At 43.3% G+C, this 115,854-nt stretch overlaps 11 protein-coding genes and 1 long non-coding RNA gene across 16 annotated transcripts in view; 6 read left to right on the forward strand and 6 right to left on the reverse strand.

Moving 5' to 3' along the window:
* The window catches only part of LOC130201020 (insulinoma-associated protein 2), a gene marked incomplete at its 5' end in the record, with an annotated part of 3,438 nt that extends 2,721 nt beyond the window's left edge, over positions 1 to 717 (reverse strand). The window contains 2 exon segments of the mRNA XM_056425640.1: positions 1 to 634; positions 637 to 717. The exon segment at positions 1 to 634 is cut by the window's left edge and continues 2,721 nt beyond it. Coding sequence (XP_056281615.1) covers positions 1 to 634; positions 637 to 717 — 715 coding nt within the window.
* A 10,263-nt stretch (positions 718 to 10,980) lies between these two features.
* Positions 10,981 to 14,469, forward strand: nfkbiab (nuclear factor of kappa light polypeptide gene enhancer in B-cells inhibitor, alpha b). The gene is made up of 6 exons (XM_056427155.1): positions 10,981 to 11,315; positions 12,408 to 12,513; positions 12,619 to 12,829; positions 13,401 to 13,489; positions 13,608 to 13,865; positions 13,979 to 14,469. Exons 1-6 carry the CDS (start codon positions 11,059 to 11,061, stop codon positions 14,012 to 14,014), a joined length of 957 nt encoding a protein of 318 aa, XP_056283130.1. The 5' UTR covers positions 10,981 to 11,058; the 3' UTR covers positions 14,015 to 14,469.
* A 956-nt stretch (positions 14,470 to 15,425) lies between these two features.
* psma6a (proteasome 20S subunit alpha 6a) lies at positions 15,426 to 20,148 on the reverse strand. The gene is made up of 7 exons (XM_056426210.1): positions 19,967 to 20,148; positions 18,366 to 18,460; positions 18,186 to 18,267; positions 17,822 to 17,977; positions 17,252 to 17,430; positions 16,599 to 16,693; positions 15,426 to 16,114 (listed from the first exon to the last, which is right to left on the reverse strand). The coding sequence occupies exons 1-7, from the start codon at positions 20,040 to 20,042 to the stop codon at positions 16,057 to 16,059; spliced, it is 741 nt and encodes a 246-aa protein (XP_056282185.1). The 5' UTR covers positions 20,043 to 20,148; the 3' UTR covers positions 15,426 to 16,056.
* A 143-nt stretch (positions 20,149 to 20,291) lies between these two features.
* Positions 20,292 to 28,133, reverse strand: prorp (protein only RNase P catalytic subunit). The gene is given in 11 exon segments (XM_056427154.1): positions 20,292 to 20,487; positions 20,588 to 20,786; positions 20,943 to 21,091; positions 21,441 to 21,551; positions 24,932 to 25,064; positions 25,193 to 25,240; positions 25,663 to 25,790; positions 25,792 to 25,965; positions 26,052 to 26,286; positions 26,974 to 27,112; positions 27,331 to 28,133. Coding segments are annotated over 11 exon segments (1,884 nt in total). The 5' UTR covers positions 27,773 to 28,133; the 3' UTR covers positions 20,292 to 20,361.
* A 433-nt stretch (positions 28,134 to 28,566) lies between these two features.
* Positions 28,567 to 32,665, forward strand: ppp2r3c (protein phosphatase 2, regulatory subunit B'', gamma). The gene is made up of 13 exons (XM_056427088.1): positions 28,567 to 28,763; positions 28,863 to 28,987; positions 29,215 to 29,319; positions 29,422 to 29,534; positions 30,025 to 30,122; positions 30,348 to 30,418; positions 30,522 to 30,654; positions 30,769 to 30,824; positions 31,102 to 31,177; positions 31,269 to 31,405; positions 31,600 to 31,737; positions 31,835 to 31,894; positions 31,984 to 32,665. Exons 1-13 carry the CDS (start codon positions 28,697 to 28,699, stop codon positions 32,176 to 32,178), a joined length of 1,374 nt encoding a protein of 457 aa, XP_056283063.1. The 5' UTR covers positions 28,567 to 28,696; the 3' UTR covers positions 32,179 to 32,665.
* Positions 32,571 to 34,890, reverse strand: fam177a1 (family with sequence similarity 177 member A1). The gene is made up of 5 exons (XM_056427090.1): positions 34,790 to 34,890; positions 34,279 to 34,455; positions 34,121 to 34,187; positions 33,847 to 33,944; positions 32,571 to 33,690 (listed from the first exon to the last, which is right to left on the reverse strand). Exons 1-5 carry the CDS (start codon positions 34,856 to 34,858, stop codon positions 33,490 to 33,492), a joined length of 612 nt encoding a protein of 203 aa, XP_056283065.1. The 5' UTR covers positions 34,859 to 34,890; the 3' UTR covers positions 32,571 to 33,489.
* Positions 34,891 to 35,968: 1,078 nt separating this feature from the next.
* ttc7b (tetratricopeptide repeat domain 7B) lies at positions 35,969 to 54,754 on the forward strand. 3 transcript variants are annotated; one of them, XM_056426589.1, is made up of 22 exons: positions 35,969 to 36,125; positions 38,399 to 38,553; positions 38,788 to 38,863; positions 38,978 to 39,070; positions 39,590 to 39,753; positions 41,293 to 41,414; positions 42,061 to 42,139; positions 42,808 to 42,983; positions 43,148 to 43,211; positions 43,306 to 43,443; positions 43,667 to 43,855; positions 44,053 to 44,170; positions 44,276 to 44,333; positions 44,970 to 45,042; positions 45,253 to 45,413; positions 45,531 to 45,647; positions 47,227 to 47,324; positions 47,716 to 47,952; positions 49,852 to 49,992; positions 51,447 to 51,649; positions 52,249 to 52,322; positions 52,933 to 54,754. In XM_056426589.1, the coding sequence occupies exons 1-22, from the start codon at positions 36,005 to 36,007 to the stop codon at positions 53,078 to 53,080; spliced, it is 2,805 nt and encodes a 934-aa protein (XP_056282564.1). In that variant the 5' UTR covers positions 35,969 to 36,004; the 3' UTR covers positions 53,081 to 54,754. The 3 variants fall into 3 exon arrangements, with proteins under 3 accessions (XP_056282564.1, XP_056282566.1, XP_056282567.1); XM_056426591.1 differs by lacking the exon at positions 47,716 to 47,952; XM_056426592.1 differs by lacking the exons at positions 35,969 to 36,125; positions 38,399 to 38,553 and having other exon boundaries at positions 38,799 to 38,883.
* A 2,445-nt stretch (positions 54,755 to 57,199) lies between these two features.
* On the reverse strand, positions 57,200 to 66,772 carry calm1a (calmodulin 1a). Its single transcript, XM_056426143.1, has 6 exons — positions 66,678 to 66,772; positions 59,845 to 59,875; positions 59,565 to 59,708; positions 59,262 to 59,368; positions 58,765 to 58,900; positions 57,200 to 58,306 (listed from the first exon to the last, which is right to left on the reverse strand). The coding sequence occupies exons 1-6, from the start codon at positions 66,678 to 66,680 to the stop codon at positions 58,278 to 58,280; spliced, it is 450 nt and encodes a 149-aa protein (XP_056282118.1). The 5' UTR covers positions 66,681 to 66,772; the 3' UTR covers positions 57,200 to 58,277.
* Positions 66,773 to 68,554: 1,782 nt separating this feature from the next.
* On the reverse strand, positions 68,555 to 79,252 carry nrde2 (NRDE-2, necessary for RNA interference, domain containing). Of its 2 annotated transcripts, none has more exons than XM_056427009.1 (19): positions 79,184 to 79,252; positions 78,383 to 78,488; positions 77,810 to 77,998; positions 77,566 to 77,706; positions 77,118 to 77,371; positions 76,783 to 77,018; positions 76,042 to 76,266; positions 75,663 to 75,852; positions 74,612 to 74,745; positions 73,661 to 73,781; positions 73,376 to 73,548; positions 73,083 to 73,254; positions 72,750 to 72,970; positions 72,162 to 72,645; positions 71,066 to 71,463; positions 70,623 to 70,762; positions 69,722 to 69,863; positions 69,068 to 69,139; positions 68,555 to 68,898 (listed from the first exon to the last, which is right to left on the reverse strand). In XM_056427009.1, exons 1-19 carry the CDS (start codon positions 79,242 to 79,244, stop codon positions 68,773 to 68,775), a joined length of 3,585 nt encoding a protein of 1,194 aa, XP_056282984.1. In that variant the 5' UTR covers positions 79,245 to 79,252; the 3' UTR covers positions 68,555 to 68,772. The 2 variants fall into 2 exon arrangements, with proteins under 2 accessions (XP_056282984.1, XP_056282983.1); XM_056427008.1 differs by having other exon boundaries at positions 77,106 to 77,371.
* A 14,246-nt stretch (positions 79,253 to 93,498) lies between these two features.
* LOC130201395 (tubulin beta-4B chain) lies at positions 93,499 to 96,588 on the forward strand. Its single transcript, XM_056426391.1, has 7 exons — positions 93,499 to 93,640; positions 93,840 to 93,948; positions 94,516 to 94,626; positions 94,804 to 95,048; positions 95,161 to 95,483; positions 95,574 to 95,918; positions 96,026 to 96,588. The coding sequence occupies exons 1-7, from the start codon at positions 93,584 to 93,586 to the stop codon at positions 96,171 to 96,173; spliced, it is 1,338 nt and encodes a 445-aa protein (XP_056282366.1). The 5' UTR covers positions 93,499 to 93,583; the 3' UTR covers positions 96,174 to 96,588.
* Positions 96,589 to 101,385: 4,797 nt separating this feature from the next.
* On the forward strand, positions 101,386 to 102,248 carry LOC130201810 (uncharacterized). Its single transcript, XR_008833257.1, has 2 exons — positions 101,386 to 101,624; positions 101,786 to 102,248. It is a non-coding gene; the product is annotated as an uncharacterized LOC130201810 (long non-coding RNA).
* Positions 102,249 to 105,551: 3,303 nt separating this feature from the next.
* Positions 105,552 to 109,508, forward strand: LOC130201018 (uncharacterized). Of its 2 annotated transcripts, none has more exons than XM_056425633.1 (5): positions 105,552 to 105,821; positions 107,147 to 107,263; positions 107,354 to 107,547; positions 108,420 to 108,567; positions 108,760 to 109,508. In XM_056425633.1, the coding sequence occupies exons 1-5, from the start codon at positions 105,603 to 105,605 to the stop codon at positions 109,003 to 109,005; spliced, it is 924 nt and encodes a 307-aa protein (XP_056281608.1). In that variant the 5' UTR covers positions 105,552 to 105,602; the 3' UTR covers positions 109,006 to 109,508. The 2 variants fall into 2 exon arrangements, with proteins under 2 accessions (XP_056281608.1, XP_056281607.1); XM_056425632.1 differs by having other exon boundaries at positions 105,555 to 105,821; positions 107,147 to 107,275.
* The last annotated feature ends 6,346 nt before the right edge of the window (positions 109,509 to 115,854 follow it).

Consider the following 115,854-nt stretch of genomic DNA (forward strand, 5'->3'; position numbering starts at 1 on the left):
CCGCGCTCGGGTCGTACTTGTCTCCATGACCGCTGCGGCCGCCGCTCGCGAGGAGCCTCTCGATGGAAGTCGGCGGGGAGCTCACGAGGAACGGCAGCTCCGGTAAGCCCGTCAGGGGGGACGAGGTCAGGCACTTCGAGGGGAACAGCGGCTCCGTGTCTCCCTCGTGGGGATGGTAGTGGTGGAGGTGGGGGTGGAGGTGGAGGTGGTGGTCAAGCAGTCTCGTGCCGATCGGTTTAACGGGGCTGCGGGACTCCGCTGACGTCAAGTCGCGTGGGGGCAGAGGAGGAAGAGGCGGGAAGAAGCAGGAGAAGCCACTAACGGGAGTCAGCGCGTCCACCTCGCTCACCTGCTCCTCGGTCTCCGGTAATTGCGCACGCTGATCCGCCTCTGCCTCCAGCGCGGACTCCACGTGCGCGCTCCACGCCTCTCTCGCGGCTACGGAGTCTTCGCGGGACACCGGGAGCAGTCGGTCCGGCTGTCCAAAGGGGAGCGCGCTCAACACGTCGGTCCCCTGCACGGCCGCGTCTGGGTGATCCCCGTGATGCGCGTCGGGGCCGGTAATGCCGCTGCACCGCGACCGGTACGACGCCGCGCACCGCCGGTTTCTCTTCACTAGGAATCCTCGAGGCATCGTGGCGCGGTGAGGAGGACCGGGAGGCTCGGCACCACCAGGCGGAAAGAAAACACAACTCTGGTCTCCAGCCCACTTTCTAGAGTAGAGCTTTGAAGTGTGTGTGTGTGTGTGGGGGGGGGGGGGGGGGGGGGGGGGTTAGAGAGAGAGAGAGATGCGCGTGTTCATCTTTGTTTGTCCAGCACTGCCCCTTTTGTCAGCTTTAGTTGACTTATCAGTGTTTTAGCATTTTGTTAATAAAGTATATTTAAATACTTAAATACCTTAAAATATAGATGCAGGCTCCATATGAACAATTGGTTATAAATTATATTAAATATTCAACGTTTTCTTTTTTGAGGGGACCAACATTATTTTGACTGTATACAAATGATTCTCATCATGTGGCCCGTAACATATTGATTTAACTTTATTTATATTTAGTTTTACTTTCTTTTTCTTTCTCTTATTAATACCCAAAAAAAGTCAAACATTTTGGAGAACCTAGGTTTGTACTCTTGTTTTCACGAGTAAATACGTGTTTGAATATTATTATTATCATTGTTCGCAATGATTATATCAATGGAAATTTGAGGTTTGCGTGCGTGTGTTCGTGCGTGTGCGCGCGCGTGTGTGTCACACCCGTCTAGAAGCTGCACTAGCCGATAAGGGATCGGAGTGATATTCATCTCGCCATCCGCGCCCCCCTGCGGGCTTGGCCGGCCCGCTCGGCCGGACCATGCGGTCCTCAGCTCGGCCAGTGGGCACGGGCAGCCGGCGACGCTCCCTGGAAGTCAATCAAGGCGGATGAGCGTGAGAAGGAGCTCCTGGGTCCGGCGCTGGCTCCACGAGGCCCGCCTGGGGAGCAGAGAGAGGGGGGGGGGGGGTCTACCGAGCTACCGCCACCTTCGAGTTGGGGTGCTTCTTCAATGTAATTGTTAGAGGCTAATGTCTCCCGCAGAGCGCGTGACCCAGGTTCAAAGTTATCGATCCGACTCATGGACGGATTAAGAAACCACTGGCCCCATGACCTGGACGTGTCAAGCCCCCCCCCCCCCCCCCCCCGCAAAAAAAACATCGCTAACAAAACAGTCCGTATGGAACAACGATACCGGAGCTGAGCAGACAACATAACGCGAATTATATGACCATGACATGAATGACTTAGGCCTAGCATATACCGGCTATGGTGCATCGTGTCATATCATCATATCAATACAAAGTTAACTAGAACGGGCACTCGGTAGAGTGCATACCTTCGCATATCACAAGATTGGGCATTGAATTATGAACATTTTGGCATTAGTTGCATGCCAATTGGACAAAAATGTATCGTGCTATGGTAAAACAAAGATTTGGACCTTTCCATGACCTTGACCTTGACCTTTGACCCGATTGATCCCAAAATCTAATCAACTAGTCCCCGGATAATAAACAATCATCTCACCAAATTTCATGCGATTCGGTTCAATACTTTTTGAGTTCTGCAAAAGATTTTGACCTGTTCATGACCTTTGACCTTGACCTTTGACCCGATCGATCCCAAAATCTAATCAACTGGTCCCCGGATAATAAACAATCATCCCACCAAATTTCATGCGATTCGGTTCAATACTTTTTGAGTCCTGCGAAAGATTTTTACCTGTTCATGACCTTTGACCTTGACCTTTGACCCGATCGATCCCAAAATCTTATCAACTGGTCCCCGGATAATAAACAATCATCCCACCAAATTGCATGCGATTCGGTACAATACTTTTTGAGTTTTGTGAATAACACGCATACAAATAAATAAATAAATAAATACACGGCGATCAAAACATAACCTTCCGGCATTTTCAATGCGAAGGTAATAATAGCGACTTCACGCAGAGGCTCTGGCTTAGGGGCCCCCTGAGCTCATGGGGCCCCTGAGCTCATGGGCCCCTGGTGCCGGTAGGCTCGTTCGGTAATCCATCCCTGAGTAGGACTATTGGGGCCCTGTTACTGACATGAATGACTTAAGCCTAGCATATACCGGCTACGGCGCATCGTGTCATATCAATACAAAGTTAACTAGAACGGGTACTCGGTAGAGCGCATACCTTCGCATATCACAAGATTGGGCATTAAATTATGAACATTTTGGCATTAGTTGCATGCCAATTGGACAAAAATGTATCGTGCTAAGGTAAAAAAAAGATTGTGACCTTTCCATGACCTTGACCTTGACCTTTGACCCGATTGATCCCAAAATCTAATCAAATGGTCCCCGGATAATAACCAATCATCCCACCAAATTCCATGTGATTCAAGAAGATTTGACCTGTTCATGACCTTTGACCTTGACCTTTGACCCGATCGATCCCAAAATCTAATCATCTGGTCCCCGGATAATAAACAATCATCCCACCAAATTTCATGCGATTCGGTTCAATACTTTTTGAGTTCTGCGAATAACACGCATACAAATAAATAAATACACGGCGATCAAAACATAACCTTCCGCATTTTCAATGCGAAGGTAATAACAGAGACTTCACGCAAAGGCTCTGGTTTAGGGGCCCCCTGAGCTCATGGGCCCCTGGTGCCGGTAGGCTCGTTCGGTAATCCATCCCTGAGTAGGACTATTGGGGCCCTGTTACTGACATGAATGACTTAAACCTGGCATATACCGGCTACGGCGCATCGTGTCATATCATCATATTCATATCAATACAATGTTAATAACAGCGACGTCACGCGCGGAGGCTCTGGTTTAGGGGCCCCCTGAGCTCATGGGCCCCTGGGCCTGGGCCCAGTAGGCCCGTTCGTTAATCCATCCCTGATCCGACTCACTGGACCTGAGTGAGTGAGTCAATCATGTCACCCCACCTTTTGGAAGCCCGCTTTTATATCAGCAACACAATAGAATAGAGCAAACGTTATACATTACTTAAATTAAGACATTGTTAAATACTGACAGTAGGCTACGTTTCATTTCATTTATTTATTTATTTGTACAGGGACCGTACACATTAATCAACCCATGGGTAAATGTGTTAATGTTAGCTAAGGCTAAATTTCAGCTTTGGTCCCTGTGGCCAGATGTTACAGCCTTCACTTAAGGAGTAAGAGGTTAACACGGGAACATAATAGAAAAGCAGTAAACATACAGGTTATGATAAAAGTCAAGTTATTTTCTTCCATCTCATCATTTTCCATCGCTCTCTAACCTAAATTCCAAATGGTAATTTATTTCAAATGTTCTCCTAATTAACTGATTGTGTATTATGAGTATGACGACTGGCATCAGGGATGTTACTGGATCAATATCACTGTTATATTAATGTTACACACAAACAAGTAATAAAAAGTATTAAAGTAATAAAAAGAACAACAAAATGTCATGAAGTAATAGAAAGTAAAAAAGTTCTTAAGTAAAAAAATGTTTAAAGGTAATGAAAAATTAAAGTAATGAAAAGTAAAAAGTAATGAAAAGTACAAAAGTAATGAAAAAGTAATAAAGTAATCCAAAGTAAAAAAGTAATAAAGTAATACAAAATAGAAAAGTAATAAATATGTGAAAAAGTAATGGAAAAGTACAAGTAATGCAAAGTACAAAAGCAATAAAAAGTAATAAAGTAATATAAAGTAACAAAGTAATATAAAGTACAAAAGTAATAAATAGTACAAAAGCAATATCAAGTTATAAAGTAATGAAAAGTACAAAAGTAATGAAAAGTAAAAAGTAATAAAGTATTAAGAGTAATAAAAATAGAAAAGTCATAAAAAGTATAATGAAAAGTAAAAAAGTAATGAAAAGTACAAAAGTAATGAAAAAGTAATAAAGGTATCCAAAGTAAAAAAGTAATAAAAAATAGAAAAGTTATAAATAAGTAATGAAAAGTAATGGAAAAGTACAAAAATAATAAAAAGTACAAAATCAATAAAAAAGTAATAAAGTAATGAAAAGTACAAAAGTAATAAAGTATTAGAGTAATAAAAATAGAAAAGTCATAGTCATAAAAGTATAATGAAAAGTACAAAAGTAATAAAAAGTACAAAAGCAATAAAAAGTAATAAAGTAATAAAAAGTACAAAAGTAATAAAAAGTACCAAAGTAATAAATAGTACAAAAGCAATAACAAGTTATAAAGTAATGAAAAGCAAAAAGTAATAAAGTATTAGAGTAATAAAAATAGAAAAGTCATAGTCATAAAAGTATAATTAAAAGTAAAAAAGTAATGAAAAGTACAAGTCATGAAAAAGTAAAGTAATCCAAAGTAAAAAAGTAAAAAAGTAATAAAATGTACTAAAGCAATAAAAAAGTAATGAAAAGTACAAAAGTAATACAAAGTACAAAAGCAATAAAAAGTAATAAAGTAATATAAAGTAAAAAAAGTAATAATAAGTACAAAAGTAATAAATAGTACAAAAGCAATAAAAAGTTATAAAGTAATGAAAAGTACAAAAGTAATGAAAAGTAATAAAGTATTAGAGTAATAAAAATTGAAAAGTCATAAAGTCATAAAAAGTATTAGTCATAAAAAGTAAGAAAGTAATAAAAAGTCATAAATTCATAAATAGAAGGGGGGGAAAGTAATAAAGTTGCGAGGTTCATTCTGAACTATACTATGAAAAACAAATACAGTTACTTGCCAAGTAATTTAGTTGGTATGAGTCGTTAATCTTGCTGCATCTGGTAAGGTCAGTCAGGAGAAAAGACAGAAAGAGACAGAGAGCGCGAGATCTGGCACATGCGCAAAGGGTAGTCCCCAATTAAACACATTCATTTTGCGTTGATATGCACACCATCTAACCTAAATACATCTTTAACTGCCATAAATATTATTTATGTCATTGGTAATAAGTTTGGTTGTATATTATTATTTGTACAACTCGTTTGTTGAATATTGGTTTGTTTTTATTTTGCATTTAATAGGAACTTTTTGTTGCGCTGGGACGCATTTGGTTGCAACCATCTGAAAGAGACATGTGGTTGTAGCTAGTTTCTAAGAAGTGCAAGTTAGCGAAAGATACGTAGTTCAAAGTGGACCCATTCCCTCGTGGATGTGTGCAGCCAGTGAGGTACGTTATTCATGTTTTATGTAAATGTTTTCGTCGCGCATATTTCTGTCAACTGTTTTTACGTAATGTCAACGCCAACCTTTTGTTAAATGTATTTGTACAGTTCGACGGTGGATTGTGAAGGTGGATGGTGACGGAGTTTGAGTGAAGTGCGCCCGCATCCTATAACATCAGTAACACAAGAACGACGGCGGCGTGTAATTCCTGGAGGGAGTGATAACATCTAATAAATGAAAGTATTCCTTAATTTTGTGTTACACCCATTAAATATAAATATCTTCATTTGTGTAATTTACTATTGCTTTCACGATGAAATACGTGTTTTATTATTATTATTATTATCATTATTCGCAATGATTATATTATATTAAATGTATCCCATATTTAAATGTGTCTCCTCTAGGGCTTCAATCGTTTTGTTTAATGTGTCTCTACTCTATGTCCCCTGTGGAGTTGATGCACAACATGTCAAATCCAATGTGTTGATCACGAAGACAAAGGGAGAGGATCGGGACGCAAAAAACATATTCTAGTGGGGAGAGAAAGGAGCAGCAGTCTAAAACAGGAACAAGGCTCTTTAGTCGATGTCCTGTAAGAAGTATGGATCCACAGACATGTGTGTGGGGGGGGGGGGGGGGGGTGTTGGCTGGAGGACTGTGTGTGTGTGTGTGTGTGTGTGTGTGTGTGTGTGTGTGTGTGTGTGTGTGTGTGTGTGTGTGCGCGCGTGTGTGTCTATAGCTTGCATCGCATCAGTATAGGCAGTGAAGTGGATAATCCTCCAGACTGCTGAAAATGACTGTATTGATCTGAGCTCCTCAGTCTCAAGCCTTTAAGTACTGCAGCATTATACAGCTGAGCTGTCTGTCTGGGAACCGTGTTTGTACATCGCGTCTGTGTGTGTGTGTGCGCGCGCGAGTGTGTGTGTGCGCGCGCGTGTGTGTGTGTGTGTGTGTGTGTGTGTGTGTGTGTGTGTGTGTGTGTGTGTGTGTGTGTGTGTGTGCGCGCGAGTCTGACACAAAATAAGAAACCAGTTGGGACATTTCACTGGTTCTAGTCTAATTAGTTTAGTTCTAGGACTTGAGTTAACGGCTTGTAGGTTTCATTTAGTGCCATCAGAGCTCTTAGCTGGTCAGCTCTTATGTGAGGGGGGGGGCACAGTGGTCCTCCGTGGACACCCATCAATTCATCGGTCCTGTGCTCAGACTTCATCTCCACGTCGAGAGTCAGAAGACAAATAATGTGTGACAGCAGAGACCTGAACCCTCTCATTTAAGTGGTCAGATGGCGTCATCTAGTGGTGCACATTCACACGCACCCACGATGATGGTAGCTTGTGGGTGTTTTGTTGGCTTGTGGTGGATAATATATAACAATAATACTATTTCTTATTATTATAAAATGTAAACTATTGACTTGTTAATTGTCATTGACTCACAGCAGCCTGCTGACAGAGACCTGCAGAGGAAACCAGCTGCTCTTCATCGATCTGCGACGTCATTCCACGCAGACGGCCGGGTTCGGTGTCTTTGCACCCGGTGGGAAGCGATGGCGCTCTCCAGGGGAAATACCTGTTGTGACATATCTGTGCAGATTGAGCAACTGTTTTCATCAAAGTGCCGTCAGGTAGAAGGGAATAAAACCCAGCGGCCCTGAAGGGAAGTCTGAATAAACCGAGACAGACTTAAAGCGAACCAACACACGTGATCAGCTCTTTTGAATCGTCTCTGCTTGGAGCTGCACTGGGTGCAGTGGAACATAACATGTTATTATTAATATAAATATGATACCAATATTTATTGATATAATCTTTAATAAATGATCAGTTGAATGCAGATGAAATATTACTACAACTTAGAAAAAGAAAAGTAGATTCGTAGAATGACTTCCGGTATGAATATTCCTGCAACGTTTGGAACATTTTAAGCCTCTCTGACTCAGCCTTCATCCCAGGAGGCCAATCTTTTTCTTTTTGAATTATTCAATGTTGTAACGCCCTATAAAATACTACAATGCGATACTACACGCAATCTAAAATGTAAAAACGCTCTTTTAAAGGTATGAAGTCTGCATTATATTTGATCTTTAGGTAGGAGAACACAAGCTTAAACCACAACATTAACTTAGTATCAAGAGTGAATTTACTCATGTATTTTTCATTGTTATATTATTATTATTATACATTATAATATTGAGTCTTAACATTATCAGCTAGTGTGAGCTTTTTATGGTTTATGTGTTTAATCTGATTTGATCATGTCAAACTTTAAATATATCACATCTCTGAAAAAAAGTAAAAATAGCACAGGACCACAGCTGTGCTCATGTGAATCAGAATATCACCATAATTATGTTCACTCCTTGAATAATGGTGCTAATTGAAGAGTGTCTGTTTGGAAGAGACAGCAAACATTCATATGACCGTAAATACAAGCGGGACGTCTGCCAGACAAGAAGAAGTCTGTCTGCCTTCCGGTTCAGGAAGTTTTCTGTTCAGGAAGTTTTCTGTGTCATATTTCGGTCTCCACAGTCACTCGTTCAGAATGCCGTGTGATGAGTCATCGTTCACTTTGACCCCTCACCAGCATCGTTTATCTGAGTGATTCATGCTGAGTCATGGTGTGTTACACATGTCAGCTCGTGTCCTGAATGCCCAGGGATTCCCACGACGCACGCACGCGCACACTCAAACATGCTCAGATATAGTGTGCATGCAGTCACACTGGATGAGCACACACTCAAATAAAATTAACTCATTGGATGAACTCAATTAAAGGTGATATTTAAATGTTTCACCTCTAAGAAGGGCGTGAATTTTTTTTGAGTGCTCTTTACTGGATCAATATCACTGTTATTGGATACATATTACTGTTATTGGATCAATATCTGAATCTGAATCAAAAACATTTATTAGCTACGTAGAACACGAAGAATTTGACGAAGAATTTGACTTCACTGTTATTTGATCAATCACAAAAAGCCTCTAATATAATAAAAAGTAATTAAGTAATTAAAAGTAAAAAAGTACTTAAAAGTAAAAAAGTAATGAAAAAGTACAAATGTAATTTAAAAAGTACAAAAGTAATGAAAAGTAATAAAGAAGTAATGTAAAGTTAAAAAGCAATAAAGTAATGAAAAGTACAAAAGTAATTAAAAATTAATACAGTAATTAAAACTAAAAAAGTAATAAAAAAGCAACCATATTTAAATGTGTCACCTCTAAGAAAGGGCTTGGATCGTTTTTTGAGTGTATAGCTCACACACACTCCCCGCTCCACACACACACGCACACACACAGTCCCACTCAGAGACGAAGACTTTCATTTTACAATGCTACTCCGACAGTTCCATCCCAAAATCATGCGACATTACACATGATTTGTCATTGGTAATGAATTCTCATTAATTCTACACGTTTTTATTACATCATTGAATCATCAGGTTTTAAACGGTACAATTCAGATCAGCATAATTAATTCTGAAATGCTTGTTTTACAGTCTGTTTTGTTTTTCTTCTTTAAGGGGGGGGGGGCACTTATTTATGTAGGGACACACACTGTAGGCAGTCCTACAGTGAAACTACATCCTCCCTTCCAAAATATCGCAACTATCATAAAGACTGCAGCTTATCTTGGTTACACAATCTCTATTTACTTTCCCAGATTTCATTTTTCCGAGTCAGAGCACACTCCAACAATAAATAGGTCATCGACAAAGTGCAAAGGACTCTCGTAAAACATTTTTTTTACACTTAAGAAATATTGATTATTAAACAGTTGTTACACAGTTGTTAAACATTTGGTTTAGTTTCCTGTTCAGTTTTAAGCCCCCCAGGCCCGCTGCGCACATTCCTCCCCTCCATCCATCTGCCTTCATCAGGGGTCAAGCAGAGGTCTTGTTTTCACTGTGAGAAGCCTCGCGCGTGCTCACGATGACCCGTGGCCCCACGTGACTCCAGTCCGTGTGTCCTCACCAGATTATTCACATTACAATCTAGATTCTAGGCGATGAAGCACAAGATATGCATTGTCATGAATGTGCTGCTCAGCCAGTCGCTATCGTGCCAGCGAAAAGAAAAGAAACATGCGCGCGCATCCCCGTCTAACTGGTCACGCAGACGGAACAATGGGAGGTAAAACAAGCCCGGAGTTTCCCTCAGGGCCTCGGGAACATCACGTTCCACTCCATGTTTACTTTTTCTTCCCCCTTTCTTTCGAAAGGGAGAGGTCACAGGCACAGCCTCATCGAGGGACTAGGAAGTCTTTCCGTGTTCCTCCGCGGAGGAGTGATCAGATACTCGGGTTTTATTAAAGGTCACTGCCGCGGAGTCAGTGGGGGTCGAATCCCCATCTCGGTGTAACAACCAGCTATGTGAAGCACGTTTAATGCTTCCGAGAAACAACTGCTGCTCCAATAATTATATGCAACTCCAACTAAAATTCAGAGCATCAGTGCCATACAATGTAATTAAGTTAGTCCAACAATTTTTTTATCGAATACAGCTATAACAAAATAACACTATTCATCAAATTATATTTATTTGCGTTTGTCCAGCTCAAAATATAAATTGGAAATGAATATGTCATTAATAAATATATCATTTTAAATGTAAGATACATGAGACAACACACAGTTGAGGTTTTCATTGCAAATACTCAAATAAGTTTAACATAGTCAAAACTGACGACCAAAATCACTTTACGACTGCATTTAAAAAAATGTATATTTAACAAATAGAAAATAATAAACGGACTGATCCGGGTGGGCTCTACTGCAGGCCTATTGGGCTGCAGAATCTCCACCTGCAGCAACATGTCCCCTTCTGTTCCAGGCGGGGGGTCGAATGCAAACGAAGGGTGCTCCCTCCCTCCCCTCCCCTCCCCCCTCACCCCAGTGCGACCGCATCCATGCACCAGAAGCCGGATGTGCTTCAAGTTATTCTGCTTTCCTGGATGGTGGAGTTAACACTGGAGTTGTTGATGCACTACTTTCTTATCCTTTAGTAGTCCATGCAGTCTGACTTGGCGGTGCATAGTATATATTACTTTAATACTATATAGTGTGAATGTTAACTGGGGATAACTTTAAAGTTACTGAGTAGATACAGTTGTTTGTATGTGGAAACACTGAAATAATGCAGAAATGTGTGTTTTGCAGCCTGCAGAAGGGACTTCGCCCTCTGTGATAAACTGAGGGTGTATTTATATGTGTCTGCATAGAAATCCCCTCCTGGTGCCAGCGCTCTGTGTGCTGTGTTATTCTGAGTGACAGTGTTCTGGAAATCCCCCACCTAGTCGTTAGCTCCGCCCCGCTGCAGCAGAGGGCATTTACAGCCTGCTTTGCACGGCTCCGCCCGCAGACAACCAAGCGCACCTTCCTCGCCAACAAACCCCGCCGCCATGGCCCTGCACAGGACCAGCATACTGAACCAAATGGATTACAGTCGGGACTCTAAAGAAGGGAAGCCGGCCCCGTCGACGGAGGAGCGGCTCGACAGCGGCCTGGACTCGCTGAAGGAGGAGGAGTACCAGGCGGTGGCGGCCGAGATCCGGCTGCTCCACTTGGAGAGCGAGCCGCCGCAGCAGCGCCGACAGCCTGCCGCCGGACCCGGGGAGCAGCACGAATGGAAGACGCAAATCACGGAGGACGGAGACACGTAAGTCGGACCTGGAGGAAACAAGTTATGTGGGGGGGGGGGATATTTAAGCACGGTGGATAATTTGCGTGTTCACGGAGTGTAACGTCGCGGCTCTGTCGCCGGAGGAGAAGGCCCTGCTGCGGGTCTCGAGGAGGTAATTTGATCCTTTTCCCTGAGCGGAATGTGTCATTTCAATGCAAAGCACGGGGGGGGGGGTAATGTGGAATTAATGCTTTACTAAACTTTCTGTTAACAATCCACGTAACGGGTTTAGTTGCGTTCAGGCACTGCGGCGGCGGACGTAAACAAAAGGCTATTATCAGGGGGGGGGGGGGGTACTAGTTCTATGGCCGCGGGTCAGACTGGGAAAGTCCCGGGCGCGCCGCCAAGGAATCCGACCGACGCGCGCTCCCGCGGTGCGAGGAGGGGAGGAAAGAAACAACAAGGGGGGGAAAGCAACAATAAAATTACATAACACGTTAAATCTGCGGAGTTTGACGTGTTTGCGGCTCATGAGACCAGGAAGAAAAACCGCGAGAGAAACTTCAAATGTGTTTATTAGTTTAAAAAATAAATAAAATAGGAACATTATTTATCTGCTGAGAAGTTCCTAGTTCATAACAGCGTTGTAACTGTCGTCACGGCGCGTGCGTTGGACAACGTGACTTTGGTAACAAGCCGTGTCACTGTGCAAGGCATAATAACGGTGGTTTCCCAACATGAGGTCTGGTGAACACTTTGAGGTGATTCAAATTATTCAAATGATGTATCCATTTATTTGTTTACGTTCATTTCCTGTCATGTCATCCGTAGGAAACTGGCTGCTATGCTGGGGAAGAAATTCAGTATCAAATAAACTGCATTAAGAATATTTTGAATGTTTGGGGGTCAGAAATGTGTAAACTGCTGTGTTGAAGAATACTTTAAAAGTTTATAGATTTTTGAGCACTAGGCAAACATTAAACAAAAAATCAGTACAATTGTAGATTAGGTTAACTTTTCATTTTTTTAAAGTACACACATGAAAGTATTTACTGTTATTCACCTGTTTACGTAATGTGAAGTGTTGTGTTGTGTGTGTATTATAACAGCGTTTCTTCGTCTCTATAGGCTGCTCCACCTGGCCATCATCCACGAGGCCAAGGAGTACATCAAGACGATGATCGACCTGTCCAAGAACACAGACTTCCTCAACACGCAAAATGACCAGCGACAGGTATTAAAGAAGCATCATCATCATCATCATCATCATCATCATCACTTTAAGAAGGAGACTGTCCTCTGACTCGGTAACTCACCCATCTCTTCCCCTTCGCCCTAGACGCCGCTCCACTTGGCGGTAATAACGAACCAGGCGGACGTGTGTCAGCGCCTGCTGGTGTCCGGTTGCGACCCCACGCTGGTGGACGACAGCGGGGACACGCCTCTTCACATTGCCTGTCGCCACGGCAACCTGCTGTGCTTCAGCGTCCTCACCCAGAACTGCCAGACGGAGCATTTACACACAGTGATGGCCGCCTGCAACTACCACGGTGAGAACTTTCGACTTTTGGGACATTTCTGGGGAACGCGTCGGACGTCGAACTTTTGACTTTACTTGTTTACTTGGAACGGAAACGTTTGGATTTAGCAGCGGTGGAGTTAACGAGTCCGTTTGGACATTATTAGAAGGTAGTTTCCTTTCCCACCCTCGGTGCATTGAAACAGGCCAGACACGGACCAGTCCGCTGCTGGTCTTTAACTATTCAAACGGAGGAATAGTGGCTCGAAAAGAGCAACTTCTGCTGCCTGTTATCAATGAATACGATGACTAGAGGGGAGGAAACGTGGCGTCGGACGCTAAGGCTTCAAATAGAATAAGACTTGTCAAATCTCACTCTGGGAAAACACATTTCTGATTATAAAATGTTACAATATCCAATGAAATGGACCCAATAAAAAGTCTGCTCTCCAGAGTAATATAATCCCAAAGTTAATACTGTCCAAACAAACTATTTAGCTCTTTTCTTAAATCCTTTTTGGAGCCTGGACTATTCCTAGACAACTGCAGCTGTGCTGATCTGGGGTCAGCTGTTAAGCTCTTCCTATGATGTCTCCCTGCAGGTCAGAACTGCCTCCACCTGGCTTCAGTTCAGGGTTTCCTGTCACTGGTGGAGAACATGGTGGATCTCGGAGCTGACATTAACTCAAAGGTACACACACCAAAGCTATATTTGAGAACACACACCTAAAGGCACTTGCGTTGTGTAGAATTACAAAGTACATATAAATATATATTATATAATCTTGTTCTCTCCTCCCATCCTATAGGAGCAGCGTAACGGTCGCAGTGCGCTGCACCTGGCCGTGGACCAGCAGAATCTGTCGCTGGTCAAACTGCTGCTGAAGAAAGGCGCCGACCCCAACCTCCTGACGTCCGGGGGCCACACCCCCTTCCACCTCACCTACGGCCGCGACGGCGACGACATCCGGAAAGAGCTGTACTCGCTTACCCACCCCGACCTGCGGGAGCTGCCCGACAGCGAGGAGGACAACAGCGAGGCGGAGGACGACGAGTCCGACGAGGAGGTGCGTGTTGAGAATGCGTAGCAGCCGCCGCCGTAACATTTAAAAACGAGCTCACTGGCCAGTGCGCGACTTTCTATTTATTACTTTTCTTTTTATCTCCGATGTGTTTGCAGGTGGGATATGACGACATACAGTGGAAAGGACATTAGCAGGAAGCGAGAGGAGGAAGTTACAGAGGCAGGCGGATGACGGTAAAGGACAAGAGAAAGGGCTCGGCTACTTTCAACGTCGCGGATTTGGCGCGTGCGCGACCGCCCAACGGAGCGGCGGCAACAACGAGTCCGGCTCCAGGACGCGGAGGGAAGAGCGAACACGCCGAGCTGTAAATACAGGACCGCCGGAGGAGTGTCGCTGTACGATGAGAGGATTGCTCGTATTCTGTGGACGCGGCAAATCATTAGTCACCAAAAAAACATCAATCCATCCGCACAGATGTACCTGCAACACCTCTGTTGTATGATATTGTAAATGCTGTGTATACAAAGATGTATTTTTTATGGAAGCTGTGAATGTGTACAGTTGAGCAGGTTGTATATGTCAGGCAGCAAACAGTCCAGCACACTCCAGTTAAATTAAAGACTCTCATATCTAACAGTAAAACAAACTTTGTGTGATCATGTTTGTGGGGATGGGCGACACGAGGGATGACATGTGACGGGAAGATTAGTTGAGAAGAAAAAGATGTCATAACCCAGCGTATAATCACCAGCGCCTGACAGATTATACAAGACATTACTCTTACCGCGTGCCTTCTGCTGCCGCCGTCAGTACGTCTGCTTCTAGAAACGCTGACGCATGACGGCTGTGTTTTATTTCTCATGTCACACAGTGAGGGGGCTAATAACTCCCTTTCCCTTGAATGAGGAACTGCTGGTGAATTGAGCCGCAACAGTTCCTCATACTTGTGTGTGCAGAAAGAGATAAGCGCAAAGGGGATGTGAACTTTTTTTTTTTTTTAGGGCGGGGCTAATGAGAAAGGGTCAGGAAATTCCCAGGAACAGAACACTCAGCTGGTTGTGACATTCCTGCTTCTCGTTCCTCCAAAGGGGATCTCCGCCGAACAACAGGATGCTTCAGTCCAGCTTAAGGGCGGAGGGGAGGAGGAAGGGAGTTTCTCTCCCGTTCCATTAAAATAAATATCCAGCATGGACCGTTAAGCTGCTAATTACACTCGTGACAGTATGATACTGGTACTGCAGATCGTGTGTTGGCTTTGCACACTAAACTTATATTTAAATCATTGAAAAACCTTCTTACAGTGGCTACATTATTGTGTAGACATCACAAATAGTGAGATTGGATAGTATATCTTAACCCCGTACAAGTGCAAAATAAAACACTGTCAATACAAATGTACTCAGAGTCCTTCAATATAAAATACATCCCAGTCAGCTATATTTTAGCAGAAATGGAGACTGTATGGAGACATAAATTGTCAACAGTGATTCTTAAAATAATGTTCCCTCCACATGCTCTCAAGTCTGAATTGCCCACTTTATATTTCCATAAAATTCCCCAACGGCAACATGCAAAGAAAGGAAAAACAGGGACACTCAAGTGTTCGGTAAAAACATTGCATTTAATAGAAGTGCAGTAATGTACATCAGTGGCAGCAGACCGGGGGGGGGGGGGTTGAGACACTGTGGAGGGGGTGATATAATCAGGGGCTTCCTGTTGACCTGAGCGAACCTAAATGAGGGTGTGACAATGACAACCGTCTGTGATAGGACAAATCCAACCCCCCCCCCCCCGCGTCAACATCTCCCTGAAACTAGAGTCGGGGGCGAGGGGAGACTTTCGAGTCGGTTATAGAAAACGGGGGGAGATGCACGTCGCGACATCCCCGAGGAGAAGAGATTGAAAGCTCTGTTGGCCGTCACTCGAGAAGCTGCTGGACAACAAAGTCCGCGACAGAGGAATGAAGAGGTCTCGTGCTGGAGAGGTACCCCAGACAGTTCTTCCGATGTGCTCAGGTCACGCTCCAAAGGGGCCCGTGGGAATGATGCTTCATATGGTGGACTGACCAGAATTTATTTTGCGTGTCTTCAACCCCACAACCCCGATACCGGCCATTCTGAACAAGATCATACCGACTCTTCATTAATCTTCCCTCTGGGACGAGAGAGACCTGGTGTGTGGAGGAGGTGGGAGGGAGGGGGGGGGATGCCGTTCCTCCTTTTCAGAGCTTTCCTCACTCTCTCTCAGACAAAGCCACCAGGTAGACATCGATTTCAGTCTCTGACAGAATCCTGGAGCACAAGCAAACAAATTAAGTCAACCTTTTTTCGTTACACCAGATTTTCTAGACACACACACACGCACGCACACACATATACGCAGGCACATTGTGAACACATTCAACCCTGCAAGCCTTTGCTTTGATCGACCCTGGTTTAAATTTTAAGGGGATTTCCATTACAACACGTATTCTGTTTTTTATCAATTATAAAAAATTGCTCCGATGTATTTTTAACAATGCCAAGACATGTTCCCCCTCCCCCCCAGTGTTAGCACAAACACAGCAATACTTTAAATGCAGGAGCCAGGGTATCTCTTCAGACTGGCATGTTTAGTTGAACATCAAATATTATTTTTCTTGTTTCAAGCTTTACTTTGATTCTGGAAAACCCATTTACAGCTGAGCAGGAGAACAAAACAACTGTTACCTGTGGATCCTATAACTTACTCGCATCTATCAATGCATTTACTCCTGTGTGTGAGGAAAAGACTCACTTGAATCGCGAATCTTTTGTGGTAATGATTCCCACCTCCAGCTCTGAGGGCTTGAAGTCGATGGACAGAACGCTTGCGAGACAAGAAATGGCCGTCTGTTTTGAGAAGGGGAGAGTTGAGGAACAGAGGAGGAAATAAAGTGAAAGGTTGCATCAGAGAAATAGACGCCTTTGGAAACGGGGGCTCATCTTCATAGAATCAAGAAAAAAAGGGACTTCACCTATAAATGTGCGTTTTAAAAATATGTTATTTTAAAGATGTGAAAAACATATAAAGCCACAGCACTTGCTATTGCAAAACGTAGAAGATTAGATGTATATCTGTGACATATTCCAGTTGTTTGCTTTGACTTCTTCCAAGGGAGGACATTAACATCTGGGAAATATTAACAGAATATGTAAGATATAACAAATTAGTTTTTATTAAACTATGATCAGGATTCCTGCAGTGACTCATTTTGTGTAATCAACGGCTGCCAGTGATTGGTTTACACTTCAGCAGTAACTCAGAAGTGGGGTAACATTCCAGCATGGCGACACAAATTCTGTGACATTTTCTGAAACACAAACGCACTCCTCGACTTCATCAGCCCACAAAATTCCCCCAAAGTTTGCGTGTTGTTCAGATCAGTCCGGCTGCGTGTGCGTCCGTACCTCCATGGTCTGCTGGTAGGTCCAATCCAGTTTCTTCTTGACTTTCTTCTCCAGGTAGCTGGTGGCCTCCGTCTGCTTGACTCCAGCTGCCGTGGCCTTAAAGCCACAGTAGTAGCCGGCCGGGTCGCACTTATACAGCTGCGGACCCAACTCTTCATCCAGCCCGACCACCATCATACCTTGGATGCAAGGCAGAGGGGGAATGAAGACAGGACAGCGGAAACGTAGAGAAACAGGCCGTGTTGTCCGTTATCCCATCTGGTCAACGCTATAACCAGCACTTTGACAAATACATTTGACTCAAAAAATGTTTTCTAACAACCTTGTGGAAGGGCTAAATCAACATCAGGTTTTAAAGATATATGTAAATTGGAGCTGCAAATATTTTGTCCCAATACCCAAAATATCATCACATAAGCATTGCCCAACTCTGGACATGAAGGAACATGTATCATTTTGGAAATAGATGACAAGTGGTTTTAATCAATTCCAACAGGTCAGTTTTGGTTAAAAAGAGAAACAACTATACAACACGAACAATCCTAAAGGACACACATGCACACGACTCACAGCAGCCTAGAGGCCTCATCTCAGCGTTCTGTGTGTAGACCTGCGAGATGTCTGCCATGCGTTTGCACAACATGTCCACGGGGATCTCATAGCCGTATTTATACATCCAGTTGGCCGCTTCATACCGCGCCCTCTGCACCTGAGACCTGCTGTCAGCTGGAGGGAGGAGGCGGTGGAAACATTTAGGACTGGACAAATACATGAGTGAACGTGAACAAGGAAAGAATATGATAAACGTATTTGTACAAATGCATCGTATAGATGGATGATTCATTCCACCAATTATATAATAAAAAATTACGACAACAAAAAAAGAAACGAGCTGACTGAGTCTTCCCCATCGGCTGGAGGAGACATTATGTACCTGTCATTCCAGTCATAACGCAGCCAATCTTCTCTGTAATTTTGAACAGGTGTGTGACTGTCATGGAGTCCAGCAGCTTGTCCTGAGAAAAACACAAGACAAAGACAGAGAGATATGAACATCACACAAGCAATGAACGTGTGTGTGTGTGTGTAAACTAATGTGTCCGTGTATACTGACTGGAACTTTCTTTTGTGTGACCACCACCACACAGTCCTTCCCTCTGATGGCGACGGACGTCAGTCCTCCCTGGTTGATGGCTTTGAAGGCATACTCTGGAGACAGGAGGAAGAAGTGACACAATTCAAATTTATGACAAACGAAAATGTGTGCAAACTAGGGATGCACCGATCTGATCGGCCGATATTCCCATTATCGGTTTTTCGTCAAACGGCAAATCAGAGATGATCAGCGTACTCATCTCTGAGTTAAGGCGTCTCAACCACCGCCGCAACGGCGACGATGCGCCGGCGCGAGGCCGCAGAGTGAGAGGTCCAGAGGATCCTCCCACCCACGGCGCCCCGTCCCCCGTCCCCGTTCCCGGTCAACTCACAGTCACTCTCACCGACTAGAGACTGATGCTCCTAGAGACGCATGGTCATTGGATCGGAGGAGCGAGAGAGTTTTTTGGAAGTTAGTAAAGAGATTTAAAGCAAATACAAAGTTTTGCAAAGTTAAAGAAAAAAAACGTGAAACAACATCCGTCAATCAAAATAAGATGACAAATCATACACGAACATATAAAAGTAAACAATTAACTGATTTAGTATCTTTATAGATCGTTTCTGAGATTTAGCTTAAATTATGCTAACATTAAAACATTTTTACTGTACCAAGGAAGAGTTTATAAGAATAAGTCAGACTTTTGTATGTTAAGAAAAGTCCTGTAAATAGATTTCCCCAAGAGTTCCAGGAAATGAATGATGCAGATGTGTTCCATACATATCTGAAATCCCCATCACTGGCAATCAATCAATTTTAATGTATCAATTAGGACATTTTTCAAAGTAAAAGTCCTAAATGTTTAATGAAATCTGTAATTTCTTTAATGTTTGAGGTGCTTTATATATGAATTTCCTCATAGTCCTAGGCAATAATGCTACACAATAAATAGAATGCTTCAATCGACACCGTGATCGCTGATCAGTATTTTCGGATCGGCAGATACTGAGTTCAGTGATCGGCACCAACAAACCTGAGCGGTGCATCTCTAGTGCAAACAGTTTTTTAATTTACTAAAAATCAGGAATCTGTGTAGGTGGTTTTACATGTAACTTTATTTTACATACGCACAACTGTTTAAGTATATATTTGTAAGTATTATACAAATATACCGTTGTAACGAGTAGTGTTTGTTAAACATATTTTCTTTTGACACGGTTTTAACATTTCATGCAGCTCAGTTATAATTTATTTAGGAGAATGGTCATTATACAAATGACAAAGAATAGCATTGTTAGCTAGGGCTAAGCAGCATGTTAAGGTTGCTTCATACAAAATTCACTTAACATGATTTGGATGCTAGCACTGCACATAGCACAGCTAGCTAAATGGAGCTATCTAAAAAAAGCTAGCAAAACTGCAACAACTACTGCTTAATTAAGGTGAGCATTACTTGGTAGTTAATCGCACACGAGTCGCCCTTGTGTTAACTCCATCTCGACGTTGAGACTCTTTTTTCTACAGAACACCGCGTTATGAATGGGCTAGCTAGCTCCTGCTAGCCTGTTAGCAGCTAGCTAGTGATGACAGAGCAGGTTGCGCTCACGAGCGTCACTCACCGACTTGGTACAGTCTTCCCTCCGGGGAGAAGATGGTGATGTGGCGGTCAAACCCTGCAGTCGAGCCGCGAGACATGGCGGCTGGAAATAACTTTCAACGGGTCGAGACTGAAGTTAAAGCTAAACTGAGAGGCTACAGATGCCAAAACAAGGCAAAGTATATACACCGGAAGTGACCCGTCCCGACTGAAACCTTCTACATCCGGGTCACCGTCGCAGCTTTTCAGTTCACAGACGTCACCAGCTGACTTCCAAGAAGTGCACATCCAATCACATGTACGTTTCCCCTCGTGTCTCAACAGTTAGATTCAAGAGTTCCACTTAGTTCTTTGTTGTACAAATATTTTATTTATTTACAAGAACACAGTTATAATCAAAACATACGAGATGCGTTTTCAGTGCTTTGTGAGGCAGAGCCAGCGTTGAGGTACTTCATAGGTGCACCTGTCCTCTGTGTCGTCGTAGGGAACGTGCCACGAGTCCGCTGACGTCTGGATAATGGTGTCGTAGCTGGGAATACTCTAAACACACACACACACAGTTGATTGGAATGCTTCTTTCATTCGGTCCCAATCAAATTTCTCTCTCTTTCTTCTCTTCCTCCTCCTCCTCTTCGCTCACCTGAAATCGGACCCTCCTGCCTGCTGCGACGTATCCGGCCAGCACCAGCTGGTGGCCTCTCTGCCATTTGAAGAAAAGTCGCCGGGTGGCTCCGTCCGGCAGGCAGGCCTTGTGGTCCCTCATCAGGTCCCGGCTCACAAACCGACAGTGGTTGCCGGAATTCAACGTGGCGTACAGCAAGAAGGGATCATCCTCCGAGCTGACCGGATGCAAATAAAAAAATACATAAAAAGAGATACAGACGAATAACAATGTGCAGAGTGATAACATGTGAATGATATTAAATCAGCCTCCCACATGCTGCTCCTTAGTTTCCCATGCCATTCTTCTTTTTATTTTCTCTTCCCGCGCTCACATGTTTTCAGTGAAGAAGCAGTGAGCCTTCTGCTGGATGAGATTCATGTTGTGTTTGTCCCAGGTCCTGGAGGGCCGCAGCATGTGTCTCCTGCCCAACACCAGGACATTCAGGCCCTGAGCCTGCAGCTCCGACACCACCGCCAACAACTGAAACGCACACACCTCAACACTTTTATTGATGTCAACATAGTGTAGCAAATCCTAGAGGACGAGTACAGTCACAAGCTCGGGGACTCATGTTTGTCTGTTTGTTCTCTCGCTGTATCTTGTGGCCACAGAGCGTCTGAGAAAGATGTGACATATTTGACCTCAAAGTGAAACTGGCAGGAAACTCCCCGGGTTGGACACACACACTAAAATCTAGACTGTAAAACTGTGTGTGTGTAGACAGGATTCTGAAGAAAGCGCTGTTGGTCTGATGGACGCTGTACAATATTTCTCTCCGTCTCTCATCGTCTCGTTATTTCACATTTCGCATGCACGTGCGTTATCTCACCGTCTCTGAATGCCTGCTTTTGTCCCTGCTGATGTTCGCCACATTCAGCCCATCGACGACCACGTCGAACGCTGGCTTCCTCTCCATGAACACCTTGAACCTCTCCAACTCCTGAACAGACACACACATAGGCAGAGAGAGGGATGTGTTGAGTCACACTTTTTTTTTTTTTTTTTTAAACAGGAAAGTTACACATGAATATTGTACAAAAACATTTGATTTTACACTGCATTGCATTACTGCCTTTTCCCTTTTTCATAGAAAAGAAGAAATAAGCTATTTAACAGAAAAAAACAGGGATTGTGCACAACTTGCAATGTTCTAAAGGTTTCCACGATCCAGACTAACAACACAACAAGATCGCGACCGTGCTGGCGGCATGTTCACAGTGACAACATCATCTTCGAGGGACCAAGAATGTCTTTGTGAACTCTTGGTCCAATCCATCCATGTGGATGTGGAGATATTTTACCGATGGAGGAATTCATTCACAAAGTACAGAATAATTCTGCAGAACTCCCCTCCAGCAATCTCAGGGGCTTGTTCCTTATTGGGGACCCCACCTGTGGTGGCCTGATGGTTGGCTGGTTTGATCACAGGCCCGCCAGTAATACGTCTACCCGGCCTTTCTTCTGAGAAGGCCAGCTGGCAGCTAAACAATAAAGTACTTAGTTTTGAGTTAAAGTTTAATAGCTTATGAAACATCGACCTTCACACTGAGGAGGTTCTTTTTCCCTGTTTTTCAATTAGACTCTAATACGACGAATATGAGCACTCTCAACTGTATTACTATTATTATTGTATGTCCAATAACATACTTACTCCCTCTAAAAGGGGTGAATAGACAGTCTTTGAATATAAAAGTATCCGTTGAACATGAATACCGCAGGTTTCCTGCAGTGCGGGGAATGAGGAAGGCTTCGTCTGTGGAACATCTTTGTACCATAATAGGCCAGCAGCGCTGCATCTGAGAATAGGCCTCCAGCACGGGAACATTGTTAGTACTACTTTCACTTTTAGATAGCGGCAGTATGGAAATAGGTTTCCAGTGGATTCCCCTGGACTTGAAACTTGACTGCGTGCACGCCACCATGAACGCCACCATGAACGCCACCATGAACATGTACAAAATAATAATTAAAAGGCTGTAATATTCCTCCTTCGGACTCGAGCCCCGTCGCCGCTGCACTGTTATTGCTTTTTAATTCATTCTACAATAATGTGCAGCTTCACATTGGAGACAGTTCTTTTTTTTTGTTGAGTAGGGGGAGACGTGTGTTTTTGGGTGGGAGGCGAAATAAATGAAAGAAAAGGACAAATGAAAGTGTGGCGATGAAGAGAGGGATTGAGGGATTAGTTCTGATGGAGAAAAGGTGCAGAAATAAATGAAAACATAAACAAATCTGAAATTGGCAAAGGAAAGAAAGAAGGAAAGATTAAGAGCAGGAGTAGGAGGAAGAGAGAGAGAAAAAGAGAAAGAGAAAGAGAGAGACGGAGAGAAAGTCCAGTATAATTATCCAGGGACTTTCCAGAGCCGATATGTGAAACCAGTTCATTGTGCTGCTGCGGATGATATACTGCTTAAAACACACGCACATGCACACGCACACGCACGGACACCCACACACACACACACAAACATTCAAACACCATTTTTACAAAGAAAATGCATGCACATTAGTATTCTGTATACATACCCTGGCCTGCAGCATTATTACTGAGGTACAAAATCTGAATGCAAAAAAAGTGACTGCAAGATACCAGTGATATGTACATCTGCCGGTTTTAATAACACCGCTTTAATAGGAGCTTCTGGTTGAGTTTCTCTCGCTTCCAACACTTATCTTATCAGTTCCACCTCGGGGTACTAATACAGATGTTTGTTTTGATATCTGAGGCGTGAAACTGCTAAACACCAGAATATGATGCACATGTGATGCAATAAAAGTTGATCAAAAAATATTTTTAAAAAGATATTCTTTTGGTGAACGTGTTTGTCAGAGTTAAACTTAATAAGCGTCACGAAGGTGGTGCATAATGACTGTTATGTTAGTGAGCATTAAATCGCGCGGGGGTTTTCTCACGCTATCTGTGTGCTTAAAATGGCATCACGCTTTCCCTGCTGGCTGCGACGACTTTGTAATCATCACATGCAGACAAACACAGCTGCCCTTCTGTCCCCCCGGCTCCCGGCATCTGCTGCTTCACTGGTGGTCTGAAGCGCCCTGTTTGGCCTCTTAAAAATAAATAAAATGGGAATTCATAAAGTCGAGTTATGCGGCGTGTCTGCCTTCCTCGTGTGAGGCCGCTGTGATCCAGATTCACATGGTGCTCCAAATGCTGGAAATTCCCTAAAATGTAACTAACTGCACCAACAAACTCCGCCTGACTACCGAAGAACACAAAGGAAAACATTCAAACTGCCTCTCTGTACATAAACGAGCGATGGCATACTATTCAACTACATGTTAACTGATGTGGACAAGTTTCGTATTGGAACTATTTCAAGTACCTTGTTTGCGAGTGTATTTTTGTTAGCATTATAAAAAGAATACAGCCAGTACATTCCAATCCAATGAAAAGCGTGTGCAGTGGATTCATCTACCCCAGATACAAGCCATATCCCAATCAAATTATTATTAATTGACTATAAAGAACAGAGAACATCAGACTTTGAGGACAGCAGAGACGTGTTGGCGGTACCGTCCTCTGTGACAGGGACTAATTATTAATTATCGTGTTGTCGTAGCAGCCCAGAGGAACGAGTCTCTGGAGGACAGACGTCTTCTTTTAAAACAACGCCTCAAAAGGAGATCTGATCAGAAGCGGTTTAGATCTGTCGTCTGGATAGCGAAAGTAGCAGAGTTCACTAAGCGGTTTCAACTAAAGCCCCAAAGGCCCCAGAGGCCTGCATGTGTACCAATGACGCCATCTAGCAGAACACAGAGAGAAGGAGATCATGTGCCACGCTGTTGGCAGATACGCCTAAAAGCAGATAATTATGTCTCGGTTTAAAAACACATTTCATTTTAAAATTTAGATTATATTATATTAGATATTTCTTTATTAGTCCCACAGTGGGAACATTTCCAAGCTATTTCAAAAAGTTCACAGTGAACACAGTTTAAAAGTTTACAAACTTTTAACACCAACCACGATAATGTATCATTCATCATGGCATGTATTAACGTAAAGGTTTATATAATGGTGGATTAGATTAATGGACTAACTGCACGCTCAATTTAATTAATACAATTACAAATCGATCATGAATTATCTGTTAAAACCTAATAATTCACAACTGCATACAATTAAATAAAATAAAATATAAAACAACATCCTGTGTTTTAAAGTCAGAGTAGACATGCATTTTATCTATTTAAATGATCTTTATGACTCATATTTAAATTATTCTCTTCAGTTATTAGAAACATGGCAAAGCTTGTGTATGTGTGTCGTGTGTGTGTGTTTGTGTGCGTGTGAGTGTGTACCTGTGGTGTAGTTTTGTTAAAAACATCTCGTCCCTGAATGATGTCAGCCATCACTCTGTCTTTCAGCTGTTGGTACTCTTCAACAGTCAGCTGGATGGACTCTAACGCCGACCCACACCACTTACACACACCCCTAGAAACACACATACATGCATACACACACACACATTCATAAATGACATATACAGGACACACAATTCTGCCAATGCACAAATCTGGATGAACAGAGATTCATGTTTAGGTAGGACGTGGTGCGGTTACTTTGGGTTGGCGCTGGTCCAACTTCCTGTCCATCTCTGGCCCGTGAGACTGAAGACAGAGAGACGGAGGAAGGAGACATGAGGAGTGTTGGGTTGTTGAGGCGGATAAACATGGATGAGACCATGTTAAGTTTATACAGACAAGAGAAAAAGACTAAATGCTGGTTTTATCTTCCAATAGAAGAGAGTAAAACAGGGGGAAAACCCTCTGAAACATATTCTGAAGCCACCGATCAAAGTTCAGCAACAATGTTCACTCGAAATTAGAGTTCATTGACCAGGTTATGGTTTTAAAAGCAGCATAGGAGTGATGTAATTACATCTTGCTATCAGTCCATGCGTATTGTTTATATACTTCTAAAATGACCTCATTTTGAAAGAGTTTGCCACAGGATTTAGGTAAATCATATAAAGTGCGTAATGCCGCCGTTTCCCACCTAAACCCTCAGAGCCTCTATCGCTCTCTTGTACCTCTCAAACCAGGTCTTGATGCTGCTGGTGAGGCCGCGTTGGGGGTAGATCTGGTTGTTCCTCATGTGGAGCAGAATGCCCAGCAGCCTCTCCCGGTGCTCCGACTGAGACACAGCTCCAGCCTCCTTCCCCCTTCTCCTCAGGCTCCCTCGCTCCCTTGTACAGAGCCTCCCAGGTTTCCTGGTGCGGGATCAGGCCATTTTCAATCAACTCGTCATAGAAAGCCCAGGCCGTGGCCGTGTCGCCATTTAACATCGCAGCCGCGATGATGTCGCCGTAGTTGCGCGGCGATGGGATAAAGACCTGTAAGGACAACGGTAAAATAACAGGTGACGACTGAGAAGTCGTCCAAAATAAGAGATTTTTGTAAAAATCTAAACGCTACTAACCTTCTTCACCTCGCGCAGGATGCCGACCGCCTCCCTCCACCTCTCCGTCCGGCTGAAGGACTTGATGAAGAGGCTGGAGGCCCCCGTTTCCAGACAGGGGAAACTTCCCCGCATGATGTCATAGACATCAAACACCTCGTCGTCGTGGCCGCCGGTCACACACAAAGTCAGGTACCGCAGCAGCAGCTCGTAAGTCAGAATCCCCGTTTCCATGGCTACAAACGACAGTAGGGACCTGTAGCAGAATGGTGCATATCCCTGACATTTAAATCAGCGTCAGAAATACACGAGGGCAAAGGGAAAAACTGGCATGAAGAAATACAATTTTGCTCCCTAATATCACTAGGAGAGGGGCAAAAAATGACCCCATAATTTCCTATAATAATTATGAACTTGTCAAAAACATCGTGGCCTATATGAGCTGGTCCAGTTGGCTCGTCATGTTTTGATTGTCTCCGTGTTGTTGGAGCGCTTCTTGATCTGTGACTGCGAGTGTGAGGAGGACTTCATCAAGAAATAAGTTATAATTGTTAATATTTGTTTAAAAAATTTAAGAATAATAAATAACCACAAAGAAATAATACAATTCAATACGATTGTCTGATTTATGTTTTCTGTTTGTTAAAAAAATCTTAGAAAACACTTTGAATCTGTAGACTACTGCCTCATAGTCTTATTATTGCCATTTGATGACAATTGCTCATATACTGTAAAACTATTTAATATTGTGAACAAAGGTCAAATGGTATTTCACAAGTTTCAAAAAGTGCCCCCAATTTCTTTTTAAATGCCCTCTAAAATATGTAAATTTCCTACCCTGATTTAAATGATAGCGCTCAAATTGTAAAACCAATGATTGGACCTAAAAAACGTAGAATGTCATTCAAACTCAGACACAAAAACACACTCTTACTGCACTCACTTGGCGATATCCAGCTCTGCCCTGGAGGTGAACAGCGCACCCATCATCTGGATGTCAAAGCGATGATTATTTCCCAGAGACTCCTTCAGCGTCCTCCAGTCAGCGGCCGAGAGCGGCCGGTCGGGAGGCTGCACCTTCTCTGTGAGACATTCATTAGTAATTCAGTGAGGGTTGGATGATTCATAGATTAATTTAGACCTCAAAAGGCAGTAGAAGAAGAAAAACATATTTAAACTAAGGTTATGGTCATGTTAAAGTGTCTATTGAGCAAGTATTCAAATTGAAATAATACGGAAATAGTTGTGAACACTTATTTGAACGGACAGAGGCACACAGGGAGACACGATGGTGTCCTACCTGGTCCTCTCCTCGTCCTCATTTCAGGGTCCTCCGCATGCTCCTCCACATCCGGAGGTGCTTTCCTCTTCAGCATCTCCATTGTCCTTTTTGCCGTCCCGGCAGCAAACACAGATTTGAGGGGAGACGTCCTCTGCCAAATAGAGGAGCTCTGACCCTTTCCCTTCTCAGCACCATCCCACAATTCCTCTTCCCTGCGTCTGTTGCCGCTATTTCTGACTCCCCCCTGTCCATCAGCCTGCCCACCGTTCCCCCTGTCTGCCTGCCTGGCCCCTGGGGTTGGGTTCTTGTGTCTGGTGCACAGAAGGCGGGCCGAGAGGGGCAGCTGTGGTGACTTGCACAGAAAAGTATTTAGTGTGTAGAAAGCCGAGCTTCCCTGATAGAAGAACGGCCTGAAGGGTTTCAGGCACATTCTGACTTTTAATATCAAGGCGGGGCCCATGTTGGCCTATGGGCTGGTACTTAATCGAGATAATCTAATACTACACTTTACTTCAGCTATACAGCAGATGTATCCTCATTTACATACTACATACACACTGTATAAATACGTATTTCCTCAAGCAACTGACTAAAAACCTCTCACATGCTGCTAGTTGCATGCATCAATAACGTGGAGCCTGCTAATAACCTTGTCGTTACCCAATGCTAAAAGATACTTGAATACCCCTCTCTCGTTGGTTCTTATAAGTAGGTATAACTCTTTAAATGCGACTCACTCTTCCTTTCGATCTCGGAATGAAATACAGCTCCTTTCCTTGTCCAACTTCATGCACAACTTAGGGAGCTGGACGCATGACTCGAGTCGCACAACTGACGTCATCAAAGCTTGACAGCTGCGTTTGTGAACTGTCAAGTTTTTAAAGACAACCAGTAAACGACCGGAAGACACGATTTAGTTTTACATGTTGCGACGCAAACTGTATTACTTGAACATATAAAATACAAATATTATGAGGAAATGTTAAAAAAATTAATTTAGAAAACTGTTTGTGTCTCATGTCTTCGATTTGTTGTGGGTTTTAAATAGACCCGAGGCGTATTTTCATGAATGCATAGCTGCCTTTGTTATTAATATTGTATTTGAATTGATATGAACCGTTTTGAAGTACATATGCTGTACTGCCTCGGCTTTTGTGTGGTTTGGGTTTTCCCAAATGTGTTAACGGTATACTTTTATTTTGACATCAGAAATCCAAACCGAAAGTCACATACTTGTTCACTCAGCAACTTGACGTCGACCCATTTTTTTGTTTGGGTGTCTTGGCTACTTTTATACACAAGTCTACTTTACGCTGTTTTAAACTTTTGCGAATGAAACGTTGTTCTGACGAAACACTTGATAAAGTTCAGAGACGGTTACGTGATGGCGAAAGACCAGCAGCCTCAATGGGTGGATATTTTGAAAAGGAGGTTAGCAAACACCAAAAAAGGTGAGACAAAATGTAAAGTGACGTCTGGTGCTAGCTAACGTGCGCTGCTTTGGGTTGACGGTTAGTTAGCCGCGTGAACGCTAACGTGTCTCTGAACAGATGACAGGAGCGACGAGGAAAAGAAAGCCGAAGAAACGGAGCTGTTCACCAAATACTACACGGACTGGAAGGAAGGAGGCGACAAAGACAAGTCCTACAAGAACATCCCACGGTTTTACTACAGGGTATCACTTCATAACGTTACACGTGACTCAACCCTGTGTGTCCCTGAACCCCACGAACCCCATCCGCCAAATAATGATCATTTTCCATAAAAATATAACGTGTTCGCCCCCAAATAATAAAACTACAAGATTAATATGGACACGCTATTTTATTGCAGGGCACCTTAGATTGTGATAATGATACATGTCACCATAACTACGATGATGATGATGATGATGTTCTGCAGCTACCAGCAGAGGATGAAGTATTACTACAGAAACTAAGAGAGGAATCCAGAGCCGTCTTCCTCCAGAGAAAGAGCAGAGAACTGCTGGATAATGAGGAACTACAGGTAACACACATGCACACACAAACACACACTGACTTCCTTCTGCATGAATAACAACAATCTGCGTTGTTGTCCTTTTAATCTTCCTCTTTGTCTTTGCTGTAGAATCTGTGGTTTCTGCTCGACAAGCACCAGGTTCCCCCGGTGAGCGGCGAGGAGGCCATGATCAGCTATGAAGCCTACCTGCTGGTCGGGGAGAAGGCCGGGCCCAAGTGCAAGTAAGCAACGGGAAGTAGAGGTTGAAGTGCGTGCAGCTCGGTTTCGGGGGAAACCCCTATCGTGCCAGTCTTGTTTTATGTCTTTGTTGATTGCACCAAGAGATTTGTGCTGGATCTAAAGTTGATTATGGAACTCCTCCCTCCCTCTCGCCTTGACTTTATATCCTTCTAGCGACATTGTGTCTTTGCTCGGATGACTTTATATTCAGCAAATACCCATAAAATCCCAGATGCTTTACCAGGAAGTGGACACAGGAGGTTAATATGTCAATGTGAGTCCACTGGGGAGAGAAGCCTGTCTTTGAAGTGTGAAGCGGAGAACAACTGCATCTCAGAACGGTCTGGAAAAGTATAAATGTAGCTACGATACTTCTGTATCTGGAGGAAGAAACGTGTGAAAAGCAGATGTCAAAGGGGGGTAGATCTGGCTTTCAGATCTAACATGTCAAAGTAACAATTCCTCGCCGCTTCTCTCCCTTCTTTCATTCAGAAAATTCTTCACAGCCAGAGTGTACTCCAAGCTGCTCCTCAGCGACCCGTACGGCAGGATCTCCATCATGCAGTTCTTTAACTACGTCATGAGGAAAGGTCTGGACTGACATTTTCTTGTCCACTTTGTCCCTTTTTTTCACAAAAAAGATGAATTATTTCATAAGAAGTTAGAACAACAAACAAAAAGGCTTCTTATTGTCACCTGGCCCAATTTTCAAGATATTTCCCTTGATGTTTTTGTTTTTTTGACCTGGATTGATCTAAACTGGTGAATATCTTGTCACTGAGTGTTGCTCATTTCTGGTCCCTCTGTACATCCAGTGTGGCTGCATCAGACCCGGATAGGTCTGAGTCTGTATGACGTAGCAGGACAGGGCCACCTCAGAGAGTCGGTAAGCGTTTCCCATCAAGCTTTTCCTCTTTAAAGTCATTACCAGTAGGAGGATGATAGCTTCTTTTAGTAGTGAAATGAAAACAAGCGGTTATTCTGTGTAGGATCTGGAGAACTACATCCTGGAGCTGATCCCCACTCTGCCTCAGCTGGACGGACTGGAGAAGTCCTTCTACTCTTTCTACGTCTGCACCGCCGTTCGCAAGTTCTTTTTCTTCCTCGACCCCCTCCGAACAGGTGAGCCTGAACCCTGCGCGTGGTGAAGAACATGACCCCTCAAGTCTAATGCCACGCTGAAATTTGGGGTTCGGAGAGGCTGAGGACGTTTGTGTCTTGTTTTTGCTTCTTCAGGAAAGATTAAAATCCAGGATATATTGGCCTGCAGTTTTCTGGATGACTTATTGGAGGTAGAATTATGATTATTTTCTTTTTCCTTTTCTTTCTTTGGTTTCTACACTACAAGCTGACAGTTAAAATATCCAAAACATGTTTTTTTTAATTGGACGAATATGGGACATTTTTTAGCTGTTAGATAAATAAATGCTGTTTTTTTCAAAACTTCTTCCGACCTTATGAAATCGCTCGACATTACAAGGCTGATTCATCGTCAAGCAATCCTCCCATAACTGTAAAGACCGACTTATGTTCTTTTTTTAACTTTTCCTCTCCACCTCGGCTCTTTAGCTTAGAGACGAGGAGCTTTCTAAAGAGAGTCAGGAGTCCAACTGGTTCTCAGCCCCGTCCGCTCTCCGGGTCTACGGTGAGAAAAAACGCCTCCAGCGCAAATGTAAAATCCAACGTTTTGTGGTTTCTGCCATTTCTGGATGTTTTGCATCTTCGTGTCTCCGCAGGCCAGTACCTCAACCTGGATAAGGACCACAACGGCATGTTGAGCAAAGAGGAGCTCTCGCGCTACGGCACAGCGACGCTCACCTCGGTCTTTCTGGACAGAGTGTTTCAGGAGTGCCTCACCTACGATGGAGAAATGGTCCGGTCAAATACGGCACTGGTCGGAGAGTTGTGGTTGCCAATCATGCTCCAACTGTTGTGTTGCCCAGTGGTGTTTTAATGAAGGCGCATCTTCTCATTTGTCGGTCCAAAATCTTCTTTTAAGATGATGGATTGGTGGACTTCTAAGGGGCTGGGTCTGGTAACTGTGTTTTTCTCCTCCTTCTATCTCAGGACTACAAGACCTATCTGGACTTTGTATTGGCGTTGGAAAACAGGAAGGAGCCTGCGGCGTTGCAGTATATTTTCAAACTTCTGGACATGGACAATCACGGATACCTCAACGTCTTCTCCCTCAACTATTTCTTTAGGGTAATTCAGCGTCCGAGGCTCCGAGGCCCTCTTTTCGAGACTTGGGCCGAGCGTGTAGCTCGTATCGGAGTGTAACCATACTGTCGTGTGCTTTCAGGCCATTCAGGAGCAGATGAAACTCCACGGTCAGGAGCAGGTCACCTTCCAGGACGTCAAGGTATATTGCACACACGGAGACATTCGTTTTTTGGGGGTAAAACAAAAAGAAAGGAAGATGACCGTTTCCGATCCTTGCCTCGTCCTCAGGATGAGATATTTGACATGGTGAAGCCTAAAGACCCCTTCAAGATTACCCTCCAGGACTTGGTGAACAGTTGCCAGGGCGATACCGTCACCAGCATCCTGATTGACCTCAACGGCTTCTGGAGCTATGAGAACAGAGAAGTGCTGGTGGCCAGCGACAGCGACGGCTGCAACACAGCTGACCTCGATGACAGCTAAGGAGGATTTATTTTGGGGGGTGGGGGGGGGGGGGGGTAGCAGCATACATTCAGCTTCGTTAAATTTCCTGTAAAGACTTGTTTTGTTATCGACCTTCAAAATAAATGTTTACTTTTCCAATGCCTCTGTTTTATTTGTCTTTTACACCACTGAAATCAAACGGGTGTGAAACAAATTAAAAAGCTGCTGCTTTGAGAATCCGTAGAGCTGAGAACTGTAAATGAATAATATTTATGAGATAAGATGGTTGGGATCATTAGAAAACCCTTCCTGATTTTATTGCCTAGCAGGTGATAAAGCTGCCATTTAGGAAACGGGTGGTTAATTCCTTTATAACGTAATGGGATAACTGGAAAAAGTTATGTTATATGTATGATTAAAAAACAAACAAATGCAGTTATGATTTTTTTTATTAACACAGAAAATATAAATATGTATATATATTCATTAAAGGTTTGTTAAAATAACTTTTGCATATTGACTCTTTTTACCAAAAAAAAAAGCATGGATAACATCCTTCAGTGACTCGTGAAAGACAAACTTATGAACAAGACCAGTTAAGAAAGTCTTCTGGAGCCGTATCGTATTCAAAAGAGGAATGCTAACAACGCTTATCTGAGGGCTGGTCCCACACAGACATGTCAGGGGATGTAAATCAATAGGAAGATTTTGATGGCTCGGCCTCGGCTTTAAGCCCGCAGCAGAACATTTATATGAAAAGACTTCCAGAAGGACACTTTAAGAATGAACCCTCAACACACACGAATAACACAGTAACAAAGTATTTGGTTAATTTCCCATGACCACGGAAACACATGGGACCATGTACAAAGACTTAGCTATAATGTTTACCTGTAAATATGTTATGCTCTGGAGGGAACCAAGCAGTTACTAATTAATCTACAAAACCAAGCATCATACCTATGAATTGAGCTCTTGGATTAACAGGCCTGCAAGTGAATAACTCAGCAAAATCACATACGTCCTGTTCAAAAGAGCAAGAAGGCACGGTGGCCTTCAGGGAGTACTTGTGACTGTCAGAAGGCTGACGCAGAAATGACATCATTCCCTGATTATCTAAATAGCACTTGAACTTGCGAAACATCGGACTTTCACTGACATACAGTAGCAGGATTAACAGTCATAAACACATTCCTGCATAAGGCTAGTAGAGTCACTCACTTTTTTCCCCCCTGCACTTTGAACTTAGATTAATTTTTTCTAAAATAAAAACATATAAATGAAAAAAAACGACACTATTAATCTATACTGCTACATAAATTAAAAAGCCTGTCTCCTCAATTTGAAGTCTCAGGAGGGAAGAGGAACGGGAACTCTGTTGTTGTCCGCGGCGTTGAGGGGAGGCTCAGGTTCGAGATCGAAGCTGATGTTGACAAAGGAGGCTCCGGACAGCTCCGGCTGCTCCACGGTGGCGGGATGAGGATCCTGCTGGTCCGCGAACCGACGCTCCGCCATCTCGGACAGGCGGTTCTCCTCCTCTTCCTCCTCCTCCTGCAGTTGCATTTAAAAAAAAAAAAAAAATCACGTTTTGACGACTGATGCTTATTTTCTTTTTTTCTTGCTCTGCAAACAGCTTTCTCCAAACAGGATGACTTCACTAAAATTTGCATTGGAAATTTACACACGGAACTCGCGGGCGTGTCCTACCCCTTTTTTTATGCGGTAGTACTCATCGATGGCGTATTGGTATTTAGGAGAGGTGATGCCGAACATAGAGGCCAGCCTCTCTCCCATGTAGTCACACGCTGCAGAAACAAACACACAGATCCACACTATAAACTATAAAGATATCTTGAAGAAAAACACATTTCAGAACCCAGTCGGATGCTATTTAATGCTTTGTATTATCTGTACCGTGAGTCTGAAATAAAGTTTGATTGATTAATTGATCCTAGCTACCTGAGATAGTGGCCTACTTTACCTGAGATAGTTGAGGTGCCCATTCTCCACATGTGGAACCAGAAGTATGGACCCCAGGTTAGTTTGGACTGAAATACACAAGAAGAGAACAAGACAATTAGACCACACACGTCTGCTGGGCAATGCCACATTTGTTTTACTTTTCAAAAGTGAACCCACCGCATCAACAGCAATGACTTCTCTCTTTACGGGCTCCTCCACGTCCTCTTCATCGGTGCTGTACTCCTCCATAGTCTCTCCGCTGGCGAAGAAGATGGTCCTGCGGGGAACCCTCACCTGGGTCCCGGCAGAGTCTCCCATTTCCACCCTCCCAAAGTCTGCCGCCCCTGTGAGATTCTATCAAAACAATACGTTATAATGTATCCGATGCTCCATCACTATTAGTAATAAACTTATAAAAATGTCAAACAAATGGCATGTTACGACGTGGAAAAGTATTTAACTAACATTATCAAGCCATTCTTTATCACACTATATACTGTAGCTAGTCAGGGAAGTAACGTTCAAGTGAATCAATCTGTGGGGACAAATTAGATAGCTCAGCTAGCTCCTTTGTGTTTGTTGACGGTTAGCTTCTTAGCTAAGGAAGTAATTCGCTAATAATTTAAACGTATTTCTTTTTTCATTGACAAACAGGGAAAGTGGCGAAAGTAGTTTCGCACGGACCAACCTTATCAGTTTCCATAGTTTGCCCCAGTGAAACGTTGACGTTAGTTAAATACAACGACAAATCTGCCATCTCGGTCACTTCTTCCACCTCACGCGATCCGGTTGTCTGGGTTGCGCCGAGACCACTTCCGTTCTAGGTTCTCCAGAATAAAAGCATTTCCGGCAAACCCCGGCTTGTTTGACAGCATCAGCTCTGCACATTTAAAAGAATAAGAAGAGACGTACAGTTTATATGCTCTTCTTAAAGAAATTAAATTAATAATTTATAATATTTAGAAAAAATATTTGTTCAATAATAACGATTACGGTACTATCAAAATGATATACAGTGGCAGAATGCAACACAACTCAAGTGCTGTACTCAAGTACTGTATTTGTACTTCTTAGATTTGTTTCATTGTATGTTACTTCTACTCTAAATGTTTGACTTTTTATTCCAATACATTTATTTATAGCAGTAGTCTCTTGTTTCACTGCAGATCAAGGTTTTATAAACCTTTAATGAGCATATCGAATTGGATGCAGTTTCATAAAGTGAATTTAACCCACTAACAGTATATACATTGTAATTGTTGAGGTATAATTAGCTAAACTATAACCAGCTGTGACATGAACATATTTTCTTTCATCATTTATAATAATTACCAGTAAACTATGTAATTATGTAACACTGACAGTGTCCATTTTGCCTGCTTGTGGAGTATTTTTGCTTTTATACACATTTGTATACACATTTGTATACACATTTTGCTGATGATATGTTGTACTTTCTTTTGTAGGCTGTGTGTAGTTTTATATGTTTATAATCAGATTTCAACCAGGATCGAAAGAAACAGAGTCAATTTAGAAAATCCGGTGGGATAAAGATGCTCTGCTCACAAACATAAAACAACAAACAGGAAAATAAATATGATACTACCCACTGAAACTTGACCGCTGGATGAGTAAAACAGTAGCTCTTTTTTCATTCTTACTGGGATACAACAGTTTTCTCAACCAGTTTACACTGACTAAACGAACACAAAGAATTCTAACTTTTTTGACGTGATTTTTGTATTTGTCATCCAATGCGCAACCATACGTAGTCAGACCTTTTATTTTGAAAGATTGTTCTCGGACACCGTGTGTCTCGTATGCGGCAGCTTGACGCTCACCGCGGCGAGAGGGATCCTCGCTGATGTGAGTGTTTTGGTCCAGTCGAGCTCCACTCACAAAAATGACAGCGCGGAAGTCTGGCTCGCGGCTGGAGACCGAGATAGAGCGGTGCCGCTCCGAGAGTCAATGGGACAAGATACCGGAGCTCGTCCGACAGCTGTCCGCCAAACTCATATCCAACGGTAAGAAGTGTGCGGCTCTCTTGGTTCATTCAGTCTCTCGGGCCTTCCCTCGGCTCCGAGTCCTCGGTACTTCCTGATAGCGGCAGCCGAGGCGGGGAGTTCTCCCAGCACTGTGCTGCTGTTGGAGCCTGCTAGCTTGGAAAGGTCAAGAGAAAGACTTCATTATTTTGTTCTCTGGGGATTTGGGCCGTCTTTGGGCCGTGTGGGGTGTAACGTCACACACACTGAGGCACTTTGATTTGTACGACATGGAGAAGTTAGCGTGTGACAGTTCTGCCCCTCTGGTTCACTCATCATCGGAAACCACTTCAAAGCAACATCACACACTTGTGTCAACCCTGTTACTTAACGCTGTATGTCGAGATGTTGATGATGCCAACATGTACCATAATAGTCCAGGTATTACTGATATGTTTTCACTCGTACTCCCTATAAACCACATGTTTACCCAAACTGACAGACAGGCAAAATTGGCATATTTTCATTTCTGGTTTTCGCAATTCTGTTAGCTGTGTGGCTAAGATGCGTGATGGCTAGCTGCATGCTAACGCTAGCTGTCAAACTCCTCGCTGATGCAGAGAGGTAAACTGTCCTGAGTTACAGTAACAACAACTACTACGACACCCTGAAGGCGACAGAGGAACATTTTTGTTTGACACATGTAAAGATAATGCTGCCTGGCCCCGGGCAGTGGCCGATTCATCACTGTAATCCGAATGGGTTTCTTGGAAGTATGAAATCCCATTTATTTTAAGTGTTAAATCTCTGTAAAATCCCTGTGACATGAACGCATCATGTGGATGATTATGTCACATGTAGATATCGTGATGCGTTCATTTGACAGGGATTTGTTGTTTTGATAGGGAAGTTAGAAAAGAAGGACATGTAAAAAGCATTATAACCCATCTTGCCATGCAATTTAAATTCACCTATGTGTATTACTATAACATTTATATATCAGAATCAGATTTAGAATCAGCTTTATTGGCCATTTACATGTGCACATACATGGAATTTGACTCCGGTTAAACGTACACTCTCCTCGTACATACATGTAATTTACAAATAACAAATATAAAAAAGACATTGAAGACAGCAGAATAGCAACATGTATGTACAATATAAAAAACAACAACAGTGACAATGAATTGGGGGCAAATTATCACTTATGGTGGTGGCCTTGATCCAATATAATTTCCAAATTGTAATAAAATAAACTGTACTTGTTCTTTTGCCACGAATGTCTGTCTCCATCTGACCACGACTGAAAATAACCAAGCATTAATGTCCATCAAGCCTTCTAGTCTGGTGATTGCTTCCTCCTATTCTTTCCCTGTTTACCTTTGTATATGATTGATGCAGTGGTGTGCAGGTCTCCCTGTGACATCACTGCTGATTGTAGCTAAAGAGCAAACTTCTGATCACACCCATTACTTAGTGGGGAGGTGAAACAGAGAGGGAAGCACAACACTGCTTTTCAGCCTGGTGTACTTTAAGAGAGCGACATCAGTTTATGGAGTCACATTTAGTTATTGTTAATATTAAGAGCGCTATTGATTTTTTTTTAATAGTAACCACAGCCCAGAATGCAATGAGAATAATTGTTCCTGTTGTGCTGTTCGGTAAGGGCGAGGGAAACGGCGGGCTTGGAGCGGTGTTTGGTGCAGGAGAGCTGTAAGCTCTGGTCGCTGACTGGGTCCAGTAACCGGATTAATGCTCACCTCTTAAAAACACACACAATCACACGATTTCTGAAGCGTGTCGAGGCATTACATACTTCTGGCTGGTATGTGTGTAAAGTCTGCAGTGTTCCTTTATATGTTGAGATATGTATTGCAACCGCAGTGACAGCTGACGACCAGGAGAACCCTTCAAAAGGATTTAGTCCCTCAAATCTTATTTTAAATTGTGAATAAAGACATTTTCAATCGACTATGAATTTATATAAAATTGACCTTCAGACTATACCCTGTGATTCTAGATTAACCATATATCACCCTAAAATTAATTATTGATTCATCTTCGTGAATTAATGTTTTATTTTAAACTGCCAGACTGATCATGAACTCATTTTTCAACCCAAAGTTGAAAAATTAAAGGTACAGTGTGTAGGATTTGCTGTTATCTAGCGGTGAGGTTGCAGATTGCAACCACCTGAAACGTCTCCCATGGGACAAAAAAACATCAACTGTATAAAGACGGGAGCCGTAAATGCACAATTTTGTTTTAAGTGGTGAGGCAATTACAGTCATGATTTCTCCTCCCGTGTGTAGATGACCTAGGTGAGCTGTTGCTGGGGGAATGCAAGCTTCAGACATACCTGAAGGAGAACCCCATCAAACAGGGAGCCAGTCCCCGGGGCCCACGACCTAAACTGGTGGAGGTCAGGAAACACCTCACTGCTGCTCTGGACAGAGGAAACCTCAAGGTAGCTGTGGCCGAGGAGGCGGTCGACAAGTTGTCCGAATGAATCCCTCCGTTTGGTGTCGTGCCCGCGCGGCCACACTTTACACTTTGTCACCTTGTTTCTTACTTATTCTACAAAAAGATTTCCGGTGTCTGACATGTGATTTGAGTGGTTCACGCAGACTTTTTCTTCTAAAATTAGTAGCTATAATGGAAAATATTAGAGGGAGAAAATGTCTTGTTGTGTGTCCTCCAGGCAGATTACCTCCAGGAAGCCAGTCTGCTGATGGCCAAACTGTGCTATGTGGAGGGAGAGTACAGAGACGCGTTGGGTAACCCTCACACTCCTCTGGTGTATTTACTCATATTTAGTATCTGTTACTGGAATTATGTTATTATAAAAGAAATGTTTTAACTTAATTCATACTTAATTGGTGTATTGACAGGTCACTACAGCAGGGTCAGCCTGGATGACATGCATCTGGGGGGAGCTCCTGTGTACAGGCTGTCCATGATAGCGGAGGCATACGCTACTAAAGGTACACACACACACACACACACACACACACACACACACACACACACGCACGTGCCCATGTCTCATAGCCTTCTTGATCCTAACCTGGACCTCAGCACTACTGCTTTGCTCCACATGGTGGCAGTGCAGTGTCACTGCTGTGGTATACACTGGATCACGTTGGATCGTTATGATTAATAAATGCACACGTTTGCACATCAGGCACCTAGAGTTGCCTTTGAATAATAGATATTTACTTGTTATTCTATTCTTATTCAGGTCATCTGTGCAACCGAATACAATTCTTAAAACTCAAGGTATAAGGTATGAATGTGATGATTATGAATGATGTTTTGAGGCTCAAAGCAGCTTGGATTAAAAACCATCAGAGGGATAAGACGATCACTTCAAGGGTCAAAAAACTACATCAAACAACTTAATCAAATAATATGAACTAATGGTTTGAAAGGCTAAAAATGTATAGCAGACGCTGGTAACTCATGGCCTTTACCACTGTTTACCTCTCCCCCCACCTCCCCAGGACTGTGCTTGGAGAAGACCCCAGCAGCCTCCCCGTCTCTCTCCAATAAGAACACCGGGTCTCCCTCGTCCAATAGGAGCACAACAGACCAGGAGCAGGAAATCATCACCTGCTATGAAAAGTCTGGCGACATCGCTCTGCTCTACCTGCAGGAGGCGGAGAAGGTACACGCCGGTCGTCAGCGCGGCATAGTCGTGGTCGAGTGCTGTGCGTGTTTTCTGAGCGTCAACCAATATCTTGTTAGCACCCGGACGCGTTGCCGTCGCCGTGGGTGTTGTGATGCGTGTTCTGCAGACGGTGTGCAAGTTTTACCAACGCGTTCCCGCCAGGGACAGCCAACTGGCAAACAAATCGCCCCCCTCTTAATTTTGGAGAATGTCGGCACTCAGACATTCTCCAAATTAAGAGGGAGAGATTTGTTGTTTGCCAGCTGACTCGAGCTGGCAAACAACCAAGAGCTGCAATAAAAAGCAGAGAGATACAAATAAACTGTCCCCACGTTCGAATCACACTTCAGTGAGATGTGATGGCCGAACACAACTGAAGACTATGGAGGGCTGTTGCTGTCATGCTAGAGAACAAGTTTGTATTGTGATCTTTTATATTTTTCATGTAATAACAAGATAACTTTTATATACGTTTTCTGAAAAAGGAACAAAAGAACTACAGTTTCACTGCTTGAGAGTGTGAGGTCGCCCCACAAAGAATAAGTGTTTTTATATTTAAGCTTGTATCACATAATAACAGTAAGTTTACCATTAAATGTTTCACGTGATAAGAAGACACAGTATATTGTTAACCAGTGTTATCTTGTATGTTGTAATAATAAAAAAAACATGTCGCTATAATGTGAAAAACGTCTGACGATGAATATTTCAGGTTAAAACTTGATACTCATCCGTTTTTTTCTTTATTCTGAAAAGCAATACGCTGTCGTCAGAGTTCTAGGAATATTTAAAAATATTATCTTTGTATTATAAGTCAGTAAAGGTTTGGGGCTGCACATTTCGTCATTATAATGTCAGATATTAGTGAGAAATAGACGTCACAAATCCCTAAAGTCCAAGGGGAAGTCTTTTTAAATGTCTTGTTGAGACTGACCTGTACTCTCCCCAAGACAGAGAAAAGCTGCAAATCCTCACAACAGATATTTTTCTCACAGTTTTGCTTGAAAAATAACTTGAAGATTTCTCTTTTATCAAAATAGTTACTGATTAATAAATCAACGCATTGTTTTAGCTCTAGTACAGTCACATCCTAAACCCTTTTATAGGATTATTAATGTAAAAATGAGGATGTAATTCAACATAACGCTTCACCCGAGTATAATAACACACAAACTTAACCAGCTTTCAACAGCTACTCTAGCCCTTTTATTCCTACCTATCATAACTTTTTCAAGTAACTGAAATTTTGGCCAACAAAGTTTTACTCGACTAACAGTCCCACTCGCACAAAGACAGAACAGATATTCTTTGTATCTTGCTTAGTTCGCATTTCTCATGCATACATAAATGTGATTTATTAAATAGGCCACTGTAGAAATGAAATGGTTTGAGTGAGCCATTTTGAATCTTACGTTTCTAAAATGGTATCAGGCTGAGTGTTGGCCCTGAAAAGTTAATAGATAATTGCTTTGTGTCCAGCAGATCTTTCCGTGTTAACTTTTGGATTTCTTTCTTTATCCCCGTCTGTGTCTGCAGGCCTTATCCGCAGGAATTCAGAACCGCAGCCCAAAGCCCGGCCCGACGACCCAGGACCTGGAACTGGGCTACTTCCTGGAGACGGGCCTGCAGAGAGCCCACGTCATCCACTTCAAGAACGGGTAAAAGAGGGAGGCGGCAGAGAGATAGAAATGGAAATGAGAGGGAGCCTACAGAGTTGCCTGTCAATCACTTCAAAACCAAAAAACTGATTTTTAACATGACTACCAGGCACGTTTTTAGTATTTAAAGAAGTATTTGAGAAGACGGACAGCTCTTGTGGACACGTTCTAACCGTGTTACGAAGCTGCCGACAGGTGTGTGAAAGCAAAAAAGTGTGAACACTGTGATGTAAAACGCGCAGCAGAAAGTAGTTCCCATGGCGTCGTTGTTTTCTTGACAGCAGAGATCATTTCAGGTCAAGACTTGTTGCTGGAAGACTTCTATATGTTGTTTACTAACCTCACATCATTTCTGATCATAACAACATGAAACATTAAACTATGGACTACAATACCGTAAGGCCTTATGACCTCATGAGCTTTTCTGTGTCACCTTTGCAAACTGGCAACGGTCTAAATCTGCTTGTCATTTGGATAAATATTCAACTATTCTCACACACACACGCATGGATAGAAACTTGAAAATGTTCTGGACATGTTGTGGATTATGCGCACATCTGTTGTGAGATGTCTTCCATTCACACTTACGCACACTACAGACTCTGACAAGTGTCTCTCTTCCTGTTTCCTCACCACGTTGCCATAGCAACCTGACACAAGGCGTGGGCCGGTTTCGGGAGATTCTCCGGGCTGTTGAGAACAGAACCACCCAGAGCCTGCGCATGGTAAGGGACGACGGAGGTTAGCTTTTCTGATTTGGCTCTGAGATTAAGGAGATGTTTATGTATCAACATGTTTGTGAAATATGTTTTTTTTAACGAGTTAAACAAAGTAGATATCACGTGTTAATTAGTGAGCTTTACATGTGCTGTTGGGAGGATTTTGTTACTTTCTGACACACCCAGGACCACTGTTTCCCCTGTTTCCAGTCTATGCTAAACTAGCTGGCGCTGGCATTATATCTTTCAAACAGGGATATCAAACTCTCTGCAAGAATGCAAAGAAGTCTATTTTCCAAAATGTCAAGACGTTCCCCCCTTCTTCTTTTTTTTTAAGACACTGCACCAGTCACAAACCCAACTATTCACAGTCTACTTCAGTCGGGAGATTTTTTAATATGTCAAAGTTGTAAAAATCTATTTCCTCCAGCCTTCCTGTCTGTTAGAAACTATAAGAACCTAAACATAAGAGCAGAGCTTTTTCCATGTTGATTTAAACCCACCACAAACATTTAAACAAACACTTAAAATGTGACTTTGATTGTAGATGTTATGATGATGAAAGAATCCAGATAGTAAAATGGTACAACGGTAAAATTATTAATATAACTGGCTGTTACTGGGAAGCAAAGTAACCAGATTGTGTGTCTGTGTGTGTCTGTGTGTGAATGCAGACTATAGCCAGACAGCTTGCAGAGATCTTGCTCAGAGGAATGTGTGAACAGAGTTACTGGTCTCCTCTGGAAGACCCGCCCACTGTGTCGCCATTGGACAATCCCACACGGCAGGGACACACTCACACCAAGAACTACAGCCTAAGCCGACGCCCACGCGTGTACTCAGGAGAGAAGTAAGTGATAATGTGTGTGTGTTGATACTTAAAGTTGGAACATTTCCAAGATGGCTCTAAAATTACTTCTTTGCCAATGTACCTTTTAACGTTTTTTTCTTACATGTGTTTCCCCTCATCCTCATCCATGTGTCTGACTCCCTCCATGCATTTCTCTCTCTCAGCCTGTTTTGCCCCCAGGAGAACACAGAGGAAGCGTTGCTGCTGCTGCTCATCAGTGAGTCCATGGTAAGCACATCAACGCCTCTCTTCAACTCAGGCTGGGAAACCTCGACATAAGGGGCCACTCTTAATTCTCTGGTCTGTGTTTGTGTGTGCTCAGGCTAACCGCGACGCTGTGTTGAGCAGGATCCCCGAACACAACAACGACCGCATCATCAGCCTGCAGTCTGCGTCGGTGGTGTACGACCTGCTGACTATAGCTCTGGGCAGGAGAGGGCAGTATGAGATGCTGTCTGAGGTTAGCAATCCCTCCTGTGGGCTGCATTGTCACCATCAAAGAGACTGTGGAAAGGGTTAAAGCCCAGATACACCCACATGAAATCCCACCTCAATTCCTTCGATTTATTTCCCCCAAACAAATAAATATTTTATTACAATCTGCTGTAAGAATGGAACTTGACGAAGCTTACAGATACCAGGAGAACGCTGATTGAAGTGTGTCCCATTTCCGATGTCTCCAGTGTTTGGAGAGAGCCATGAAGTTTGCCTTTGAGGAATTCCACTTGTGGTACCAGCTCGCCCTGTCGCTCATGGCGGCCGGCAAATCGGCCCGTGCTGTTAAAGTCCTCAAGGAATGTATTCGCCTGAAGCCTGACGACCCCACCATCCCACTGCTGGCTGTCAAGCTGTGCATCGGACCTCTTCACTGGGTAAGGAAGGAGCAGCTAATACATGTCCTCAGTGATTCTAGAAACCTTTGGTGAGGTTTTCTAGAGCTGTGTTAGCTCTGTTCAGGCCTTAAATACCCCCATTATCTCTAAAACAATGTCTTTTTGATATGATTTCTTTTTGCTTTTTTTCCCCTCCATTCGTTCTCATGTTATGTCCGCGACCTCCCACAATCCAGTTGGATGAGGGGGAGTGCTTTGGAAAGATGGTGATTGACATGGGGGAGAAAGCAGCTGAGTTCAGAGCCAAAAGCTTCTTGGCCATTGGGCTGGTTTACAGCCTCAAAGCCACTGACGGTAGGTCTCTCTCTCTCTCTCTCTCTCTGTGTGTGTGTGTGTGTGTGTGTGATCACAAACACTTTAGATGTCTGTCCCTGACTCTGTCTCTCTGCGACTCTTCAGCATCATTGCGGAGCACACAGGAGGAGTACCAGAGGAAAGCTTTGGGAGCCTTCCAGAGGTTGGGACTGAGCCATGCCGCTCGCCGTTTTCTCCTTTACACCCACATTTTACTCAGCACATTTGTGTTCACAGTGCAAACTGCTTCTCAGTCTGACAGGATGGAAACTGAATTTACTGTCCCATCAATCCATTATATTAAACCCTACGCCCGCCTGCACAGCTTTTACTTCTGTGTACATAGGATACGACTTGTATACGAGTCAGATGCTGCCATCCATATAAATGTGTTCAGCACATCTGGGAACACGTTTGTAATGCACCCGTCATTTAAAAGGGCGGGTGGGGTTGTGTGAGGTCCGACATTAGATGACAGTTGGTACATGGAATAATTCAATAAGAGTATACTATGAGCTTTATCTATGAATAAAGTGAAAGATGTTCCTGCTCATGATATACATACTTATCCCACATACCGTCGCTTGTTGTACACTGCCTATTTATATGGCGTTAAGGTCTCTCGTTGTGTCTCCATGTTTAAATATCCTTTTCTTGGCTCCCTCTGCCGTCCTTCTACTGTTGTGTTGCTGCAGCGACCCAATCCCCCCCCCCCACCGGGCGCGTTAGAGGTTCATGAAATGTTATTTGACTTTTTGTTCCGCACATCTGAACACGCCGTATCTGTGTCTATCCGTAGAGCTCAGAGTCTGTCTCCCACGGACCATCTAGCGGCCTTCTACCTGGCGCTGCAGCTCGCCGTCTCCCGACAGGTAACACGATCTGTCGCTGTAACAGCTAAATGAACATTTAATACAACGTCATTGACATTGACATCTCAAAACCGTACGAGTTTGAGGCGTGAAGTGGACACAGAGAGGAAATGACACACCTGCCACTTGACAAAGGGATTCATTTACCCTGACTGTGGTGAAAACCTGTTGTGTGTGTGTGTGTGTGTGTGTGTGTGTGTGTGTGTGTAGATCCCCGAGGCACTTGGCTATGTACGACAGGCGTTGCAGCTCCAAGGAGACGATGTCCACTCCCTTCATCTGCTCGCCCTGCTGCTCTCCGCTCAGAAACACTACCATGACGCTCTCAATATTATAGAGATGGCTCTGTCCGAGTACCCGGAGAACTTCAAGTGAGACTCCCCACACGGCCACAGGACATTTGTTAAAAAAAAATTTCTTTATTTCTCTGTCATCTTTCTCTCTCTCTCTCTGTGTGTGTGTGTGTGTGTGTGTGTGTGTGTGTGTAGTCTGCTGTATACCAAGGTGAAGTTGGAGTCTATGTGTAGAGGACCGGAGGAAGCTCTGCTCACCTGCAAACACATGCTGCAGATCTGGAAGAGCTTTTACAATCTTACAAACCCCAGGTAAACACACACACACGCACACGTGTGTAAATCAATTGCGAGCATCTCAGTCCAATCGAAAACATCCATTTCTGTGTATAATCGCCACAGAATATTTGACATGAAGACATGGAGATACTTTCAATGTCTTCAGTGTTTGTAGTATTTATGGAGATAGTTTTTTAAATGTAATTGAACATTTCTAGTCTTTCAACAATAACTTTAATCTGGTTTACAACATTATGAAACTGCATAAATATAGAAATGAAAAGAAATAACTACAAATTAAATAGAAGAGATGGAAAAACAAATTTTTATTAGAAATTTGTACAAATAAATAAACATAAAAATGTGAATAAACTAGGGCTGTCAGCGTTAACGCGTTAATCTATGCGATTAATTTGGCCGCGTGAACGCACTAAAATATTTTAACGCAATTAACGCAAATTATTATTATTATTTTTTTTTAAACCGCGGCAGTACGGTTTGACACTGTTTCCGTTTTTAAAACAATCATTTCTCCGCGAAAATAAGGAGCAGAAATCAGTTTAACTCGTGGATGAATCAGTCGGGTTTCCTCCTGCTCCTCCTTCCTCCCGTCTCCCCCTCTGATACACAGAGGAACGGAGGGCGACGTGTCGGGTGACGCGGCGCGGAAAGAACGCGACACACGAAACCTTCACCGTGATTGGTCAATCCGTTTGTCTGTCAACATTTCGGGGGAAAAAAAACAATGAACACTCAGTAAATCACAAAGGACCTCCCACCTCACAGATGAGGCTCATTTAGCAGCCTGTCAGTCAGAGAACCAGAGAACACGGCGCGAGGACAATGAGCCTCATTTCAGAGCTGAGATTGTTCTGGAATGGTTGATGTATAACACGTGGGGGTGTGTCACATGCAAAAGACTTTAAACGGTGAATTTAATTTATTTTGTAAAATGTATAAAATGCCCCCAGCCTCCAGAGGGTTAACGTGACATATGTGAATGTCAGTCAGTTACCAAGGCCACTGGTTCTGCTGTGTTCAATGTTAAAGATGACAGGACCAATGGGGTCTCAATATACCTCATTTTTTTTACTAATCTGATGTTTCACTGAAGAAACAATTTATCATCCACGATATTAAATACCTCGCTGGCACTGTATATGTAGGAGCCTCTTTGAAAACACAGCTCTGTGTGAAGTTTTGTCTTTAAAAAGAATGAACTTTTAACTTTTAACTTTTAATCGCGATTAATTAATCGCAATTTCAAAATGTGCGATTAATTAGTTAATTTTTTTTAATCGATTGACAGCTCTAGAATAAACCAAAAATACAAAGAGTAAAGGATAGAATATGATAACCTTTTTTCTACGGCAGGTATTATTGTCATGTGTTTATCCTGGCTCAATCTCCAGCTGGTGTGGTTTCACACGGCAACTAAGACACGAAATGTCCGTACTGTGCGCTGCTTTTGGAGACGTGTTTGCTTGTCGACCCGGGGGATGACAACAAGAGCCTAGCTGTGTGTTTGTGTGTCTCTGTGTGTGTTTGTGTGTCTCTGTGTGTCTGTGTGTGTTTGTGTGCTCGTGTGTGTGAACACTTGTTTTTGTGGCAGTGATTCTGGGCGTGGCAGCAGTCTATTGGACAGAGCCATGGCAGACAGACGGCAGCTCAACGCCATGACTCTGCCTGACTTCAGTGATCCAGATACGGGTAAACACACACACACACACACACTCTTTCTCTTACTCCTTCAGCGAGAACCCTCAGGACCTCCCCAGTGAAACTAATCCAATTGTCTTCATTGTCTTTCAGTAAACACACTTTATTTCTGACACGAGTCACTTGCGATTACATTTTGAAAATGGCCCTCGAGGGAGACGTGGCTTCCTGTTTCTTGTCTTTGTTTTGATCCATTCTCCCTCGAATCTACAGATATTAAACGAAAAGCTTTCCTAACACTGACATACATCCATATGATTGTTTTTCCTTTATATTGTTTTTTAGAAATATTGTTTATGTGCAGATTGACCCCCAGCGACCTGTAAGCTCCCTTTGTTTAGTCCTTGATTTATTCTGTTTCATTCCCTTTTGTTTGTTCCAGTCTCCGGTTCTTCCTCTTCTCACTCTGGTTCCGAACCGGTCTCCCCCACCTCCCCGTCCAGCATTTCCACCTTCTCCTCCCCGCTGTCTTCCCCCGTCTTCATCCTCCAGTCTCCTCCTTTCCCTCCACCCAAAAACCCATCCTTCTTCCCTCCTTGTCCTCCTCCTCCTCCACCCACCAAGACCAGGACTCAATCCTTTTGCAACCACGTCCGTTTCCGACATCGCTCCTCCAATTGTAATCCGCCTCCTCGTCCACTCGGCCTGTAGCACGGTGTGGAGAGTGACCTCAAAGAGGGTTTTTTGGGTGATTTGCTTGTCGGTTTACTCGTGTGTTTACTGACGTCTGGATCAATGTCAGCCGACTAGAGTGCACTGACGTAGCTCACTTCAGATGTTTTATTATATATTTAAATGTTATGGATTGTATTCAATCTGTCACGAGGCTAAATACGGGAGGTGTCATCCTCGTATCGGTGTATCATTTAATAACACACGTTTGTTTTGAGGTATTTATCAGTGTTGCATGATGTTCTCAGTAGAATATTACATAACAGAAGAGGGAGAACACTCCGACATCAGCGTTACCTCACCCAGTCCGGCGTGACTGACCTTTCCTGCTGGTTTACAGACAAACAAAGGCGGAGCATCAACACCACCTAAATATCAGACACACTTTGTTCACCGTCAGCCTGTGGACGGCTGAACCCCGTCGTCTTCACGAGGACGGACGGAGCTGTCGAACTAAACCCACTAACGCTAACCGGCTTTGGATCCGCTGCAGTTGCTTTGTGTTTTCTTTTGTCTGGTGAACTCACCCACTCACGTTGTAACTCCACACGCATACAGCTCGGATTTAGAGATCAGTTGGGTTTTTATTTGTTTTATTCCACTGAAAATGAGTTCCACATATTACAGCGTCGCCCTCTCTCCACATCATCTGCTTTTCCCTGCTCTTTTGTTTGTGTTCCTATTTTGCATCCCTCTCGGTCTCTGTCTCTCTCTATCTCTCTCTGTCGCTCTCTTTGTCTCTCTCTCTGTCCCTTTGTCTCTCTCTCTCTCTATGTATTTAAAGTTGATCCTTTTTTTAAAGCCACTTCCCAGCTTTGATATTCAAATCTTCTCTTTCCGTCCGTGTCTCATTCATCCTGTGCACATGGGCAGTTCCTCTCTCTTTCTCTTTTGTGCCAAAAAATACACACAGTAGTATTTTGGACTCCATATGACACTGTGGGAGACCAGAAGAGTACGAGAAGGGGGGGGGGGATGTTTTATTGAAGAAAAGCTTTTTATTCAAGCGAGCTGCAGCCATCAGTCAGTGTTAATTTAATCTCATGTTTTATGTGTCATCGAATCCCTTCAGGCTGCATCTGATGTGATAAATCAAAACAGGTCAAAAGGTGAAGATGAAAGTCGATGACGGTGCATAAATCAGACGTATGTTACTGAGTCTCATGGGGAAATGCATAACAATGTATTAAAACATGTACAAGTGGTCTTATGATATATCAAAACACAGAACAGCTCAAAGTGGATGAAGTCATAATTGTTGAGTCAATATTTATCAGTTAATCATCCCACTAAAGAGTTCCTTCACCATTTGATACCTTGTTGGTCATAACTGACACTCAGAGGAGCAGAGCGTCTCTCTATCAATGTTTCATGTACGACCAGAGATACGTCTGCAGTGGAGGATAAGTGGCATTTCAAAAGAATATTACCGAAAAGATAATATGTGAAAGATGCTCTGGGTACCATCGTATGACGTGTAGCTTCAGATGGTCATCCGCAGCCCCACGTGGCGGCGTTTGTGTCTCTGTGATGATCTGAATCCAGAAAACACAATTATGTCAATAACTAATCCACAGTGCAGATTGATGCTGTGTTCATGCATGAGAGCGCAGGAATTAATCCCCTTTGACCCGGTTAAACTACGGCCGTGTGTGTGTGTGTGCGTGTCTCTCTGGTTTTCTCCTATTTTTCTGTTGATATTGGAATCGTTGGAATCTGCTCGTGTGTTTGGCTGAATTAAAAACCTGCTGCGGCGCCCGGCGCTGCTGCGGTAGTAAGTCGGCGCCTCTTGGAGGTGGTGCATGTCCAATATTTTTAACTTTCTCCCCCCCCCCCTCTCCTTCAGGCTCGGTTCACGCCACATCTATCGCAGCCAGTCGCGTGGAGCAGGCTCTGTCTGAGGTAGCCTCCTCTCTGCAGAGCAGTGCCCCCAAACACGGACCCCTGCACCCCTGGATGACCCTGGCTCAGATCTGGCTGCATGCAGGTATGCACACGCACACGGAGGTGCAGCAGAGACGCGCTCTGCGCTCCTCATACGGATATTTGAAGCGTATATGAATATATATGAAGCCCAGGTGCTGTCTCAGAGAAACAAACAAAAACATTTCTACCGTCGCTAATTCGGAGTGAGGTCAGATCGATTTTTTTTTTAAGCTCTGCCCAGAAAAGTCCTAAAGTCCTTTAACGTTTCCCGTTTATCGAACCGGAAGAAGGTGCGTTACCCTCGGAGCGATGGCCTTTTGCCTCGTTCGGCTCTTTACGTCAAACTAAAGACGGGATGCTTCGTGCAGCATCATTGGCGCCATCGAGCAGACGGACGTGAGTGTTCTGGCGGCGGCGTGTAACAGCTTGACGGCCTTTGCAGCCGCAGCACATTAGATTAACTTTTGGAGTCCAGCCCCGTTTCTCATTTCTGCTTCGCCAGCAGACACAAACACAAGCAGACTGGAGAGCACCCGGAGACACACACACACACCACACACCACACACACACACAGAGACGAAGGTTGCCCGGGAACCCATTTATCTCTCCAGCTGCTTCCTGTCAGAGGAGGTCATTTCCAGCTTGGCGACACAGATAATATAATCATCCAATCAGAGGTCAGACGAGCAGACGGTTCAAACTCATTTCCTCTGTCTGTGGCATTCGTTGTTTGTATTTATCTCTGTGTGTCTCTCTCTGTATCTCTCTCTCTCTGTCTCTCTCTCTGTGTCTCTCTCTCTGTCTCTCTCTCTCTCTGTGTATCTCTCTCTGTCTCTCTCTGTTTCTCTCTCTGTATCTCTATCTGTCTCTCTCTCTCTGTCTCTCTCTCTCTCTCTCTGTATCTCTCTATCTGTCTCTCTCTCTGTGTATCTGTATCTCTCTATCTGTCTCTCTCTCTCTCTCTGTGTGTATCTCTCTCTGTCTGTCTCTGTCTGTCTCTCTCGGCCCCTCTCTCTCTCCCTCTCCCTCTCCCTCTCTCTCTTTACAGAGATCGCATTATAATTTTTTGTTTATTTATGCTGTTTGAGCGAGAAAGATCGAGTTTCTCTCTCACATTTTCTGCTTCTACGCTTATCAAAGTTGAATGATTTCACCCGAAAAATACATTTCACATTTCTGTTTGTGGCTCCTGACTTTAATACATCATTTACGTTGCAATAAACTGTAACTTGAGATGAGGCATCCTCCTCCTTGTGCAACACAGAGGTCTTGATTTCATGAGCCGGGTAAATCGATCGTTATCTCTGCGTTTCCTGTCGACTTGACAAAGATAATGATGTTTGAAACTACCACAAATTGTGCAATGTCATAAAAATGTTCTCTTAAAAGTTGTAAACTATAGTGTACCATTTAAAAAAAAAAAAAAAAAATGGCTAGTGTGCCATAAAAAGTCATATTAAACCATTCACACAGTTAAATGACTCAGTCTCTCCTCCCCGTCTGTCCTCTGGTAGCCGAGGTGTACACCGGCATGTCGAAGCCCGCGGAGGCCACGGCGTGCACGCAGGAGGCCGCCAACCTCTTCCCCACATCCCATCATGTGCTGTACATGAGGGGCCAGATCGCTGAGCTCAAGGGCAACGTCGACGAGGCCAAGCGCTGGTACGAGGAGGCCCTGTCCATCAACCCGACGCACGTCAAGACCATGCAGAGACTGGTAACACACACACACACACACACACACACAGGCTTGGACTCTGATGTTCTCCTTCAGCTGCGGCCTCGTGTCGGGCGTCTTGAGAACATAACAAACCCTCCAAATGGAAGGAAAGGAATAGTTTGTTAACGTCTCGCATATAACTGATTACAAGACGCCGCAAAGTCGTGCGAGTCGGATCCAGATTTAAGTGTGTGCATTTTTAAACGATGGAGGAACACGTTTTTAAATAAATAACCACATTTCAGTTCTTCCTGTCGTTGACAAATTTCATGAATCACTCGTGAATGAAAGATACCACCCAAATAATTCATCTTGCCCCCCTCCCTCATCCACCACCTACCCCCCCGAGTAGAAAGGGAGGAGGCGAGGTGAGGGAAAGTGCAGGGCTGTTTATTCTGCTGCTCCATCACCACGTCCTGCTCAGTGATCTACTTTCTGCAATAAAAACAGAATTGCACAAACGGGCTTACGAGGCCGTCGACAAGAATCCTCACAGATCACCACCATCACCACGCTGACCGTATGTCTTTAAACAGCTTCATCCTCTCTTTCCTCCATCCTCCTTTCTTTCTCTTTGCCTCTGGACCGCGACACAGGGTCTGATTCTTCAGCAGCTGCAGCGCTACAGTCTGTCGGAAAAGGTCCTGAGGGATGCTGTGCAGGTCAACAGGTGTGTGTGTGTGTGTGTGTGTGTGTGTGTGTGTGTGTGTGTGTGTGTGTGTGTGTGTGTGTGTGTGTGTGTGTGTGTGTGTGTGTGTGTGTGTGTGTGTGTGTGTGTGTGTGTGTGTGTGTGTGTGTGTGTGTGTGTGTGTGTGTGTGTGTGTGTGTGTGTGTGTGACACGTTTTATTGCAGGTTTATAACATTGACTAATCCATTTAAAGTCCCTCATGTGTATTTCTATATGTTGCTTTGTGTGTATCTGCAGCACAATGTGTCATTATTATATCTTGGGTCGATCACTACAATATTTATATTTTATCACTTTTTTTCTCTCCTCACCCCCCCTGTTCCTCTCCTCTCTTTTCCTTTCTCTCCTGTTCCTGCTCTCCTCGCCTCTTCTTCTATCACCTCCTCCCTTTCTTTTCCTTCGTCTCCTCCCCGCTCTGATTATCGCTCCTCATTCTTTCGCCCCCTCCTTCCCTGCCCCCTCCCCCATTTCCTTTCCTTTCCTCCTCTCTTGATTTTTCTTCTGCTTTTTATTTTTCGCCTATCCTCCCTGCTTTCCTATCTTATCACCCTCTCTCATCCCTCCTCCTCCTCTCCTCTCCCGTCTCCTCAGTACGGCTCACGATGTGTGGAACAGCCTCGGCGAGGTGTTGCAGGTTCAGGGAAACGCTGCCGCTGCCACCGAGTGTTTCCTCACGGCCTTGGAGCTGGAGGCCAGCAGCCCCATTCTGCCCTTCACCATCATACCCAGAGCACTATGAAGCCCCCCCTCCTCCTCCTCCCCCCCCCCCTCGTTCAGTTAGAGTCTCAGTACTGTACCACGCTGGCACAAATGATGGACCTGCAAACCCCCCACAGACACGCACAGTATGCCTGCATGCCAGCTACACACACCTGCACACGGGTTTACTGCCAGACCCTTACTGTAAATACACACACACACACACTGTATAGAAATGCAAAGAATACACAGAACCTATATACACACGCTCCCCTCCCAGCCCACATTGCCTTGCTGTGGCTTTGAACCCTGGCTGTGTGTGTGTGTGTGTGTGTGTGTGTGTGCGCTCGCGCCGACCTGCACTTTTTCCGTGTTTTGTTTCTTTGTATCTGTATGTACGCCCTTATCCGTGTGTGTGTGTGTCAACATGTTGCCTGAGCATATTTCTCTGTGTGTGTGTGTGTGTGTGTGCGTGCGTGTTAGTTGATTTAAAGACGTAAATAAGGTTAAGAGACTTGAGTTCCTACTCTTGCGTTGCTAGTATTCAGAAGCCGAAGAGTTTACATTTTGTTTACATGTTTCGTTTAGTAGCCAAATATTCCTGATAATCCCAACACACACACACACACACACATGCGTTCATGCGGAGGGGATCGCAGCTACTGTACGGCTGGCTCAGGACCGGCAGATCTTTGAGAATCTCCCGGAGCATTGACCGACGTGATGGAGCCGATCGGTGAAGCCAACACACCGGCTGCGTTTACACACACTGCAGATCAGAGTTCAGAGGACGGCTGCTCTTTTGTTTTTTTTTACATTTATTTTTTAATTGGAGCGCGTTATCTCTTACGTGTACAGACTTTACATCTTTCTTTACATCTTTTTGTTCAACTTTATTTACATGACATTCTATGAGTTTACAAACTTTACCGATATTGCACTATTGTTCCATTTCCTGAAGGAAAGCTTCGAAACTGAAGGAAGAATTCAACATTTTGGAAAATGTGCTTCTTTTTTCTTCTTCTTTTCTTCTCTTGCTTGAGAGATGGAGGAGAGGATTATTGCCACTTTAGAGAGTGGAATACATTGTTTCCATCAAACTCTTGGCAAAAACCATTAATGAGCATATTTCTCAAAATGTCAAAACCATTGCTGTAAAATAAATCCCATCTTTATATGAACACATTGTTAATGTTTTTTTAATCTGTTTGGGGAAGTTTCTTTTCTTTTAGCAGCTGATGTCACAATAGATAAACTCAAATACAAACAAGTGCTGCAGGTAAACTTCATATGAATCTGAAAGCCAGAGCTCCTATGCACCATGTATGTGTTCACATATTATTAATAACAGGAAGAATCTGTTCCACACATCTTCTCAATAATCTGATTTAATATTGTGTGTAAATGCAACCAGTGACTGTCGTTTGTGTCCCGTCAGTCGTGTTGAATACAACTAGATGAATATACTTTTTATTTTTCATTTTAATTATAAATACAAATTGTTGTTGTATATTTGATTGATCCAAATGTATTGTTGTAATTATTATTATTGCCATGGTCTTAGAAAGTAAATTATAATTCTATTTTCTGGAGGGTGATGTTACTGAGATGCAGTTGGAGGAATACAAAAAAAGATGAACTGATTCAGTTTGTTGAGTAAACAAATACATTTATGATTACGACGACGGAGGAAATAAAAGGGATTTAAAACATGTGGGACGACTTGTCTGTGATTTATTAAAAACATCTGTTAAAAAAAAAATGTACGGCTTCAAAAATATACTTTATATAATTTAGTTGAAATCCTCACGTGTTCTTGCAATATTCTCAAGATGAAAAAACCTTTCTTGGAGAAGTCATATAATGCTAATTAAATTAAACTAGGATAATGACAATGAATATTAAAAGTGGTTAAATAAATGTGTCTGTTGTAGTTAATGTATTGAATATAAAAAATACTGAAAAATTACTAATATGCAAAATATTTCATGACATAGTAATAAAACATGTCAAGAAGTCATCACAAAGTATGCATACATATGTTATGTCATAATAAAACATGAAAATAAATATACTATGATGTAAGTTTGACATAAGTAAAAGTGTGATGTACCATTAAAAGGTCCTTTTCAAAATATTTATAAATATATTCCAGTGGTATAGAAATAAATAAAAGGATGATAGTATGTAGAAATAAAAGAGTGATAGTATAGTATGTAGAAATAAATAATAAAAGGATTATAGTATAGTATGTAGAAATAACTTAAGTAATAAAAGAGTGATAGTATAGTATGTATAAGTAATAAAAGATTGATAGTATCGTATATCAAAGCATAGTCTGCTGTAAACGTGTCATTATAAAGTCATAAAGTTATAGTCTGGTGTTCCTTAAAGACGCTGAGAGGAGATGTTTTATCCAACGTTTATTGTTCCGTCCGTGCCAACACGCGTGCGTCCGTGCGTGTGTGTGTGTGTGTGTGTGTGTGTGTGTGTGTGTGCCTCGCTGTGACCTCGGGGGGCGATGGTGTGCGTTACTTTCTCCGGTGTGCGCCTGTCACCGGGGGGGCGTGTCCTCCTTTGTGTGTCCGTTATCAGAGGATTATGAGGCTGACAGGCTTTGTCCTGGAGTGTCAGGAAGGCCCAATTCAGCCTTGGGTTACACCAACAGCAGTCCCCCTTAGAGGTCATGACCTCTGCCCAATGTACAGTATATGGAGCTGAGTATATATATATATATACACACACACACACACACACACACTCTGTTGGGTATCCATCTTGGATCATAGCTTGGTCCCAGCTTGTTGTGGCCCAGTCTCAGGATTTATTAATGTATAATTATTAATTAATTAGTATTCCCATTAGACCTTTTAACTTATATGAAAAGCAGGAACATCTTAACACTAAAAGTAAATTTACTTTGTATATTTTACTGGGTTTACTTCAGTCAAAGTAAATGGCGAGTACAGTAAGTGTATTTGTTTTCACAGCCAGTCCATGAGCAATATATAGAAATACACTTTTAATGGATTACTATTGTACGTTCTAACGTCCCATGAAGCATGTCATGTGTGTTTTGAAGTCATAACATCTTTCATAATAGTCATAGTATAGTATGTCTCACACACACACAACTGAAATATTGATGTGGTTGAAAGCTGCAGCCAGGCGTGAGGGTTTTGTGTGTGTGTGTGTGAGTGTGTGTGTGTGGCACACGCCGTTTGTTAATGTGTGCACGCTTAATTTGAGGCACGTGAGAGAGAAGCCTCTGGATCGGAGACCCCGGTAACAGCTCATAGCTCAGAGCAGCGAGGCTTATTAATAAACTTCAGAACGTTACATAACCACAGCCGCCGAGTGTCTTTCCCCTCAGCCGTCGCCATCGACGACGTCAGCTGCACTGGAGATACTCATGAAGAACCATCTGCGCACACATGAAGCTCTTCTTCTTATTGACTCGGCTCCCCGGTAATTAAGCACCGACTGAAGTCTTTATCGTCTGTTCGGCTTCGTCTGCTGAAGAAAGCAGCTTTTGAACCGGAGGAGGTGGGAGGTATTTTAGGAGGAGATTTTATGGGTTTCAGGATGCAAGTGAATCGGTTCTTTTCATCCCTCGTTCTCTCCCTCTCATCTTCTATTATTATCTTTCAACCCCCCCCCCCGTCTCCCATCTTGCCCTCTCCTCAAACTCCCAGTTTCAGTTTTCTGCTCCCTTTTCTTCAATTCCACCCACCCCATGGATGGCTGTTGCCTAGCAACACCTCATTTGCAGACAGGCGGTTTCAACGAACTGGAGAAGTCCTCGTTTCTCACACACTAGTTAGTCCTCAGGGTTTTGGAGAGTCCCACATTTTAGAAATCTTCCTTTAAAACCACTTTTGCCTCCAATAAAAAGGTGAGCATGGATGAGACGTCGTCCTGATCTGATGTAATACGTTGCAATAACTTAGTTGCTATGCAAATGCTCCCGTTATATGAGTATTTAGGGAAGTAAAATCTGAACACCCCTCCCAAAATGTGTTTTAGGTGGGCTTCAGTGTGTGTGTGTGTCCACTCCCAGAAAGACATCTGTGCTACTTATTGAGTCATTTTAAAGCAGCACTTCCCCCACAAAATCTGCCTCCAGCGAGAGAGAAAACACGAGACTCTGTACGAGACGTAACTTCATGATATTTTATTGGAAAAACAAAATGTAAAGACTAGCATGTACAACTTGGAATGCTGATCAACTGAACTAAACAGAACAGTTGGACTGGGCCGGGCCTCGCCGCACCCACACGCACACAAACTCACACACTAACACAAGATAGATATGCCGCAAAGCACCGACCCTTTCCCCACTAAACTGAAATTAACACCCCGTAGAATCGTTATTCCAAGTGCAACGTCTGAGGCAACGTGCCGCCTGGAAGCGAGCTTCAGTGACGCCCACATTGCCTCAGCGTGGATCTTGTAAATCCTCCCCTTTGAAGCCCACCCAACCCCTCCAAATAGTGTGGGGAACATCCAACGGGCTCAAATCTATGCCCCACCCAAGCCTCCCTCTCAAAAAAAGGTACAAACACAAAAGGATAAAGCGAGTATCCTGACATGCCAGAAACACAGAATCTAAAATGAGTTATTCCATTTTTTTAATGTTTCTTAAAAATATCTCCGTTGTCACTGACTTCATTTAGGTAAGCAAACTGCAAAGGTCCCGCCGGTTTACTCACTCCCATCCATCTGTCAACCCCTCCCTCCCCCTCTGTGGGTCCCAGGCCAACCTGAGGCCGACCGCCTTCTGCCGTTGGGCTCTCAACAGTCACCCATCTAAAGCTGCATGCATGAAGAACAGAAGAACGGAAACAGGAAGTCATAGAAGAAAGGCCATCGGCCATCCCATAAAATCATCATGAAATCAGGCAGAGGGAACCAGGAAGCGGAGAGTGGCCAAACCAGCCAGCAGCAGAGGCTGCTTGGCTAAAAAGGTTGAGATCTGATTGGGTAGCTCGGCGCTGGGGGCGGGGAATACAAGCCAGTACATGCAGATAGATTCATTTCAAAATTTTCTTTGTCTTTTTTTTTTTTATTAGTATTTTTTCTTCGTCTTTTTTTACATTTTTGAGCTCGTGAATATGGACAGATTATCAGTTTTCCAACATTCAATCTATACAGAACAGTATGAATAAATGTAGATTTTTGCAATAAGAGGTAAGTGAAACATTTGACTGATTCTTTGTCGGGACGGGGAGCCCGGTTCATTTGGCAGTCATCATCTGAACAAACTCTGTGGGGGGAGGACATAGAAATACAACAGTGTTGAAATGTTATACTTAAAACACAGTGAAGACATTATGAATACAGTCCAAGGAAACCAGCCATTGGACTTAGTCTGTCAGCAGCAGCGTGCAGGGGGTCCTGGGGAAGGGCCGCATCACGGACAATATGTGAATACGCTTAAAGCAAAGTTCCTTTTGAAAGAAGTCAGATGTAATATGTTTCAATCTCTTTGTTGGCTGAGACTGAAATGTGACCGAGATGCTGACGGTCCACATTTCACATCGAGTCTCGAGTTCAGCTCAACACTGGAGCACTAAGTAGGAGGGACCCCCCCCCACACACACATACTCGATTACCACCTGGTGTTTCACACACTGTCGGCTTACAGAATTGAGCTAGGTTCCATAAATGTACTTAAACACCGATACAAGCATAAGTATGCTTCGAGACTCGAGGCTCCGGTACCTTCATAGTTGACCTGTCCGTCTCCATCGATGTCTGCTTCTCTGATCATCTCGTCTACTTCCTCATCCGTCAGCTTCTCCCCCAGGTTGGTCATCACGTGACGCAGCTCCGCTGCACTGATGTAACCGTTGCCATCCTGCCAAACACACAGGCGGCATTACAGGCGGCTCTCGTGAGACATTCCAATTCTATATTTCAACAGTAACACTCTTTGAATATGAAAATTAAGATTAGACTGTGGCAAAATAAGCAGCGGGACTACAGCTGCCACTTCCTCCCTCCAGCCAGCTGCCTCCTGGTTTAGGGTTTTAGAGTGAAACGAGGAGGCATCGTAAAGATAACTCCTCATTTCACGATCACAGATCCAACACGCCTCTTCTACTTTCAAAGAATAACCAGAAACAAAAGCACTTTTGTATATCGCTGCTAAACGGCTGATGAGAGGACAGCAATACATCTAGGAATCAATTACTGTTCTCGCAACCGTGAATACACACCTTATCAAAGACCCTGAATGCCTCCCGGATCTCCTCCTCACTATCGGTGTCCTTCATCTTCCTCGCCATCATCGTCAGGAACTCGGGGAAGTCGATGGTCCCGTTGCCTGCAGGGCGAGAGAAGTCATCATTACAACAAGTCAATATCGTTACAAATGTTTTATGAATGGGGCGCGATGGCAAAGCATGTTTTATTTAAACAATTGCTAAATCTACACCGTGAAGATACAAAGACTGGCATCATCATCATTAGATCTTCATCTTTCCAACGGTTTATGAATGGCTGAGGAGGAATGAGCGTACCGTCTGCGTCCACCTCGTTGATCATGTCCTGGAGTTCGGCCTCAGTTGGGTTTTGACCCAGTGACCTCATGACGGTGCCCAGCTCCTTCGTGGTGATGGTGCCATCTCCGTCCTTGTCGAACAGGGAGAAGGCCTCCTTGAACTCTGTCACAAGGGGACGCAGAGACGAAGACAGAGGGTGGAGGACAGGATGCAGGACGATATATTAGGAACAGCAGGAATAACAAAAGCTGACATTCCAGTGATGGAGGATGTGTGTTTATTGACGGTGTGAGCTTACCTGCAATCTGCTCTTCTGTTAGTTGGTCAGCCTAAAGAACAACAACAAAAACAGAAGAATGGGAAAGATTAAAACACTAGAAATCACGACACTGGTTGGAATCGACAGCTTTTTTAAAAACAGTTTCATGGACCGAAGCAACATTCAATCATTGAGAGCCATCACACTAAATGGAGGCATGCGGCGAGGACACGCCCGTTAAAACAAGCGCCCATAAATATCATTGAGGAAACGTGTGTGAACTGAGTGATGCAACACAAACACAAATCTTATATTTATTTTTGGGACCAACTGCTCTGCATCTAGTCACAGGAAGTGACCAGTAGGAACCACACACACGCTATGTTACTTCAAGACATAGTCCGTAGGATATGTCGTCTCTGCACAAGGAAAACAACATCAACATAAACCAGGCGGTGGTGCAGAACGCTGTGTGTCTGAACAACCTTCAAGTCATCAAAGTGGATATCTGTGAGGTCGGCCACCAGCATCGCAGCTTTTGGTGCCGTTTTCTTGGCCTGTCCTCCTCCTTCCATCCTCAACCCTCCAGCTCCTCTGCTCTGTTTCAGATCCGTCGCTCCTCCTCCTGCACCTCCCCCAAATGCTCCCGTGTTGACACTGAGGCCGTCCAGCTGCCCTCGCACCGTCACCAGGCCTTCAGCCAGCCACTCGGCCCGCTTGTTGTTCTGCACGCCCTGTTTCTTAACCTGGGCGAGCTCGGTCTCGGCTCCCCGCAGACAGTTCCTCAGATCCTGCATCTCTCTCACCAGGCCGTCCATGCGGCCGGAGGTCGTGTCCATCATCATCTGCAGGAAGGCTCGGTAGTTTCTCTCCTGCTGCTGGATCAGCTCCTTGTAATAGTGCTGCTGCTCATCCAAGAGGTCATAGACGGTCGACAGGTCAACCAGCTCATCTTCTGATGGGTACAGGGCCACTTTCTTAGGCAGCATGGCGAGGGAATGATGACATGAAGGGCAGAGGGGATGTCTCAGGATGGGAGGAATGGGAGGATGAAAAGAATTATGTCTAGACATCTATCAGTCGCTCCTGATTTGTAAACCAGATAGACGGTGGAAAAGGTGCACAGCAGATGTTTCCATCTCTTAGAATAGTTACATAACTGTAAGGTTGAGGGCGGGAAAAAAAAGAGTTTTGATTCGAGTAGATGGCCAAACAGACGATGCCTTCAGTCCTCCTGAACAGGGCGACAGCAGGACGCCACACGGATGGTGATCAGATAACTGCAGCACTCGTCTTTCAATCCATCCGGTGCAAGTGGCTGGACGGATGACGGAAGTTTTCACGATCCCTCTGGAGTGTCAAAGGTCAGCGCTGACGTGACCGGCGAGGTCTCGAGCCGTTAGAAAAGCTGGTTTGTTGATATGTTCCTGGTGACTCGGCCAGCCGTCTGTCAATATATCTGTCTGCTTAATGTCGATCGATCCTTCTGTCCTCGTGTCTCGCGGTGCTACGGGTATGTGACCGAATGCCGTCCTTCCCTGACTGCATCTGACTCCAACTGGATGAGGCGATAGAGAACCACACCTCCCCGTCAGTGTGTGCGTGCATGTGTGTGTGTGTGTGTGTGTGTAAGGCGTAGCTGTCTGTCCATCTCCCCAACAGATGACCAGTAAAGATGGATGTACAGATGAAGTGTCCACCTCCTGCAGTAATTCAGTAGATGAATAGCATTCGACACTTTGGAGGAGACTTGGTGTGTGTGTGAGTGTGTGTGGGGGGGGGGGGTGAATATATATAGGAGGCCAGAGGAGGTCAGGACATTTATTTAAGGTGTGTGAGAGTAACAGTGTCCAGACTGGGGGAGGTCACGAGGGTTTTGTGTGTCCATATGCATGTGCTAAACTGTGGCCTGTCATCTCACTGCTACAGTTGCAACTCCTAGGGAGGATCAGTTGCTGGTCATCTGACCTCCTGGACAGCGTCATGGTCACAGCGGCGGGCCCCCACAGACACGGGCTTCCTCCCACGCAGCTCCAATAGATTCTGCGAAATACATTAATTTCCAAGGACTCTGTTGCAAGTCGCAAGTTTCTTCAAGCAAATTTGCCAAAAATGAAAAACTGCTTTTCTTCCAAAACTAAATTTAAACTGTCAATGTACAGATACAAACGTGCAGAATGCGATTCTAACCAGAGGTTTAAAAAAAAAAAAAAAGAGGTGGAGAATGTCTTCTGAGTCCTTCTGCTGGTGAATCTTTAAATTGTTGTCTCCCTTTCCACAAGTCATGATTTGATGTGTTATAGTCTATATTTATTTGTATGTACTGGACCCTTAAACTAAAAAATAATTTATATTAGCAACATGGCATACACCATCTGTGATGCAGTTATCTTATTTAACTCAACACTTTCAAATAAGAGACAGAGAGACCACTAGTAGTGACATTTTAATCTTTTTCAGAAGGTCTAACGTAACATTAAATGATTAATATATTGTCTGGAAGAGTTTTTTTAAATCAAAGCATGATAATGATGATAATCAATACTCTAAATCTGATACTAAATGTGTTCTGTATGCGTCGGCCATTAGGGGCAGCGAAAATAAGAAAAAATGATAATAATGGTCGAAACAGAACCGTTTCCTCTCCAAGGCAGAGTACTGTGCAGCAATAAATATTAAGCGTTCGGAATTTGGCTGATGGTAATGACAGCGAGGATTTGCGTCAATGCATGCGTGAGCACTCTAGCGTGGTTAACAAGCCGCTAACCCCTCTAATACGCAGGCCAAATTCCTCTCAAGGCTCTGCAATGCTTGTGCGATAGTGAGTGCAGCATGTAGGCCCTATGATTTATTTTTACAGAACCCGTGAAAAGTAATACAAAATTAAAGCTGCAAGCAGCGATGAACGGGTCCTCGTTCCTGCTTCGCACGCCGAGGGTGCCGACCAGACGCCGGCCCCCTCAGCCGAGAACGCATGCCCGCCGTTTTACCGTTTGTCACACGACACTGATTTTACTTTTTTTTAAATCTTTCAAAGATTTCTCAAGATAAAGGTCTCAAGACTATACTGGCCTAGTTTGGAATGAATCGGGTTTAAGCCCTAGGAGGAGTTAACTGTTTAACAACACCACAAAATGTGAGAAAATAATGCAAAAAAGGCATATATTGAGGTTTTGATTGTAGCGCCCCCTAATGTTCAAATATTATGAAAAAATCTGGGTATTTTAAGGGATGTCATTTTAACATAGCCTAGTAATGTGGTGAGGATTGGCCAAGTGATATGGAAGTTAGGCGTCTTTAAATATTAGGCCACACACCATTTTTGATTGCATTGAAACAATAATGAAGCACAACAAGTCGTGTATGAATCGCAACTATCGTTTTGGAGGAGTTGAAAAGAATGTGTGTTTTACTAAATTCAAAATGGCGGAAAATGTAAGTGGGCGGAGCTTATGGTTATAATGTAATTTTTTTTAGAGCAGGTCTAAAGGAACATGTATGATGAATTTTAAGGTAATCGGGGCAAATAACGTAGCCTTTTGAACATAAAATACAGTCTAGGGGGCGCTATTGAGCCATATTAGCATTTCAAAGCTTTCAAATCATGTCATGTAACTACATCTTTGACTTTAAATGTGTGTGCTAAGTTTGGTTACGTTTCGAGCATTTTAAGTCCTTCTAAAGCCCCTTCGTTGTTTGACGCGAAGAATGGGTTGCCACGGCAACAGTGTTAGACGAAACATAAAATGCTTTGTCTTCTGGCATCATGAAAGTCTAACCTTCATGTGGAACTTATTTGATGTTGATCTGATGTGCCTTCTCAGAGAAGGAAGCCAAAGAATAAACGATTGTTGTTCCTGTTGCCACTAGGTGGCGCTAAGACCATAATTAAAAATTAGCATATGGATGTCTTCAGGGTCAGTATGTCATGACGTATGAGAAATATGGAGCAGATTGGATAATGTATGGCCGAGTTACAACAACGTACATTTTCATGGCGAATGGCGTTTATTTACCGGTCCGGCAAATGCACAAAGTTTAATATTTTTGAAATCCTTCAAAGATTTTTCAAGACAAAGGTCTCAAGACCCTACTGCCCAAGTTTGGAATGAATCGGGTTTAAGCTCTAAGAGGAGTTAACTGTTTTACAACCCCTAAAATCATGAAAAAAGGCCAAAAAGGCATATTTTGAGGGATTGATTGTAGCGCCCCCTAATGTTCAAATATGAAGGTAGGTTAAGGGTGTCCTTGTGGACATAGGCTAGTAATTTGGTGAGGATAGGTCAAATAATGTAGAAGTTGTGTGACTTCAAATATTAGGCCACACCCCTTGAATGTTCATTGGTCTATATTATCTGAATGCAATAAGATATCAACAAGATTTTCAGTAGTTATGATGACATTGAACCAATAATGGACCCCAGAAATTTTCGGATGAATCCGACAAGGCGTTATGGAAAAAAGTGAAAACATATTTTTTTACAAAATTCAAAATGGCGGAAAATCTAAAAAGGCGCATTTGATGGCCACCATTAACTTATTTGTAGAGCAGGTCCAAGTGAACATGTATACCAAATTTCAGAACAATCGGTCATAGCTTTCAAAAATGGCAGCCTTTCTACTACAAGGGGGCGCTATAGAGCAATTTCTTTATACTAAAATGCAACACCTGTAAAATATCAACATTTTCACCACTCCTGATATGCATGTCAAATTTGACAATGTTTGGGATATGATAAAGGTCTCAAAAACACTTTCGTTGACGGAGAAATAATAACTCTTAGAAAAACAATAGGTTCCTCTACGACGAAGACCCTAATGATGGGGAAAACAGAACATTTATTATTCTGTTCCTAAATAAATCAAGAATAATCTGTAATTAAACCGTTCTAAATGTGGTGATTGTTATGCAAAAAAATTCTTGATAAATAATACTATACTCCATCGACTGTATAAGCTCACATCAAATGGGCAAACCATGAACACATGTACTTCACACTCCAACTGGAGTATGATGACTGACTAGTATTTCCTTTCTATTTGCGAGACCTGTTTTAAGGAGGAAATACTTGACGACTTCATGTATCAAACTGTCAACCATGTAACTATAGTAACCATAAACCAGCCTGGTAACTCATTTAATAGGCAGCTAAAGAAAAGGATACTACAGAGCCTTGGCCAAAATGTCTATTTTACAACTATTTAAATATCCATCAGGGATATTCAAATGAAAATGAATTAAACACTCATTCTACTAATCTTACTCGTTGAGAAAACTACTTCTCAATTACCTAAATCGTTTTTAAAGCCTATCTACCCGACTGAATTTTAGGTAACCAAAGGTTATGGGCTTCAACAAATTTAAGTAACTTCCCGTTTCAAAAGCCTAAAATATTTCAGGAAATTAAAGTCGGGTTGGCTCTCCCTTGGTCTCGCCCCATCTGTGTAAAACAACCAACAAGAAGAAAAAAGTCCATTAGAAAGATGGACCTGCTGGTACTTAATATTAATGAGCTGCTGGGACATAAAAGCCAGACACAAACCACCATGTTGGTCAAGAGTGAGATGGATGTGTCAAAGACACAACCAAACCAAATGCACTTAAGATGCCATCTAGAAAATAATCCATTAGAAACATAAATTCTAGCGATATGCTGCTGCAGGATAATTAAAAAAAGGATTTACATAACTAGTTAACTGAAGTAAGGGGCTTTGCCTGCATAATCAAAGAGCATGTGTTCTGCAGATTACAGTTGTACATTTAAGACTTAAAAATTGCCTGAAGAAAAAAGGTCCACCATACCATATAATCTAATTTCCCCAAGACAACATGAATGCATGTCTGAGTGAATGCAAGCATCCCTCCCCCCTCGAAGCTATTTTTTCCAAGACCATTAGAGTATGATGCCGTCTATTCCCTGGAAACTGTTCCAGGGACGAAAAAACTGACACTGTGCCTTCATGAACAAACAACCAGATTTCAAAGTTCGGCTGTAGGAAGAAGGTACATCTCTTTGATTGTAGGAATAGAAAAGCAAATTCCATCGTGCTTGCAATGCGCAGATTGGTAGACAAGATTGTACATATTTATCTGTGTGGAAAAGTGACAGAGTACAGTGTGACTCCATATTCTGTGACCTAATTAGGACTCGCAGCTATCGCTAGTACGTTTTATTTTTACAATGGTTAGATATTGTACTTCGATAGCTGTTATCGATAGTTATCATGGCGACAGTGATAATATGTGAGCCGATATTCACGGGTGATTCGCTGTGGGCGCGGGCAGAAGAGGACGTAAAATCGGTTCCCCGAACAGAACCTCACCCATCCGTATTTTTTTTTATGACAAGATTTCCAACGTATGTGCAACACTGACATATAAAAAAATATAAAAAACATGCAAAGAGACTGGACACCGATAACTGCGTCGACAGCATCGCTTTGGGAACAAGCTAACGTTACCGGTACAGTTCGCGTGGACCGGTGGTACGGCCATCAAGTAATCAGTACTGGGGACGTAACGTTAGCTGTGATGCTAACACTGGGCGCCAACCGAACAGCCGTAACTACTGCCAAGTATGCGGCCACCGGTAACAAGGAGGGACCCGTCACAAAGTGTCACAATATCAACTCCCGTTTTTAAGCGCAATGGCGGGAACGATCTTAAGCAACAACGACGCGATACGCGTCTCTGTCAACCGTTAACAGCGAGCTAGGTCGCTAACTCCGCGGTACAAGTTATTTCTACTTCTCCGCAATGGAGGCAGGAGGGTCGACCCGGCAGACACGTCAGAGTGCCGGGCGGGCATTCAGTCAACGAGACACAATTTCAAGTCGTATAAATCACAAGCCGTGGATGGGGAAAAACTCACCATGTCAGTTTGAGTCGGGAGTCCGGTCTGCTAACGCTAACGGGGAGAGAGGAAATGGAAGGTTGCCGCTGAGCAAGGCTGGCTGGAGGCGGGCGGGCAGGACGAACCACTGCTGTACGGCTCACTGTATTCCTCCGCACTGGGGGAAAGTCTCTCAATCAGTGCGGCGTCCTGACGCCGTCTCTTCCAACGTGCACGCCCATACACACCCGCTGATATGCGCGTACCCGTCTAGGGTGGTGTCATGTTTTATGTGTTTTTATAAATGGATACTGCTCTTGAATTATTCGGGCTTCTTAGTTTTAAAAAAGAGTCTTCAAGACTGTAAACAGGTTGCATGTGAAATGTTTTGCATGCTGTGGAAGACTGGATTAACTTCTAGGGGCCTTTGGGGTAGAATGTGCTGCCCACAGCTACTAGCACCACACATAAAGCCCTCTGTGCACTGTATACTCTCACCATTTGTTCCGATGTGTTTGAACACAATTGTACAAAAACTAAGCTCTCAATATAAGCTCCCTTTACAGGACATGGAAAAGAGGAGGGGAAAAGGCCAATGGAGGGCCTGTTTTAGTTGACATTGCACTCTAGTGGTGCACATAACAAATGTGGCATGCAGTAAACCTGGGCACTGCTTTGCCCTAAGCCACCCTTGATGCTGTGTATTCAGAGATTTATAAATATATATATGTACACAGGCCAACGCAATACCAAATTAATGAAGCCCACTTTTGTGTTATGAAAGTCATACACATAATATTAGTGTAATAAAGAATAACTTTAGTTCTTAATGTAATAAGAAATAGTACCTAGGATAATTCTGCCTGATTTACATTACATTAGCTAATTGAGTCGTTCTTAATAGTGGTCGTTCGACCTTAAAGAAAATGGCGACAGGTTTCCTCGTGTCTATTTATACTAGCTTTTAAATATGTCTAAAGTGTCAAAGTGACGGACTAGCTTGTGTTAAACAGTTTTTTATTCAGGCGGAAGGATACGTTCGGGTTGACTGCACTGTGGAAGTTGGGGTTTTGCATTTGAGAGGCGGATTCTGATTGGATGGAACAGACCTGCAATATTCTGCAGTGTACAGAGACCGCTGATTGGCCAGGGCGGATCTGCAATGCGTCAAACCACGGCGCGGAAACGGCGGCAGGAGGGACGACTCCACCGCGACTGTGTGTAGTATGTGCTGCGTTATGAGTGACACGATAGGGCAGGTGACACTTCCAGGTAATATACAGGTGAGTCGAGAAAGTGATTGCAAAACAAACAAAAAAAACTTAGTGGTAATAGATATAAGATTAAAACTGAGACTGAATTCCCCATGTTAATATCGGAAATCTTAAAAGTAGATGATTTAAATGAACAACAAATATAGCAACAATGCATTGTTAAATTTGGTGTCAGATTTAGCATAAGCACTGTTCACATGATGAAATTGAATATACAAAATAACAAACAAAAATAGAGCTCACTCACAAAAAAGTGAAAACTTACTGAACTTGACACTGCCAGCCGGTTCTTTTCTATTCTTGTTTACTGGGTAAGATCACCAAGGTGCAGGGACGCAATATAATGTTACCTCATTATCCTCTGGTGTCTGCTAAAACATGGGTGTCCAAAGCATTGTTAACAAGTTGAGGCACATGCTTATTAACAGTCATTGAAATGCTGAGGTGGTGTTATGTTACATTTTCCAAAGTATATGTTTTCTCATTTATCTCACTATTTATTTACAATTAATTGCATTAGTCTCTCATCTGCAGTTGCCCTTTGCAATCACATCCAATATAAACATGTCATGAACCTTTAAAATATGATATATTTATTTAAATGCACTAAAGGGAAACCTACACAGCACACAAGGCAACACATTAGAATAATATATTTATTAACAGTATCTGGTACAAATTCACATGTAAAAAGGATAATCATTTGTTCATTCTTTAATTGTGTGTATGCATCCGAGTGTGAGTATCTCCTTCTCTTGCCATCAAGTGTGCCGGCATTGGCATGTTGCCAGTAAAGCCGACTCATGTTCTTGAATGAGATGCGCGTGTGTGTGTGTGTGTGCGTGTGTGTGTGTATATGTTCATTCCTCCAGCAGTATATCCAATTCTTCAAGAGGCAGTCGGAGTCGGAGTTCTTTTTCCGTTATCAGATCTACAAACTCCTGCAGATGCTCAGGGAACAGCTGCACTGCGTCCATGTACAGACCCTGATCACACACACACGCCAAACACACATATTTGCATCAATGCAAATTTACATACACACACACACACACAAAGAGAGAGAGAGAACAGATTTCACATAAGTACAATTAAAGAAAGCAGTGGTCTGAGGTCAGCTGCTGTGATGAAACATCACGTTTACGTCTAGCTCACCTTAGCCCAGGGAATGTTCTGTAAGGCCTTGTAGAAGATCCCTCTGGCTTTCTCCACCTTCCCTTCCGACACCTGCGAATACACACAGCGCAGATGTGAGACTTTACTGACCGTCGATATTTGTATATTCAAATGTGCAAATTACACAAAGTAAGTCTGCATAGGCTGGTCTTACTGGGCGTGTTAGTCCTCGTGCTTTTATCTCCAAGTCAATATTTGGAAAACGAGTAACCAGAATTAACTAAATGTGATATAAAAAAGGCCGAGCAGACTTCTCCAATCATTATTTACATGCACATTTTTACGTTTGAATTTGATTTCTTATTATTAGTATTTGTAATGCTAAATTTCTGCCTTGGTCCTTGACACATTTAACTTTTGCCATCTTCTTAAACATGTTTTTTACCACTGTGTGTTCATCCATCAGCTGACTGACAAGTTGATTCAATGAAAAAAGAAAATCAGGTATTTGCCCTCGCAGTCTGTGACTAAGAATAATTGGATAATGTTGTTTTTTTTAAAGGATTATGAACTTCCCCTACTTTGTATTTTCTTAAAACTGACTGGTCAAGGACAGGAAATGAGTTCAAGTAAATAGAGTGTCTCACAATATCAGTAAACATGTGCATTTGTTCGCGTGATTTTCCGTCTCACCAGGAAGTGGATGTACATCCTCCAAAGTAAAGGGCAGTGAGCACCCATCTCGGTTGCTATGGCGCTTTCAAACAGTCCACGGATACGGTTGCTGAGACCATTCTCGGGCAGGATGGGCAAGGGAGCATCATGACAACAAGAGCTATGATGACCATAGAAACATACAATCATTCATAGGTGATGTAGGCATTAGGAATGTTTGATAGATTCTTGGCTTCTCACGCATGAATACAGAAGAAGCCCTGGGAGACAAGTGAGGAAAGACATTTGGTGATGCATTTTTAAGACCCAGTGAAATAAACGAATTTAATGTTATTTGTTCATTAATTCCTTTTTATATGCCAAATATATAAAAAATAAATTAAAAAGCATAAGAGTATTTTACATCAATATGTTGTTTCTCTGCTGTTATACTGGTAAAAAGTGACTGAGTTAATGACTCATCCTGCATTCAGGGGCCTACAAAACAAATCATCCAATCAAATGATGCGCTAAAGCACAGTATATGTAGCTTGTGTTTAGAGTTCATGAGGAAATTACACACTCACACACACAAAACATGAATGCTCGTCAAATTTTAAAAGTCAGCATCTTGTGGCCGAAATGGGAATTACAACAACAAAACATGACTCCAGCCAAAACAGTCCCCGCCCCCCATTGTTTTTACAGATGGAAGAAAAATAAATAAATATGGAACTTAAATTATCCTGGTTCAACTTATTTTACTTTCTTAAAAATTGGATAACCAGGATTGTTTTTCTCTCACTTGCTCCCGGGATGTAATGAATTAGAGAAAACTATAATCACGGCATCTTGATGAGTAAGTTGTTACAACGCTTGTTAACATACAACATGAGTGCAGGAGAACCTCCTGCCTACCCGCCGTCCTCTCTGCTCTTACCGTTGAGCAGCGTCTACCAGCTGCTTCCTTTGTTGTTCGGCAACAATGGCAAAGAGGCGCGGCACCACGCTGCCGTTGTCCCTGGTTACAGAGTGAAAGAACCTACGCGCCCGGCCGGCACTATGGTAACGGTTCTCCACCTGAAACGTAGTCGAAAGAGGGCCATCATGCCAAAGCACACAAGCACAGAAATAAGTGGGCAACTACAGAAGCTCCTTGCAAATAACTGACCGATTTGATTGAAAATACAGATATAAAAAATTCCAATTTAATTTTCAACTCTTCAAAATAAAGAACATGAAAGCAACCGCTGTTACGAAGCAGCTGGTTCTCAAGGCTGAAAAAAAACAAGAGCAAACAAGCTTACTGGTCTATCTTTGTCATCTTTGGATGACGCATAAATTAAATTAGTTTTGGTCTTTAATGAGGAGACAATGGCTTACCTGTAAATATATGCTCCAGAGAGGGGCGCTGCTGGGCCATGTGGCGAGGGCAGAGGTCAGCATTTGTCTTAGCGTTGCAAGTGGAAACACACCGACGGTGTTGTGGTACCTAAGCAAAGCTGCCTGCTGCACTGCTAATGCCTCGCACTCGGAGGCCAGCCTGTGAGCCCAGTGGCTTCCGGCGTGGCTACGGTCCGCTGCAGACTGGTCAGCATCGGTGCCGGCAAGGCCGGCCTCCTCCGTCTCACTGTTGCGCTGCGTCAGCGTGCGGTGCAGCTCCTCCGTCTTCTCTCTCGCCTGGCTGTAGACGGCGATCGCTGCTTGGACGCCCATTGTGAGGTACTGAAAGAGCGCGTAGCAGCCTACCAAGCCCCTCGGCCTCAGCAGGTCCTCGTGAGCTGTCCGTGGAACGATGAGAGGAGGGGATGAAATTAATGACAGTTAGCCGCTTAGACCCGTCAGTAGGAAAGATGACGGCTGTTAATAACATGAACAACAGTGTCCCAGTAAACCACGTATGTGTAAAGGTGAGCTAGCATGCACAACACCAGGACCCTGGAATCAGAATTCAGCCCCCATTCATTTGATTATTAAACTTGTGCTTTTCCTTCTGTGACAAGTCAAAATGTCTCCTGTGAAGAGGCCTAATCAACTTGGGCTGTGCAATCAACTGATGTGTTACATAATACATGTATTTAGTCGCAGCTATCCTTGCTCTCATGTTACCTTACATGAAAATGACTCCAATGAGTTTCACATAGTGAGATGTTCACATATAAAATGTATGCAAAAGAGAGCCCCGTGTTGATAAATTGAATATCTGCTGATATTGTGAGACAGGTGAGGAAAAAGTTGGACTGGTGCATAACTAATAATAATGACCTATTACTGAAGGTTGTTACATGTTTTAGAGCAATTACTACTGGCAGAAAAGAAGCTGATAAAAATGCACTTATGAATCTAAACAAATGCTACCGAATGTTTTGGAAAAACATGTCAGCAGCAACAGTAGAAAATGGGCCACAGATTTGGGGTTTTTCTCAGACATGTAGCCCCTCCGTGACAGATGACACACACACAGACGTTGTTTAGGAACCTTTTCTGTTGGCCTGAGGGTTGTGGAGGCTTTGCTCCAGGGCTGACAAGCCGGCAGCCAGCGCCTGCTCGTACGACTTCCTGGCTTTCAGGATGGAAACCGGCGTGAGGGACTGGGAGGATGAGGAGGTTCCTTCCGTTAGCCGGGTCAGCACACAAACGGCTGGGCACACGGCGACATCCGCGGGCACTCCGCCCTGCAAACTCGAGCCGTCCTCCACCTCCAGTTGGGCCCACAGCAGACACAGCTCGCAGAGGGCGGGGCTCTTCAGCCCCGTGGTTCCCCCCATCGCGCTGGCCGTTGAGAAGACTTTGCGAGCCTCTTCCAGGTTGCCCAGCATCCACTCCAGGTGGGCGTACTCCTGCCACAGCGCCAACGACGAGCGGTTATCGGGTTCTTTGAGCAGTTTTTTGGCAACCCGCTTGCTGCTCTTGCCCTGAGAGCGCAGGCGCTTCTTGTTGCCGCCACGCAGGCAGCGCAACACCTGACATGTACACACACAAATGAGTAAATCAGGGCAACGGTCAATCTTTTTTTTTTTTTTTACTTGCAAGTAAAAACCTTGGAGTCCAGTAACACGACTCCTACCTTGAGTTTCTCGTACTGCATCCAGCTGAGTGACAGGGCGGCTCGGTGGTGGGCAGGAACGATAGGTTGGACCACACTGAAGACGTTGGCGACGAACCTCTCGCCCAGTTTCCCAAGCCCCACCCACTTCCTCGTTCCCTGGAGAGTGGTCGTGTGACCCACAGAGTTGACCCCGGAGTCAGGTAGGTGGTGGGAGGTCAGAGGACACTTGAGATCATTACCTAGGGTGTGACATAAAGTCAGCTTCGTATCAACGACGTGCTTCAAGTTGTTTATTCTATTAAAACATAGATGAATAAATATTGTATTTTACTATGTCTGTAGCTTCTTTACCCTGAGTAAGCAGAGAAAGGTTCTCCAGCAGCAGGCCCGGCTGACAGGGGGCAGCAGAGAGCACAGAGTCTACGGGCAACCCCAGGAAGGAGACGAAGCGCAGAAGAAGACGCAGCTGGAGCTCGGGCGAAGACAGACAAATTAAGGACGAGCCGATGTCATCAAACAACACCTACAGTTGGAGAGAAAGAGAGATAAAGAAGGCAAACAAAGCGGTCACACAAACGGTATACGGCGGTTTTGTTTTCGCACACTGTAATTGAGCTTCCACACGAGACATTTTGAACCCCTACCTGTCTGTCCGGGTCCTCACAGTCCACTTCTGACTGCCCCTTGGCTTTGTCTGGCCTCCAGGGAAGCCAGTGAGCTGCTTCTCGAGACGGCTCCACGTCCAACCAGACTGTCCATCTGGGCTGGCTCCGATCCTTCACCTCCTCCTCGTCCTCTTCCTCCTCCTCCTCTTCCTCTGCAGAAAAACACAGACACACAAGAACACGTTTATTTTGTAATCATTTTAACCCACAAATCAATTCAGAGATTATTCCAGGATTCACGTCAACAGTGTGTGTGTGTTTCACCTGCACTGGGCTGCAGCCACCCTCCTCGCTCTTGTTGGAGCATCCAGGCTTTCCAGCCTCTGGCCCCCAACTCTCCGACCCGCTCCTCCCCGCTGTCCCAGAACGGCTCGAAGAACTCAACCTGTACACATATAAAAGCTGAATCTAACCGGAATTCAAGAGCACTGGGGGGTCTTGTGTTTTTACGATGCCCATAAAAAGAAGAAGAATTCTAAGTGACCACATTTTGCTGTTCTGCTTCATTAAAGAAATAGTTCAACATTTTAGTGGGAAAGACGCATTTTTGCTTTCTTGCTTCGTTTTAGATGAGAGGAATCTCTCTCATGTTTGCTAGTTTTAAAAAGGTGCCCTGTGGAGCTTTCTTGTTAAAATGAAAACGTTACATTCAGTGTTACATTGTGTGTATAATATTTAAATCCTGTGTTGTTTACACCCATGTTTACTAGATCACTGCTGACCCACCGCATGCTTCTTTGCACACCACTGGCACCAGCTGACAATCTGTATAATAGTATTAACCCATTGGGAGGAATGTCTACTGAGTCGCCTACTTGCATGGGTGGTGTCGTTGTGTGCATATTTAATACAAACTAGACGTGACGAGTGGTCACATATTCTGCTAAACTGTGTCCGCAGGCGACAAGAGCCACCTCCCAGCACCCCCGAGGCTCCCTAATTACCACGTTGTAGATATTTAAAAAACTGAAGTGTAGACATGGCAAGTTGGGGTTTGTCGGGGAGGTCATGTCTTTGACTATTCCTAAGCCTGGGCAAATAAATGATTGGCTGCCTGGTGAGCTCACAAGACTATTGTCAAGATGAATCATCAGCATTTGGCTGAGATTTGCCATTCAAATATTAAAAGTTAGGATTAGCCAGTGAAGTTACATTGCTTTAGAGTTTGTGTGTGTGTCTGTGTGTGTGTGTGTGTCTGTGTGTGTGTGTGTTTACCTGCTGCTTGGTGGACAGTTTCCGTACGCTGTCGGGCTTGTAGAACGTAAAGTCGATCATGGCCTGAAACAGAGAAGTTGCTTTCTCTGAGTGACCAGACTGACGCAGGACATGACACTGCTGGGTGAAGATATCTGGACAGGAGGAGAGAAAAGACAACCGGCAACAATCAGAACAATTTCTAATAAGTATTGAGCATACAAAACATGCATTGTGCATTGTGGTGGCATTATCTCTGACTCCTATTCACAAGCTTCGGATGAGAGATTTAAAACAATAAGATCCAACAACCTTTAAGCTTCTGAGTATTTATTCCTGCGCAGGAAGGAACGAGTCTGCGGACGATGGACGTTCAGCAGAGGAGCACCAATGCACATTAGTTTTGAGCTCAGTTACATCCTCTTCCTTCAGAGGGGTCGAGTAACACACACACGAACATGCACAGTTAAGAGAGTGTGTAAGGGCGCAGGGAGAGGTGACTTCACTGTCACATGGCAATTAGGGAGATAGAGTGCTTCCTTAGGGAGGGTGAGAGACGCTTTGGGTCTTTAGTGGCCGATTCATGAGTTGAAGGTGATAGCAGTCAGGTAAGAGAGAGATGTAACTTATAGGCAAAGAAGCTGATGAGAGATACATTTCTATTTTTCTTTTATAAAGAAGCATTTTATGGAGTAATTTATTTCCTCATTCTGGGAACTGGTGCGGGCGGAGCTGTGTTTTAGGTTTTGTCTAGGTTCCCTATTTCTTCTTTTTTTAATAACTTTTGGGCAAGAATGTGTTAAAGGTGATACCCATAAATCCTGAGATTTCTCGAGAAATTTAATGGGTATGCTGATGAGTTTCACAAAATAGGGGCCTCAAAAGGTTCTTGCCAGCCCAAGCAATATAATACGATATGATATTCAAACCTGCAACAATTATAAGTGCAGTATTTTTTCCATTACAGCATCACATACGCCTCGTGACAGCCGCTGGTGACAAAACTGTGCAGGGTAACTGAATAAGTGTTAGAACCACTGGGTAAGTAAAGGCTAAAATAAATCTCTGTTACCCAACATATCCTCTTCAAGCCCCGGCAGGGCCGGGTGAGAGACCATGCTGCCGTCGCGCACCGCACTGAGCGTGCTCAGACACTTCCCGTACGCAGAGTTGACCTTTGACACGGTGAAGTTGCTGAAGTAGCTCTGGGTGAACAGCAGATACTCCCTCCACAGTGGGGCACTGTTTGGGTGGAGGAACACCTGAGAAACAACAGATATAACAAGAGTTATCCTTCGAAGACAGGAGAGGAACAGAATAAACCACATGCTACATGTAGAGGATAGCCATGTTCCACTCTTTTTAGAGCAAAAGAATAAACCACCGCTGGAGTCAAAACTCGGAAGCATGGCGTGTGTTTCATGGAAACACAGAAACATGTGTACACTGACCAGTTTCTTCCATTCTTTAGCCAGAAGTGAGGGCTCCAAGAGCTCTTGGCAGATCTTGAGCCTTTCCAGCTGCAGAGCGACGCAGCTGTGGTTGGTGGCCACTGCGCGCTCCGCGATGCTCAGCTTCTTCTCCAGCACTGCTCGGTAGGAAGACTTGCGCCACTTGGCCGACTCGCTGCCCTGTTGCTCCTCCTCCCCGCCAAACACCATCACGCTCAGCTCGTCCTGGTGAGGGAGGGAAGGGGGCTCAGAGGTAGCGCTGCATCGGAACAACTGACATGATGATCCCACCGGTGTCACATATGTGATCGGTATTGAAAGTTACTATATGGAGGGCGTGGAAATATGCACATGATTTGACATCCAGCATGTGAGACGGTCCATGGTGCTACATGGTGCACAAACATAGATTTAAACTTAAATCTCAACTTTAAATGTATTATCTCCGTCCCCATTTTCTAAACTGCAGTGATTTTGTTTGAAAGAATTAAAAACTATATATTCCTGACCCAGTTTATTTTCAGTAGAAATGAATGGCCTTGAGGATCACGGACCAAATATAGATGTAAGGACATCTTGAGAGATAGACTAGCACATTGTTGTTTTTTGTCTTAATCTGGGATTGTGTTAATGTTCAGAAATATATCAAATAAGGCCTCCAATAAACTGATTGTAATGCACAAGTGTGTGTGTGAATATACTAACAGACTCTGCATCGTTACAAAAGGAGGGTCTTCGCACCTGGTATCGAATGAATTGTAGCCATAGCTGCGTGTCGGCTGGCTGCTCTCTGAGCCGCCTGTTGAACTCTTCCGTCCTCCCGGTCAACAGCGCTGCGCTCTGCACCATCTGGGTGTCCTGCTGCTGTGTCTGCGGCTGCGCTGTCTGCTCCTGCTGTCCCTTCCCCTGCAGCCAGAGGGTCGTGGAGGAGTCGTACACACCGAGGGGATTTACTGTCGATGTCGGCACTCTGACACCTGGATTGACACATGACATTTTGTATCACACCAGCTGAGGTTTTATGCCCTACTTCTTGATATTGTTAAGCCTACAGCTTCTCTTACCGGTCTCCCCACCTTTTTTCTCGTCGTCGGCACCCAGCAGGATGAAAGGGGTGAGGCTGATGGCATCGTCGCACACAGGAGCCTTCGGTAACGTGGGAGTAGGGGTCTCGGAACTCAGCAGCTTGCGATTGACTGCAGAGAAGTATCTGTCGGCTGCTTTTTTCCTGTCCCCGCCTTTCTGTTTCTTATGCGACGCCGACACCTCCCAGCTGACTCCCTGTCTGCGAGGGTCGAGGCCCAAAGACGAGCTGCCTTTCCTCCTATACCTGAAACACACACAGTTTCAACGTACTCTCAGGACATGGAGGCTTTTAATTCACTCCTCTGAAGAGTCACAGGGAGTCTTTCCCAATCGTTTTGATTTGATTTGTCACTAAGAGAAGGAGAAAAATGTCACAGCATTGCCCTTGTGATGCAGAATGTAAGAGTGTATGTATGTGTGTGTGTGTGTGTGTATTACCTGGCTACATCTCCTCTGTACAGGGACTTGTACGTCCAGTTGGCTGGGTCGGCTTTGCAGTCCACACAGAACAGCTGCTGCGTGGGCGACTGGAGGTCATCCAACCATGAGAAACAGCTTGCTAGCGGAGCAGCCTTCTGACTGCATGACAACAGACGCCAAACCATGACCAAAGAACAGAAGCAAGCCATCGCTATCGTCTATTAGATCAAGAGGGTAACAATGTAAAAGTGTGCGTCTATACCTATCTGCTTTTCGCTGCCTTTTGAGATCACTTGGGAAAATGATTCCGGAGTCACTCCCACTGCTGTCTGAGTGTCTCCCACTCTTTTTGTGTTTTTTCTTATTTTTTCTCTTCTTTTCACTCTTCTTTTTCTTCTTTTTAGGTGGCACACGACCCTGCTCCTCCTCAGAGTTAACATATCTGCCAACACTGAGGATTATAAGGCGAACTCAACGTTACCCAACGTTACCCAACCCATGAATAACCTGCCGCATGCAGAGCCAAGAATTTAATTGACAAACGTTCATCTACTTCTAACACACGTACGGGAAAAGTTCATATCGCAAGTTTCTAAACAGAATGCTTCACAGTGAATAAAAACAGACGTGCGTAACTTAGACACAAATGGAAACATGAGGAGAAATGTGCAATGTAAAAAGATCAGCAAATGTAAGAGAACAATTGTATAGCAGCAACAATAAAATCGCACCATGTGTCGCTGACAATGGCTTTGGAAGAAATCTAAAAGCTGCCACAAGCCACGAAGTTGAACGTGTAAAGCAGAATGTCCAGTACTCTGGTTGTGACCCGTACCTCGATTCCTTCTCTTTCGGTCTCTCGTTGCTCTTCTCAAAAAAACGATTGTGAAGATTGATGGCATCTCCGGTCTGAAAACTCTTATTGCTCAGCCAGTTTAATTCTAAAAGGAGAGAGTGGGTGAACAATTCAGTTTAATTCAGTAATCAGGAGGATTGAGAGATCTTGATGTTTAAATGTGGTGAATCAACATGATGGGGAAAGACACCAAAGTCTAGGAAGCCAGAAACCACACCGAGTTAACTCAGTGGGGAGAGAAATGACAGTCTATGAGTCAATGACATCGAGGATCAGGGTCCTGTGGGATAGTATTAGAACCACGTCTACGTGGGGCTGATTGACAGCAGCAGGGTAGCAGTGGTAGTGGTGGTAATGTTAGTGACAACTTCCTTGTAAACACGTCACAATATGTGGAGTAGAACGTGATTACGCCATTAAACACACTCAGTTACCGAGCGTTTAAAGCATTTAACATTCCTCAGTGTTCAGCAGAAATACACGCCTTATAGAATATCATCAGTATTGTCATATGGTGCTCACTGAATAAAAGCTACTTTACTTTGTTTTCAATCCCGGGTGTTTGTGTCGTTGCTTACGTAACCACAAAACCGTATTTGTCCGGTTTATTATTAACTGCATGTACGGCAAGGTAACGCTAACGTCTGTCAATCAAATGCAACGGGCGACAGACGTTAGGAAAGCTAATATCAGCTATAATTCCCCCACACATGAAAAACACAGCACGGAGGGGAACTATAAGTCCACATCACAACGGGAAATCCACGAGAAATCGGTCACCTTGAGAAGAATCTTCTACTTTGTCACTCTCTAATTCAGCAAACGCTGGAAACAGAGCCATGTTGGTACGTCGCGCATAAACAGTCGCAGGAATATGACGTCACTGGACGAGCGAACGACTCAAATAAAATGACTAGTTTTAATATTACAAATACTTTTATTGTTCATTTGGTGAAACAATTGTGTACGGATTCTTTTTATTTGATAACCAATGTTTTGTATTTATAATAATTTTATAAACTGCCTGAAAGTTCATAAAAACAAAGTTATGTGCACAATTAAATAGTCTAACGACAAATCAGAAGATATTTTTATTCAATCTTTAAAAATATGTATAATTGTAATGTACAACTTCCTCTTCCTCCAGACACAAGATAGCGAGAACATTTCATGGAAGGTCAAAGTTTAAGTCAAATATTGCTCAATTAGTCTTTTTTTACTATAATATTCATATATTTTCTTGTTTATTATTAAGATGGCAGGAATAATATATTTAGTTGTTTAAAGGTGTCTTCTTATGAATGTCAATTATAGTGCACACGAGGACAAAATGTATGTATTTAATGATTCAACATTGTTGGAAACAGAAATCAAGCAGAAAGGATTCTGTACCAGATATAGTTGAGGGAAATATATCTCTTCTAATTTAGTTCTGGACATAAAACGACATTGCGTTCAGTTTTAATTGAAAATGTACTACCATCCTTACAACCAACAAGCAAAAAAGTCCAAATGGATTAATGATTTGTTGTATAATCAGGTTTAATGTATTATTGGTTGAATATACAGACACAATTTGTTAGTTTTTTATCTACATTTGTCTGTCTTGTTTTCATGAAAAAGGTCCTGTGTGGACATGCTGTAAAATAAAATGTTAAAATAAGTTTCAAAATGTTTACATTGTAAGATAACTCTAAATTGGTAGTAACCCATGAACATAATAAGTTGTAATACACTATTCTACCTCAGTTCCCAATTCCTAAATTCAAAAAAAAAATATTATTATATTTTAGATTAATAATCAAGATTATAAAAAATGGTTAATTTATTTATTGGCAAATTAAGCTTTTTCTTATAGTCACAGAAATATTAACAGAAATATAAGCTTTTTTATATATATGAAAGATCATATTGGAATGGATTTGTGCAAGAAATATGTACCGGTAGTACTTTTTTTCAAGTTGCTCCCCAGGCTCTATCCAACCAGCAAAATCGAAAGTGTTGGATTTTCAGTGTTAGGGTTGAGTGTTAAAATAGAGTTATTTCAACTCAGGTTTAGTGTTAATCAACTCCAAGAGAGTTATTGTTCAAAATGAGTTGGTGTTAATACAGGGAGTCAAATGTCATAATCTGCAAACAACTCTACAGTGTTGATTTTACACTACAGCTAGTGTTACCCATCCCCCAGAAGCATGGACGGATTAAGAAACCACGGGCCCCTGGGCCTGGACGTGTCAAGGCCCCCCCCCCCCACACCCGCAAAAAAAAATTGTAACAAAAATGTGTAAAAAAAATACAAATATACATTTTTTTTTAAACATCGCTAACAAAACAGTCCGTATGGAACAACGATACCGGAGCTGAGCAGACAACATAACGCGAATTATATGACCATGACATGAATGACTTAAAGGGTACCTGTAGTGCAAAACAACAACGTGCTACATCCATTCGGCGCATCAAATAAATCATATTTACCCCGCCGCTATTGTCAACAAGTCACGCATAGCCCGAGGATTTACATTTCTTTGTCAACATTCCGAGTCCGTGGGCGCTGCCATTTTGCTAGTTATTTACTCCAGCTCAAAGCTAACTATGACGTAGAGTCGTTGAAAGGAATTCAGCCCATCCGGAGCCACTTCTACACGCGTTGCTTCTTGGGATAGATCGGTGGCCTCAAGAATTACACAATCTATATCAGGGGTGCTCAATACGTCGATCGCGGCGACCTGCCAGTCGATCGCGGCGTAGTATTGGTAGATCGCATGACATAAAAAAAAATTGGGCCGCCCCCCTGTCACTTTCTCTATAGCGCCACATTACAGCAGCAGCATGTCATTTCTGTCTCTACGTGTTGCGTTGACAGTCCTCTGCCCGCCGTCTCGTGTGCCGCGGAGCTCCCGACACCGGTTTGCGCGCATCGGGACGGACGGAGCAAAGAAAAAGTCACTAGCACCCCCGAACATGTCGGCCGAACATTGCATCAATGAAAGACATCTCCAGCGCTGGCTTATGCGCGATGTAGCTATCAAGCTCACTCTTTTGTGTGAAGCAGATGAGGTCTAATGACACTATATCATCGGACATAAGTTCGTGCTCTTTACAACAAATGCACTCTCTGTCTGTTTTTTGTGGCACACATTTCCCACAACTGCACCAAACGTCCGCCGACTTGCGTGCACGGTCCGCACGGTGAAGCATCTGGACCGGCGGTCCTTCGGCATCAACTTCATCTGAATCATCGCTATCGCTGTCACAATTCACTAAATGGGGATAGTCTGCTTTTAAAGGTTCAAACAAGTATCCAGTTGCTGAATCAGACAATCTTTCATCGTCCATATTCTCAATCTCTCAGCATTTGTTTGCGGCGCCGACGTTGTTTACATTGGTTTCTGAACACATCCGCTGTGGCTGGCTGTCGATCTCTCAACGATTTGACGTCACACCACCCGCGACATATTCAAGCTCCAGTGCAATGTCGCATGTCGGAGTTGAGGACTTTGAACAGCCTAAACTACGTATTGTTATTGAATACTGGACCGTCAGTGCATGAATAACCTTTAGAAACACATTATCTTTTGATCTGGCTACATATTCGCTTTCACTACAGGTACCCTTTAAGCCTAGCATATACCGGCTATGGCGCATCGTGTCATATCATCATATCAATACAAAGTTAATAACAGCTACTTCACGCAGAGGCTCTGGCTTAGGGGCCTCCTGAGCTCATGGGCCCCTGGTGCCGGTAGGCTCGTTCGGTAATCCATCCCTCAGTAGGACTATTGGGGCCCTGTTACTGACATGAATGACTTAAGCCTAGCATATACCGGCTACGGCACATCGTGTCATATCATCATATTCATATCAATACAATGTTAATAACAGCGACGTCACGTGCGGAGGCTCAGGCCCAGGGGCCCCCTGAGCTCACGGGCCCCTGGTGCCGGTAGGCTCGTTCGGTAATCCATCCCTCAGGACTATTGGGGCCCTGTTACTGACATGAATGACTTAAGCCTAGCATATGCCGACATACGGCGCATCGTGTCATATTCATATCAATACAATGTTAATCACAGCGACGTCACGCGCGGCGGCTCAGGCCCAGGGGCCCCCTGAGCTCATGGGCCCCTGGGCCTGGGCCCGGTAGGCCCGTTGGTTAATCCATCCCTGCCCAGAAGGCTGCATGTTTGAAAGAGGCGGGAGATTGTTTGACGCAGCCAGACAAACACTCAGACAAATGGCCCACTTTCTTCAAACCCAGGATCCTGGCAAACTGCAAGAATTCTAATGAGAATGTTGAAGACTTGTCTGGGCATCACTCCTCAGATGCGTCTGGTAAGCATCGCTCATTATCTTTTTAAAACATTAATTTACTTGCCTGATTCAGAAATCTTGTATGAGCATAATGTGGATATATTTATTTTCACATGCAAGTCTTTGTTAAATCTTCTACTTTCCCCCTAGGCTGGGACAGTGACCTGTCAAGCATCCTACTGCTGGTTCACCTACTTCCCCCTACTGCAAACGGACCCAAGAAGAGTCCTAAATTTAGCTCGCATCAAGCAATCAAACATGTTGTGAGATATTTGAGGGTATGCAATGTTTTAATATGCTTCTTTATTTAATTGTATTCGCAATGATCTGGCAATAAAGATCTGGCAATAAAGAGGAGCTGAAGACTGTGCAGAGGGAGCTGAGGATGAAGATCAGGGAGGGGAAGGATGTCTACAGGACGAAGATAGAGGACCAGCTGCAGCAGAGGAACACCGTCGGTGTCTGGAAGGGCCTCAAAGCCATTTCTGGGTTCAAGGGGCCCAACCAACAGCCTGAGGGGGACCAAAAGTGGGTGAACGACTTGAACTTATTTTTTAATAGATTTGACCGGCCACCCACCACTCCCCCCAACCAGACCTCCCGGCTGCTGCAACCCCCATCATCTGCACCCCCTGTGGACCACTGCCCCCCCTCTCCGTCTCCCTCACCTTCTTCCAGCACACTCGGCTCCCCTTCACACCTCTCATACACAGCATTCCACAACCAGCAACCCACTCCAACACCTCACAGCAACCCACCCCCCAGAGTGTCCCTTACCCAGGTGAGAAGGGAACTGAGGAGGATCAAAGTGAGGAAGGCCACGGGTCCAGACGGCATCAGCTCAAGGCTTCTCAAATCCTGCGCAGACCAGCTGTGCGGGATAGCGGAGCACATCTTCAACTTGAGCTTGAGGCTGGGGAAAGTACCACAGCTATGGAAGACGTCCTCGTGGTACCGGTACCAAAGACCCCGGCCCAAGGACCTCAATAGCTACCGGCCGGTGGCATTGACAGCCCACCTCATGAAGACCCTGGAGGCTGGTCCTTGCCCATCTCCGCCCTCTGGTGAGTTCATCCCTGGACCCACTCCAGTTCGCCTACCAATCTGGCATCGGGTGGATGACGCGTCATCTTCCTGCTACAAAGATGCCTCTCTCACCTGGCAAAGGCTGGAAGCACTGTGAGAGTCATGTTCTACGACTTCTCCAGTGCCTTCAACACCATACAGCCTTTGCTTCTGAGGGACAAGCTGGAGCAGAGCGGAGTGGACCACCACCTGACCGCATGGATCCTGGACTACCTCACCAACCGTCCTCAGTATGTGCGGATACGGGGGTGCGAGTCAGATCGGGTGTCCTGCAGCACAGGAGCCCCACAAGGAACCGTTCTGGCTCCATTCCTCTTCTCCATCTACACATCGGACTTCAACCACAACTCTGCTAACTGCCACCTGCAAAAGTTCTCCGATGACTCTGCAATCGTCGGCCTCATTTCCGCCGATGATGACAGGGAATACAGAGAGCTAAACCAGGACTTTTTAGGATGGTGCCAGCGGAACCGCCTCCAGATTAACTCCAGTAAAACCAAGGAGCTGGTGGTGGACTTCCGCCGGGGTAAACGCTCTCCTCCGGTACCGTGAGCATCCAGGGACTAGACATTGAGATCGTCAAATCTTATAAGTACCTGGGTGTTCACTTGAACAACAAACTGGACTGGTCCGACCACATACATGCACTTTATAAAAAGGGACAGAGCAGACTCTTTCTGCTGAGGAGACTGAGGTCTTTCGGGGTGCAGGGTGCACTCCTGAAGACCTTCTTCGACTCTGTGGTGGCATCAGCCATCTTCTACGGAGTGGTCTTCTGGTGCAGCAGCATCACTGCAGCTGACAGGAGGAGAATGGACAAGCTGATAAAGAAGGCCAGCAGCGTGCTGGGGCGTCCTCTGGATACCGTGGAAGTGGTGGGGGACAGGAGGATGATGACGAAGCTGTCGTCCATGATGAGCCACGCCTCCCACCCCATGCAGGACACTCTGGTAGCGCTGCACAGCTCCTTCGGTCACCGGCTGATTCATCCCCGGTGTCTGAGGGAGAGGTACCGCAAGTCCTTTCTTCCCGCTGCGGTTAGGCTACACAACCGGCTGAGCTCCCGGTAGGCCACTTCACAACCAAACTGAACTTGGTCACTCAGCAGTTTATCACTTTATCACTACCTGGTGCAACAACATGTGCAATATGCTGAAGTACTTTTTGTTTATATACTTTTTATTCAGTCTGTACATATATTCTACTGTTTTTAATGCTTATTATATTCTACTGATGTTTTCTTTTTTAATGCTTATTATATTACTTGTTTCTATTTTATTATTCGTTTTATCAGTGAGCTATACTACTGTGATCCTGTAATTTCCCCACTGAGGGACTAATAAAGGAATATCTTATCTTAATGCCTGTTTTTGTGAAGAGGCACATATGTTTTTAGTAATGTAGTGAGCCATTAAAATTGTTCCTCATGCTTCTGTTTATTCCAGATTGGCGCCAGTGTTGAGACCTTCCTTGAGAGTTTGGAACCAGGACAACCCATCCTCCTGTGTGTCGGTGAAGAGAAGAACATCCAAAGATTCTATGTCATCGTTGACCACAAGGCCATCCCTTGCAAGGCTCAGATGTCCCTGGCAGCTTTCGAAGAACTCTTTAATTAAGGCCCACTTCATCTTCAGTGTTCACGACCACGAATCCCGTAACAGCTTCTACACATTCATCCAAACAACTGTGTTCAACATTGATGTGGGAAGTACCAAGGAAAGTCCTTGTGTGAAGGAGCTCAGAGCAAGATTGCTGAACACAAGTATCTGAGGTGATGCACATCCTTGGATGCAAATATGTTGTATCTGCAAGTGTCACATCCCCTTTTGGTCTATGGGATAAGCGGGGGGAACGAACACAGGACAGTCAAAGAATAAGTGGAAACGCCCAAAATTAGGAGTAATGTGGTCAAATAATATTTATTTATAACACAAAAGACAAAGGTTCAATAACGTGGGAGAGATCATGACAGTTGTGCCAAACAAATGAACTCAAGATAACAAAACTAGGCCTGGCTATCAACCTCTCTTAAAGGAAACAAACAAAATGGCTCCACTAGCTTCTCTAACAAAGTTTGCGTCAAAACAAGACAGAGGCAGCAACAACCATTAGCCAAGTGTTTCTAGACACACAGTACCTACATGAGTGCATCAATGTACAGGGTACCCCAAACTTACCTACTGTCCACAACCTCTCACCACAAACCTTCACCTCTCTCAGTGGCAGTGTCCACATGAACACTCAAAAAACCACCACCCCCAAAGTCTTCCCTCCTTTAAACAGGGCCCTCTAAGCCAATTGGCCAGCTCACCTTCTTGCACCCAGGTGCAGTCGGATTGGCCTGTTGAGGTGGTGATTGATGCCACCTGAAGAGAACACAAGGGGGGGAGGGGAACACACACACAACACTGACACGTAACACCCTCACCCATATAAGCCCAAACATTTTGTTTGGCGCTACATAGCACGTGACAACGCATCTGCAATAACATTTTCTGACCCCTTCTTATGGCTGATTTCAAGGTTGTCGTCTTGAACAATCAGAGACCAACGCATACGACGCTGGTTGTGGTTTTGCATCCTGGAAAGAAACACAAGCGGGTTATGGTCAGTGAATACTCTAATAGGTTTCTCACTTGACCCAAGATAAACCTCGAAATGCTGTAGGGCGAACAACATTGCTAGAGCTTCCTTCTCTATTGTGGAATAGTTAAGCTGATGCTTGTTGAACTTCCGGGAGAAGTAACTCACGGGATGATCGATGCCCTGGCCATCCTCTTGCAGAAGAACTGCACCAGCTCCAACTGCATTGGCATCAACTTCTAACTTAAAAGGCAACATGAAATCCGGTGCAGTCAGAATAGGAGTGAAACACATTATACCTTTAAGGTTTTCAAAAGATTGTTTGCAGTCGCTAGACCACACAAAGGGCTTTGTGGGACTGGTTAGTGCGGTCAATGGCGCCGCTACAGAGGAGAAGTTTTTGCAGAACCGTCGATAATATCCCGACATCCCCAGAAATCGGCGCAGCTCTCTTCTGGTCTTTGGTTCAGGGAATGCTACAATGGCTGCAATCTTTGCATCCGCAGGACGAACCTGTCCTCGACCAACCTGCTGACCAAGATAGAGAACAGTCCCTTTTCCAAACTCACATTTGGCCAGGTTGAGTGTTAGGGATGCACTGGACAGACGCTTGAAAACTTCCCTCAACGTAGTCATATGACCACCCCAGTCATTGGAATAGACGACAATATCGTCTAGGTATGCTCTACAGTTCGGAACATCTCCCAGTACTGCATTGATTAGCCTTTGAAAAGTAGCTGGAGCATTACACATACCAAACGGCATACTGTAGGAAACTGTCAGGAGTCACAAAAGCTGAAATTTCAGAAGCACGGGGGTTAAAGGAACTTGCCAATATCCCTTCAACATGTCAAGTTTGCTTACGTATGTGGCTGGACCAATCTCATCAATGCAGTCATCGATGAGGGGGTAATGGTGTGCATCTGGGAGAGTCACAGCATTTACCTTGCGGAAGTCGGTACAAAACCTTGGACTCCCATCAGACTTTGTATCCAGGATACAGGGGGAACTCAATACTGCAAAGCCATTCTGCACAAGGTAGTCCACCTCCTTTCTCATGACCTCTCTCTTAACTGGATTTACCCGATAGGCATGCTGCTTGATTGGAGTATGGTTGGTCAATACAATGTCATGGGTTATGACAGACGTTTGGGAGGGAATGTCCTTGAACAGACATGGAAACTCCTAAATAAGTTTCATAATTTCAGTACTCTGGTCAACAGTGAGACGAGACAAGTATTGGGGCAATTGAGACAATACCTCAGTATTACTTAGCCTGGCCCCCTGAGCATTACGCATCACCAACCCATCTTCCTCACCATCGACAGGGAGACTCACTGTGGAAATGGCGGCCACAGGTGAGACAGTCGTCATCTGCTGGGCCTCCAGTGACCCTGGGGGATCTTCGCTGGAATGGTACAGTTTCATCATATTCACATGGCACACTCTATTCTTTCGCCTCCGGTCTGGAGTTTGAATCACATAATTTGTCTCACTGAGCTTCTTCTCCACAACGTAAGGACCGGAAAACTTAGCCTCGAGTGCAGAACCATGTAAAGGCAAAAGAATCAAAACTCTGTCACCTGGCTTAAACAACTGTGCGACCGCTCGCCGGTCAAATCGCTTCTTCATCCTAGCCTGGGAAGAGGCCAGGGCCTCCCTAGATAAAGAACAAGCTCGATCGAGGCGCTCTTTGATCTTGCGGACGTAGTCCGGAATACTTCGGACCTTCTTCAGGGGGATGACCAATTGTTCCTTAAGAACTTTCAACGGACCCCTAACGTCATGTCCAAAAACCAATTCAGCAGGACTGAAACCTATGGACTCCTGTACAGCTTCGCGAGCAGCGAACATAACAAGTGGAACACTGTCATCCCAATCCCTCTCTGATTCGTGACAGTGTTTGCGTAACATGGATTTCATGGTCTGGTGAAATCTTTCGAGTGCACCTTGGCTTTCTGGATGGTAAGCACTAGACGTTACATGTTTAATTTGCAAGGTACGATGTGCTTGGGCAAAGGCTTTCGATTTGAAGTTCCTGCCTTGATCGGTTTGAACTACTTTCGGCAGACCAAACACTGAAAAGAATTTTACCAGAGCCTTTGTGATAACTGGCGCAGTTATCCTTCGTAGAGGGATTGCCTCTGGGAACCTAGTGGAAGCACACATGACCGTTAGCAGAAACTGATTTCCACAATAATTCTTTCAAACGGCTCTCCCATTGCCGGAATAGGGCAGAGGGGAGCGGAAGGAATCACCTGATTGGGTTTTCCTACTACTTGACACACATGACAAGTACGACAATGACTAACTACATCAGATTTGAGACCTGGCCAAAAGAAATGTCGGAGGACTCGTTCATAAGTTTTTGTGATCCCCATGTGTCCTGACCATGGGTGATCATGAGCTAAAGCTAAGACCTGAGAACGATAGGAAGTAGGCACTACAACCTGGTAAGTCTCACTCCAATCCATCTCCTCTGAGACTCCACTAGTCCAGCGACGCATTAACAGACCATCATCAAGAAAGTAGGCCACTTGCTTTTTCTTGGCTTCTTCTTGGCTAGGAACAGAGGAATGACATTTTACCAGGGTGACGTCTGCTTTTTGGGCAGCAATGTACTCATCCCTTGTGGCTGGCAATGCTACCCCCTCTGGACTGGTAAGAAAAGACAGAGTATCATCGGTACTTTTAGACCTGGTCACACTGGCCTCGGGAAACTGCTCTGTAACCAGAAAAGAGTCAGACAAGTCAATACCATATTTCTTGGTGTGGGCTCTGGTAGTCACACAGGCTGGAAACGTTTTCGGAAGCACCTCTTCCATGCTGTTACTGTACTAAGCGCACAAATCAGGGACTGGCACAACGCGCCCCCAGCTAGATCGTTTCCCAAGATGAAATCTACCCCGCTAATGGGCAATGCTGGCAACACAGCAACTTTGAAGAATCCACGGACTAAGGGAGACTGAACATTAATTATGTGCAAAGGGGCTGGTATTAAGCTCATGCCAACACCTTGAACAACTGCACTAGAGTTGCATGAGGATATTGACGACAACGGTAAGATGCCTTCGCGAATAATCGATTGGGAACTTCCCGTGTCTCTTAAGATCCTTACTGCCTGCTGATCTTCAGGATTCCCAGTAAGTGAGACAAAGCCCTCAGACATAAAGGGTTTGAAACAGTCATCACGTTCGCTCGCTTCAGGCTGTGACTTTTCAGATTCTTGCTGTGAGACACTTCTAATCAGACCCATGCCTTTTGGCTGGTGTGAGCCAGACTGTTGCTTACGTTGGAGAGAAAAACACTCCGAAACCACATGTCCTTTCTTATGACAATAAAAACACTCACGATCACCTCTCGGAGATGACGGCGGGCTCCTAGCCTTGTCAACGGGAGGGTGGCCGAAACTCGGTCTCATGGACTGCGGCGCTGCCTCTGTCTGGACGGAAGGAAGTCACAAACACATGTTTATGAGTGAGAACAAACTCATCAGCCAAGACTGCCGCCTTAGACACTGACGTCACTTTTTGTTCATTTAAGAACACAACAACTTTCTCCGGTAAAGTACCTTTAAAATCTTCCACTAGTATCAACTGGCGAAGCGATTCAAAATGATCCTTTACCTCACTTGCGGCACACCACTTGTCAAAGAGTAGGCTCTTCTCTCGAGCAATCTCCACAAACGTTTGCCCACTGGCCTTTTTGTGGTTCCTGAACTTTTGTCTGTAGGCCTCAGGGCCAAGTTCATAGGCACGCAATATTGACTCCTTGAGCACATCATACTGTAAACTCTCTTCCAAGGAAAGCGATGACACAACCTCTTGGGCTTGTCCGACTAACTTGCACTGTAGTAGAATTGGCCACATGTCTTTAGGCCAGAGTAGGGCAGTAGCAATCCTCTCAAAGGCATTAAAATAGGACTCAACCTCAGACTCCCTAAATGTTGGCACTAAGGCAATGTTCTTGCTTACGTCAAAACGTGGTTGGTTTTGACTTGTTTGCGAAAGTGTAGAGTTATGGGTTGACCGTTGGCCAGCAGAGATTCTCATGGCCTCCACCTCAAGCTGCTTTAACTTGACTTCTTCTTCAGCCTCTATTTCTAACCTCCGTATCTCTAACCGAAGATTATATTCAGCGTTCCGGACCGTTTCCTTCTCCTGCGCATCTAGTTGAAGGCGGGCTAGGCGAACCTTCAACTTGGCATCGCCACTGGATCCATGGGAATCTGGGGAAAAAGCCTCAAAACGTGGCAAAGTTGGAGGAGGAGAGCGACGTTCAACTCTTTCACCCAAAGCGGTAGCGGGTGAAAGAGTACCCTTGCTCGGTCGAACGGCGGAAGCCTCTGGCCGTACCAAAACATCCAACTCCACTGTCACTCCAATACCTTTGTTTTAATTTCTTGCTTAACACCATACTTCTGTACTGGAATACTAAAGTGGGCAGCAATACACAACAGATCATCCTTGCGGCATGAATTAACTTTGTCGAAGCTTGGATTTACAATAAAATCCTCCAAGTCAAAACTCATGGTTACTCTCTACAAAACAACAACTGATTTACCACCATTGACTGTCTGTCTTCTTTTTTTTTCAAGGGAAAGGATCCCGGACGAGCCCCCAATTGTGTTACGTCCCCTTTTGGTCTATGGGATAAGCGGGGGGAACGAATACAGGACAGTCAAAGAATAAGTGGAAACGCTCAAAATTAGGAGTAACGTGGTCAAATAACATTTATTTATAACACAAAAGACAAAGGTTCAATAACGTGGGAGAGATCGGGACAGTTACAGTTGTGCCAAACAAATGAACTCAAGATAACAAAACTAGGCCTGGCTATCAACCTCTCTGAAAGGAAACAAACAAAATGGCTCCACTAGCTTCTCTAACAAAGTTTGCATCAAAACAATACAGAAGCAGCAACAACCATTAGCCTAGTGTTTCTAGACACACAGTACCTACATGAGTGCATAAATGTACAGGGTACCCCAAACTTACCTACTGTCCACAACCTCTCACCACAAACCTTCACCTCTCTCAGTGGCAGTGTCCACATGAACACTCTCAAAAAACCACCACCCCCAAAGTTTTCCGTCTTCTCTCCTTTAAACAGGGCCCTCTAAGCCAATTGGCCAGCTCGCCTTCTTGCACCCAGGTGCAGTCGGATTGGCCTGTTGAGGTGGTGATTGATGCCACCTGAAGAGAACACAAGGGGGAGGGGAACACACACACACAACACTGACACGTAACAGAAAGTTACACCACAGAAGTTCTATGTTGCTTTGTAAGCATTTAAGATTTTACCATGGTTTATATCCAGGAAAGACATTACGTTTGAAATGTGGACAGCCGGGATGTTCTATATTATTTTGCACTTATTCAGGGTTCAAGAAACGCCTTATTCGTTTGCACCGGGACACTGTTTCAACAAATACTGTCACTTCAGTGCTTATTGTATCAAGGAGAGGGATGATTCATTTTATGTTGTTTCTATTGATGAGTTGATTTATTATAGACCCTATGATAAACAGTTATCTAATGAGATGGATGAAAAAATATACATTGTGCCACATTGCCATGTTGTGTGACCCGTGCTATTGTTTTGTGTGACCTGTGCTATTGAGGCTGCCATTTAAGAAATGTTATTGCAATGCAAATGCTATGTTTGTGGTGGGCTTGAAAATACAAGTTTTATTTGAACAAACTTTTGTATTGATTTTCTTCTTTGTAATTAAATACTAGGAGTAAACTGAATTCCAAAGTAAAATTGTACCATGTATAGCATTGAGGATTATAACTCCCTACAGTGTTAAAAAATATATATAAATCAACTCTACAAGAGTAAAATACAGAGTTTAATTTTAAATCCTCTATGGTGTTACATAGCTCAGCAACTCTAGTCGGTGTTAAAACAATATACAGATAGTGTTAAATTCTGACACTGCACACTAGTGTTGTGTAAATTCAACACTGGCCTGTGTTGACTGGTGTTAAATGTCAACTATTGAGAGAGTTGCTTCAACTCTATCACAGTGTTGATTTTTTTACGCTTTTAAAAGTGTAGTTTTAACTCAAAATAGGGTGGACCAATATAGACACTTTCAAAGTGTTGAATTTAACTCTATTGGTGTTGAATTGACACTGCGGATTTTGCTGTGCAAGTACACCCTCCAAAGTCTAAGAAAGGACATCCACACAATACATTCTGTGATGTATGCTCAGAGACAATCCTCCACTTCATAATAAAATAATTTATAACAACATAAAGACAGTGATAAACGTACAATAATTTCGAATTGCTGGATAAAAAGGTATACCATGTATTTGTGATGGTTATATCCAGATGGACCTTTTTCCTGCTCACTTCCTGACAAAAGGATTAGCTTGATCTTCTAGAACACATGCCAGGATATTAAGAGAGGTGACAGGGTTAAATTAAGGGGGCAGACTGAATGCCATAGCGTTCTCGGTTGTTATACAGTTGAAATGGGACCTGCATCCCCAGTAAAAAAATCAAAAAGTGTCAGAAGTAGATTTTTTACATTTTGTTTTGATTTGTTCAAACCACATTTGCAACTATCTTTCAAATGTAATCTTAATTGTTCTGTTGGGTAGTATAATAAGGGGGAAATGGTCATTTATATTTCCCTTAAAATACTGGTTCCACACTCTTTTGTATCAAACATTATTATTATGGGATGTCTGCTGAAACTGGGTAATTTGTGGAGGGGAAACATGTTGACATTTTAACTAAATTATTTTACTTTATTTGGGAAACATCTGATTTCCAGGTCAGGTACCACGATATGAGAGCACACTAAAATATAATAATCCAAAAGAGTTCGTGACAGTGTTCGCTTGTCTTAACGCTATCTATTATCACATTTCTTTTGTTGGGTTCAGAGAGTCTTTCCAGAAACGCTGCTGTGTATTCGAGTCTATTTGGCGTTACCAGGACAGCAGAGTTCTCTTCGATTACCATCCAATCAAAACTCTAAACCAAGTTTGGTTGACCAATGAGATGTCCGCTCTGCCTTGACCGACGTTTCATTGGTCCAATAGCGTTCGTCGGTCAACTGTCGCTGACGCACCGCCATAGCTTTCTCAGGTTAGTCAGTTGTTTGAGCGCGAGAGTGAAACAACGTAGTCTGTTTTCGGTCGGTTGTTCGGAAGTTTTTGTTTTTAAACCACCATCAAAATGAGGGAAATTGTGCACCTTCAGGCGGGCCAGTGTGGAAATCAAATCGGAGCCAAGGTATGAACGGCTTCTGCTTTTAAAATTAAGTTTGAACCCAAGGAACAAGTGCGTGACGCTACATTTGTTTTGGGCGGGCAATTCAACTAGCTTGCTTAGCAACGGCGGTAAGGGTGGCCGTTGGCCTATGCCACCCTGGTAAGCCTGTTAATGTAGCCGTTGTCCTCACACTCTTGTATTACTTTTCCCCCCCTTATAGTTCTGGGAGGTGATAAGCGACGAGCACGGCATCGACCCTTCCGGGACGTACCACGGGGACAGCGACCTACAGCTGGAGCGCATCAACGTGTACTACAACGAGGCAACAGGTGAAATGTCGCTCTGCTTTAAGTCCCGGGGCGACACGGTGAGGGTTAGCTAATCGAGCGGGGAGCCTCGTTAGTACCACAGGACGACGCCATCTCCCCCCTGTCCCGGGGGACGCCACTCCAAGTCACGGTTAAATCTCCTTCCTAGTTACTGGCGCCGTTTCCATGGCGCAGGAAGTCAACACCCCCCCAGAGAGCTATTATCCCAAATATATACGACACGGATGACGGTGTTTTGAGGCCTGGGCCTTTAGGGCTTTATGAGCCAAGAATTTGTATTTTTTATTTTCTCTCTATTTGGTCGCTACCATGACTGCTGTAATTTAAATCATTTAAATAAAACTTATTTAGCTTCCAATTACATTATATTTTTATATTTCCCACTTGTGTGATCAACATTTAAAAAGGCCAAGTAAGTTAATGAATGCTAAAAAAAACAAAACATATTTTTTAAAAGGAGAAAAGCTCCAAGGTCAGTCTTAACCTGACAACTTGTTCCAGCACTATGTGTGTAACTTGTATTAATAGTAATAATAAGTCATTTGTCTGCTTGCTTTCAATCTTCAGGTGGCAAATATGTCCCCCGTGCAGTGCTGGTGGACTTGGAGCCAGGAACAATGGACTCCGTGAGGTCCGGCCCCTTTGGCCAAATCTTCAGACCTGACAACTTTGTGTTTGGTGAGAATCTAATGTGAACAAATGTGTGTTTTGACTTTGGTTCATGGGTGTTGGCATACATAGGTTATTTTGAAAGGATCTTCCTTCCATTAGTAAAGGAGCTGGTCTCCATTGGTGCATTGTGTCGGACATGGTAGACATCTCATTGGTGACAAATGACCCTGTTTGCATATACAGGCCAGAGTGGAGCGGGAAACAACTGGGCCAAAGGCCACTACACCGAGGGAGCCGAGCTGGTGGACTCGGTCCTGGATGTGGTGAGGAAGGAGGCAGAGAGCTGTGACTGCCTCCAGGGCTTCCAGCTCACACACTCCCTCGGAGGGGGAACCGGCTCTGGCATGGGGACCCTGCTCATCAGCAAGATCCGCGAGGAGTACCCGGACCGCATCATGAACACTTTCAGCGTGGTGCCTTCGCCCAAGGTTCGCACAACACGCAGCTAATATTTCAACTTTCAATATTTGTCCCCCCGCATGCTTCTTTTAATGCCATTCCCATCTTCCTCTCTTTCGTCCCTTCAATCTTCCGCTCCAGGTGTCGGACACAGTGGTGGAGCCGTACAACGCCACCCTCTCCATCCACCAGCTGGTGGAGAACACAGATGAGACTTACTGCATTGATAATGAGGCCCTGTATGACATCTGCTTCCGTACACTGAAGCTCACCACGCCCACCTACGGGGACCTCAACCACCTGGTCTCTGCCACCATGAGTGGGGTGACCACCTGCCTGCGCTTCCCCGGCCAGCTCAACGCTGATCTGAGGAAGCTGGCTGTCAACATGGTGCCCTTCCCCCGGCTGCACTTCTTCATGCCGGGCTTCGCCCCGCTGACCAGCCGTGGCAGCCAGCAGTACAGGTAGAGGCCTCGGCTCGCTTTTTCACAGGCTCCGTTAAGGTAAATACATTTTTAATTAAATCCTAATTCATATTGTCCATCCCCTTTTAGGGCGTTGACGGTCCCCGAACTCACCCAGCAGATGTTCGACGCCAAGAACATGATGGCGGCGTGCGACCCCCGCCACGGGCGCTACCTTACCGTCGCCGCCATCTTCAGGGGCCGCATGTCCATGAAGGAGGTCGACGAGCAGATGCTGAACGTGCAGAACAAGAACAGCAGCTACTTCGTCGAGTGGATCCCCAACAACGTGAAGACGGCCGTCTGTGACATCCCGCCGCGCGGCCTCAAGATGTCCGCCACCTTCATCGGCAACAGCACGGCCATCCAGGAGCTGTTCAAGCGCATCGGTGAGCAGTTCACCGCCATGTTCCGCCGCAAGGCCTTCCTCCACTGGTGAGTCAACAAAAAAAAGACAGCGGGGAGGAGTTCCCACGCTCGTCTTGTTTATTACCCAGAATTCCTCGAACTACGGCATGCGAGTAAAAGTAAACTTGTTCCAGGTACACGGGCGAGGGCATGGACGAGATGGAGTTCACGGAGGCCGAGAGCAACATGAATGACCTGGTGTCCGAGTACCAGCAGTACCAAGAGGCCACTGCTGAGGAAGAGGGCGAGTTTGAGGATGAGGGGGAAGAGGACATGGCCTAGACACCGACCGACCGTGACGTCTTCTTTCTTTCTATGCAACAGTTGGGGCTCGGCAAACATGGTTCAGATTGTCGTAGAATGATTGTTATCCTGCTTTCAAACAATAATTTGGCAAACCGTTGAAAAGAATCTCACAGTACTTCCACTGATGAGCATCAAAAGATATAATATTGGACTCGTGTCCAGCCTTAGCAGGGAGAGGAAAGGATTTCTACAGCCTTGGTTTTTAAATGTTTGTTCCGTCTCTTTTCTGTCTTCTCACTTCCTGGTGTTGGAATGAAACTATTTCATTCAGCGAAAAAAAAGACCTCCATGCACTAAAAGTTGAAAGTTACACATAATGTCAGGAAGTGGTGAGCGCTACATTATCGACTGTATAGCTGGTTTTTAATAAAGATTTTATGAATTTGTTCTACATTGTGTGTTTACTTGTGACAACAAATAAAAATAGGACTTTTTATTACAATTAATGCTTTTTTTTCTATCACTCAAATCGTCTCCACTGCAGCAGTATTTATAGACTTGGTGTCCGTCCCGAGCCGACAGGCACCCAAATACTGCTCGACCTTTTGTCTCGTGGAAAAGAGGAAGCGGTTCAGTTCCTGGGTGAATGTTTAAGACCAGTTTGGTTGTTTTTAATGTTCAATTTTAAATGCACATTCTTAAAAAAAATTATATCTTGGAGAGAAAATGCATACAATGAAAATATCAGTATGACTGTTATGTAAGTCAAAGGAAGTCATTCAGCAGAAGCGGCCACAGGTCTGATAAAAGCATCTGGCTTTTATCAGACTGATGGCTAAACTTCCCTTTGAACACTTGGACTTATACACATAACCACCACTCTAAAACTTTTTATTTTTTTCTAATATTTGTGTTTATGTAAAGGTTTAAAGACAGCGGTGTCCAAAGGGACTTATTAGTAGAGAATATCTCACCACATTAAATGAGTTATCTGGATGCTAATTTACACACCTGGAGTTAAAAAAAATCTTCCATGACCTTGTGCTTCATATTTATAGTTATTCGTGAGACAGAATAGGAGTTAACACATTAATAACATGCATTTTCCTTATTAATTATAATCCGGACATTAACTGAACCAGAACAAAACAAAAGGTCTCGGGTGACGGATACTGATCTTAAAGAATACACAAACCCGGATGAGTCTCACCCTGTGGTTATAAAAGCTTCGCCTTGCGACCGAGGGAAGAAAGGAATGAGATCACTTTTAAATACTCGGTGACAATATAGCCTTTTTTTTGCATGACTATAACTTCCTTGTAAAATTCCCTGTGCACCAGCAGCGGGCGACGGCATGTTGCAGTGAGTCGTCTACAGAACTCTTTGTTTGGGTCGACGCAGCAGACACCGGTTACCTCACAGATCGGATATAAAACATAAGCGTGAGGGCAAAGTCAAGGCCCGTCGGCCTCCATGACCAAATATAAGACAAAAGAGATCCATTATGACCAGGAAACAAAAGAACAAAGGGGTAACAGGTTCAGCACAATCAAAACTGCTCAAGTAAACAAGCATAATTCATATAAAAGGAGTTTTTAAGATGCTATGCCATTTTAAAATCATGATCCATAAATGTATGAAATGAGTCACTGATGTCAAATGAACATAATAAGATATATCCAGACATGTTTGTGAGTTAACACCTCTCAGACAAGAGCAGCAACCCGGGGGGCCAAACTTTTCATATTTAGTCTGTTTGGAATATCTATCTGCCAGTTTAGAAACATCAGAGGTCCATTGCAGCTTTTATCTGCGAGAGACAGAGCTAAACACCACGTCATAATACTTGCTTTTGATTGGATGTACGGCCAACAACAACAAAAACACAATACCACAGAAACCATTACAGGAACAGGTTTGAGGTTTAGAGAAGTATTGTGATAGAATCAGGGAACAAAGGCAAGAGGTGAGTTACAGGAATGTTTAGAGGTAAAGCATAAAGGGAGAACGGAGGCCCCCATTGTTATCATAATCATGATAATAATAATTATGACTAATTATTATTATGCTGTCAGGCTGCACAACAAACTGCAGAAGATCGCTGGAGATCTTGGCAAACTCAGCACTTTATTTTTCTGGACACTTTAACCTGCTGGAAATTCACTTAAGGCACTGCCTTGTGTATATATATTTGGTTTCCTCTGTATATTTAGTATTTTATTATTAGTCTTTAGTATTTTTCTTTTAGTATTTAGGATTAAGTATTGTAATTGTGTTTTGTGTTTTTATTTTTATCTTTTATTTTTATTAATGCTTTAATGTGCACCCGCTGCTGTGATCCTGAAATGTCCACACTGTGGGACGAATAAAGGAATATCTTATCTTATCTTATAACATTCCCCGTCATGATAATGGTGCGGCCATAATTATCTATATTCTCCTAGTCCTTTTTTTGTGTGTGCCATATCAACATTAGGGATGATTAAGTTTAATTCCGACACCACATCAACGTTTCTGACTTCAACGGAGGTGTAATTTCCTCTGTTCCACACCGATTGCTAGTGTGGCATTGGTTACTCCTCATTGGTTACTCTCTGATTGGTTACTCTCTCATTGGTTACTCCTCATTGGTTACTCTCTCATTGGTTACTCCTCAGTGGTTACTCTCTCATTGGTTACTCTCTCATTGGTTACTCCTCATTGGTTACTCTCTCATTGGTTACTCTCTCATTGGTTACTCCTCATTGGTTACTCCTCATTGGTTACTCTCTCATTGGTTACTCCTCATTGGTTACTCCTCATTGGTTACTCTCATTGGTTACTCTCTCATTGGTTACTCCTCATTGGTTACTCTCTTATTGGTTACTCTCTCATTGGTTACTCCTCATTGGTTACTCTCTCATTGGTTACTCTCTCATTGGTTACTCCTCATTGGTTACTCTCTCATTGGTTACTCTCTCATTGGTTACTCCTCAGTGGTTACTCTCTCATTGGTTACTCCTCATTGGTTACTCCTCATTGGTTACTCTCTCATTGGTTACTCCTCATTGGTTACTCCTCATTGGTTACTCCTCATTGGTTACTCTCTCATTGGTTACTCCTCATTGGTTACTCTCTCATTGGTTACTCCTCATTGGTTACTCCTCATTGGTTACTCTCTCATTGGTTACTCCTCATTGGTTATTCCTCATTGGTTACTCTCTCATTGGTTACTCTCTCATTGGTTACTCCTCATTGGTTACTCTCTCATTGGTTACTCTCTCATTGGTTACTTCTCATTGATTACTCCTCATTGGTTACTCTCTCATTGGTTACTCTCTCATTGGTTACTCCTCAGTGGTTACTCTCTCATTGGTTACTCCTCATTGGTTACTCCTCATTGGTTACTCCTCATTGGTTACTCTCTCATTGGTTACTCCTCATTGGTTACTCTCTCATTGGTTACTCCTCATTGGTTACTCTCTCATTGGTTACTCTCTCATTGGTTACTCCTCATTGGTTACTCCTCATTGGTTACTCTCTCATTGGTTACTCTCTCATTGGTTACTCCTCATTGGTTACTCCTCAGTGGTTACTCTCTCATTGGTTACTCTCTCATTGGTTACTCCTCAGTGGTTACTCTCCCACTCTAGCCACTACAAGTGGATGATGGTAATGAGCTTCTCCTCCACTTCACCTCCAAAAGCCATCTGAGGGAACCAGGGACAAGGGGACGTTCTTCTTGGTCAAGGCCACCCAGGATGAAGAATGAGAGGCAATGTGAGGCTCCTCTATGGGGGGACACTGATATGCCGTATATACTGATTTAACAACACATTCAATCTCATATCGGTCGATGCGTTTTGTTCAACGACATATTTGATGTGTCATTTCTCAAAACTACACTGTTGGGCCCTCGAGGGCTTACCTTTAACTGAGAGGACACGTTTTCAAGTAACAAGTCTCTGCTCACCGGTGGGCGTCTGTGGCTCAGCGGGTGGAGCCCACCGCTCCTAATGACGAGGATGGGTTGAATGAGGTCAAAGCTCGTGTGTGCACCTGCCCGTACTTACGACGACTGTCATAAAGTTACTAAAATGTCATATATGTATGTGTATGTATATATATATATATATACATATACATATATATAAAATAAAAATAAATCTTTATTTATATACATTTTCTGATTTATTTGATAACAATTTAGGATAGGAATATATAAGCATGTTTTGCTTCTAACTATACCTTTTCAGTCTTTCTGTTTTGTATATTATATAGAATAATATTGTATTGTATTGCAATGATTGACTGAATAAATTACACAACAACCACCACTTGTCTCTTGTCCCCATCTAAAGCGTCTTTGTGTCTTTAGAAAAGCGCTATATAAGTCTAAATTATTAATGTCAGACTGGTGATGTGCGGATGTGTTATTTGCTGTGGTTTTTGTAATTTTGTTCAATCTATTTTTTAAATGTTTTGTGTTGTTCTTTACCCTTTTATTTCTCCTTTCCCTTTGTATTGTATCCTTAAAGTCCTGTCTTGTTAATTTGTAAAATCAAAATAAATATATATATATATACAAATTAAAAAATACTGCTGATCTCTTGTGATCCCATATGCAGCCGTATGTCTTTTCTATCGTCGAAATCTTCTCCACATCTTTCATCAACACTTCCCACGGTGCACATTGGTCCGTGTACGTAATGTTATTTCGTTTTTTCGTTTCATTCCAAATACGGAATACGGAAATCACGTGGTTTTTTCGTTTTCCGTTTGAAAACCAAAAACGGAAAAACGGAATACCACCTCCGTATTTCGTTTCTGCCGTCTGAAACCAAAAACGACAGAACGGAAGTGCTTAAAAGGAAGTCAAAATAAAAGCCAGTGATACGTATTCGTATTAACCTTAGAAGAATATTAATTAATCAATATAAAGAATAAATAATTAAACGAGGATATTTTAACGATGCAAACACATAGCAGGGTAACGTTAGAAGAATATTAATTAGTCAATATAAAGAATAAAGAATTAAACCTGTATATGTTAGCGACAGTGGTGACGACGGGAAGTTTAATATTCATGTACACAGCAAGAATCACCTTCTCACTTAATCGTTGCATTGTTTGATGCAACACAGTTAATCAACATGTAATTAAATAACTATTTCACACTTTCATTAATTATTCAGAATGGTTAACTGAAGATATTGAAATGTGTGAAAGTAAGTTAGTCTGGGGGGGGGGGCGGCGAATATTTGTTTATCAAGAATCTGAAAATGTCTATTTTGCAATGACAGAATCACAGAATCGAGAGAATCTGGCCAGAAATCAACAACCGGGTTAACTACCCGTTGAAAGCTGCATTGGTCCAACTGGTGGATCAGGAGGAGCTGGACATGGAGGACCAGATGACTCGGTTCTGTGTGTCATCTTTGACATGCCAGTTGGCCCAGATCGGTGTTAACCGAACTGTGCAAGCATGGAATGCACACAGGATTCCTGGTATGTCTTGGGTTGGTCTTTCAAGCCTTTTTTAATGTGAATAATTATTTTCAAAATGTTTTACTATTGAATGTTTCTTAAACATGTTTAATCAAATACTCGAAGGAGCATGTTGCAATACATGGCATGGTTGTGACAGCCACATTGAATTATTATTACAGGGAGGGGGATACCAAATTACTTGGCCAGAGATGGATGCCCAAATAAGCTGTCGACAGACCTTTTACCAAATGCATCTGTGGCTGCAGACTGGTACGACCAGGAAGTGGGCTCACTGACAGAGTGTCAGACTTTGGCACCAACCCGTTTCCAAGTTTACAGGACCAGGAAGCTGCAGTGAGGGAATTTGCTCTGCAGTGCCCTGATACAAGTGGACTGCTGGACAATGCAGTGAATAATCTGCCACAACCGTTCAAAGATGGACTCAAAGGCCTCATCGACATCTCAAGGAGAAATTGTCAACGCTGATGTTTTTGTGTGTGTCTAAGTTGTTCTTGTCTGTGCTTTTTAATTGGTTCAACTGACGGAATGTTTTTTTCTTTTCTTCAAATGTTGGGGGTCTAAAGGGAGAAATATGTTCTTTTTGAATAAACACTTCTGTTGTCTTCAAAGTCTGGCACGAATTTCATTTTTAATCTGTAATGGGAAAGTCTGGACCTGTAACACCAACTATTGATAGTGACACGGTGTGTTGACCCCCTGCCAGTGTGAGTAAGGCACTGGAAGATGGCTTGTTCAGTGACCTCTGACCTAGTTAACAAACTTACACCCCAAAATATACACACACAAGACGGTTGCAGCCGGTTTAGGGCGGTGAAGCCATGATAACTTCATACATTAGCCACCATCGTATCACTTGTTTCAGGCTCATAAGTCGGTCTCCCTGACAGCCGGGTATCACAGATTTGGACCCAGTGTGAAGATTTCCCACTGGAGGAGGACCCCGATGTGGTTGGGAACCTCGCTTGTTTATGAAGGGCAGTTTAAGGACCCTGACACCCTCAGTTTGGATGCCAATCTGATACCTATTGCTTCACTAAGAACACAGCTGATGTCTGAGCACTACAATCAAACAGCAGGAACAAACATCAATGATAAACAATCTGAGCCAACCTATAAATCACATAATACTAAACACCATTTTGACCTGAGCTTGTAGCAGGTATGAAGCTTCAGTGGAAGCTCAGTCAGGTCGGTTCAAACATCTGACATTCACTTTTCATTTGGAACAGCTCTTGGAAGGCAACACTTTGATGATGTAAATCATGCGAGCAGATTAACTGCAGATGGAAGAATCAGAGGAATTGAGATCCAGCAATACAATTCAAATACAGGAATGTAATCCTAATGCAATGCTACCACTAATTCTGAAGGCTTCCTCTTTTAGGGGAGTAGTTAACTTGTGCTTGACATAAAGAATTAGAAAATACCAAAGATTGTCTTTCTTTACTAATCTAGAAGTGTGCAGATGTCATTGGATCAGATATAAGTAGCCTACATGTGAGCTACTGCTCTGAGCTAAAGAAGGCCACGACCTGTTAGGCCTACTCTGAGCTAAACCTGTTGCTATTAGCTAAACAAGGCCATGACCTGTTGCTCTGAGCTAAACCTGTTGCTATTAGCTAAACAAGATCATGACTTGTTGCTCTAAGCTAAAGAAAGCTCTGAGCTGAATATGGCTTATCTAAATGTACATGCAGAGATATAGCCATACGGCTAAATACAGGCAACAACACCGAACAATCACTACTATAAACTATGTGAGACATGTTAGAGATGTGAGAGGAGCTGTGCTCTCCATGTTTCACTCTGATACAATAACTCATGGAGTCAGCTCCTCAAAACATGTTCACACAACACAGAGCTCCATCCTTCTGGAGACCAAAGGACTACATGATGATGATGTGATGTAGTCAGAGGAGTAGAGACACTGACAGCAGAGTAACAACAGAACAGGTTACATGTTTATGATGATTTAGTTTATTTCGATCAGCAAAATATACAACAATCATAATTCAACAAAAGAAGAAAGTGGCTGACCGAAAGAGTCGAGGCTGAAGCTAACGAGCTTATAAGTGCCCTAACCTATGATTTCTCGAAAAAACTTATTTCAAAAAATCATATATATATATACACACATACATACGTATACATATACATACATATACACACACATATATACATATAAACACACACACTATACATACACACAAATGCATATAAACATAAAACGAAAGACAAAACTTAAACGTGTCCCCATTAACCGTTGATGTAATGATGATGTAGTAATGAAGGTTACAGGTGAAGCACAGGTGGTGCTGTGACTGGGTGCTAACTGAACGCTGCTTAATAAGAAAAACTCAACTGTCTCTTTATTTTTCAATTGTCAATATGTATTGCCTCGTGGTCATCATATCCTCACTCTTCCATGTGGGAATGTTTAGTTCCAAAATGACCCAAATAAAACAAGTAAATACATGATGTATACAACTATGCTGGAAATTAACCATGAACATAAATATCAGAGGAAATAAACGGCATTAAATACATATGTATCAATAACAGGTATACTGCCATCTAGCGGTATAAAGGTGAACCGTTTACTGCGGTGGAAATATAGTCTCTGCACAGAAACATTACTTTGATTAATCTATATTAGGAACTGTGTTGCATCAAACAATGCAACGATTAAGTGAGAAGGTGATTCTTGCTGTGTAGGCTACATGAATATTAAACTTCCCGTCGTCACCACTGTCGCTAACATATCCAGGTTTAATTCTTTATTCTTTATATTGACTAATTAATATTCTTCTAACGTTACCCTGCTATGTGTTTGCATCGTTAAAATATCCCCGTTTAATTATTTATTCTTTATATTGATTCATTAATATTCTTCTAAGGTTAATACGAATATGTATCACTGGCTTTTATTTTGACTTCATTTTAAGCATTTCCGTTCTGTCGTTTTTGGTTTCAGACAGCAGAAACGAAATACGGAGGTGGTATTCCGTTTTTCCGTTTTCGGTTTTCAAACGGAAAACGAAAAAACCACGTGATTTCCGTATTCCGTATTTGGAATGAAACGAAAAAACAAACTAACAAAACGTACACGGACCATTGGCAACCTGTTCAGGCCTCCACTGCACACACAACACGACTGATCCGGACTGATGTGTATGCGGGTCCGTGTACGTTTTGTTAGTTTGTTTTTTCGTTTCATTCCAAATACGGAATACGGAAATCACGTGGTTTTTTCGTTTTCCGTTTGAAACCAAAACGGAAAACGGAATACCACCTCCGTATTTCGTTTCTGCTGTCTGAAACCAAAAACGACAGAACGGAAGTGCTTTAAATGAAGTCAAAATAAAAGCCAGTGATACATATTCGTATTAACCTTAGAAGAATATTAATGAATCAATATAAAGAATAAATAATTAAACGGAGATATTTTAACGATGCAAACACATAGCAGGGTAACGTTAGAAGAATATTAATTAGTCAATATAAAGAATAATAGTGACTATTTCTACTCCGAGAAATTGTTGACGGGGTGGGGGGGGGGGTGCTAGTGACTATTTTTTTGCTCCATCCCAATGCGCGCAGACCAGCGTCGGAGCTCTGCAGCCGGAACAATCGATCGGCGTATTGAGCACCCCTGCATTCAAGCATTAAATAGCCGAGAGGTTTTTTCAGCGTGAGGAATTCGATGTGTGGCGGGGTGTGAGATAAGACTGTGCGTGAGTCTCACGCTCAATGCGTGAGACTTGAGAGCCCTGGGTTGGAGGGAGCCAGAAAGACTGTCCCACATTTACAAAGAAACAAATGGTCAATTTGACCCGCCACATAACAGGAGGGTTAAATGTAGTTGACACTACAAAGGGTTGCATTTTGGGTAGGCCCTAACTGAGTTTATTCTGTGTTTATCTCCCGCAGTAGACGTGTTTGCCACTGCCACCCTTTTGCACTGAAGCACGCAAGATGGACTCCAGCCTGTTACCTTACTTAGATATTGTACAACAAATGATGCATAGTGGCTGTAGTGATGTGGACATAAAAAAACACTTGATATTTGAATGTGGCTTGCGTAGAGGAACGTCCGTGGCCAATATTCGGAAGTTTTGTAAAGACCACGGGTTAAAAAGACAGCGAGTGACGGACCAACAACTTGAAGCTGCAGTCTCCAATGCAATAACACAGGTAGGGTGCAGTTAATTTATTTGCGCGAAAAAATGCATACAACGAAACTATAAGTGTGTGTAAGGTTAGTATGTTATACTTTAACCCTCCTGTTATGTTCGTTTCTTACATACAGCCGTCATGCTCCCGGGTCAGTTTGACCCAAAAGTGGTCAGAAACAAAAACATCCTAATAACTATAGTTTGTACCTCATCACCAACACCATTACTAACAATCCAATCAGTTTTTAGTGGAATTGAGTTATTCACCCCTCCATAGATTTAATGAAAAATACATGTTCAAACAATTTTTTAGGTACATTGAAAAAATCTAAATCTAAATTAAATTGCATTAGTTTACTATAACATGTATATTCTCCTACATTTTATGAGCATTTAGTTAAAAATTGTCATGGGGTGATGTAGATAAATAGAGATGAGACACCTGTGTTCAGGGTCATAATGACCCGCCCACTAAAAATCAAGCCAAATGAGTCATAAAGGATTTGTATTGAAAGTAAACTTTAGTTATGTTCATTTATAGTGTTGATATGCATAAATTATGTTATAAAAGATGACCAAAGGCCAGCACATAGTCATCCTCTTGGTGCAGTCGTATGGATCTGCAGAAATGTCACTCTTGTCTGTCTTCAAAACTTGAGAGCCCTGAACAGGGTGTGTGTCACTCTCAGTCACCCAGTCTATTAGAAGTACTAGAGCACCATATTTATTAGGAGACATGAAAGAAAGCCTTACCTTAGTGTCCCATGTCCAATAAAGGTGTATTTAGGGGGGAAATGAGAAACATTTGTAAAGTGTGGTTCTCGTGGGGTGATGGCTGGGCACACAGGCAGGATATAGATGGTTCATACAAACAGATGGTAAGAAAGACTGTCCCACATTTACAAAGAGGGGAGACTCCATAATAGCTATTGTATTTAGTAGTTATATAGTTATTGTAACACGGTCCGAAAACTGTGCAGCTCCACGCAGCTCCAGCCGCAAATACCTGCCGTAAAGTGTGATCCATGTGACGTCATTCTGTAACTTGCTTGTATTTATTACAATAACAAATGATAACGACATCTTTTAACATTAAAGTTAGACACAGATCTGATTAAAGGTCAACATCTGAATCCAACTAAATAATGTAGCCTACTGCTAATTAAATTTGTCTCTTACAACTATGAAAATGTATCGAGTAAAACATGTTTAAACTGCAACTAGTTTTCATAATCATCTATAATTCAAAACACTTAACAATTAATTGTAATTTAATTGGAGTTGAAGTTGACATTTCATGGCTTAACATTACAATGCAACATGTGTTCCTTTCTTTATCTTCAGGGTGGTCCTACCTATGGCAGGAAAATGATGACTGGGAGTCTTGCAGCTGCAGGTGTCTTCGCATCAGAGGGTCGTGTTGGAGCTGTTTTGCGCAACATTCACCCACCTTACCATAAGGCACGATGCCAGGTTTTTTTTTTCTTCTCAAATTAGAATATGTTGTGCTATTCAATAAGGTCATGATGTTCTTTTTTGTCTGTGTTTAAGGGAGCAAGGAACCTCAACCCTCTTCCTTACCATGCAGCCTATGTGGGTCACAAAATCCACATGGACCAAAATGAGAAGATTGTCATGTTTGGCGTGACTCATGTGCTGGCAATAGATGGCTTCTCCAGCAAAATTGTTGGACAAGCTACTATGCCTGTAAAGAACAACCTCACCATCTACAATGACGTTTACAGGTAATTGAAAAGACTGTTGTCCTTGTACCCTAAACATTACAAATCATCCCCATTTTATGAGGTGTTTTAACAGGGTGTCTGTGGGTCCTTGAAAACAAAAAAATGCATTTAAAATTAAATATCTTACAATTTCTTGAATACCATTTTGTCAGCTCTGAAAAATGCACTTGATTAGGAAGAGACGCACATTTTCGAAAGTGGATTTAAATTCAATATGGCTTGTTAATGTATTAACCCTTGTGTTGCCTTCGGGTCATTTTGACCCGAATCAATATTACACCCTCCCCCCGCCTTCGGATTAATTTGACCCCATTCAATGTTTAATGTCGGTGTTCTTTCGGTAGTCAACAAACAAACATAAAGCGCCTCACACTTAAACTTGGAAAACAATATTAATTCTAATAATTTTCTGGAGGTTTTAATTGCTGGCGTCAAATTGAACCCAAAGGGTAAAATATGTTAGTAAATATAAAGGTAACAGGAGGGTGAAACATTGAATCGGGTCAAAATGACCCATAGGCGGGGGGAGGGTGTAATATTGATTCGGGTCAAAATGAACCGAAGGAAACACAAGGGTTAAAAGAAAATGCTCAATTTAAGTGGGATTAGTCGCATGTGAAAACCTTCATAATATATATTTTTTTAGTTTGGATTTGAATCAACGTATTAAATTGCATTCATATTGGTCTAAAAGAGGACTTAAATTAAACTTATTGAAAACTACAGAAATCCTTTTTAAGCAGCAAGTTAAAACTCATCTCACCTCATCAGTACCTGATAACACAAGGCCTACTACACATTTTGTAAATGTATCTGACACCATTAGCCTTACCCTCCATACTGCTGTCTGCCAATGTTATGTTTTCTTGCAGGAGTGCAGTAATGGAATATGGGATGTGGGACCAGGTCAGAGTGGATCATGGAAAGGAGTTCTACCTCACTCTTTTCATGCAGGAGAAGTTGGCCAGCCACCGCCACAACACTGAAAGGCCACCATATCTCCAAACACCATCAACAAAGGTGATCGACATACAATGGTTTTGCTGATTATAAAGTTAATCAACATGTAATTAAATAACTATTTCACACTTTCATTAATTATTCAGAATGGTTAACTGAAGATATTGAAATGTGTGAAAGTAAGTTAGTCTGGGGGGGCGGGGAAAATATTTGTTTATCAAGAATCTGAAAATGTCTATTTTGCAATGACAGAATCACAGAATCGAGAGAATCTGGCCAGAAATCAACAACCGGGTTAACTACCCGTTGAAAGCTGCATTGGTCCAACTGGTGGATCAGGAGGAGCTGGACATGGAGGACCAGATGACTCGGTTCTGTGTGTCATCTTTGACATGCCAGTTGGCCCAGATCGGTGTTAACCGACCTGTGCAAGCATGGAATGCACACAGGATTCCTGGTATGTCTTCGGGTTGGTCTTTCAAGGCTTTTTTAATGTGAATAATTATTTTCAAAATGTTTTACGATTGAATGTTTCTTAAACATGTTTAATCAAATACTAGAAGGAGCATGTTGCAATACATGGCATGGTTGTGACAGCCACATTGAATTATTGCCAAAATGCATCTGTGGCTGCAGACTGGTACGACCAGGAAGTGGGCTCACTGACAGAGTGTCAGACTTTGGCACCAACCCATTTCCAAGTTTACAGGACCAGGAAGCTGCAGTGAGGGAATTTGCTCTGCAGTGCCCTGATACAAGTGTACTGCTGGACAATGCAGTGAATAATCTGCCACAACCGTTCAAAGATGGACTCAAAGGCCTCATCGACATCTCAAGGAGAAGTTGTCAACGCTGATGTTTTTTTGTGTCTAAGTTGTTATTGTCTGTGCTTTTTAATTTATTGGTTCAACTGACGGGATGTTTTTTTCTTTTCTTCAAATGTTGGGGGTTTAAAGGGAGAAATATGTTCTTTTTGAATAAACACTTCTGTCTTTAAAGTCTGGCACGAATTTCATTTTTAATCTGTAATGGGAAAGGCTGGACCTGTAACACCAACTATTGATAGTGACACGGTGTGTTGACCCCCTGCCAGTGTGAGTAAGGCACTGGAAGATAGCTTGTTCAGTGACCTCTGACCTAGGTAACAAACGTACACCCCAAAATATACACACACAAGACGGTTGCAGCCGGTTTAGGGCGGTGAAGCCATGATGACTTCATACATTAGCCACCATTGTATCACTTGTTTCAGGCTCATAAGTCGGTCTCCCTGACAGCCGGGTATCACAGATTTGGACCCAGTGTGAAGATTTCCCACTGGAGGAGGACCCCTATGTGGTTGGGAACCTCGCTTGTTTATGAAGGGCAGCTTAAGGACCCTGACACCCTCAGTTTGGATGCCTATCTGACACCTATTGCTTCACAAAGAACACAGCTGATGTCTGAGCACTACAATCAAACAGCAGGAACAAACATCAATGATAAACAATCTGAGCCAACCTATAAATCACATAATACTAAACACCATTTTGACCTGAGCTTGTAGCAGGTATAAAGCTTCAGTGGAAGCTCAGTCAGGACGGTTCAAACATCTGACATTCACTTTTCATTTGGAACAGCTCTTGGAAGGCAACACTTTGATGATGTAAATCATGCGAGCAGATTACCTGCAGATGGAAGAATCAGAGGAATTGAGATCCAGCAATACAATTCAAATACAGGAATTTAATCCTAATGCAATGCCACCACTATTTCTGAAGGCTTCCGCTTTTAAAGGATAATTTAACTTGTGCTTGACATAAAGAATTAGAAAATACCAAAGATTGTCTTTCTTTACTAATCTAGAAGTGTGCAGATGTCATTGGATCAGATATAAGTAGCCTACATGTGAGCTACTGCTCTGAGCTAAAGAAGGTCACGACCTGTTAGGCCTACTCTGAGCTAAACCTGTTGCTATTAGCTAAACAAGATCATGACTTGTTGCTCTAAGCTAAAGAAAGCTCTGAGCTGAATATGGCTTATCTAAATGTACATGCAGAGATATAGCCATACGGCTAAACACAGGCAACAACACCGAACAATCACTACTATAAACTATGTGAGACATGTTAGAGATGTGAGGAGCTGTGCTCTCCATGTTTCACTCTGATACAATAACTCATGGAGTCAGCTCCTCAAAACATGTTCACACAACACAGAGCTCCATCCTTCTGGAGACCAAAGGACTACATGATGATGATGTGATGTAGTCAGAGGAGTAGAGACACTGACAGCAGAGTCACAACAGAACAGGTTACATGTTTATGATGATTTAGTTTATTTCGATCAGCAAAATATACAACAATCATAATTCAACAAAAGAAGAAAGTGGCTGACCGAAAGAGTCGAGGCTGAAGCTAACGAGCTTATAAGTGCCCTAACCTATGATTTCTCGAAAAAACTTATTTCAAAGAATCATATATATATATACACACATACATACGTATACATATACATACATATACACACACATATATACATATAAACACACACACTATACATACACACAAATGCATATAAACATAAAACGAAAAACAAAACAAAAAACGTGTCCCCATTAACCGTTGATGTAATGATGATGTAGTAATGAAGGTTACAGGTGAAGCACAGGTAGTGCTGTGACTGGGTGCTAACTGAACGCTGCTTAATAAGAAAAACTCAACTGTCTCTTTATTTTTCAATTGTCAATATGTATTGCCTCGTGGTCATCATATCCTCACTCTTCCATGTGGGAATGTTTAGTTCCAAAATGACCCAAATAAAACAAGTTAATACATGATGTATACAACTATGCTGGAAATTAACCATGAACATAAATATCAGAGGAAATAAACGGCATTAAATACATATGTATCAATAACAGGTATACTGCCATCTAGCGGTATAAAGGTGAACCGTTTACTCTGCGGTGGAAATATAGTCTCTGCACAGAAACATTACTTTGATTAATCTATATTAGGAACTGTGTTGCATCAAACAATGCAACGATTAAGTGAGAAGGTGATTCTTGCTGTGTAAGCTACATGAATGTTAAACTTCCCGTCGTCACCACTGTCGCTAACATATCCAGGTTTAATTCTTTATTCTTTATATTGACTAATTAATAGTCTTCTAACGTTACCCTGCTATGTGTTTGCATCATTAAAATATCCCCGTTTAATTATTTATTCTTTATATTGATTCATAATACGAATATGTATCACTGGCTTTTATTTTGACTTAATTTTAAGCACTTCCGTTCTGTCGTTTTTGGTTTCAGACAGCAGAAACGAAATACGGAGGTGGTATTCCGTTTTTTCCGTTTTTGGTTTTCAAACGGAAACGAAAAAACCACGTGATTTCCGTATTCCGTATTTGGAATGAAACGAAAAAACGAAATAACATTACGTACACGGACCGTATGCATCAGGTATCGACGAATCTGCGATTGTACGCACGTTAGCAAATAATGTTAATAATCATTTGACATTTATGCTATACACGAAAAAGAGCGACACGCTCCTCATGTGTAAACTAGGTCCAAACACTTCGCCTGATTATTTACCCTGATAATGCTGAAACACAACATCTCCGGTATCGGGTTGGTAGCCTACTCTGCATATGCCGATATGTAAGTTACGGTTTCATAATCGGTATTGGGATGGGAACACAATTTGATTAAAATATCTCCAGCCACTGTAATAACAATATAGACTAGAGCAACTTTAAAGTTCTTAGTGATCTGAATCCATCACGGGAATGTCGGACTCAATCCACTAGAACTCGAGAGGTCATTATTTAAAGAAAATACACCGGATGGATATTGCAGGAAAGAAATCCAACAATAAACAGTATTTAAATTTGGTTGCTAATTTAATGAAAATCTGAAGGACGATGACTTCATGTAAGCGATCGTACCAATTGGTAGGAGTCCAGGTTGCCATAGCGACAGCATCCCGCTGATCTTGGTGGCAAACTGACTGTACAGCTCTTCGGTAAAGATGCGAGGGGATCACCGAGCAGCCTGCAAGACGACTCGTCTGCCCACGAACTTCAGTCAGTAAAGTTTAAATCATAAACTGATAACATGAATAAATTAATGAAATAATGTTGAACTGTCAGGGGAGTCCTACCCTTCCCTGGGTCTCTTCACGCCTCTTTGTGGAGCAGGCGACCTCTGATCCAACGATTCTGTAAAAACACACACACATTTTTAATTCTATTTCACCTGTCAAATTAGTTTTGGAAGATGACATTTCTTTTGAGTTTGTTATTGTAATACTCATTTCAGCCACAAGGTGCCATCACTAACCCATGTTCTAAAGAGGACTCAAGACATTTACGAACACATTTAGGTGCTTTTAAAAATAGATTTAAAGAGTTTAAGGTCGGTTCATCTGGTTGTAGATGTTTTCTTTGACGGAGGTATGTGCACCTGTGTGAACTGGGTTATGATGACTTGAGTCTTAGTTTGGGTTTTATTCATGCTGTGATCTAAAGAAAATATCTTTCTTTTTTTATATATTGTCTGTCACTGTTTTATGTTGTATTGTCTGAAGCTTTGTGTAATGTGCTACTGCTGCTGTCTTGACCAGGACTTGCATTGTAAAGGAGATTATAAATCTCAATGAAGCATTTCCTGATTAAATAAATCTTTAGGTCATGCATTCAGTAGCAGTGCACTTCAGCCTCTTGTGGAATGAGTATCACAACAATAACGATGTTTCTCACCTGTTATTTTCCCACTAGTTCTTAAGTCACACAGGAGAGAAACCAAATGGTCATGTCTTGCCCCTCACTTGCCTCTCAAAGCTTCATAGTAAGATGATATCTCACCATTCGGGACGTCAGTCTCCCAGTCCATCGTTGGAGAGGAGGGAGGTTGAGGCTCAGCGCAGGTGGATGGTGGGTCGCCCGTCGTCATGGTCCTCCTTCTTTGCCAACACCACGATGGGTACCGTTGGTATGCACCGCTGACTACTGGAGGTGTCGTGTTTATTGATACAAATAAGACATGAGAACAAACTGCTTTTAAATGCAACACTGTATTTATTGCCCCCCCCCCCCCCCCACATCAATTAAACACATATGAACATCAATGTATCGACATACATTCAAAACAAATAACCCAAAACATCTTTCTAGAGAACAAAGGGTAGACTGCCTTTGTCTCTTCAGCCCTCAGAGGATTATTCTGCCTCTTTCGTAGTCAGAACTTGTTTAACCCGGTAATGATCTATCACAAGGACAGTTAATAAGTGAGTTAATTAGTTAGTTAGATAGATAGATAGTAAGTGACCCAAATGAAGACGAGCGAGAGAGCCATGCTCAACACCATTCTAGGACAGAAGGCCACTTTCCTTCCTTGTGGTGGCAGCTGGACGCTGCACACCGCCTCTCCAGGACTCTCCAGGACTCGGCGGGGTCCCACCCACTCACTATCCAGCTTTGGGCACCTGCCGTTCCTCCTCTGTGGGCTGGACACCCAGACCAACTCCCCAACTTCAAAATATTGTCCTCTGGTGTGCACATCGTAGTTCCTCTCCTGCCTCGCCCCCGCACTGGTTCCTGGTTTGTGGGCCGACTCCAAGCGGTCATGTCGGAGCTCGGTTTGTCACACACGACAGAGACATGCGTCTCAAAGTTTCTGCCCTGATCCGTGTGGATGACTTCAAGGGCCCCAAATCTGATGAACATCCCTCCCACCACAATCATCTCCAGGTCTGGCAGGCAGTAAGCTTTCTGTGGCGGCAGTAGTCCTCCATGTCACGCCTATGTTGGCCCCAGTAGAACCCCTGGCAGAGGCGGCGGAGGGGTATTACTCACCCTGAAGTTATTGCATGGAGCTTTGTCTCTCTCAGACACCGCCTCTTAAGTCAGTGTAGCAGAGTCCTGGCCCTGAGACCTCATGAAGTCAGTGTAGCACTGCCCTGGACCTGAGACCTCATGAAGTCAGCAGGTGGTGGTGACCAGGGCTCTGAGAGAGACAGAGCTCCATGCAATGCAATAAATTCAGGGTGAGTAATACCCCTCACGCCGCTCCTTGGGGACGAGGCTCTGAAGGCTGAAGGCAGAGGAGGCTTTATTGTTTCAGAGGAGGTTCTATTGTCTCAGAGAAGGCTCTCTTGTTTCAGAGGGAGAACGTACATCTGACAAATGTTCGGTTTCTGGGAGACAGATTTATTTTTGGTTTTGTGGCTGCTGATTGTGAATGCGTACTTATCTCTTGTCACGGTCACACGGATGGATGATGTATTTATTCTACTCCGCTGTGTGCAGTGACAACAACAAAAATTAAAAAAAAAAACCTCAAAAATAATTTGAGAAGAATCGTTTCACAGTGGTGCCGTTCAACTCCTGCCAGTGCCTCAAGAATCGAATCGTGTATTTGAATTTTATGGTTTTGTACTTTTGGTAGAGAAGAGAACTTGATGCAGTGTGAAAAGGAAACTTCATGTAGGCACTGTGGCTTAGTGGGTTGAAGCGCGTGTTTGGTGAACACTAAGTCTTTCGTTCAAGCCCCGGCAGTGACAAAAAAAAACTTGAAAAAAAAAATCAAGCCCCGGCAGTGACAACATTTTTGTTTTTGTTTATTTTGTGTAGCCAAATATTAAAAATTAAAAATGTGCCTCAGAGGGCTTTACAATCTGGTCACATACGACATCCCTGACCTTTGACCTCACATTGGATCAGGAACAACTCCCCCAATAAATAGAAACAAATCTTTCAGGGGGAAAATGGGAAAAAAACTCCAGGAGAGGATCCCTCTCCAGGATGGACAGAAGACATAGATGTCATGTGACCAGATGAACAGAGCTACAACAATATGGAGAGAGAGAGAGAGAGAGAGAGAGAGAGAAGAAGGCAAAGAAACAATGAATTGACAGTTCAGGCTCAAACATCCAACTGTGTCGAAAAAAGGGAAAAGATAAGCGTACTGGATATAAGAGGTACATTAATTGGTGATAACTCTCATACATACTGTTTTTATTGAAATAAAATATATTATATTGCTATATTCAGTAAATTCTCTCGAAGGCAGAAAACCACAAATTAAGAGAGCATGCAGTCTGAAAGAATACTAAATATTGAAAACACACAGACATTCATTTTAGGGATGGCCAAAATGATCCGACACCTAATTATTTTCATCAGTTATTTTGATTAAATGTGAAAAATCCCGATGAATACGAGACAGCTGAGAATCCCGGTAACCTCCATCTCCATGACACGTCATCGCTGGACAAAGGTCACGACTGGATCCATGTCAAGGAATGTGCAGTCAAACAGTTTCACTTTTCCAAGGCATCTTTTGGGGATCACCTGGCC

The sequence above is a fragment of the Pseudoliparis swirei genome, chromosome 11 (genome assembly GCF_029220125.1).
Source record: "Pseudoliparis swirei isolate HS2019 ecotype Mariana Trench chromosome 11, NWPU_hadal_v1, whole genome shotgun sequence".
NCBI lineage: Eukaryota > Metazoa > Chordata > Actinopteri > Perciformes > Liparidae > Pseudoliparis > Pseudoliparis swirei.

Coding starts and splice junctions, on each gene's coding strand:
- nfkbiab (XM_056427155.1), top strand. CDS start 11,059: ATGGCCCTGCACAGGACCAGCATACTGAACCAAATGGATTACAGTCGG. Junction 13,490..13,607: donor GAGCTGACATTAACTCAAAG/GTACACACACCA, acceptor CCCATCCTATAG/GAGCAGCGTAACGGTCGCAG. Junction 13,866..13,978: donor ACGACGAGTCCGACGAGGAG/GTGCGTGTTGAG, acceptor ATGTGTTTGCAG/GTGGGATATGACGACATACA.
- psma6a (XM_056426210.1), bottom strand. CDS start 20,042: ATGTCTCGCGGCTCGACTGCAGGGTTTGACCGCCACATCACCATCTTC. Junction 18,461..19,966: donor GGGAAGACTGTACCAAGTCG/GTGAGTGACGCT, acceptor TCCTGTCTCCAG/AGTATGCCTTCAAAGCCATC. Junction 16,694..17,251: donor CCTACCAGCAGACCATGGAG/GTACGGACGCAC, acceptor TTCTCAAAACAG/ACGGCCATTTCTTGTCTCGC.
- ppp2r3c (XM_056427088.1), top strand. CDS start 28,697: ATGGCGAAAGACCAGCAGCCTCAATGGGTGGATATTTTGAAAAGGAGG. Junction 30,825..31,101: donor TTCTGGATGACTTATTGGAG/GTAGAATTATGA, acceptor TCGGCTCTTTAG/CTTAGAGACGAGGAGCTTTC. Junction 31,895..31,983: donor TCACCTTCCAGGACGTCAAG/GTATATTGCACA, acceptor CCTCGTCCTCAG/GATGAGATATTTGACATGGT.
- fam177a1 (XM_056427090.1), bottom strand. CDS start 34,858: ATGGCAGATTTGTCGTTGTATTTAACTAACGTCAACGTTTCACTGGGG. Junction 34,456..34,789: donor AAACTATGGAAACTGATAAG/GTTGGTCCGTGC, acceptor TTGTTTTGATAG/AATCTCACAGGGGCGGCAGA. Junction 34,188..34,278: donor AAGTCATTGCTGTTGATGCG/GTGGGTTCACTT, acceptor TGTGTATTTCAG/TCCAAACTAACCTGGGGTCC.
- ttc7b (XM_056426589.1), top strand. CDS start 36,005: ATGACAGCGCGGAAGTCTGGCTCGCGGCTGGAGACCGAGATAGAGCGG. Junction 43,212..43,305: donor TGCTCATCAGTGAGTCCATG/GTAAGCACATCA, acceptor GTGTGTGCTCAG/GCTAACCGCGACGCTGTGTT. Junction 51,650..52,248: donor TCAAGACCATGCAGAGACTG/GTAACACACACA, acceptor ACCGCGACACAG/GGTCTGATTCTTCAGCAGCT.
- calm1a (XM_056426143.1), bottom strand. Junction 59,369..59,564: donor CAACGAGGTGGACGCAGACG/GTACGCTCATTC, acceptor CTCGCCCTGCAG/GCAACGGGACCATCGACTTC. Junction 58,901..59,261: donor CATTCAGGGTCTTTGATAAG/GTGTGTATTCAC, acceptor TGTGTTTGGCAG/GATGGCAACGGTTACATCAG.
- nrde2 (XM_056427008.1), bottom strand. CDS start 79,244: ATGGCTCTGTTTCCAGCGTTTGCTGAATTAGAGAGTGACAAAGTAGAA. Junction 75,853..76,041: donor CTAAAGAATGGAAGAAACTG/GTCAGTGTACAC, acceptor GTTGTTTCTCAG/GTGTTCCTCCACCCAAACAG. Junction 69,864..70,622: donor CTGGTAGACGCTGCTCAACG/GTAAGAGCAGAG, acceptor TGGTCATCATAG/CTCTTGTTGTCATGATGCTC.
- LOC130201395 (XM_056426391.1), top strand. CDS start 93,584: ATGAGGGAAATTGTGCACCTTCAGGCGGGCCAGTGTGGAAATCAAATC. Junction 94,627..94,803: donor ACCTGACAACTTTGTGTTTG/GTGAGAATCTAA, acceptor TTGCATATACAG/GCCAGAGTGGAGCGGGAAAC. Junction 95,919..96,025: donor CGCAAGGCCTTCCTCCACTG/GTGAGTCAACAA, acceptor AACTTGTTCCAG/GTACACGGGCGAGGGCATGG.
- LOC130201018 (XM_056425632.1), top strand. CDS start 105,603: ATGGACTCCAGCCTGTTACCTTACTTAGATATTGTACAACAAATGATG. Junction 105,822..107,146: donor TCTCCAATGCAATAACACAG/GTAGGGTGCAGT, acceptor CTTTATCTTCAG/GGTGGTCCTACCTATGGCAG. Junction 108,568..108,759: donor TCCAAACACCATCAACAAAG/GTGATCGACATA, acceptor TTGCAATGACAG/AATCACAGAATCGAGAGAAT.